The following is a 144,179-nucleotide window of genomic DNA, read 5'->3' as shown; positions in this document are numbered from 1 at the left end:
TGCTTCAGGGGAGGATGGCAGGGGAAAGTCAGAGTGACCTTCCTGTTTCTGCCATTTTCTCAAACTCCTTCAGCTTAAAATATTCAATATACCAAGGTGCTGTATCTGGGGTAGTGTGTCCTCAACCCCGTCAGTACCTATCAGACTGACAAAGATTTTTATAAAAGACAATAATGCCCTGAGCTAATAAGAATGTAGTAAAAAAAAAAAATCACTCTCCTACGTTTTATTTTTGGGAGGATAAATTGGTATACTTTTAAGGTAATTTTTGGTACTTATTAAATTAAATATTCACACCTGTTTGCCCTCGCAATTTCCCTTCTAGGAATTTACCTATTGAAATACTTATTCAAAAAACCAAAATATGCAGTATCTAAAAGGATGACTACAGATAAAATTAGTTACAAAAAATTAAGAATATCTATAACTACTATCATGAAATTTCAAGATATATACAAAAACAAGTTGCACAATAATTTATATAATATGATCCCCTTTTGATAAAAAATGGAATTAAAATATATATGTTAATATGCTCATTAAAAAATCTGTCTCTAGAAGTTAAGATTATAGAGTCTTTTTCAGTTTCAATGTTATTTTTATATTTAAACCACAAGCATTTTTAAGTTATTAATAATTGTATATTACTGATAATTTATAATTGAAATAACTTGGGGGAGGAGAGGAGATGCCAAAGTATGAGAGGTGGTCTCTCAGGAGGCAGAGAAATAGGATCTAAAGCTCAAGCAAAATGGAGGCAGACACCAGATTGTAAAAGCCATGTTTTGTTGTTGTTGCTGAGGACGATTGGCCCTGAGCTAATATCCATAGCCAATCTTCCTCTTTTTGCTGGAGGAAGATTGTCACTGAGCTAACATCTGTGACAATCTCCCTCTGTTTTGTATGTGAGATGCCACCACAGCTTGGTTTGATAAGCGGTGTGTAGGTCCACGCCTGGGATCTGAACCCATGAACCCCAGGCCACCAAAGCAGGGCAGGTGATCTTAACCACTAGGCCACCAGGCTGGCTCCCAAAAAGTCATTTTAAATACTTGAAAATAAAACTCCAGCCAAGCTGTCTGCAAACCAATAGTTAATATTCAAATTAAAGTTTTCATATACTCACTGAAAGATGTAGTATAAATTAATCACTACTTTTCCTTTTAAAAAAAGGTGCACTACTTTTTCATAATTTAGACTTTGCATTTACTCTGAGAAGGAAGTCCTTCTCTTGCTCCCTTGTCTTACCTGAAATTATCTTATAAGCGTGAATTCAAACATATCTGTGCAAATGCTTTGCAATGCTTTAAAAGTGCTATGTTGCGGACATCGTTAGACCGGGCTTGAGTGGAGTAGCAATAAGCATACAAATTGTTGCAAAGAAAAGTGAGTTTTACCGCCCCATGTCAGTAAAAGTGCCTATGTTTATTGCAATATTTTGATATGAAACTTTATATTTAAAACACTGGGCACTATTTTTGAGCACTATAGCCTTCTGAATACAGCATTGATTCTTCACATGTATGCAATTACTGCCTGAAGCTGCTATTTAGTTTTGCCCCTCAAACAATCTCTCCCTTCATATACTGTGTTTCTAAATTCATCTTACATTGAGTTCAGACTATTAACATAACATAGGCCATTCCCTGTTAAATTTGCCGATCCAGGTCATTTATTTCTGATCTTAAAACATGCTTCATTTTTAAAAAGCATTCAAGGGAATAAATGCACGGAAATGGAGCTTGCCCAAGAGTTTCATATGTAGGCAGATACAAAAGACATCTGTGCAGTGATCCAAGAATCAGATTACTCTACTTTCCATCGTCTTTTTTCAAGGACGGTAGAAGGAACTACTGTAACCATGGAAATGTTCTTTCCAAAAACACAAATCTTAAACAAAACCCCAAAGCCTAGGAACATCAAGGCAACCGAGGGTCTTAGCCTTCCAACAGAGAATTCAACATTACCATGACACAGAGTAGCTAAAAAGAAATCCTCTCCAAAACAGAAAGAAAAGTGCTGCAAAGACAGGCCCTTTGCTTTTACCCCAGGCAAGATGGCTTTTATTCTGTAAAATAAAACACTTGTCGACAACTACAGAAATAAAATACGTGTCTAAAATTTTCGTAAGAAGAACTATTATTCAGTAGCTAGATTCAGCCACTTTCTTTCGATAATTCTAGTGTGGCATTTTAATCCTAAAATAAAGCTGGATGTTCTGCATCCACTGGTTGAAATAGCGCCGTACTTTGGGAGACATGGATCCCTCTTGGTCTAAACTTAATTGGAAACAACTAAAACTTGGACAAATTCATATAAAGACAATAAACACTCTTTTGCCAAAGAGGCTGGTGTGTGAACTAACACTGAATTTAGTTAATAATTAATTCAACAAATATGTATCATATGTCTATTATATAGTAAACACTATCAGGTGCTAGGCAAATAGACAAAATCTTTAAGTTTTTAGAACTTACATCTAATTCCAGTGCTATACCAGAAAATGCTACACTGATATTCATAGGATTTTCATGGCCAATTTTTTCAGAAGTGGGTGGCCAGGTCCTTCTTCCTAGTCTGTCACAGTGGGGAAGGTCGGCTGAAATCTGTTCACCATAGGTGACCCTGCTGCTATTTGTAATACCTGTGGTGTAGCTTTTAGCACCACAGTTACACGAAGCCCTTACAATATGACAACTGGCAGATGAATGCTGTGGTTCCCTGGCTGGGAAACGAGCCCAGGCTGCAATGGTGAGAGCAGCAAATCTTAACCACTAGACCTCCAGGGCTGGCATAGTCTTAAATAATGAGAAAGAAATAAAACAAGGCAATGTGATAAAGATGACTTGTGAGTTATGGGCAGAAGGCTACTTGAGACCGAGAAGTGTTGGAAGACATGACCTTTAAACTAAGACTTGAAAGTCAGGAAGAGTGAACCATGCACAAATGTACAGGAATTAAGTTATAGGGAGAGCAACAACACACACAAGGGTTTTAAGACAGGAATAAGTCTGTCTTACAATAAAAGAAAAGGGGGCATGCCTCGAGTATAAAGAGTACAAGAGAGAATTCAGGGAGGGCCAGATCATGCAGGGCCTTATAGGCCATATAAGGAGTTTGGATTTTATTTGATGTATAATGAGAAAACACTGATGAATTTGCACTCTGATTAATGTTTTGGAATAGCAGTCTGCTGCTTTGGGGGAAAAGGAATAGAAGCAGAGAGACCAGGTGAGACATTTTGTTGGCTTAGACTAGGGTGATTGAAACGGAGATGAAGATAAGACAAAAATCTTGCAATATACATGTATTTGTTGGTATCATCACCAGGCAGGCACTTGCCTTCCTCTCACCTAATTAAATTAGCCAAGGAAAAGAACATCATTGCAGGGGCAGGAGTGAGCTGACCTCAAACCCTAGAGTTATTTTAAACTATGGTGGCAACAGATCTCACCATCTGAGAATTACAGAAAAATTCTCCTCCTGGGGCCAAAAAGAGACAACTTGGAAATTTGAAAAATTTTAAATTTTGTTAAAAAAACAAGAACACATTCTGAAGGTTTGGGTAAATAAAATTTTGCAAGTTTCTTTCTTTTTTTTTAAGTAAGCTTTGTAACGAAGCTGCTTATTTAAAACAGATGAAAGCTCATAACTAGTATGAGAACAAACACAGAGGGTCAGATTATAAAAAATTAAGCAAATAATGTGAAATGTGAAATTCTAGTCAAGACTAGGAAAATATGAAAGACATATCTGAAAAAATATATTTGAGTGTGTTAGAAATGGATAAGTGAGGAAAGAAAATAAACAAGTGTAAGATAGAGAAGTATTAGAGAATGATAAAGTGTAATATACTGTTACAGTAAAAAAGATTTCATATTCCAAAAAGGAATTCATTGAATGTCTGAATTTAAAAATGACATAAAAATATATGAATTCCACAAAAATGCCATACTTTCTATCCTGCAGAGAAGGAAATAAAGTCTATGCTCATGCATGCTTTGTGTATAAACTGGACTTTATATATCCAAAGCACTGTTCCAATAAGTTATATATTATTACATTAACTGAAGTGATAATTTCAGGACCAACTTCCCATGAAAACCTATAGATTCCTCAAAATATCATAAAATTATGATATCATCAAAGAAGTCTGTCAGAAGGCTTTTAAAAATTTATATTTAAGAGCCAGCCCTGATGGCCTAGCAGTTAAAGTTCAGCGTGCTCCACTTCGGCCGCCCAGGTTTGATTCCCAGGTGTGGAACCACACCACTTGCACGTCAGTAGCCATGCTGTGGTGGTGGCTCACATAGAGGAACTTACAACTATACACAACTATGTACTGGAGCTTTGGCATGGGGAAGGGAAAAAAAGGAGGAAGATTGGCAACACTTGTTAGTGTAGGGAGAATATTCCCCTGCAAAAAAAGCCAAAAAGGCTCCACGCTTAGATTCCTTCTTTAAAAGTTATATGTATGTATTTAGGGGCTGGCACAGTGGCACAGTGGTTAAGTTTGCATGTTCTGCTTTGACAGCCCAGGGCTCAGTGGTTCAGATCCCAGGTGTGGACCTACGCACCACTTGTCAAGCCATGCTATAGCAGGCATCCCACATAGAAAATAGGGGAAGACGGCCATGGATATTAGCTCAGGGACAGCCCTCCTCAGCAAAAAGAGGAGGATTGGCAGCAGATCTTAGCTCAGGGCTAATCTTCCTCAAAAGGAAAAGAAAAGAAAAGAATATATGTACATATTTAACATAAAAGTACTTTCTAATAAACAGCTGAAAAATTGCTAACAGTATGGTAAATTATGATATATTCAAGGACTATATCCAAAACCACTGGTATAGGCATTGATCATTCAGAGAGCAGGTTAGGCACAGTACTACAACGGGATGCAGGAGGCCCTTGAGGGTCCAGGCATTTACTTTATCTCCTTTAGCTGGCTGGGGAATGGAAAGGTTCAATGGGATGGCACATTGAGGCTCAGGACAGCACCATTTACTAACCAGTATGGAAGTCCTTCCATATTTTAACAACTAGCAGTGTGGAAGGTACTAACAGAGTGTCAGTCCTAAGTACGTCCACATAATACAATCCCCTGCAGCCACCGTATACGTCAATATTTCACGGCATCAAGAGTCGTTCCATGATACGTTCTTACATGAATAAGGTAGATTACATAAAGTGTGACCCTTTATATATGTTGGCTTGTGTGCGCCCCAATGGACAGAAAGGAATGAGAAGATTTATAGCCTCTAGTAGGATTGTGGGTAATTTTTATTTTTTCTTAATGTTTATTTATACTTTGTAAACTTCCTGCAATAAAAATAAATACAAGTTAAAATATTATGCTTAAAATATAGTATTATACTATTTTGGAAATTATAATGGTTGGTAAAGAAAAATGGAAATGGTGAGTACACATCAGTGAGGAAGGTTTGATCCAATTAAAGAAAGCTAGAATCCACAACTGTTCTCCCTATTGTCTTCCTTTCTTTTTTTAATTTTAATTTTTATAGCAGTAACATTGGATTATAACATTATATAGCTTTCAGATGTACATCATAATATATTTCGAATTCTGTGTAGATTACATCATGCTCACCATCCAAAGACTAATTACAATCCATCACCACACACATGTGCCTGATCATCCCCTTCCCCCCTCCTCCCTCCCCCCTTCCCCTCAGGTAACCACCAATCCAATCTCTGTTGCTATGTGTTTGTTTGTCGTTGTTTTTATCTTCTATTTATGAGTGAGATCATATGGTATTTGACTTTCTCCCTCTGAGTTATTTCACTTAGCATAATACCCTCAAGATCCATCCATGTTGTCACAAATGGCAGGATTTCTTCATTTCTTATGGCTGAGTAGTATTCCATTGTGTATATATGCCACATCTTCTTTATCCATTCGTCCCTTGATGGGCACCTAGGTTGCTTCCAAGCCTTGGCTATCATGAATAGTGCTCCAACGAACATAGGGGTGCGTATGTTACTTTGGATTATTGATTTCAAGGTGTTGGGGTAGATACTCAGTAGTGGGATGGCTCAGTCATATGGTAGTTCTATTTTTAGTCTTTTGAGGAATCTCCATCCTGTTTTCCATAGTGGCTGCACCAGTTTGCATTCCCACCAGCAGTGCATGAGGGTTCCCTACTCTCCACACCCTCTCCAACATTTGTTATTTTTAGTCTTAGTGATTATAGCCACTTTAACAGGTGTAACGTGGTATCTTAGTGTAGTTTTGATTTGCATTTCCCTGATGATTAGTCATTGCATAAGTCCTTCACCTCCTTAGTTAAATTAATTCTTAGGTACTTTATTCTTTTAGTTGCAATACTAAATGGAATTGTATTCTTGAGTTCTCTTTCTGTAAGTTCGTTATTGGAGTATAGAAATGCAACTGATTTTTGTATGTTGATTTTGTACTCTGCCACTTTACTGTAGTTGTTAATTATTTCCAACAGTTTTCTGATGGATTCTTTAGGGTTTTCTATATATAAGATTATGTCATCTGCAAACAGTGACAGTTTCACTTCTTCATTGCCTATTTGGAGTCCTTATATTTCTTTTTCTTGCCTAATTGCTCTGGCCAAAACCTCCAGTAATATGTTGAATAAGATTGGTGATAGTGGGCATCCTTGTCTTGTTCCTGATCTCAGAGGGATGGCATTCAATTTTTGCCCATTGAGTATGATGTTGGCTGTGCGTTTGTCATATATGACCTTTATTCTGTTGAGGTAATTTCCTTCTATCCCCATTTTGTTAAGAGTTTTTATCATAAATGACTGTTGCATCTTGTCAAATGCTTTCTCTGTGTCTATTGAGATGTTCTTGTGGTTTTTATTCCCGAATTTGTTGATGTGGTGTATTACATTGATTGACTTGCGGATATTGAACCATCTCTGTGTCCCTGGTATGAATCCCACTTGATCATGATGTATGATCTTTTTGATGTATTGCTGTATTCAGGTTACCAAAATTTTGTTGAGGATTTTTGCATCTGTGTTCATCAGTGATACTGGCCCATAGTTTTCCATGTTTGTGTTGTCCCTGTCAGACCTTGGTATCAGAGTGATGTTGTCCTCATAGAATGTGTTAGGAAGCATTCCATCTCCCCTAATTTTTTGGAATAGATTGAGAAGGATAGGTATTAAATCCTCTCTGGATGTTTGGTGGAATTCCCCAGGGAAGCCATCTGGTCCAGGCCTTTTATTCTTTGGGATGTTTTGATTACTGTTTCAATCTCTTTACTTGTGATTGGTCTATTCAGATTCTCTATTTCTTCTCGATTCAGCTTTGGGAGGTTGTAAGAGTTTATGAATTTATCCACTTCTTCTAGATTGTCCATTTTGTTGGCATATAGTTTTTTGTAGCATTCTCTTATAATCTGTTGTATTTCCGTGGTATCAGTTGTTATTTCTCTTGTTTCATTTCTAATTTTATCTGAACTTTCTCTCTTTTTTTCTTTGTAAGTTTGGCTAGGGGTTTGTCAATTTTATTTATCTTCTCAAAGAACCATGTCTTCGTTTCATTGATCCTTTCTACTGCCTTTTTTGTTTCAATAGCATTTATTTCTGCTCTGATTTTTATTATTTCTCTCCTGCTGACTTGGGCTTTGTTTGTTCTTCTTTTTGTAATTCAGTTAGGTGTAACTTGAGATTGTTTATTTGAGATTTTTCTTGTTTGTTAAGGTAAGCCTCTATTGCGATGAATTTCCCTCTTAATATAGCTTTTGCTGCATCCCATATGAGTTGGTATGGTATGTTTTCATCTTCGTTTGTCTCCAGATATTTTTTATTTCTCCTTTACTTTCTTCAATGATCCATTTCTTGTTCAATAGCATGTTGTTCAGTCTCCACATCTTTGTCCTTTTCTCAGCTTTTATCTTGTAATTAATTTGTAGCTTTATAGCATTGTGATTGGAAAAGATGCCTGTTATTATTTCAATCTTCTTAAATTTATTGAGTCTTGCCTTGTTTCCCAACATATGGTCTATTCTTGAGACTGTTCCATGTGCACTTGAGAAGAATGTGTATTCCATTTTGGAATGGATGGATGGAATGTTCTATATGTGTCTATTAAGTTCAACAGGTTTAGCTTTTCATTTAATTCCACGGTTTCCTTGTTGATTTTCTGTCTGGATGATCTATCCATTGATGTGAGTAGAGTATTGAGGTCCCCTACTATTATTACGTTATTATTAATGTCTTCTTTTAGGTTTGTTAATAGTTGCTTTATGTACTTTAGTGCCCCTGTGTTGGGTGCATAGATATTTATAAGTATTATTTCTTCTTGATGGAATGTCCCTTTGACATTATATACTTTGATTATATGCTGCCCCTCTTTGTCTCTCTTGAAGCCTTACTTTGTCAGATATAAGTATTGTGACACCTGCTTTCTTTTGCTTGCCATTAGCTTGGAGTATCATCTTCCATCCGTTCATTCTGAGCCTGCATTTGTCATTGGAGCTGGGATGTGTTTCCTGGACACAGCATGTTGTTGGGTATTGTTCTTTAATCCATCTCACCATTCTGTGTCTTTTTATTGGAGAATTCAATCTATTTACATTAAGGGTGATTATCAATATATGAGGGCTTAATGCTGCCATTTTATCACTCGTTTTCTGGTTCTCCTGCATTTCCTTTGTTTCTCATCCTGTGTATTTTGATCTACCAATCAAGTTATGTAGCTTTTTATGTTTTGTTTCTTTGTTTTCTCCTTATTTATTATTTGTGTCTGTGTTCTGCTTTTTTATTTAGTGGTTACCCTGAGGTTTGTATTCAAAATCTCATGGATAAGAAAGTCCCTTTTCCAATGGCCTCTTCTTTCCTTAGTCTAAACGAATTCAGTCCCTTTCCTCTTCCCCGCCTAAGTTGTTTCTCTCACATCTTATTCCATCTTGTGTTATGAGTTTTTGGTTACAATGACAAGATTATCTTTGTTTTTAGTGTTTTCCTTTTCTTTGTCTTTAATGTTATACTTGAGTATTTGCTATCCTGCTCTGATTCTATCTACCTACTTATCTCCTTACTCTGTGCTTTGTAAACCCTTTCTCCCTTTTTTGTTTTTTCAGGTATGAGGACCTTCTTGAGGATTTCTTGTAGGTAGGGTCTCATGGCTACAAACTCCCTTAGCTTATGTTTGTCTCAGAAAGTTTTTATTTTTTCATCATATCTGAAGGATATTTTTGCTGGATAGAGTATTCTTGACTGAAAGTTTTTGTCCTTCAAAGATTTGAATATGTCATTCCAGTCTCTCCTAGCCTGTAAGTTTTCTTCGGAGAAATCCACTGAAAGCCTGATGGGGATTCCTTTGTAGCTTATTTTCTTCTGCCTTGCTGCCCTTAGTATTCTTTCTTTGTCATTCAGTTTTGCCAGTTTCACTACTAGGTGCCTTGCAGTAGATCTTTTTACATTGACATATTTAGGAGTTCTGGCAGCCTTTTCCACATGGATTTCCTTCTCTAGCTTTAGGAAGTTCTTTGCTCTTATTTCTTTGAACAAGCTTTCTACTCCATTTTCCTTCTCTTCTCCTTCTTGAATACCTATCATTCTTATGTTGCATTTCCTAATTGAGTCAGATATTTCTCAGATACTTTCTTCATTTCTTTTTAGTCTTAGTTGTCGCTCCTCTATCTGGAGCATTTCAATATGTCTATCTTCAATTATGCTGATATGCTCCTCTGTGATGTCCACTCAAGTGTTCAGGGAATCCATATTTTGTTTTATCTCTTCCATTGTGTCTTTCATCTCTAATATTTCTGATTGATTCTTCTTTATAGTTTCAATCTCTTTTGTGAAGTAGCTCCTGAACTCATTGAACTGTTTCCCTACATTCTCTTTTACTTCATTGAGTTTTCTGATGATAGCTGTTTTGAATTCTTTGTCATTTATATTACATATTTCTGCATATGCAGGACTGATTTCTGGGTACTTGTCATTTCCTCTCTGGTCTGGTGATCTAATATAATGTTTGATATTGCTAGAGGGGGTGGCTCTGTTTTTTTGCATCCTGGCATTATTTGATAACAGTTACCACCTATTGCCATTGAGTGGGGGTCAAGAGCCACGTATTCTGAGCCCTCTGCCTTCAGCTTAAATCCCAGGGGTAGGGCTGCACTAAGCAGGTGGGGGGAGGGGCACTTTCTCCTGTGTGCTCTTGTGGTTTTCTCCCTCTGCTCTTGCTATCAGCTCTCCTGAGGTGTTGGCTTGATGAGGTCACCCCCCATGAAAGCTTTTGCCCAAGTAGAGGGCTTCCCTCTAGGCTGCAAGGGCCCTCGGGATTCCTTGATGTTCCCACAAACAAGCATCCCCTCCCCCATTCCTTCCCTCTCGGAGGCCTCGCACAGTCCAAGATTGCAGTCTTTAGGGGAGGGAGTGACGTGTTCTCTTACCCCATTCCACCTCTTCCTAGGGAGTCTCCAGCCTCTCCACCCTCTGTCATATGGCTGCATGGGTCTCTCTGAAGTTTTTTGTGTTGTGGTTGGATGTCCTCTGTTGGAGTATGAATTATCTTTTCATTGTATATCAGAGGGGAAAGATTATTGGAAAGATTCACTCTGCCATGATGCTGATGTCACTCTCCCTTGTTTTCTATTTTATTAAAAATAATAAATAATAACACTGTCATAGAAATGCAGCATTGTGTTCTTATATCAATTGATTAAGACACTAGGATCTAGGGGCTGGCACAGTGGCATAGTGGTTAAGTTTGAGCGCTCTGCTTTGACAGCCCAGGGTTAGCCAGTTCAGATCCTGGGCATGGACTACACACCGCTCATGAAGGCATGCTGTGGCAGCATCCCATATAGAGGAACTAGAGGGAATTACAACTACGATATATAACTATGCTTTGGGGAGAAAAAGTAAAAAGGAAGATTGGTAACAGATGTGAGCTCAGGGCCAATCTTCCTCACTAAAAACTATACTTTAAAAAAAAGCCACTATGATCTGAACACTGAAATTCTATAAACCACAGAATCACAGAATTTTATAACAATAAGGATCCTTAGAAGATCATTTCCTCTTTGTTGAGGTCAGGCAGACTTCTATTTGGGCACACTTGGAAAGATACTAATCCCACTCTTTGCTGGGTTTGTTGAAATTCAAGGATCTGCCTTTAACAGACAATATTTCCACTCTAGGTTCCTGACAGGAAGGATAAAAGCAAATTCTTTGCTGTTCTATGCTTATCAAAAGTTTAGTTTCAAAACACGTATTTGTGGAGGATTGCTCACAACACATGGACTCCATCTGTTTACCTAGTTGATGGATCTCGGGACCACCACATACAACTGAAGAGTCTCACGCCAGCATCCTAAGATACTGGTTACTCATGAATTTGTCACATAAAAGAAAAAGCTTCATACTATTACTACAGGGTTGTTATGAAAAATCCATTCACAACATCATATGGCATCAGATTTATGCATATCTGAAGAAGAAATTTTTCCCAGGTCCCACGACCTGTGAAAGTTGTTCTTCCCTTGAGCAATTGCTTTGCTTTCATCATATGTATCTGTAAGTTCTCAAATAGCCATGCTTCTTTTTTTCTGTTTGACTGCTGGGAAGCTCTTGGAGGCTTCCTTATGAAATACATTTTGTGTATTAACTAGTAGCTTAGATAATAGCACATTGGCTCAGAAAATGAAATCTGGAGCTCTGCTATTCACTAACCACATGACCTTGGGCAAGTCACTTAACTCTCTGTGACTCAGTTTTCTCAACTATAAAATGAGAGTAAAAATTATAACTACCTAATAGGATTGTTTTGAGGACTAAATATATATGAGTCACTTTGAGTGGTGCCTAGCACACAGTAATGACTATTATTAATCCAGACCTTTTTTTTCTCCAGTAAAGAAATTGATACTGACCACACAAATGTTCTCTTTCCAATAAAAGTAAGGTAGCTTTATAATATTCAATGCTGACTCATATTTTTGAAAAATAGGAGGAAATAAGTAACTATTTATAGCCAATGCACTTGGAGATAACATTCAAATTTGTTTCAGAACTTCCCTGTCATTGGGAAGTAGGGAGTGGCAGCATAAAGATTCACAGTGTACCTAAATAAAAACAAGAAGTTCTCAGGGAAAGTGCAGAAAAATGGAGAGTCAATTTCTCCTTCACTCTCTCTCCCTCCTCCGCTTTTGCTTTCCTCCTTTCTTTCTTGCCTGGCATACATGGGAGCTACAAATGAAGGCAACAGATATTTTCTATGAATTATGATGCAGTCTATACAGAAGTCAAGATATAATGATGTACACCTGAAATTTAGATAAAGCTAAAACCAATGTGACCTCAGTAAAAAAAAAAAATGTTAAAAAAAAAACAACACTAGGGCTTGTCCCATGGCACTAGTGGTTAAGTTCAGCGTGCTCTGCTTCAGCAGCCTGGGTCCAGTTCCTGGACACAGACGTACACCATTCATCTGTGGCCATGCTGTGGTGGTGATCCACATACAAAACAGAGGAAGATAGGCAGAGATGTTAGCTCAGGGCAAATCTTCCTCGGAAAAAAAAAGAACACTAAAATGACGAGAGGAAATGAAGTTTTGATACTATTATTTAATGTCTTGTTCTTGATAAGTTGAATCAACTAATTTTACTAACTTACAAATACAAAATAAATTGATATTTTAGAATATCAAGAAATAACCATCACAACTGAAGTGACAATGCATTTATGACAGTTAATGACTTTTCCATGGATTTTTTTCCCTTTGGAAAGCTTGAAGGCAAAGAAAAATATAGTAGATCCAGTTTGTTTGTTTAAAGTATGGATTACTGCATTGAGAGTAATCTAATGAAAAATTCTGCCTCTAAGTTTCAAGTCAATAGCCAAATTTAAATAGAGTTTGAGATAATGTAGCCTGAAATTTTCTGGTATGCTCAATGTGCTAGTGAACACAATGCTGAAAATTCTTGTGGAGAAACTTTGTGACCCTCAGTTTGCATAAAGATTGTAATCATTTTTAAACAGGTGAACAAAAGCCAGAAACTGCTGGCTATTTAAAAGATCTCATTTTTCAAACATTACTGGACAAAAGTTACAACAAAGGAGTTCTTAATCAGCAAACTTCTTTAAAATTTGCAAGTGTGGTGTATTCTTAATATTACTATAAAATTAAAATAGACTATACCTCCATTGTATTTTTATGACATTTTATAGTTATGATAGGTTAAAGGATGAACCAGTTCTGCGCTTTTAGGTAAGAGGCTTTAGAACATACATTAAGAACAAAAGGACTATAAATGGGGAAGAGTTTCCACGTGATGCAAAGAATGGACCATGGTAGACACACAGATGCATGCCCAGCTCCCCTGCAAGGAGGAACTCACTGCCCAGCTGCAGGGAGGAGGTTCAGCTGCCAGCAGCTTCAGTGGCTGCCTCAGCTGCAGAAAGCCACCCTGCCCAGGGCAGCCCACATCAGGTAACTGAGCAAGGAGCAGGAGTAAAGCCCTGGTGACATGGGACAACTCTGACAAGCAATGTGAACCCCGGAGAGATTTTTTTGGTCCAGCATCACAGTTGCACTTCTTGTTCTCCCCAATCCTGCTTCCTTACACCTCCTTTTAAGGGAATTGGTCCCTGAAAACAACTGTATACCCCAAACTCTATGTCAATGTCTGCTTTTAGAAAACCTAATTTGTGACAGTGGTCCATCTTACTGTCAAGTGAAATACATAAGTTCTAAAATAGTATGTGTTATATAGTATGTTCCACTTTTATAAAAATGAACACTGACAGGGGCTGGCCCCGTGGCCGAGTGGTTGAGTTCGCGCGCTCCGCTGCAGGCGGCCCAGTGTTTTGTCGGTTCGAATCCCGGGCGCGGACGTGGCACTGCTCGTCAGACCACGCTGAGGCGGCGTCCCACATGCCGCAACTAGAGGAACCCACAGCGAAGAATACACAACTATGTACCGGGGGGCTTTGGGGAGAAAAAGGAAAAAATAAAATCTTTAAAAAAAAAAAATGAACACTGACATGTACATAGGAAAAAGTATTGGACATGTGTACACCAAATTTTAACCGTGGTTATCACTAGAAGAGTGGGACTATGGGGATTTTTCTCCCTCTACTTTATCCCTTTGGAAAAGATCAGAGAGTATACATACGATTCAGGCACAGACAACCTGGGGTTTAATTTCCAGGTCTATACTTATTAACTCTATAAGCTTGTATTCACTTGAGGTAGGTTAGGTTATCCTGTGGTGACACACTTTCTTGAAAACAATGAAGCCCTGTTTCTCACTGGTGCTATATTCTGCTTTTCTTCAATCTGAGGTGCTGGTGAACAGAGAACCTCTGTCTGCCAGAGGAACAGGTAACACAGTGAGCCACGTGCTGCCTCACAAAACCTCTGCTCAGAAATGACAGACATGACTTCCACTCATATCCGTTTATCAAATCAAGTCACATGGCATTGAAAAGTAACCCAATCAGCCACAGAACTTAAGCAAGTTACTTAATTTATTTACATCTCTTTGTTAATCTAAGTGCAGATAAAAGTACTACCTCTGTTGGTTGAAAGGAGTGAGAATACTTAAAAGCACATATCCCAGTGTCTGGCATATAATAAACACCAAGTAAGTATTTATTATTATTATTATGCATTTCTTTATTTTAAAATTTTTAGGAGTATGTATTTCATAATTGATTCATTCCACAAATGTTTTCTAAGCATCTATTATGTGCCAGATAGTCTTCAAGGCCCTGGAAATACATCAATAAACAAAAGAGATCAAACCTCTGCCATCCGTGAAGGGCAGGATAGATCCAGGCAGGCAGTTACGCTGAACAGAACTGGCTTTCCAGGATCCTGGAAAATGGGAGGCAGAGGCACTGATCAGCACTACCTGGGCACTGATTCTCCTCTCTTCTTTTGAATAAGAAAAGGTCTCTCCATCCTGAATGTGGCTTGAAAACTGCAGAAGTCCTAACATCTGTTGATACTTCTTATTAAAGACATAAATTACTTAAATTCTTGCTAAATAGTGCTACAAATCCCAAAGACAAAAATGTTTGACACCCTTTCATGATAAAGACACTGAACAAACTAGTAATAGAAGGGAACTTCCTCAACCTAATGAAGGGCATACATGGAAAACCCACGGCTAACAAATTAAGTAGGCATACTCAGTAGTAAAAGACTGAAAGCTTTGCCTTAAAGATCAGAAACAAGACCATGATACCTGCTCTCACTATTTCTATCCAACCTTGTACTGGAGGTTCCAGCCAGGGCAATTAAGCAAGAAAAAGAAACAAGAAGTGTCCAGATCAGAAAGGAAGAATTACAGTTATATTTGTAGATAACATCATCTTGTATATAGAAAATCCTAAGGAAAACACAAGAAAATTTTTAGAACTAACAAGCAAGTTAGCAAGGTTGCAGAATACAAGATTAACATATAAAAATCAATTGTATTTCTATACACTAGCAATGAGCAATCCAAAAATGAAATTAAGAAATTACTCTATTTGCAATAACATCAAAAAGAATAAAATACTCAGGGAAAAAAATTAACAAAAGAAAGAGTTGTACACTGAAAACTACAAAACATCATTGGAGACCTAATAAAACATCTAAATTTCAAAAAATAAAATAAATTATAAAAACAAAACAAATAAATGAAAAGACATTCTGTTTCATGGATTGGACAACTTAATGTCGTTAAGATAGTAAGACTTCCCAAATTGATGTACAAATTTAATGCAACTTCTATCCAAATTCCAGCCAGCTTCCTTCCAGAAATTCACAAGCTGATCCAAAATTCACACAGACATGCAAGGGGCCCAGAATTTTTGAAACTTCCCAGTTTTGAAAATTACTACAAAGCTACAGTAATCAAGACTGTGTGATACTAGCATAAGGATAGATATAGATCAATGAAATAGAATTGAGAGTCCAGAAATAAACCCATACAATTATGGTCAAATGATTTCTGACAAGGGTGTCAAAATAAGTCAATGGGAGAAAGAATGATCTTTTTAATAAATGGTGCTGGAACAGCTGGATATTCACATATAAAAGAATGAAGCTGGATACCTGTATTAGACCATATACAAAAATTAACTTAAAATGGATCAAAGACTTAAATGTAATATCTAAAATTTATATATTTTATAACTTTATGTGTTTTAATAGTTTTATAACTCCTAGAAGAAAATATTGGAATAAACGTTTATGGCCTTGGATTAGGTAGTGGTTTCTTAGATAAGACACCAAAATCACAAGCAATCAAAGAAAAAAATATATGAACTGGACTTCATTAAAATTAAAAACTTTTTTGTATCATAGGACACTATCAAGATAGCGAATAGACAACCCATAAAATGAGAAAAAATATTCAAAAAGCACATATCTGATAAGGGGTTAACATCCAAAATACACAAAATAACTCCTACAGCTCAACAACAACAAAACAAACAACCCAATTCAAAAATGGGCAAGCAGGGCTGGCCCACTGGTGCAGTGGTTAAGTGCGCACGCTCCCTTTCGGTGGCCGGCGGTTTGCCGGTCCAGATCTCGGGTGCGGACATGGCACTGCTTGGCAAGCCTTGCTGTGGTAGGCATCCCACGTATAAAGTAGAGGAAGATGGGCATGGATGTTAGCTCAGGGCCAGTCTTCCTCAGCAAAAAAGAGGAGGATTGGCAGCAGTTAGCTCAGGGCTAATCTTCCTCCAAAAAAAAAATTGGGCAAAGAACTTCAATAGACGTTTTTCCGAAGAAGATATACAAATGGCTGATAATCTCATGAAAAGATGCTCAACATCATTAGCTATCAGGGAAATACAAAACAAAGTCACAATGAGATAACACTAGGATGGCTATGATCAAAAAGACAGAAAATAACAAGTGTTGGTAAGGATATGGAAAAACTGGAATCCTCATACACTGCTGGTGGGAACGTAAAATAGTGTAGCAGATTGGAAAACAATCTGGCAGTTCCTCAAAATATTAAACATAGAGTTACTACATGATGTAGCAATTCCACTCCTAAGTATCCGACAGAAATGAAAACATATGTCCAGACAAAAACTTTCATATCAATGTTCATGGTAGCATTGTTTATAATAGCCAAAAAGTGGAAACAAGTCAAATGTTTGTTAACTGATGAATGGATGATCAAAATGTAGTATAGCCACACAATGGAATATTGTTCAGCAATAAAAAGAAATGAAGTACACATGCTACAACATGGATGAACCTTGAAAACATTATGCTAAGTGAAAGAAGCCAGTCAGAAAAGATCACATATTTCATGATTCCATCTATGTTAAATGTCTAGAACAGATAAATCTATAGAGACAGAAAGAAGATTAGAGGCTGCATGGGGCGGGGGGCACGTTGAAGGGTGGGAGCAAATGGAGAGTGATTGCTAACGAGCCCAAGGTTTCTTTTCGGGGTGATAAAATGTGCGAAAGCTGATTGTAGCAGTGGTTGCACAACTCCACGTATAACCTAAAACCCACTGAATTGTACACTTTATTTTTTCTCTCGTCTTTTTTTTTAAGTTGTGCTTTTTTGTCTGTCTATGAGGAAGATTGGCCCTGAGCTAACATCTGTTGCCAATCTTCCTCTTTTGTTTTCTCCCCAAAGCCCCTCAGTACATAGTTGTACACTCTAGTAGTAGGTCTTTTTAGCTCTTCTATGTGAGACACCACCTCAGCATGGCTTGATGAGTGGTGCTAGGTCCACACCCAGCATCCAAACTGGTGAACCCTGGGCCACTGAAGCAGAGTGCGTGAACTTAACCACTCAACCACTGGGCTGGCCAGAAATTGTACGCTTTAAATGGGTGAATTATATGGTATATGAATTATATCTCAATGAAACTGTCACCAAAAAAAAATTTTCCTGTAAAAATTTGAAAAATTTGAACACTGCTTCTGGTCTGTATCATAACTTCATTTGGTAGAAAATAACCAGTAGTAAAAGTGAAGGCAGTAATTAAAATTTTAGTTTTACTTTTGAAGGTTATATTCCTTTTATAAAATGAAGTGTATTTTCTATGACTTAATATCGTTACTTTTAATAACAGCAAACTTGACCTTGAAATGAAACATAATATCTACTTAATAGCTAAAAATAATTTTAAAAAATGACCAAGTTGGATTTACCCAATGAATATGAGAATGGTTTAATATTACAAAAATCTATAAAGTTGATTCATCAGAATAAGAGATGGAAAGAGAAAAATCATGATTATTCCAATAGAGGCAGAAAAAGCATTTGATAAAATTCAACATTAAATTAATAATAAAAGTCTTAGAAAAAAAGTAAAACTGGAGGGAATTTCCACAAAGAATGTCTCTAAATAATCTACAGCAAACATCACCCTAAATAGGAAAACATTAAAAGCATTCCTTTTACAAATCAAAAAATAAATAACACTAAATTGAAGGTCCTAATAGCACATAAAATAAGAAAAATAAATTGAAGCCAAAATGATTGCAAAGGAGTAAATAAAACTATCTTTATTAGCAGATGATACGCTCATTTCTGTAGAAAACCAAAAAGAATCTACAGGCAATTTATTAGAAATAATAAGAGAATTTAAGAAGGTGAATCAATATAAGATTGTTGTACAAAAGTCAACTATATTTCTTTACAATAATGACAAATACCTGGAAAATATAATTAAAAAGAAAGGATTTTCAACAGTATCAGAGAATACCAAGTACCTAGGAATAAATCTAATAAAAGGTATGCAAGATCTCTAGATGAAAACTACAAAAAGACATTAAATGAAAAGTGGAATAAATAGGCAGGTACACTGTGTCCACGGGTAAAAAGATTCAATATTCTAACCAATTTATCTATAGATTCAATGCAATTCCAATCAAAATCCCAATAGGTACTTTTCAAAGATCATGTTAATCTAACTCTAAAATAAAACGTAAAGAATAAAGATGCAAAAAAGCTAAGAAATTCCTGTAGATGATTATGGAGGAACTTTATCAGATATCAAGACTTACTCTGAAGCTATGGAAATTAAGACAGCATGACACAAATTGGGAAAATTAATGAAATTCAATAGAGATCCACAATAGACCCACACATCTATGGAACTTTGGCTATGTCAGAGGAAACATGTCATATCAGTAGGGAAATTAGAGACATACAACAAATGGAAGTAGAAAAAGTGATTATACATGTGGTAAAAGGTGAAATTATAGTTCTATATCACAACAAGATATAAGATCCAAATCCAGATGTATTAAAAGCTTAAATGTCAAAAACAAATCTTAAAAACTTAAAAGAAAGTATAGATGAAAATGTTTTACACCTAGGGAGAGAAAAAACTTTTTTTAATTTAAACAATACAAGAAAAGCACTAACTTTAAATATAAAAAGAAGAATAAATTCAACTGTTAGAATTAGGAATTTTTTTGTTCATGAAAAGATATTTTCAAGACAGTGAAAGAACTAGTTACAGATGAGAATATATTTGTAATTCACATAAGTGATAATTAGTATCAAGAATATATAAAGAACTCCAAATCAATAACAAAAAAATAACATAGAAAAATGGACAAAATACATAAATAGGCATTTCAAGATGAGAAAACACGTATGGCCAATAAATACATGGAGAAATGCAGGACCTTGTTAATGATAAAAGCAATGCAAATCAAGGCTACATTCTACCCCTATTCCATCTGAGAACGTCAAGTGTGAGAACATCAAGTGTTAGAAAAGACGCTGATTACAGAATCTCTTATCCATTCCATGGGACTCTAACTTGCTCCAATGTCTCAGTCAATTCAGGCTGCTAGAACAGAATACCACAGACTAGGTGGCTTACAAACAACAGAAACTTATTTCTCATGGTTTTGGAGGCTGGAAGTCCAAGATCAGGATGCCAGCAGGCTCGGGTTCTGGTGAGAACCCTCTTCCAGGGTGCAGAGGGCTGTTTTCTTGTTGTGTCCTCACATGGCACAGAGGGAAAGAGAAAGCTCTCTAGACTGTCTTTTATAAGGGCGCTAATTCCATTTATGAGGGCTCCATCCTTATGACTTAATCAGCTCCTAAAGGCTCCACCTCCTAACACCATCACACATAGGAATGTTACGGGGACACAAACATTCAGTCCATTGCATACAACCACTTTGGAAAATATTCGGCGCTATTTGTAGAGTTGAAATTCACAGCAATTCTACTCCCTGGTTTAAGCCCAGAAGAAATGATTGCTTAAGTGCAATGAAAAGCAGGAAAAGCCTTGAAACAGCCTAACGGTCTATCAACAGAAGAATGGAAAATAGATTGTGGTATGCCTGTACAGTGGAATATTGTCAGAAGGTTGCATATACTCTTGGAAGATTACATACAGCATGATTCTTTTTTAAAAATACAATTAAAAACAAGTATTTTAAATAATATTTTTAAGAAACATATAGATAAAAATAAAACCATGTAGGGCAAAGGAATAATGGGCAAAAAATAAAGGAATGATGGATGGCCCGAATGCAGGGAGGCAAAGCAATGAGAGGAGACTGGACAGTATGGCAAGTTGTGGGTTAATGTCAAGGTCCTGGCGGTTGACTTGGATGGCAGCTTCATGGATACTTAATCAGTATTAAAAATAAGCAAAAAATAAATGAGGCCCTTGCATGGACCAATAATGAGAATGTGTCATGAACCAGAGATTATTCTTTATCACCTGAGGTCCATTTTAAAATGACACAATAAAATAAACATACAAAAAATAAGAATAATCTCAGACTAAAATTTTAGATTATTCTCAAAATACAGGCATGTCACTACAGAAAAATGGGGGGAAAATTCAGGCTTAGTGTCTTCTCTTATTTGAGATCTGGAGGTTAAAATATTGACTAATTCTCAACATTGACAAAAAGATATATTGCAAATATTTCTAGTAAAAAATTAAGCACGAGAGATAACAAGCAGAATCATAATCAATGAAGTTTTATAGGAAAAGGTGGAAAAATAATTAAGAAAGTTTAACAAAAGAAAACCAAAAGATGTCAGAAATAAGAAAAGATATAATTATCACAATAAATTTGTCAGCATTAAATGAGGATGAAACAAGCTCAGTCCCTCAAATATAATTTTATTTATTCACTTAGAAAAATTAGAGTGACCAAATTAAGATATGCCATTTGAGATACTAAAAGATCTTAAGGTAGCATTCATATGCATTTAATTGCCTTTAGAAATTATATGAATAAACATGTTACCAGTTTAAAGCTGTTGCCTCTGAACGATTTTCAAAGGGTGGGCTCCCTCCACCCAGGAGACTGTGCAGGTGGTTGTGGACCAGCCAAGCTCCACAGGCCTGGAGGGCCTCTGCTGCCCGGGAGCAGCAGATGGGGTGCATTCCGTGCATGCTCAGGTCGTGCAGAGCAGGGTTGCCAGGGATCTGGAACAAAGCAGTGTCAAGAATGACTGGGTCACGAGAGCTGGCTCTTGGGGCTACAAGGCATCTGCAAGCCCTCCTGTCCAACAGGAAATAGTCCTCCTGAAGGCAGAGCTGAGGGTTATTCAATAGCCTTGCCAGAGAGGGCAGGGAGTGTCGGCCAGAGTATCCTCCTATAAGATGTTCCTTGGAGCCTTGATTGACAGAGAAGCCAGGACCTCACCAGGCAGCAAGTCCAAATGGGGACTGACTGTTGCCAGCTAATTAGTTGGTACACAAATGTGTATGTTAAGTAATTTAAAAATATGTAAGTAGCTCCCTGTATAATGACCTATACTTTATTTATCAGACCCTAAACAGGATTTTGTACATACAAGACTGGTAGGCTATCAGGTTAGTTTTTTCTAGCTCCATCCTTTAATTCTTCTTAGCCTCACCAATAATATAGAAATTCTATTGTGTTCATTAAAACCATGGGAAGTAGGCATTGCTATTCTCTCCCCCAACCTCTTTTTTTTTAATAGGTGAGGAAACTGAGGCTCAGAAATGTTAAGTAGTCTTTCCAGGTTAAAGCTAGTAAGTCATGGTTCCAGCATTCAAACCCCAACAATGATCCCACAACCAACATTCAACCACTAGGCTATCACTGATCTCACAGTCCATGTGGGATAATCTACTACGCAGTACAAGAACCATATTAGACCATATATAAGATAACCTAAAAACTAGGTAACACTATGCCCTCTGTTTTCCCTTACTCTTGGAAATTTCTATTATTTAAGTTTGCAACATGCACCAATCTCTAGTGTAAGACTAGATGATAAGAACAAAATCATGCTGGTCCTTTGCTGCCCTCTTATGGAGGATGTACACAGATACACAAAAATCCCCAATCAGTAACTTCAGTCTCACTTTGTCATAACTAAACTATTTCAGGTGTATCTAGCTTTAAGTGATTGATGAGTTTCTAGAACAGTGAAACTAGTACATAAGAAGTACTTGATGACTGTAGAATTAAACTGAAAGTTTTATTTGCTGAATCTCTGCTATGTACGAGGTGCTTGATTTTCTAAGAATCCTATGATAAATTATTTATGGAAATGACTAAACATCTTCCAATTTAATCTTTGTAGTATACAGATTGGCATAGATCATGTTTATTTTAAATTATAAAATTGCATCATAAAGCCAATTTATTCACAATAAAATTTACAAAATAAATAAAAATTATTATAATCTAAAATTTTCAGTTTAATCACTTATTTCAAGCACTTTGCTTCCTTTTAAAGCCCAAATCTGACAAATTGTCAAAGTGAATAGTTCAAGTTTCTTGTCATTTCCTATTCTTTGTTTAGTCTCTGTTGATTGTGACCACAATCTATTTTATGACAGACTAAGTCTCTTGAACTCTGTGATAGACAGGACTGATCAATCCACAACAAAATTTATGAAGAATAGCATTGCTTGAAGTTTTCATGTAGGTAAGTAGTTACCTTTCTAGCTATTTCCTCAAAGTGATAAGACTTTAATGATTATACTAAGCATTAAAGCCCATAACTTTATGACCTCGAAATAGTGAGGGATGTTGGTAGCTCAAAGGTAGAGGTGATGGTTTCACTAATTCATGGATGAGTGGTCTTCCAAAGTCATGGCTGATGTTATACAACAGAACTTCTCCAGGCTTTCTACTGAAATGGAGTGTTTAAAGCCTTAGACTTGGACCTCACCTGGCTCTCTTCATCAGTACTGGGAAAGTTTATGCACATCACTGAGATGTGTCACATATGTCATTCCTACATATTGGGTAAATACCACAACTTAAAAAAAACAAAAACAGCTGCTGACGTACTCACCAAAAATATTTCCTGGATCCTTCCAGTAGCTCGACCGCAACAATCCACTATATGTTCATAAAGAGTTTTGCTATTCATATCTTTCTTCCCAGTCTCAGTGGTCTCATACTAGTTCAGGCTCTTATCTTCTTACATTCATGCAGCAAATACTGTATTTCTTGAGCACTATGTGCAAGCATTGTGTTAGGAGCTAGGTACAGAATGATAAACAAAAGAGACTTGGTCTGATCTCATGTAATTTATAGTCTGGAAAAAGAAGACAGACACCAAACAAATAAATATACAGACAGACAGTTCAGACAGTTTGATAAGGTTTGATTAGGGAAAGTAACAAGATGTTTTAAGAAAGAGTTATAGGAAAGATAAGTCCTAATTTATATTGGGACCAGAGAGAAGGCTGTCATTTGGAGAAGGGCCATCTGTGGAACTGACATTTAAGAGAACACCTGAAGAATAGGTTGTAGTAATCAAGGTGAAGAATAAGAAAAGAGAAATCTCGGTAGAAGAAATAGCAAAAATCCTAAGCCCTAAGATAAGAAAAAGCATGGCATGTTTTAGGATTAACATAAGGCCAGAATGGCTGAAAGATGAGAATGGAAAATAGAGCCTAAATTATCAAGACTTTATAGGCCATTTTAAGAAGTACGATTTCAGTGTCAAGATGGTGGCATAAGCAGACTGTGAACTCAACTTCTCATATGAACACAACCAATTTACAACTATTCTTGTAACAATTGCCCTGAGAGAGAACTGAAAACTGGGTAAAAAGAACCTCCACAACAAGGGACAATCTTGACTGAGGTGGAGAGGCAGACATTCCTTTCTGGAGAGAAAAAAATTCACCTTTGTGAGCCATGTGGCATCACGGCCGGTTGGAAGCAACCCTAAGGTATGCAGCCTTCCCTGGAGGAGTGGGGGAATCTGAGCAGGGGAACGTGAAAACAATAAACAGCTTTTGGACTCAGCACAACCAAGGCAAGTGTCATAATATCTGGCTTTAACTATAACAGGGAATATGCCTAGAAAAGTTATCAGACACAAATGGAAAAAAGCCAGCTCTTAAAGGGCCCATGCACAAATTCACCTGTTTCAGAAAGCAGCCTAAAACCACCAGAAAAAAAGGTGCACAGTCCTTTCTTGAAGAGACTCACCTGATAGGCTCTGGGTGCATCTCAGTGAGAGGTAAGATGTCTCCAGGGACAGAGACATTGGCAGCAGCAATTATTGTGACCTAGTACAGGTGTGCTGACACAGACACTCACAGAAACCATTGAAGTTCTTCCCCTGGCCTGTTAGCCTAGGGGTCTGCCCCACCTACTAGAGTGCTGATTTAATCCAGCTCAGCCAGTGCACACAGCTCACCCTAGGGATTGTTTCCACCCAACAGCAAGCCCTCAGGCAGCTTGTCAGCCTGCATAGACTGGGTGCCTGGAACTTCTGTAGGCAGGTGAGTGGGTCCACCTCTGTGGGGCAGGGCATGCACAAGGAGCAGGTGGAGGGTGTGGGCATTGGTGGAAGGTGTGGGAGGCCTCTGCAGTGGGGTGACTGGGGCTGCTTCAGGGGATCGGGATGTACGCATGGGCCAGGACTGTGTTTACAGTGTATATGGACCTGTGGGCCATTGGGCTTATTAGTGGCAGAAGACCTGTGCTTTTCTAACAGCCACATAGGGGATCAGCCCCACCTTCCAAAGCCTGAAACAATTGGGTGTTCCTCCTGTGCCAGGGGCCAGCCCCACTCAGCTGCAACCCTGAGAGAGCTAATAACAGCCTTGAAGGCCAGAGGCATATAGCAGTTGTAAGTCCCTGAAACCAGCAACCAGCCACACTGGGGGTTTAGTCACTTAACAGAAAAACTACAACAGGAATGTGCTATTAGACTTTGCAGACAACTGTGCTGGGGCTCCCCAAACTCAATAAAGTGACTGAAGGGTCCATAGCAGCCACAAGGAGCTGAGCATTATGATCAGCTGGCCTGGGGGATAGCCTAGCCTCCCTGGGCACCTGCAGCAAGAGCAACCCTACCACAACAGAAGGACACATGTAGCCCCCACAGAGGTCACTCATGGAACATTTAGAACTGGTGACAAGAAGGAAACACACTGCAGGGCCTCATACGGCATCTTTTAGATAAGGCCACTTCTTCAACATCAGGAGATGTAGCTAACCCACCTAATACATAGATATAAGCACAAAGAAAGAGGCAAAATGAGGAGGGAAAGGAATACATTCCAAGCAAGTGGAAAGGACAAAACCCCAGAAGTTGTTTTTTCTGGGATTTCTAAATGAAACAGAAATAAACAATCTACCTGAGAAAGAATTCAAACAAAAAGTCATAAGGATGCTCACTGATCTTGGGAGAAGAATGGATGAACTCAGAGAGAACATCAAGAAAGAATTGGAAAATATAAAAAATAACCAATCAGAAATGAAGAATACAATACTAAAAATGGAAAATTCACCAGAGAGACTCAATAGCAGAGTAGATGATGCAGAAGAATGGATCAGCAAGCTGAACAAAAGACTAGAGGAAATCACCCAAGCTGAATAGATAAAAGAAAAAAGAATTAAAAAGAACTAAAACAGTCTAAGGGATGTCTGGGACAAAATCAAGCACACTAACATTCGTATTATAGGTGTCCCAGAAGGAGAAGAAAGAGACAAAGGGGCAGAGAAACTATTTTAAGAAATAATAGCTAAAAATTTCCTAATCTAAGGAAGGAAATGGAGATCCAGGTACAGAAAGCACAGAGAGTACCAAACAAGATAAACTCAAAGAGGCCCACATCAAGACATACTATAATTAAAATGTCCAAAATTAAAGATAAAGAGAGAATCCTAAAAGCTACAAGAGAGAGGCAACAAATGACATACAAAGGAAATCCCATAAGGCTATCAGCTGACTTCTCAGCAGAAATCTTACAGGCTAGAAGGGGAGGCATGATATATTTAAAGTGCTGAAAGGAAAAAATCTACAGCCAAGAATACTCTACCTGGCAAGGTTATCATTCAGAATGGAAGGAGAGAGAAAGAGTTTCCCAGACAAGCAAAAATTGGAGTTTCTCACCAAGAAACCAGTTTTACAAGAAACACTCAATGGACTTATTTAAGTGGGAAAAAGAAGACCAAAAAAAGGAATAAAAGTATCCCCTAAAAAAGGCAATAAAATCACTGGTAAAGGCAAAAATACAGTAAAGGTAGCAGATCAACCACCTATGAAGATAATACGAAGGTCAAAAGACAAAAGTACTAAAATTACCTACTTCAGTTATAAGAGGGTAACGGATATATACACACAAAATAAGAGGTTGGATATAATTTTGAAAACATAAAATGTGGGAGGAGAGGAGTAAAAGAGTAGAGCTTTAAGAAAGAGGTCAAATTAAAGAGACCATCAATTCCATATGGATTGCTATATATGTAGGTTATTATATATGAACCTCATGGTAATCACAAACCAGAAATTTATAATAAATATACAAATAATTAAGAGAAAGGAACTCTAATGTGATACTAAAGAAAGCCATCAAACCACAAGGGAAGAGAGTAAGAGAAGAAGAAAGGAACTGAGAGCTACTAAATCACCCAGAAAAAAGTAACAAAATGGCAATAAGTACATATTTATCGATAGCTATTTTAAAAGTCAATGGACTAGATGCTCCAATGAAAAGGCATAGGGTGGCCAATTTGATTTGAAAAAAACAAGACCTATATATATGCTGCATACAAGAGACACACTTCAGACCTAAAGACACTCACAAAAGTGAAAGTGAGGGGATGGAAAAAGATACTACATGCAAATGGCAATGAAAAGAAAGCTGGGGTAGCAATTCATATATCAGACAAAATAGACTTTAAAACAAAAACTGTAACAAGACACAAAGAAGGGCACTATATAACGATAAAGGGAACAATCCAACAAGAGGATATAACACTTGTAAATATCTATGCACCTGCCATAGGACCACCTATACATATAAAGCAATAATTAAAAGACATAAAAGGAAAAATGGACCAACACAATAACAGTTGGGGAATTTAACACTCCACTTATATCAATGAATAGATCATCTAAACAGAAGTTCAATAAGGAAACGTTAGCCTTAAATAACACATTAGACCAGATGGACTTAGTAGATATATACGGAACATCCCACCCAAAACCCACAGAATACACATTCTTTTCTAATGCACATGGAACATTCTCCAGGATAGATCACATATTGGCCACAAAACAAGTCTCAATAAACTTAAGAAGGCTGAAATAGTACCAAGCATCTTTTCTGAACACAAAGGTATGAAACTAGACATTAACTACAGGAAGAAAATTGAAAAAGCCACAAATATGTGGAGATTAAACAAAATGCTACTAAACCATTGAGTCAATGAAGAAATCAGGGGATAAATAAAAAAATACCTGGAGAAAATTGAGAATGAAAATACAACATGCCAAAATCTATGAGATACAGCAAAAGCAGTTCTAAGAGGGAAGTTTATAGAAATACAGGCTTACCTCAACAAACAAGAAAAATCTCAAATAAACAACCTAACAGTGCACCTAAAGGAGCTGGAAAGACAAGAATAAAGAAAGCCCCAAATCAGTAGAAGGAGGGAAATGATAAAAATCAGAGCAAAAATAAATGAACTAGAAACTAAAAAAAGAAAGAAAGAAAAAAATCAATAAAACCAAGAACTAGTTCTTTGAAAAGACAAACAAAATTGACAAAGTTTTAGCTAGATTCACCAAGAAAAAAAGAGAGAAGGCTCAAATAAATAAAATCAGAAATGAAAGAAGAGAAATTACAATAGACACCACAGAAATACAAAAGATTTTAAGAGAATACTACAAAAAGCTATACGCCAACAAATTGGATAATCTAAAAGAAATGGATAAATTCTTAGAATCACACAACCTTCTAAAACTAAATCAAGAAGAAGTAGAGAATTTGAATAGACCAATCACCAGTAAGGAGATCAAAACAGTAATTGAAAACCTCCCAAAAAATAGAAGTCCTAGACCAGACGGCTTCCCAGGTGAATTCTACCAAAGATTCAAAGAAGACAATACCTATATTTCTCAAACTCTTCCAAAAAATTGAAGAGGAAGGAAAGCTTCCTAACTCACTCTATGAGGCCAACATTACCCTGACATCAAAATCAGGCAAGGAGAACACACAAAAAAGAAAATTACAGCCCAATATCACTGATGAACATCAATGCAAAAATCCTCAAGAAAATACTAACAAACCGAATGCAACAATACATTAAAAAGATCATACACCATGGTCAAGTGGGATTTATTCCAGGGATGCAGGGATGATTCAACACCCACAAATCAGTTAATGTGATACACCACATTAACAAAATGAAGAATAAAAAAACACATAGTCATCTCAATAGATGCAGACAAAGCATTTGACAAGATCCAACATCGATTTATGATAAAAGCTCTTAATACAATGAGTATAGAAGCAAAAATACCTCAACATAATAAAGCTCAGATATGATAAACCCACAGCTAATATCATTCTCAATGAAGAAAAACTGAAAGCTATCCCTCTAAGAATAGGAACCAGACAAGGATGCCCACTTTCACTACTCTTATTTAACAAAATATTGGAAGCTGTAGCCAGAGAAATCAGGCAAGAAAAAGAAATAAAAGGGATCCCAACTGGAAAGGAAGAAGTGAAACTGTCACTATTTTCAGATGGCATCATTATATATAGAAAACCCTAAAGAATACACCAAAATACTTTTTAAAATAATAAATGAATACAGTCAAGTTGCAGGACACAAAATCAACATACAAAAATCAGTTGCATTTCTATATACTAACAACAAAGTAGCAGAAAGAAAAATTAAGAATACAATCCCATTTACAATTGCAAGAAAAAGAATAAAATTCCTAGGAATAAACTTAATCAAAGAGGTGAAAGATCTGTACACTGAAAACTATAAAATATTGTTGAAAGAAACTGAAGACATAAAGAAATGGGAAGATATTCTGTGCTCTTGGATTGGAAGAATTAACAGAGTTAGAATGTCCACACTTCCTAAAGCAATCTATAGATTCAATCAACACACTTTCCAACATTTTTCACAGACATAGAACAAAGAATCCTAAAATTTATGTGGAACAAGAAAAGACCCCGAATAAACAAAGCAATCCTGAGAACAATGAACAAAGCTGGAGTTATCACACTTCCTGATTTCAAAATGTACTACAAAGCTATAGTAATCAAAACAGCATAGTACTGGCATAAAAGCAGACACACAGATCGATGGAACAGAACTGAGAGCCCAGAAACAAACCCACACATCTATGGACGGCTATCTTTTGACAAGGGAGCCAAGAACATGTAGAACAAGAACAATGGAGGAAGGAAAGTGTCTTCAATAAACGGTGTTGGGAAAACCGGACCGCCACATGCAAGTGAATGAAAGTAGACCGTTATCTTACACTATACACAAAAATTAACTCAAAATTGATTAAAGACTTGAATGTAAGACCTCGAACCATGAAAGTTATAGAAGAAAACAGGCAGTACGCTCTTCGACTTTGGTCTTAGCAGTATATTTTCAAGTACAATGTCTGACTGGGCATGGGAAACAATAGAAACAATAAACAAATGAGTCTAAATCAAAATAAAAAGCTTCTGCACTACAAAGGAAACCGTAAACAAAACAAAAAGATAATCTAACAATTGGGAGAAGATGTTTGCAAATCATATATCTGATAAGGGGTTAATATCTAAAATATACAAAGAACTCATAGATCTCAACAACAAAAAAACTAACAACCCAATTAAAAAATGAGCTAAAGATCTGAATAGACATTTCTCCAAAGAAGATACACAGATGGCCAACAGGCACATGAAAACATGTTCAACATCATTAGCTAGCAGGGAAATGCAAATCAAAACTACAATGAGATATCACCTCAGTCCTGTCAGAATGGCTATAATTAACAAGACAGGAAACAGTAAGTGTTGTAGAGGATGTGGAGAGAAGGGAACCCTTATACACTGCTGGTGGGAGTGCAAACTGGTGCAGCCACTATGGAAAACAGTATGGAGATTCCTTTAAAAATTAAGAATAGAACTACCATATGATCCAGCTATTCTACTGCTGGATATTTATCCAAAGAACATGTAAACATGAACTCATAAAGATACATGCACACCTATGTTCACCACAGCATTATTCACAACAGTCAAGACTTGGAAGCAACCTAGGTACCCAGCAAGGGACAAATGGATAAAGAAGACATGGCGTACATATACACAATGGAATACTACTCAGCTATAAAAAATGAGGAAATCAGGTCATTTGTGACAACATTGGGTGGACCTTGAGGGTATTATGCTAAGTGAAGTAAGTCAGAGGGAGAAAGTAAAATACCATATGATCTCACTTATAAGTAGAAGATAAAAACAATGACAAACAAATACGTAGAAACAGAGATTAGACTGATGGTTACCAGAGGGGAAGGGGGGAGGGAGGAGGGTGGAAGGGGTGATTGGCCATGTGTGTGGTGATGGATGGTAATTAGTCTCTGGGTGGTGAACATGATGTAATCTACACAGAAATCAAAATATAATGATGTACATCTGAAATCTATATAATGCTATAAACCAATGTTACCACAATAAAAAAAATTAAAAATTTAAAGATACAGGTATCTCAAATAATGATCTTTATATTTTATAGAGGGAATCATAAAACTTTGAAAAGAAAAAAGAAGTTTGATTTCATTCAAAGTACCATGGTACCACTAAATGGTTAGTTTTAAGCAGGAAAATGATATGATCTAATTCATGCTTTTAAAAGCTTACCCTAGTTTCTGGGTAGAGAATGGTTTGGAGCACCACAAAGGCAGAAGTAGAGAAATCATAAAGGAGTCAACTTCAAGAGTTCCAGTAAGAAAGAGGGTTGGATTAAGGTAGTGATAATGGAATTAGGAAGAAAATAGATGAATTCAACATATGTTTTAAATGTAACATTGACAGACAATGGACTAGATGTGTAGTCTGGTTTGAGTAACTCATGAATGGAGGTATCTCAAGGAAGACAGAAGGGGCCAGTTTAGTAGGGAGGGGGAATGAGAATTCAGTTTGGGGTATGTTCACTTTAAGATTTCTGTGAGATATGCAAGTAAATATGTAAAGTAGTCAGTACATAAATAACAAATAATGGAAATGGATGAGATCCCTTAAAGAGATGATAGATTGAGGAGAAAAGAGACTCAAGACTAAGCTATAAAGGGAGTATAGAGGAGGAAGAGCCCCAAAGACCCAGACAGGAGGAACGTCAAGAGAGTATCATGCCACATAAATTTATATTTAGTAATTGGAGCCATCAAATGAACATACAATACCAGATTAGTCCATTTGACCAATCTCTTATAAAGATCTTAGCGAATAAATAAATGCACAAAACCAACATATTTGAGAAGTTTGCCTCCTAGCATTATGATCTCATCATAAAAATGGAGTGAACTGTTTTCAGTGGGAACATAGGCCTTCTTCCTATCATTTGAACGTATCAAATGTATTCCTATCTCAGGGTTTTTACACTTGCTGATGTTTGGAATGCTCTTCCCCCATGGCTTCTCCTTATGTTATTCAAATCTCAGTTCAAATGTCACTTCCTCAGAGAAGCTTTTGGTGACTGTCCTCAAAAGTAGCTTTCCCCTACCCCATCATGCTGCTTTAGTTTTTCACAGTGTTATTATTATGTTTCCTACCAACTACAATGTAAGCTATATGTGAGCAAGAATCTTATGTATCTTGAGTTCACCATCATTTTCCCAATGCCTAGAATAGTGCTTAAAACAGAGTAAGTACTCCATAAATGTGTGGAATAAATAAAAGAAACATAAAACAATTTCCCAGTAAGTATAGGAAATCATAGTTATTCATGGTTTGGAAAATGTAAAGCTAAAGATAGACCTGCATTAGACAAAAGTAATACGTATTCTAGAGTTCTGAATCCACTGTTGGAGTCTTATCTTTCTTCTACTGGCAAAGACTCCACTGAGCTTTCGTATTACACTCCTTCTACTTGCTTCCCTGAGGTCACACTTGGCAATACCACTTGCTCTCCTAACAAGTAAGCCTAGCATTTCCTGGAGCCCAACTCTAGCCTATTTATGACACCTAAACATGAGCTCAGCCACTGCCTCTTTATCCACAATCACAACCAACACTGTGCCCAAGGTGCCCTGGACTCTTTCCAAACCTTTCTATGCCAAGGTCTAACCAAAGTGTAACTTTCATCAAAGAAGTTTTGTAATAGATGATTCACTAATTATGTATCACTTAATTAGGAATAATTTGTTTTCCAAAGCAAATTCTACTAAAATTGAAATTTGTAACTGTATGAATATTGTTAGCAAAAACTATGAATATATTGGGCTGGCCCAGTGGCTTCGCAGTTAAGTTTGTGCACTCAACTTTGGCAGCTGGGGGCTTCGCTGGCCTGGATCCCAGGTGCAGACAGCACAGCTCATTAGCCATGCTGTGGCAGGTGTCTCACATACAAAGTAGAGGAAGATGGACACAGATGTTCGCTCAGGGCCAGTCTTCCTCAGCAAAAAGAGGAGGATTGGCAGTAGATGTTAGCTCAGGGCTAATCTTCCTCAAAAAAAAAAAAACACAACAACAACCCATGAAGATATTATATCATATATATTTTCAATTTTTAAAAGTTGGTATGCATTTATTCAAAAACATTTTCCAAATACATACTCCATCCTAGTCAGTTAACTATGTATTTTCAGAATGCAGACGTTTACAGTGGGAAATTAAGTAATTTTCATTACAAAATGCAAGTTATATTAACATACAATGGGCTTATTATTGATATTTTAAATTAATCAATAAAAAATTTTAAATTTCTCAATTTTAATACCGTTTACAGCAAATATCAATAGATATAACCCACATAAACAAAAGCTTTTTAATAATTTTTAAGGATAAAAGCATTCTCCAAGCTAAAATGTTTGAGAACGACTGTCAGGTTCAGGAAAAGACTAACAACGGGGAAGATCAGAAGGATGGTTTTGGGAGTATAACGCTTGATTTAGTATGATGACTATAAAAGGAAAGGATCAATCTGAGATAATATGGATTAAGAACATTAGCAGCTCTAAAACTCTAAAGACCGATGATGCTTTCTCCAACATATATTCAAAATACAATACTGAACCATAGAATAAATGTAAGAAGGCCAAACAAATTTCTGAGATTTCCTCTTATTTCTTTTTTTCCAGCTTTATTGAGGTATGATTGACAAGTAAAAATGTTATATATTTAGGCTGTAAAACGTGACTTTTTTAAAACTATACAATGTGATGATTTAATACATGCATACATTGTGAAATGATTACTATGATCAAGTTAATTGACACATTCATCACCTTACAGAGTTAGCATTATTTTTTTGGTGGTGAGAACAATTAGGATCTATTGTCTTTGCAAATTTTGAGCATACAATACAGTATTATTAACTGTAATTGCCATGCTGTACATGAGATCCCCAGAACTATTCATTTTATAACTGGCAGTTTGTATCCTTTGACAAATTTTTCCCCACCCTTCAGCCCCTGGCAATGGCAGCCCTACTCTCTGGTTCTATGGAGATGACCTTTTTAGATTCCATGTATAAGTGAGATTATACAGTATTTGTCTTTCTGTGTCTGGCTTATTCATTTAGCATAATGTCCTTCAGTTTCATCCATGTTGTCACAATGGCAAGATTTCCTTTTTTATGCATGAATAATATTCATACACACACACATATATATACATACCACATTTCCTTTATCCATTCATCTGTCAATGGTGAAAAGCTGAAAGATTTTCCTCTAAGATCAGGAATAATACAGAGGTGCACACTCTTACCACTTCTATTCAACATAGTACTGGAAGTCCTAGCCAAAGAAATTAGGCAAGAAAAATAAATAAAAGGAATTCATATTGGAAACAAAAAAATTAAATTGTCTCTGCAGATGACATGACCTTATATATAGAAAACCCTAAAGACACCATCAAAAAAACTGTTAGAACTAATGAACATATTCAGTAAACTTTCAGGATACAAAATCAACATACAAAAATCAGTTGCATTTCGGGGCTGGCCCTGTGGCCGAGTGGTTAAGTTCGCGCGCTCCGCTGCAGGCGGCCCAGTGTTTCGTTAGTTCAAATCCTGGGCGCGGACATGGCACTGCTCATCAGACCACACTGAGGCAGCGTCCCACATGCCACAACTAGAAGAACCCACAACGAAGAATACACAACTATGTACCGGGGGGCTTTGGGGAGAAAAAGGAAAAAATAAAATCTTTAAAAAAAAAAATCAGTTGCATTTCTATACACTAACAATAAATGATCCAAAAAAATTCTTAATCTAAGAAACAATCTAATTTGTAATACCGTCAAAAACAATAAAATACTTAGGAATAAATTTAACCCAGGAGGAGAAAGAGCTGTATACTGAAAACTATAAAACTTTGATGAAAGAAATTGAAGAAGACATAAATAAATAGACATTCTGTGGTCATGGATTGGAAGAATTAATATTTTTAAAATGTTCATAGTACACAAAGTGATCTACAGACTTAATGCAATATGTAGCAAAATTCCAATGGCATTTTCCACAGAAATAGAAAAAAATCCTAAAATTTGTATAGAACCACGAAAGATCTTGAATAGTCAAAACAATCATAAAAAACAAGACCAAAGCTGGAGACATCACATTTCATGATTTCAAACTATATTACAAAGCTACAGTAATCAAAACAATGTGGTACTGGCATGAAAACAGACACATAGATCAAGGGAACAGAATAGAGAGCCCAGAAATAAACTATGTATAATGACCAACTAATCTTTGACAAGGGCACTAAGAATATACAACAGGCAAAAGATAGTCTCTTCTCTTATTTCAATGATCTTTTTGAAATATCAAATAATAATATCTCTGTCCACCCTGTAAACTGTTATCCTTGCTTTGATGATACCCTAAACATGTGCTTCTTCTATAATATTGGGAAAACAAACTCCTTGCTACTTTAAGGGGAGTCTGTGGACTAGTATCACCAGCATCTCAAGGGAGCTCTTCAGAATTGCAGAAAATCAGGACTCAGCCAAGATCTACTAAATTATAATCTACATTTGAACAAGATTCTCCAGATGATTTTTACATACAGTAAACTTTAAGAAGCATTGGACTAACTAACATAGATGCTAAGGAATTAGTTATTGACAAATGTTAGATTCCTAGAAGAACAATGATGATAAAGTTGAGAAATGACCCTTCTTGAGTGACATCAGCAACATGGCAGAGTGAGCAGTTTTCTTCATCTCTCCTCCTTTGAACTACAACTAAATGGACATTCATTGATCAACAGAGGATACTCACACAGCACCTCAGGATGCCTGAGAGACCCACGCTGCTATATATAGGAAGGTGGATGGACTACCCCTAGGGCAGAGGCAGAGATAGGTGAAAACTCTCCAGCCCTCAGACAGCCTAGTACCTGCAAGCGACTCTCTCCCAGCTGACATGCTCACAGCACTGCCATGGCCCCAAGGGTGGATGTGCACATCGGTGCAACTGTGGAAACAGGTGACTACAGCCATAAGCCCCTCTTGATTGCTCTGTGGACCAGTGGGAAAATCCACACTCCCACAGTGGCCTCAGGGAGAGCCTCTGGTTGGTACTAGTGTAGAGGCCCCATCCACCAAGCACAAAGGCTGAGCGACCTTGGGGCATGAGGGGCTCAGCTGGGTGAGCTAACTGCCTGCTGCATTAGATGTCCATAGCTCTGTTGTGGCCCAGAGTGGGCAACTGAGATCCAGCAGGACCAGACAGCAGCAGAGTTTCAAGTCTGGGTGAAACAGCTCCCAGCTGCCATGAAAGCCCATAACACCACTGCAGTCCTTAATGAGGGAGTGTGTCTAGGCAAGTCTGTGGGAGCAGGCACCAGCAACCTGAAGCCCCCTTGTGATTGTTCCCACAGTTTTTGGGAGACCCTACAGGGCCAGTGTGATCCCAAGGAGTGGCCCAGGCTCAGTCAGGAACAGCTGACAGGGATTCTGGTCGGGGCAGATCTTAGTCGGGACAGATAACACAGCTGCTGCCACCACCACCCCCACACAGAGGCAGCAAGTGGAAGCAGTAACCAAACTCTATCTCTATGTGGAGGCACAAGTCCATGCCATCAAGCAGCATGAAAAAATATATTAAATCTCCAGAACAGAAGGAAAATGACAAGTACTCATAAAACAATCTCAAAGACACAGAAATCTATAACCTAAATGACAAAGAATTCAAAATAGCTATCATTAAAAAACTCAGTGAGTTAAAAGAGGATACAGATAGACAACTCAATGAGTTCAGGAGCTACGTCACAAAAGAGCTTGATACTATAATGAAGAAACAATCAGAAATCTTGGAGATGAAAACCACAATGGAGGTGATTAAGAAAAATCTGGACTCCCTGAAGAGTAGGGCTGATAATATGGAGGACAGAACTAGCTGTCTGGAAGATAGGAATATAGAAATGCTTCAGAAGGAAGAGGAGAGAGAACTAAGACTAAAAAGAAATGAAGAAACTCTTCAAGAAATATCCAACTCTATTAGGAAATACAACATAAGGATTATAGGTATCCAAGAGGGAGAAGAGAAGGAGAATGGAGCATAAAGCTTGTTCAAAGAAGTAATAGCTGAGAACTTCCCAAACCTGGGTAGAGAGCTGGAAATCCATGAGACAGAAGCCAATAGATCTCCAGACTTTATCAATGTAAAAACACCAACCACAAGGCATTTAGTAGTGAAGCTTGCAAAAGTCAATGAGAAAAAAAATTATTAAGGCAGAAGAAAATAACCTACAAAGGAACCCCTATCAGGCTGTCAGCAGATTTCTCAGCAGATACCTTACAGCCTAGGAAAGAGTGGAATGATATATTCAAAATTCCGAAAGACAAAAACTTTCAGCCAAGAATACTATATCCAGTGAAAATATCCTTCAAATATGATGGAGAAACAAAAACTTTCCAAGATAAACAAAAATTAAGGGAGTTCATCACCACAGGACCACCCATCCCAAAAGAAATGCTCAGAAAGGCCCTCATACCTGAAAAAAAAGAAAGGAAAGGGGTTACAAAACCCTAAGCAAAGGAGATAAGTAAAAAGATAAAATCAGAAAATTGCAGTTCTCCATCAGAAGAGCTTAGCAAATGCTTAAGTATAACATTAAAGATAAAAGGAAGGGAAACACCAAGAATAAATACAATCTTGTCATTTTAATCACAGAATCACAACACAAGAAGAAAAAAATGTTGTGACAATAACAACTTAGAAGAGAAAGAGGAAAGGGATGGAACTGGCTTAGTCTAAGGAAATAAGAGGCTATCAGAAAATGGACTATCTCATCTATGAGATATTTTATACAAACCACATGGTAACCACTAAACAAATAACTAGAACAGAGACAGGAATTACAAATTAGGAGAAAACCAACATAGAAAATTACCTAAATGAATTGGTAGTCCAAAATTCATGGGATGAGAAACAAAGGAAATTCAGGAGAACTGGAAAATGAGTGATAAAATGGCAGCATTAGGCCCCCGCATTTCAATAATCACTTGAATGTAAATGGATTGAATTTTCCAATCAAGAGACAGAGAGTGGCAGGATGGAGTAAAAAACAAGACCCAACAATATGCTGCCTCCAGGAAACACATCTCAGCACCAAAGACAAACACAGACTCAGAGTGAAGGGATTGAAGACAATATTCCAAGCTAATAGTGAACATAAGAAAGCAGGTGTTGCCATACTTATATCAGACAAAGTAGACTTTAAGGTAAAACAGGTAAAGAGAGACAAAGAGGGGCAGTTTATAATGATAAAAGGGACTCTCCACCAAGAAGACATAACACTTATAAATATATATGCACCCAACACAGGAGCACCAAAATTTGTAAAGAAACTATTAACAAAGCTAAAAGGAGATATCAACAATACTGCAATACTAGCAGGGGACCTCAACACTCCACTAACACCAATGGATAGATCATCCAGACAGAAAGTCAACAAGGGTATTGTAGAATTAAGTGAAAAACTAGATCAGATGGACTTAATAGATGCATATAGAACAGTCCATCCAAAAACAGCAGGTTACACATTCTTCTCAAGTGTGCGTGGAACATTCTCAAGGATAGACCATATGTTGGGAAACAAAGCAAGCCTCAACACATTTAAGAGAATGGAAATAATATCAAGCATCTTTTGTGACCATAATGCTATGAAACTAGAAATCAATTACAAGGATAAAGCCATGGAAAGAGGCAAAGAGGTGGAGATTAAACAACATGCTACAGAATGACCAATGGATCATTGAAGATCATTGAAGAAACCAAAGGAGAAATCAAATATTATCTAGAGACAAATGAAAATGAAAACACAACTACCAACTCTTTGGGGGTGCAGCAAAAGCGGTCCTAAAAGTGAAATTCATTGCAATACAGGCTCATGTCAATAAACAAGAAAAATCTGAAATAAGCAATCTCAAACAACACCTAACAGAATTAGAAAAAGAAGTACAAACAAAGCCCAAAGTCAGTAGAAGGAGGGAAAGAGCAGAAATAAATGAAATCAAAACAAAAAAGACAGTATAAAGGATCAATAAAACAAAGAGCGGGTTCTTTGAGAAAACAAACAAAACTGACAAACCCTTAGCCAGGCTCACTAAGAAAAAAAGAGAGAAGACTCAAGTAAATAATCAGAAATGAAAGAGGAGAAATTACAACATATACACAGAAATACAAAAGATTATTAGAGAATACTATGAGAAACTATATGCCAGCAAACTGGAAAACCTATAAGAAATGGGTAAATTCATAGACTCTTACAACCTCCCAAAACTGAATCAGGAAGAAATAGAGAATCTGAATAGACCAATCACAAGTAAAGAGATTGAAACAGTAATCAAAAACCTCCCCAAAAGTAAAAGTCCAGGACCCAGACGGCTCCTCTGGAGAATTCTACCAAACATTCAAAGAAGATTTAATACCTATCCTTCTCAAACTATTCCAGAAAATTGAGGAAGGTGGAACACTGCCTAACACATTCTACGAGGCCAACAACACTCTAATCCCAAAACTAGACAAGGACAATACAAAGAAGGAAATTACAGGCCAATATTGCTAATGACTGTAGATGCAAAAATCCTCAACAAACTATTGGCCAACTGAATACAGCAATACATTAAAAAGATCATACACCATGATCAAGTGGGATTTATACCAGGGACACAGGGATTGTTCAACATTCACAAGTCAATCAACATGACAAACCACATTAACAAAATGAGGAACAAAAACCACATGATCATCTCAATAGAGACAGAGAAAGCATTCGACAAGATTCAACATCCACTTCTGATAAAAACTCTTAACAAAATGGGCATAGAAGGAAAGTACTTCAACATAATAAAGACCATATATGACAAATCCACAGCCGACATCATACTCAATGGGCAAAAACTGAAAGCCATCCCTCTGAGAACAGGAACAAGACAAGTGTGCCCACTCTCAACACTCTTATTCAACATAGTACTGGAGGTTTTGGCTAGAACAATTAGGCAGGAAAAAGAAATAAAAGGAATCCAAATAGGCAATGAAGAAGTGAAACTCTCACTGTTTGCAGATGACATGAAAACCCTAAAAAAATCCATCAGAAAGTTACTAGAAGTAATCAACAATTACAGAAAAGTTGCAGCATACAAAATCAACTTACATAAATCAGTAGCATTTCTATACTCTAATAGTGAAGTAACAGAAAGAGAACTCAAGAACACAATCCCATTCACAATCATAACAAAAAGAATAAAATATCTTGGAATAAATTTAACCAAGAAGTGAAAGACCTATGCAATGAAAACTACAAGACTTTCCAGAAAGAATTGATGACGACATAAAGAGATGTAAAGACATTCCATGCACATGGATTGGAAGAATAAACATAGTTAAAATGTCCATACTATCTAAAGCATCTACAGATTCAATGCAATCCCAATCTAAATCCAATGACATTTTTCATGTAAATAGAACAAAGAATCCTAAAATTCATATGGGGCAACAAAAGACCCTGTATTGCTAAAGCAATCCTGAGGAAAAAAGAACAAAGCTGGAAGCATCATAATCCCTGACTTCAAAATATACTACAAAGCTACGGTAATCAAAACAGCATGGTACTGGTACAAAAACAGGCGCACAGATCAATAGAACAGAAGGGAAAGCCCAGAAAGAAAACCACACATCTATGGAGAGTTAGTTAATCTTTGACAAAGGAGCTGAGAACATACAATGGAGAAAAGAAAGTCTCTTCAACAACTGGTGTTGGGAAAACTAGACAACCACATGTAAAAGAATGAAAATAGACCATTCTTTTATGCCATTCACAAATATAAACTCAAAATGGATCAAAGACTTAAAGGTAAGACCTGAAACCATAAGACTTCTAGAAGAAAATATAGGCAGTACACTCTTTGACATCAGTATTAAAAGGATCTTTTCAGACACCATGTCTTCTCAGACAAGGGGAACAATAGAAAGAATAAACAAATGGGACTTCATTAGACTAAAGAGATTCTACAAGGCAAGGGAAAACAGGATTGAAACAAAAACACAATCCACTAACTGGGAAAAAAATATTTGCAAATCATATATCTAACAAAGGGTTAATCTCTATAATATATAAAGAACTCACACAACTCAACAACAAAAAGTCAAACAACCTGATCAAAAAATGGGCGGGGCTATGAACAGACATTTCTCCAAAGAAGATGTACAGATGACCAATAGGCAAATGAAAAGATGCTCATCAGTGATCATCAGGGAAATGCAAATCAAAACTACACTGAGATATCACCTTACACCTGTTAGAATGGCTAAAATAATCAAAACAAAAAATAACAAATGTTGGGAGAGGTTGTGGCGAAAAAGGAACCCTCATACACTGCTGGTGGGAATGCAAACTGGTGCAGCCACCATGGAAAACAGTATGGAGATTTCTCAAAAAGTTAAAAATAGAAATACCATATGACCCAGACATCCCACTACTGGGTATCTATCCCAAGAACTTGAAATCAGCAATTCAAAGAGACCCACGCACCCGTATGTTCATTGCAGCATTATTTACAATAGCCAAGACATGGAAGCAACCTAAGTGCCCACCAACTGATGACTGGATGGAGAAGATATGGTATATACATATAATGAAATACTACTCAGCCATAAAAAGGATAAAATCATCCCATTCGCAACAACATGGATGGACCTTGAGGGTATTACGTTAAGAGAAATAAGGCAGATAAAGACAAACTCTGTATCACTCCACTCATATGTGGAAGATAAACAAACAAGTGGACAAACAGAACAGATTAGTGGTTACCTGGGGAAGGGGGTTACGGTGGGCACAAAGGGTGAAGTGGTGCACCTACAACATGACTGATAAATAATAATGTACAACTGAAATTTCACAAGGTTGTAAACTATCATAACCTCAATAAAATATTGAAATTAAAAAAAAGGAATGACCTAGGGGCTGGCCCCATGGCCAAGTGGTTAAGTTCGCGCGCTCCACTGCAGGTGGCCCAGTGTTTCGTTGGTTCGAATCCTGGGCGTGGACATGGTACTGCTCATCAAACCACACGGAGGCAGCGTCCCACATGCCACAACTAGAAGGACCCACAACGAAGAATATACAACTATGTACCGGGGGCTTTGGGGGAAAAAGGAAAAAAATAAAATCTTTAGAAAAAAAAAGGGAATGACCTTTCGTTGATACTGAATTCAATTATCTGGTATATGAAGTTGATATTTTATTTGTGATACATATAAGAAAATAAAACAAAGACGTGTTCTGCAACCACACAGAATTCATACCACATAATGGATTTCAACTATGTTAAGAATTCATTAGACAACTTCTGCTTCCTGATATATGGACTAACAAGAACTAGATTTACCCTCCTGCCTTAAAGAACTAAAAAGCTGGATAAAATATAAAACTGTTTTTAGATGTTGGACAAGAGTTAACACAGAACTATGGTCCTTGAGAGAAGAGAATCAAATGAAGAGAGCCCAAACTGCCACAGCTTTTGGCCTGAAGGCACATTACAGACTGCAGAAGAAGGGGAGGCATCTCACGTACACTGCAGTGGTCCCACCAAGTTGAGTTATCAGAGGTTGGTGTTCTAACAGTCTGAAGCAGCTGGAAGTTTCAGGGCAGAGTCCTGGAGAGGAAGAATACATTAAAGTAGAATAAAATCTTTCACTTTTCTTATTTTTAACTGATCTAATAGATAACTTTGCTCAACGTAATAATGGCAACAATGTATTGGGTAATTCTAACAGGTAGATAATAAGTGAAATGAATGACAGCAATTGGGACAAGACAAGAGAAAGGAATTGGGAATACTCTGTTTTAAGGTACATGCACTACCTATAAAGTCCTATAATGTTACTTGAAAGTGGACTTAGATCAGTTCTAAATGTATATTTCAAACTCTAAAGAAACATTAAAAATAATTTGAAAGTATAATTGATATGCTGAGAGATGAGAAAAAAATCATATAAAATGCTCAACTAAAAGCAGAGAAAGGAGAAAATGGGGACAACAAAAACAGAAACAAAGGATAAATGCAATGAATAGAATATCATTAAAAACATGGTAGATATTCATCCAACTATATCAATAATCAATGTAAATAGGAGTGGTCCAAATACTTCAATTAAAATACAGAGGAGATCCAAAAACAAGATCTAACTCTACATTATCTAAAGAAACCCACTTTAAATATAATGGCACAGATAGATTAAAAGCAAAGGGATAAGAAATATATACCATTCTAACACTAATCAAAAGAAAACTGGAGCATCTATATTAATTTCAGACAAAACCAAGTTCAGAACAAGAAAAATCATTGATGATAAAGAGGGGTATTCTATAACGATAAGAGATCAATTCCCCAAGATGGTGTAACAATCTTTAATGCATATGCACTTAACAACAGAGAGTTATGATATATAATACAAAAACCGATAGAACTGCAAGGAGAAATGGATGAATCCACCACTTCAGTTGGAGACTTCACCCTTCTATCAGTAATAGACGAATCCAGAAGGCAGAACATCAGTAAGGATAGAGATGAACTAAACAGCATCATTCATCAGCTGAATCTAATTTACAGACTATAATTTATATTTTAGTATTTTTGAGTATTTATAGAATACTTATCCAACAACAGCAGAATACCATTCTTCTCAAGATCATATGAAATATTCACCAAGATAGACCACATTCTGGACCATAAATCACAGCTTCACAAATTTAAAAGAGTATAAATCATAGAAAATATTCTCTTAGGCCACAATAATAAAAATAGAAATCAGTAACGGAAAGATAGCTGGAAAATCTAAACATATTTGGAGATTAAATTACTTGTGGGTCAAAGAAGAAGTCTCAAGAGAAATTTAAAAATATTTTTAACTAAATAAAAATACAACTTAATATTGTTGGATACAGCAAAAGCAGAGCTTAGAGAGAAATTTACAGAATTGAATGGATAAATTAGAAAAGAAAAAAGATCTAAAATCAATAATCTAAGTTCCGATTTACAAAACTAGAGAGAGAAGAGGAATATAAGGCAAAAAGAAGCGGACTTTAAAATAATAATAAAAAATCAGAGTTGAATCAATGAAATTGAAAACAGGAAATCAGTAGCGAAAAATCAATGAAGCCAAAATCTGGTTCTTTGAGAAGATCCATAAACCAATAAATTGATATACCTCTTGCCAGGCTAATAAAAAAAAGAAAGAAATCACAAATACTAATATCAGAAGTGAAAGAGGGGCCATTACTACCAATCCCATGGACATTAAAAGGATAATAAAAGAATATTGTGAATAACTCCATGCCCTCAAATTTGATAACTTAGATGCAATGGATCAATTCCCTAAAAGACACAAACTACCATAATTCACACAAGGAGAAATATCTAATCTGAATATGCTTATATCTACTAAAGAAATTGAATCGATTATTAATAACCTTCTAAAAAAGAAAGCACCAGTTCCAGAAGGTTTCACTTCTGGACGTTTAAGGAAGAAATGATACCAATTCTCTTCTAGAAAACAAGGTCAGAGGGAACAGTTGCTAACTTATTCGATTATAAACTACCCTTATATCAAAACTAGTTAAACATTTTACAAGAAAAGAAAATTATAGACCAATACCTCTTACATAGATAAAAATTTCCCAACAAAATATCAGCAAATCTAATCCAACAATGTATGAAAAGAATTATAAACCACGACCAAGTGAAATTTATACCAGGTATGCAAAGCTAGTTCAACATTCAAAAATCAATTACAGTCATGTGTCACTTAACAACAGGGATCCATTCTGAGAACTACGTCATTAGGTGATTTCATCATTGTGCCAACATCATAGAGTGTACTTACACAAACCTAGATGGTCTAGCCTACTACACACCTAGGCTATATGGTCTAGCCTATTGCTCCTAGGCTGCAAACCTGTACAGCATGTTACTGTACTGAATACTGTAGGCAATTGTAACACAGTGGTATTCGTAGAAGACACACAGTAAAAATACAGTATAAAAGATTAAAAAATGGCACACCTGTATAGGGCACTTACCACGAATGGAGCTTGCAGGACGGGAAGTTGCTGTGGGTGAGTCACTGAGTGAGTGGTGAGTGAATGTGAAGGCCTGGGACATTGGTGTTCCCTAGTGTAGACTTTACACACACTGTACGCTTAGGTTACACTAAATTTATTTTTTATGTTTTGTTTCTTCAATCATAAATTACCCTTAGCTTACTCTAACCTTTTTAGTTTATAAACTTTTTACTTTTTCGGCTCTTTTGTAACAGCACTTAGCTTAAAACATAAACATATTGTACAGCTGTACCAAACTGTTTTTCTTTATATCCTTATTTTATAAGTTTTTTCCTATTTTTAAATTTTTTATTTTTTTTACTTCTTAAACTTTTTTGTTAAAAACTAAGGCACAAATACATACATTAGCCTAGGCCTACACAGAGTCAGGATCAATATCAATGTCTTCCACCTCTACATCTTGACCTACTGGAAGGTTTTCAGGGGAAATAGCACACATGGAGCTGTCACCTCCTATGATAACAATGCCTTCTTCTGGAATGCCTCCTGAAGGACCTGCCTGAGGCTCTTCTTGAGGAGGGGTCACTCTTTCCAGGAAAATGTCCATGGTGGTTTTCTTGGTTTCTTCCCTTTTTTCATCATAGATTTGCTTGCAAGCAGATAACACACTGTGAACTTTACTCTCTATTAATGAAAACCTTCTGGTGTTGGGTCCACATTTTCAAACCTTTTAAGGAGCTTGTTGAGGTCTGAAAAAGCTTCTGCTAAACACTTCACTGTGAATATTCTTGGGGGTCTTCTTTTTCTTCTTCTGCAGATCCCTTTTCTCTTACCTCTTCTTCAGCTATGTGTTCCTGATCCAGTTCCAACAACTCCTCATTAATCAGTTCCTCAGGAACCACCTCTACAAGCTCCTCAGTGTCATCCTCATCCACACCCAGGTTAAAGCTGTTTGCCCTCTCAACCACAGCTTTGCTGACTTTTGCAACATTATCATCCTTGGCAAATCCTTTGAAGTCATGGATGAACCTCTTGAGTGTCTTCCTCCAGATGCCATTCATACACTCCTTGAAGACACCTCTCCAAGACCAAGGAAGGTTCTTGATGCTGTCATAGATGTAACTCTTCTAGAATTGAACCAGTGTCTTCCTCAGTTGCAACAATAGCCTGAGCAAAGGTCCTCCTCAGGTAGTAGACCTTAAAAGCTGCTCTAACTCCTCGATCCATTGGTCAGATCAAAGAGGTGGTGTTTGGAGGGGGAAATATCACTTTGATATTGAAATGAAGATCACCAATGAAAGAAGGATGTCTGAGAGAATTATCAACAATAAGCAAAACTTGAAAGCTATGTTATTCTCCAAACAGTATATCTTCATTTCACTGGCATAGCAATTCAGGAGGGCATCTTGGAAGAGGAGCTGAGTCATTCATGATTTCTTATTGCTTCTGTTGTACACTGGCAGTGTGTGCTTAGTGGTGTCCTTGGAGGCCCTGGGGTTCTCACTGTGCCAGATCACAAAGGGTTTCAATTTGTAGCCCGCAACATTGTCCCCAGGCAATGCTGTCCTTAAAAGGCTTGAAACCTGGCATTGACTTGGCCTCCTTATGAACGAAAGTCCTTTCAAGCATCCATTTTCAGAATAGTGAAGTTTCATCCATATTGAATATTTGCTCTGTCAAGTAATTTTCCTCCGCAGTCAGCTTATCTAGAGTTTCCAAAAGTTCTTCAGCCACCTTCACATCAGCACTCAGACTCACCACTCGCTTTCACATTATGTAATGAATGATTCTTGAGTTGTTTAAAACAACCAGAGCTAGCAACACATTCAACATCATAGTTAAGTCCAGCCTTTTCTTTCAACATCGCAAATAAACTTTTTGCTTTGGCCGTGGTCATCATGCTGCTTAGAGGGAAACGCTTTTGTGTCTGATCTTCAATCTGGGTCATTAGAAGTTTCTCCATGTCTAATATATGCCTTTCTCAAATTTTTGTTAGTCTCATTGCCTTCAGTGAAGCAGATCTTTTAACAGCTTCCATCACTTTGTTCTTGTTCTTCAAGATTATAGCTATGGTGGAATGGGACACGCCTGACTGGCAAACAATAACCTTCACTGATTTCCCACCTTCAGAGCTCTTAAATCACTTTTAATTTTATTTCCAGGTCAATCGCTTGACATGACCACTTACTGGCAACATTAGCAGTGGACTTTGTATGCTGTGGGGCCATGATGACAAAACAGCTTGAGATTAAATTAAGCACGAGAGAAAATTATGCAATCAAGAGACATGGTAAACACAAGATGTAGGAGGTTGCTGCCAGCGTAACCTAGCATGCTGTTTTACAGTAACCTTTTTTATAAGTAGAAAGAGTACACTCTAAAATAATGATAAGTATAGTATAGTAAATATGTAAATCAGTAACATAGTCATTTGTTATCATTATCAAGTATTATATGCTTTATACAATTGTAAGTGCTATATTTTTATATGACTGGCAGCACAGTAGGTATGTTTACACCAGCATCACGACAAACATGTGAGTAATGCATTGCACTGTGTTGCAATGATGGCTACAATGTCACCAGGCAATAGGAATTTTTCAGCTCCATTATAATCTTATGGACCCACCATCATATATGTGGTCAGTCATTGTGTGGCGCATGATTATAATGTAATCCATCACATCAACAAGCTGAAGAAGAAAAAACATATCAAAAAGGCCTCATCAAAGAAGATACAGGTGGCAAATAATCACATGAAGAGATACTTAATATCACATGTCATCAGGTAATTGCAAATTAAAACAACGAGATGCCACTACTCATCTATTAGAATGGCTAAAATCCAAAAGCTAACAATATCCAAATCCAGTGAGGACGTCGAGCAACAGGAGCGCTCATTAATTGCTGGTGGGAATGCAAAGTGGTACAGCCACTTTGGAAGACAGTTTGGCAATTTCTGACAAAGTTAAACAGAATCTTTTTTTACTTCCAGCTCTATTGAGATATAACTGATATATAACATTTTGTAAGTGTAAGGTGTGCAACATAGTGATTTGATATATATTATGAAATCATTGCCACCATAAGGTTATTTAACACATCCATCACCTCACATAGTTACAAAATTTTTCTGTAGGGATAATTTTTAAAATCTGCTCTCTTAGCAACTTTCAAATATGCAATTCAGTATTAATAACTACAGTCACATCCCCAAAACTTACTCACTTTATAACTGGAAGTTTGTACTCTTTGACCACCTTCACTCATTTTCTCACCTCCAGCCCCTCACGACAACATGATCTCATTGTATTTCAAGGACTGAATTGTGTCCTCCCCAAATTCCTATGTTGAAGCCTTAACCCCCAATGTGACTATATTTGGAGACAGGGCCTTCAGGAGGTAATTAAGGTTAATTAAGGTCATAAGGGTGGGGCCCTGGTCTGTTAGGATTGTTGACTTTATAAGAAGAAAAAGAGACACCAGAGATCTCGCTGTCTCAGGAATACACACAGAGAAAAGTTTCTGTAAGGACATATTAGGAAGACAAGCCAGGAAGAGGGGCCTCATCAGTAACCAAATTTTCTCACATCTTCATCTTGGACTTCTTGCCTCCAAGACTCTGGGCAAATGAATTTCTGTTGTTTAAGTCAGCAAGTCTATAGTATCTTGTTATGGCAGCTGAGCAGACTGAGACACTGTATGACCCAGTAATTGTCCTCCTGTGTATTTACTCAATTGAGTTAAAAAAAAGTTATGACCATACGAAAACCTGCACGTGAATATTTTATAGCAAATTTACTCAGAATTGCTGAAAATTGGAAACAGCCAAGACGTTCCTTAACAGGTGAATGGATAAACTTTGCCACATCCAGACAAGGAAATATTATTCAACAATAAAAAGAATTGAACTATCAAGCCCCCCTCCCCAAGGCACATTGGAAACTTAAATGTTGCTAAATAAAAGAAGGAAATGTGCAGACTACATACTGTATGATTCCAAATATATGGTATTCTGGAAAAGACAAAACTATGGAGACAGTAAAAAGATCAGTGGTTGCCCAGGGGTTCAGGGAAACGAAAGGAAGAATGAATAGGTGAGGCACAGGGGGTTTTTAGGGCCATGAAACGATTCTGTATGATACTGTAATGGCGGATGCATGATATTATACATCTTTCAAAATCCAAAAAACTCTAGGTGCAAAGAGGGAACCTTAATGTAAACTATGGACTTCAGTTAATAATAATGTATCAACATTGATTCATTATTTGTAACAAATGTACGATGTTAATGAAAGATATTAATAGCAGAAATTGTGGGGGTGGAGGCAGAGAAAGAATATGGGATCTCTTTGTACTGTCTGCTCAATTTTTCTGTAAATTTAAAACTGTTCTAAAAAATATAGTCTATTAATTTTAAAAATCATATGACTTGAATAGGAAGAAGTAAAAATATCTTTATTTGCAAAAAAGATGATTATATGTAGAAAATCCTAACAAATCTGCAGAAAAACTAGTAGAAATAATAAGTGAGTTTAACAACATTGTGATAAGCACAATCAAAATACAGAAATCATTTATATTCTATATATAGCAGTAAACAATTCAAAATTGATATATAACAAATACTATGGCACCAAGAAATGTGAAACACATAAGGATACATTTAACAAAATACGTGTCAGACTTGCATACTGAAAACTAGAGATACTGCATAGAGAAATTTTAAAAGATCTAAATAAATGGAGATCTATACAATGTTCATGGATTAAAAGACTAAATATTGTTAACATGTCAATTCTTTCCAAACTGAACTACAGATTCAGCACAATACCAATCAAAAGCACAGCAAGATATTTTGAAAAATCAACAAGCACATTTCTCTGGTTTCTGGCCAAACATGTAAAGTGCTTTCAAGTTGTCATTCCCATCCTCACAAGAAGAAAGCCAAACAAACTGAAAACCAATAACTCCTCTCTGACACATCAGAGAATTGAGGTCACAGGGCCCCCAAAACCAGAGAAACTGACAGGTGGACACAAAGAATAACAGCTTAATGGGAACAAAAGCCTAGGAATGGAAGCTGGAAGCTGGAGCCAATTTTGGAAAGGACACTTTAAACTGTAATTGATAAATAGCTGGAGGCTTAGTGTGGAGAAGCTTGAGAGTTAAAATACCTAAGGGGATCCATCTTAGGGGGGATCCCACACTTACATGAGACTTCCCTCCAGGAGTCCTACCACTGTGAAGGTCAGAGAAAAATCCCTTTATGTTTCCAGGAGGCAGATTGGGACACTACCATATAAAAATATGACCAATGTATTTTGTTCTTGTTAACAAGGGCTGCCCTCCAGGGAAACTATTTTAACAGAATCTAACTGACTGGGGTTTTACCTGAGCCTAACTGACCTAAGGGAGGGAAATAACTCCATTCTCCTGTGGCCTTTGATTTGGAGGAAGGAAAAGATGCAAATCAGGATCACTAAAAGACACAGACCTAATCATAGGACTATAGGATGCTTTCCCTCCCCCATAGCACAATATTCATAGAGCTCCCGTATAATCTCAGGGGATTATAGCTAAAATAACTGCAAATCTCAGAACTTATTTAAGGTGTCTGGAGGAATACTGAAAGACAACAGGGGACACAAAAACAAGGACACTACCAGAGATTTTAAGCTCTGACACAGCTACAGCAAACAGTAAATAAAGCCTAATGCTTATCCAGATAATATAAATACAAAATATAAACATAAAAACATACTAAATGACTATCTATTTCATTTCACCACATTTGACTTTCAACAAAAAATTTCAAAGCATGCTAAAGGGCAAAAATACAGTATGAAGAGATAAAGCAAGCATCAGAACCCAAATCTGATATGGCAGGGAATTTGGAATTATTAGATCAGAAATTTAAAATAACTATGATTAATAAGCTAAGGGCAATATGGAAAAAGTAGACCTCATGCAAGGACAGGTAATGTAAATAAGGAGATAGAAATGTTAAGAAAGAATCAAAAAGAAATTCTAAAAGTCAAAAACGTTGTAACAGAAACAAAGAATGGATGGGCTTAGTAATAGAATGGACAAGGCCAAGGAAAGAATCAGGAGCTTGAAGACAGCTCAATATAAACTTACACAACTAAAATGCAAAGAGAAAAAAAGATGAAAAAAATAAAACAGAATATCCAAAACTATAAGACAATTATGAAAGGTACAACATATTTATAAGGGAATTGCCAGGAAGAGAAGAAAGAGAAAAAGGAACAGAAGAAATGTTTGAAGTAATAATAATGGAGAATTTTCCAAAATTAATGACAGACATCAGCCAAAGATCCAGTGAGCTCAGAGAACAAGAGGCAGGATAAATAATAAATAAATAATATACATATAGGCATATCATATTCAAAACGTAGAAAATCAAAAACAAAGAAAACATTTTGAAAGAAGACAAAGAAAAAGAACACTTTACCTATAGCAAAACGAGGATATGAATTATATCAGATTTCTCACAGCATGAAGAGAATGAAGTAAAATATTTTAAATGTTAAAAAATCCCACTAGCCCAGAATTCTGTATCCAGCTACCTTCTCCTTCAAAAGTGATGAGGCTCATCCTTACATGTCCAAACAGGAAAGGTAGGTAATGAGTGAGAGTTATAGGAGAAAGGTGCTGGGAAAGGCAGAGAAACAAGGGAGTTGAGCACATAATCAGTAAAGAGTAAATGAAATAATGTAACATAGATTCTAAACTAGGCAGGGAGAGGAGCAAAATGAAAAGAGAAAATGGAGGATTCAGTGGGTTTGGGGATCATGAGATTGAAAACGCTCATAGTGGTTCTGGTTGGAAGTGGATGTTTCAATTACTGAGTTTGGAAGAGAAGCACGTCCAGAGTGTGAGCTTTGGAATGTGTGACCAAAGTTAAGTAAATAAAAAGCCATTGGAGGAGACATGTCATTAAGGTTAGAATTTGGAGTGGCAAGGCTTTATTTTGTTTTGTTTTCCCTTCTTTTTTCCAAATTTCTTTAATGAGGTAACTAGAAAAAAATAAATTAGCTTATTGTACACACTATAATTACTCACCCTTTCAAACCTAACATAGTCTCACTTTTCTCCTTTATATGTACCTATCATGCCAGAATTAAATTTTGATGAATATGACAATAAACAAGTTATCTTACAGCTGAGTGGAATTTGTTATTTTAAACAAGAAAGACATACGAGACTTTTAATGAAAATTGAAAGTATAAAAAAAAGTGAAGGAGAGTGGTATAGCTACTATGGAAAGTAGTTTGCCAGTTTCACAAAAAATTAAAAAAAGAATTACCATGTGACCCAGGAGTTCTGCTTCTAGGTATATATCCAAAAGGATTGAAAGCAGGGACTCAGATCTCTCTACACGAACGTTCATAGCACCATTATTCACAATAGCTAAAAGGTGGAAACAACCCAAGTGTCCATCAATGAGTGAAGAGATAAACTGTGGTGTATATACACACAATGGAATATTATTCAGCCACAAAAAGGAATAAAATTTTTATATATACTACAACATGGATGAACTTTGAAGACATTATGCTAAGTGAAATAGGCTGTGTCTATTGTATGATACTTGTTTTTGATACTTGTTATGATACTTAAATGAAGTATCTAGAATAGGAAAATTCATAGAGATAAAAAGCAGAATGGAGGTTACTGGGGGTGGGGGAGGAGAAAAGGGGGAGTTATTGTTTAATGGAAGAGTTGGGTATGATTAAATGGTTTTGGGTATAGACAGTGATGACAAGTACTCAATATTATGAATGTCACTACTGTTACTGAATTGTACACTTACAAATGGCTAAGATGATAAATATTATGTATGTATATTATACCACAGTTTAAAAAAACTGTTTAAAAAAGGGATGGAGAAGTAAACAGTTTCTCAGACAAATAAGCACTGACAAAAGATTCTAAAATTTCTGTGGGAATGGAAATGGAAAGGACCCAGAATAACCAAGCAATTCTGAAAAAGAAAAAGGTTGGAGGAGTTTACTACCTGATTTCAAAACTTGCTGTAAAGTTACCATAATTAAGACAGTGCAGTATTGGTATAAGAAGAGACGCTGATCATTGGAACACAACAAACAGTCCAAAAATACACGCATGCATATAGTGCCATTTGATTTCTCAGCACAAGTACCAAGGTAATTTAATGGTGTTGTAACAACTGGATATCCATATGACACACAAAAAAAGAATCTTGACTCTAATCTCACACTATAAAAAAAGAAAAATCACCTGGACAAGCTAAAACTACACAATGTCTAAAATAAAACATCACAGAAAAAAAACCTGTTTCCTTTATGCAAAATACATTTCTTGAGTAAGAAACTGTGCATGGGAGATGTCATCATCCTGGCAGTGTGAGAGGATCCCTTTGTCTCTCCCCTTCAATCTAAGGTGAGTAAAACATCCAAAACCCAACAAACGCTACATAGCCCAACATACTAGGTTGCTGGAGAGATTCACACATTGGTACCAATGAAGGTGAGTGGATTGGAGCACATAGAAGAGGCTAAACAGGCACAGAGGTGGTGCCTAGGACCCTAGACCCTTGGCCACAGTGGCTGAGCCAGCTACCCTCAGCCCCAGAGAACATGATGGTCAGCAACAAAGGTGAGCCTATGACTCTGATGAGACAACTGTGGCAGCAGCTGCAGCCATAGAGAGCAGAGAAGCAGTGGAGGCAAACCTCCATGACACCAAGCCCCCAGCCACGGCTCAGAGCCTAGTAGCAGCAGAAGAGGCTCATAAAAGACTCCAACTCCAAACCGGAGTGGCACCTGCAACCACAAGGAAATGAGCAACAGTAGTGGCAGTGCCCCTCAAACCCAGCTCCCTTGACAGCCTGCCCCTCACCCCACCACAGTGGCAGAGCTTCCAACCCAGGTGATCCTGGACGCAGCTGAGGTGTCAGCCATCCCTATACCCCTGGTGGCAAAGCCAATGACCACAGTGACACCAGCAATAGCAAGGCACCAGTGACCCTCAGAAGTGCAGGTGGTGATGATGAGAGTACCAACAACACCCTGAATAGAGGCAAGGAAGGATGGAAAATACAGATCTTCAAGTATAACCAGAGGCAGCTCAGGTAAGAGAAACCAAAAACTAATGCAATAGCACGACCTACTGAAAAACAAAAGAAAGGTCTCCAATCTCCAACTGTTTAAAGTTTGAATCAAAACAAACAAAGCTATACTTAAGTAAGAAAAGTGTTTGCTGTGACAAATATTCCAGGAAAGGAATAACTCAGCAACCATCACAAAAAAAGCCATGATAACACAGCATCACAAAAAGAAAATAATACTTCTTCAGAAACCAACCACAAAGTCATGGAAGATTATGATCTATCCAATAAAGAATTCAAAATAGAGGTCATGAAGAAACTCAATGAGCTACCAAAAATCTCAGAAAGGTAGTTCAATGAGCTCAGGAATAAAACCAATGAACAGAAGGAATACTTTACCAAAGAGATTGAAACTCTAAAAAGAACAAACAAAAAGAAATTGTGGAGCTGAAGAACTCAATAAATGAGATGAAGAATGCATTAGAGGGGCCAGCCCCATGGCCGAGTGGTTAAGTTCACGTGCTCCACTTCGGCAATCCAGGGTTTCAGCAGTTTAGATCCTGGGCACAGACCTGGCACCATTCATCAAGATATGCTGAGGTGGCGTCCCACATGGTGGAGCTGGAGGGACCTATAACTAGAATATACAACTATGTACTGGAGAGCTTTGGGGAGAAGAAATTTTTCAAAAAAAGATTGGCAACAGATGCTAGCTCAGAGCCAATCTTTAAAAAAGAATTATAAAAAAGAAGGCATTAGAAAGTACTAGGAATAGAGAGGCCATAAGAAAGAGAGAATTAGCAAGCGTGAAGATAGAAACCTATAAATGATGCGGGTAGAAGAGGAGAGAGAACTAAGATTTTTTTTCTAACACTTTAGAAATTCTTTGGGAAATATCCAACTCAATTAAGAAAAGTAACATAAGAATAATAAGTATGGTAGGAGGAGAAGGGATGAAAAAGGGAGCAGAGAGCTAAAGAAATAATAGCTGAGAATTTCCTAAACCTGGGGAAGGAACTGGATATAAAAATCCGTGAAGCTAATAGAACACCCAATTACCTCAATGCAAAAAAAACTCCTTCAAGACACATGATAATAAAACTGTCAAAAGTCCATGATAGGGGCTGGCCTCATGGCCAAGTGGTTGAGTTTGCGCACTCTGCTTTGGTGGCCCAGGGCTTTGCCGGTTCGGATCCTGGGCACAGACATAGCACTGCTCATCAGGCCATGCTGAGGTGGCATCCCACATGCCACAACTAGAATAACCCACAACAAAAAAATACACAACTATGTACCAGGGGGCTTTGGGGAGAAAAAGGAAAAATAAAATCTCTAAAAAACAGTCAATGATAAAGAAAGAACATTAAAGGCAGGAAGGGAGAAGAAAACAATATCCTTCAAGGAAACACCCATGAGGCTATCAGAAGATTTCTCAGCAGAAAATGTACAGGCCAGGAGAGGGTGGAATAATATATTCAAAATACTGAAAGATAAAAACTGTCAGCCAGGAATATTTTATACATCAAAGTTATCTTTTAGATATGAAGGTGAAATAAGGCTTTCCCAGACAAACAAGAGCTGAGGGAGTTCATCACCACTAGACTTGCCTTAAAAGACACACTGAAAGGAGCTCTCTTGCCTGCAACAAAAAGGCAAAGGCAAACGAAGATTGAGCAAGGTAATAACCAGACAGAATCAGAAAATTGCAGTTGTATATCAGAATAGGTTAGTAAACAATTAATTATTACATAAAAGTTAAAAGAAAAGGAAGCAATAAAAATAACTATAACCACTTCAACTTGATAACAAACTCACAACACAGAAAGAAATAGTATGTGACCGCAAAAACATAGAAGAAGAAGAGGAAAAGGACAAAACTTGCATAGGCAAATGAAGATAAGATGCTATCAGTAGAAAAAGGACAATCTTATCTATGAGACCTTTTACATAAACCTCATGGTAACTACAAAACAAAAACTCAGAGCAGAGTCACAAAACATAAAGAGGAAGCAGAAAAACATCAGAGAAAACCTCAACTCTGAAATGGCAGACAGAAAGACAAGGAAAATACACAATGGAAATACAGAGCAACCAGAAAAACAAAGATAAAGTGGCAGTATTAAATCCTCACACATAAATAATCACCCTAAATGTAAATGAATTGAATTCACTAATCAAAAGACACAGTGGCTGCATGGATTAAAAAACAAGACCCAACAATATGTTACCTCCAGGAGACCCATCTCAGCTATAAAGAGAAATGTAAAAGTCAAAGTAATGCAATGGAAGATGACACTCTAAGAAAACAACAACCAAAAGAAAGTGAGTGTAGCTATACTTATATCACAGAAAATACACTTCAAGCCAGAAAAGATAACAAGAGACAAAGATAGGCATTATTTAATGATAAAAGGGACAATCCATCAAGAAGACATAACATTTATTAGTGTATGCGACCTAACATAGGAACACCAAAGTATATAAAGCAATTACCAGCTAACAATTACTAAAGGAAGAAATTGGGAGCAACACAATAATAGTAGGAGACTTTAACATCCAACTTACATCAGTGGATAGAACACCCAGACAGAAAGTAAATAAGGAGGGGCTGGCCCCGTGGCCGAGTGGTTAAGTTCACATGCTCCGCTGCAGGCAGCCCAGTGTTTTGTTGGTTCGAATCCTGGGCACGGACATGGCACTGCTCATCAAACCACGCTGAGGCAGCATCCCATATGCCACAACTAGAAGGACCACAACGAAAAATATACAACTATGTACCAGGGGGGCTTTGGGGAGAAAAAGGAAAAAATAAAATCTTAAAAAAAAAAAAGAAAGTAAATAAGGAAACATTGGCCTTAAATGAAACATTAGACCAAATGGACTTAATAGATATATAGAGAACATTCTATTCAAAGGTAGCAGAATACACCTTCTTCTCAAGTGTACATGAGACTTCCTCAAGAATAGACTATATGTCTAAACAAACCTCACTAAATTTAAGAAGATTGAAATCATATTAAGTATCTTTTCAACCATAAAGTTATGAAACTAGAAATTAACTACAAGAAGAAAGCTAGAAATGTCACAAATATGTGGAGACTAAACAACATGCTACTGAACAACTATTGGGTCAATGAAGAAATCAAAAAATACATAGAGACAAATGCAAAGAAAATGTATATAAATGTATAGAAAATATATAGACAAATTTATGGAAAATGTATAGAAAACACACCAAAATCTATGGGATGCAGCATAAGCAGTGCTAAGATAGAAGTTTTATAGCAATATAGTCCTACCTCAAGGAACAAGAAAAATCTCAAATAAACAATATTACACTATATCTAAAAGAACTAGAAAAAGAACAACAAACAAAGCCAAAAGTCAGTAGAAGGAAGGAAATAATAAAAATCAGAGCAGAAATAATTGAAATAGAGAATAAAAAAACAATAGAAAGGATCAATGCAACTAGGAGATGGTTCTTTGAGAAGACAAACAAAATTGACAAACCCTTAGCCAAACTCACTAAGAAAAAAATAGAGAAGACTCAAATAAATAAAATCAGAAATGAAAGAGAAATTACAACAGACACCACAGAAATACCAATGAGTATAAAAGAATACTATGAAAAGCTGTATGCCAACAAACTGGATAACCTAGAAGAAATGGATAAATTCTTTGAATCATGAAACCTCCCAAACCTGAATCAAGAAGAAATAGAGAATCTGAATAGAACAATCACAAGTGAAGAGATTGAAACAGTAATCAGAAACCTCCCCAAAAATAAAAGCCCACTGGGGCTGGCCTGGTGGCACAGCAGTTAAGTTCGCACATTCCGCTTCGGTGGCCCAGGGTTCAGTGGTTCGGGTCCCGGGTGTGGACATGGCACCACTTGGCAAGCCATGCTGTGGCAGGCGTCCCACATATAAGGTGGAGGAGGATGGGCACAAGTGTTGGCTCAGGGCCAGTCTTCCTCAGCAAAAAGAGGAGGATTGGCAGTAGATGTTAGCTCAGGGCTAATCTTCCTCAAAAAAAAAAAGGCCCACAATAAGACTGCTTCTCTGATGAATTCTACCAAGTATCCAAAGAAGTTTTAATAACTATGCTTCTCAAACTCTTCCAAAAAATTCAAGAGGAGGGGAAATGCTTGGTAACTCATTTTACAAGGCCAACATTACCTTGATACAAAAACCAGACAAGGACAGTACAAAAAGAAGAATGACAGGCCAATATCAGTGGTGAATATAGACGTAAAACTCCTCAACAAAATATTAGCAAATAAAGTATAACAATACGTTAAAAGGATCATACACCATGATCAAATGGGATTGATTCCAGGGATGCAGGGATGGTTCAACATCCACAAATCAACAATGTGATACACTACCTTAACAAAATGAAGAATAAAAATCACATGATCATCTTAATGGATGCAGAGAAGCATTTGACAATATCCAACATCCATTTATGATTTTAAAAACTCTCAATAAAATGGGTATAGAAGGAAAGTATCTCAACATCGTAAAGGCTATATAGGACAAACCCACAGCCAACATCATATTTAATGGTGAAAAACTGAAAGCTATTCCTCTAAGAACAGAAACAAGGATGCCCATTCTCACCATTCTTATTCAACATACTACTGGGAGTTTCAGCCAGAGAAATTAGGTAAGAAAAAGAAATAAAACAGATCCAAATTGGAAAGGAAGAAGCACAACTATCACTATTTGACGATGACATGATTCTATATATAGAAAACCCTAAAGGATCCATCAGAAAACTATTAGAAATAATCAACTACAGCAAAGTTTCAGGGTACAAAATAAACTTACAAAAATCAGTTGCAATTCTATACACTAATAATGAACTAGCAGACAGAGAAATAAAGAATAGAATCTTATTTACAAATACAATGAAAAGAATAAAATACCTAGGCATAAATTTAACCAAAGAGGTGAAAGACCTGTACACTTAAAATTATAAAATATTATTGAAAGAAATACAAGACAACATAAAGAAATAGACAGATATTCCATACTCATGGATTAGAAGAATTAACATAGTTAAAATGTCCATATTACCTAGAGCAATCTACAGATTCAATGCAATGTCTATCAAAATCCCAATGACATTCTTTGCAGAAATAGAACAAAGAATCCTAAAATTTATATGGAACAACCAAAAATCCAAAATAGCTGAAGCAATACGGAGAAAAAAGAACAAAGCTGGGGGTATCACACTCTCTAATTTCAAAGTACAGTACAATGCTATAGTAATCAAAACAGCATGGCACTGGCAGAAAAACTGACACACAAATTAATTGAATGCAATTGAGAGCCCAGATAAAAACCACACATCTATGGACAGTTGACATTTGACAAAGGAGCCAAGAACATACAGTGGAGAAAAGAAAGTCTCTTCAATAAATAGTGTTGGGAAAACTGGACAGCCACATGCAAAAGAGTGAAAATAAACCACTGTCTTACACTATACACAAAAATTAACTCAAGAAAACATATGCAGTATGCTCTTTGACATTGGTCTTAGCAGTATCTTTTCAAATACCATGTCTATTCAGGCAAGGGAAACAAAAGAAAAAATAAACAAATGGAACTACATCAGACTAAAAATATTCTGCCTGGCAAAAGAAACCATCAACAAAATGAGAAGACAACCCATAAAATAGGATAAAATATTTGCAAATCATATATCCCATAAGGGGTTAATCTCCAAAATATATAAACAATTCATACAACTCAACAAGAAAAACATGATTGACCTGATCGAAAAATGGGCAGAGGGTATGAACAGACATTTTTCCAAGGAAGATATACAGATGGCCAACAGGCACATGAAAAGATGTTCAACATCACTAATTATTAGGGAAAGGCAAATCAAAACTATAATAAGATATCACCTCACATCCGTCAGAATGGCTATAACTAACAAGACAAGAAATAATACATGTTGAGGAGGATATGCAGAAAAGGCAACTCTCATGCATGCTGGTGGGAAACTAAACTGGTGCAACCGCTATGGAGAACACTATGGAGATTTCTCAAAAAGTCAAAAATAGAAATACCATATGACCTAACTAGTCCACTACTGGGTATTTATCCAAAGAATATGAAATCAATCATTCAAAACGATATATGCACCCATATGTTCATTGCAGCATCATTCAAAAATAGCCAAGATGTGGGAGAAACCCAAGTTCCCATCAACAGAAGAATGGAGAAAGAAGATGTGATATACATATACAAGGGAATACTATTCAGCCATACAAAAATACAAAATAGTGCCATTTGCAACAACGTGGATGGACCTAGAGGGTACTGTGCTATGCACATAGACATAGAAAACATAGAAAGACACAGAAAGACAAATACCATATGACTTCACTCATACGTAGAAGATAAACTCACACATAGATAAGGAGAACAGATTGGTGGTTATCAGAGGGGAAGGTGGGGCAAAGGGCACGTATGTATAGTGATGGATAAACTCTAGACTACTGGTGGTGAACATGATGCGCTCTATACAGAAACTGAAATATAATAATGTACACCTGAAATTTACACAATGTTATAAGCCAATATGATCTCAATAAAATCATTTTCTTAAGAAGAGTTAAGGAGAGGTTCCTGATGATAGTCTTATTTGCACTTACTTCTAGCCAGTGCAGTAGGTCTGTCAAAGAAAGCTAATTTTGAATTATGAATGCCTCCTGGTAATTCTCATTTGAGTTTCTGGCTCAGGACAAGAAAGGTGACAGCCATAGAGGCCAGTAAAATTGAAGGGTCTATAAACCACACAGGTGGTTTTATTTTGGTTACTCTTGCCTTGTGTCCCTTTCTTTACCCAGAACCTGGATACAAGTTTCCCTGGGTTTGGGGTTGTTAACCAGAGACAGGGAAATGGACCCCCGGGTTAGGGAGCCTGACAAAACAGAGAGGGGGCTGAGTTTGTTCCAGAGGAACTGAGGCATTGGAAATCAGGGAGAAGTTTACAATGTGCAAAAATATAGAATAACCAGTGTCATGGCAAATCCAACAGTCATTTGGAGATTGGATACCCGCCTTTGCAATGGGCTGAGATATGTGAACAACGGCATTATCTTTTCAGGCCAGAATAAGGTAAAAGGTGGACAAAAGAATCATAAAGAGCTTTATGGTGTAAGAATTAGGAAAAGGATGGCAAGAGAGGGAAGGAGAAAATAGAAATGTTCTTGATCTGACATCTTGGGAGGAAGCAGTCTTACTTGGTGTTGTCTACTTCTCTTCCCAGGCAGTTTGATGCTGAGGTCTCTAGCATTTGCATAGGACAAGATGTCAGGCGGAGCCTTCTTCAGCTATGAGATGAGTATCCAAGTTCTAGTTTCACAGCTGTGTCAGTGGTCAGGAGCACTTGGTAAGGTCCTTTCCATGAGTCTGACTTTTGCAAAAACATCAGAGTAAAACACCAACTCTTTGTAAATGAAAAAAGACTTTAAAATGCCCATGGTTAAAGATCTGCTGAGAGTTCATTCTCATGGAATTGATAAGGAAATTTGATTATTTCTGTGACATAAATTTTAAGATAACTGGAATTATGACTGCTAACATTATGCCAGGATTTCTAGGAATTTTAAATAACTTCTAAAATTTTTATAGTGTATACCTATACAAACACAATATAAACAAGGCTTAGTAGTATTTCTTATTTCACAATACTTCCCATGTAGTTTAACATATAAAATAAGCCTAATTAGTTTAACATCTCTCTTTTTATAAGGAGAAAGAAGCTATCTTTTGAGATGTTCCAAAGGCTTTCTGAAAAATTCCAAAGTTACTTTCAGGTCAGAAAGACTTCACTCAGAATTTGATTTTGGGGAATTAATCAAAAGTAACAAAAGGTCTTAAAACACTCGGTCAACTAGAATCATATGTTGCTGTGAAACAATATCTACTTATCCACTTAACCAAAGGGACAAATAAAGACTTTACAAATACGGATAGTGACATAGCTGTAAAAAAATAAATCCCACCTTAGCTCTTTTAATAGAGGAGATTCAGTTTTATTAAGCAATCAAAGACAACATGAAACACAGGAAATTATTTTGATAAGACACAAATGTTGCATAAAATTCCTTTCCAAAGACTGCTTTCTACAACTTTCTACAACTTTTCTAATATCCCTTCAGATTTTGTCCTATGCTTTTCCTCTTCCCCAATCTGAAATTATCAGCCTCGTTTTAGAAAAAATTACTTTCTTTTCCCTTAGCAAAAATGCATCTCCATTCCTCACACCTTCTCTTATTAAAAACACACATCCTACTTTCTTTGCATACAGAGATGTTTCCCTAATTATTTCTAGTAGCTTACATATATTAGAATTGTTAACCTTCAAAAACCTTAATTTCTGGGGCCAGCCCATGGCCTAGTGGCTAAGTTTGGAAGGGGTTCAGATCCCAGGCATGGACCTACACCACTCATCGGCAGCCATGCTGTGGCAGCAACCCACATACAAAATAGAGGAAGATTGGCACAGATGTTACCTCAAGGCGAATCTTTCTCAGCAAAAAAACACCTTAATTTCTAGTGAAAACTAAGAAATAAGCAGTTGTAAACTTTCAGCTGCACCCACCAGCATACTTTAGATTGAAAAATTTATGAATATACTTCATAATTTTTGGAAACATACCTTTTTTTATAGCACAATTTTTTTAATGTGGCACAAAATCTCTTACTAACAGATCCAAATATCTTTAATTTCTCTGTAATAAGCCAAAAAGTAGAGAAACCTACTTTCAGTAATTAAAGATTTCATAGTTTATTTGGAAATGATCTAGATATTCAATGACTACCCACATTTAATTCAGCTTAGCAAAACTTTAAGATTTCATGTTAACAAAGAGATTTGGGGAAACTATTAAAAAGTTCACCTAAGAACTTTTATCCCACTTACATCTATTTAATTCACTTGTCCTCAACAATATGCTTAGTTTACTAATGAAAATTTCATCATACCAAGTTATTTTTCTTGCTGATCAATTTTGTAACAGACATAACATGAACTTATTTGACTAATAAAAGATATTTGACAGGTAGAGTAAGAGTTGTATGTCTGAATTATATTCAATGTTGATAACTCTAAAGACATGTCTACTTTAATTAAGCCAAGAAACTTAAATTAGCTTTAATATTGAATATTTTCCAAGACCATGTGAACGTATTTGGCTGAGTTTCTATTACATTTTTGAGAATTTTATAAATACTTAATTATTATAAGCATTTAATTTTCTTTGTCAATTAAATAGAGTTCTTTTATAAATTAATTTTGGCCATACCATGAGGAGGTAGAAAATACCACACATTTACAACATATATAGGGAGACACACATAAACAGACAGAGAGATGTAAACAGAGACCTTATAGTTTCTGTCCTAACATTTTAGCCATGAATCAGATACAATAATAAAGAAATTTCACTAGTTACAAAAGAAGTTGAATTTAAATTGTTTGGGGGGAACCGACACAGGTAAAAATTCTCACCCTTTCCAGGCTTCTGCCAGTTTTTCTAGAATCTCTTCTGCAGGCTCAAGTATCTACCAGAATTTGGCAAGGTTATCCATTAGTTTTTTTTTTTTTTTAAAGATTTTATTTTTTCCTTTTTCTCCCCAAAGCCCCCTGGTACATAGTTGTATATTCTTCATTGTGGGTCCTTCTAGTTGTGGCATATGGGACGCCACCTCAGCGTGGCTTGATGAGCAGTGCCATGTCCGCGCCGAGGATTCGAACTAACGAAACACTGGGCCGCCCGCAGCAGAGCGCGCGGACTCAAACACTCAGCCACGGGGCCAGCCCCTGTTATCCATTAGTTTTAATTTTAGTTTCCCCTTCACCACTTAAGGGAATAACATATAGCAGTTTACCAGAAAACCTCATCAATTATCAGTCTCATCAACTATGGAAGAGGCCCATACAGGGGCCCACCTTGGAAGGTGGATATTGGGGCATTCAAGTTGGTGTTAAAGGATTTGCACAAAACCTTTGAGGACAATCTTTTTCCCAGTGTCCCAGTTGATTACACATGAAACGTGAATTTCTGGGCCAGTGTTTTGATGACAGACCCCTAGGAGCATGTAATGAGGAAGGCCTAGGTGTTGTTTCAGATATCTTTTGTGTCTTTAATTTTTCATTAGCCTTTTACAATGAAACTTTCATTGAAGCTATTTTTGAATCTTGAAACCTTTTGGAACCTTCTGCATGCTAATTAAAATAGGTATCCCATTCTGTTTGTTTAATTTTGGAACCCCTACTTTTAACTGAACTTCCTAAATAAATGATCTTATCTAATTGGAACATTCCCCATACGGGCCATTGTAATTTTAGGTTGTCTTTAGTAAGATTTTTCCATTTTTGTAGATATTTATAGCTCCCTGGACCACAGTTCTTACACATAAAATAAGCAGGTGTGCTGGAAGGTGGCACACTCAACTCCTTGGAATTTAAGAATCCATTTTTTTAGCTAAGCCTTTGATTCTCTTGGAGCCAAACTAATACCTGAAGGGGATGTGCTGCTGGGTTGTAGACTGTGTGGTGTTTTTCAGTGTACCTTGTTGCAAGGAAATTTTCTTGAGGTTGGTGGGTGACCTAGTGTCAATCTAAGCTGTTCTATGATCAGCTTATCCTGATATAGGAGTCTTAGAGTTAGGCGGTGAGTGCTTTATGAGCTTTTAAGTGCTCAACCCATGCCCACCAATTCTGCAGCTTCTGGCTTCCAAGATTCCCATTAGTCATAGCCTTTACCTCACGTGCACATTAACGTACCAGCAGTAACCAACAAGATGTTACTGAAGACTGGCCAAAAGAAGGCAATGTGCATACCACCAGCTATTCCCAGTATGGGACTGGGAACTGGGGAAAGGACTGAACCAGCAGACCCCAATAAATGGGGACTGAAGACTAAGATTACAAACAAATGGGAAGCTGCAGACTGAACTAACAGCAGTTCCTAATGTGGAACCTAGGGAGGGATTCCAACCAAATGGGGAACTGTGGGCTGCACCCCAGGAGTTCCTGAAGTAGAATCTGGGGACTGAACCAATGGATGGGGATTCCAATCAAATGGGAAACTGCAGAAGATCAGGAGCTCAATGCAGAGTGGAGCTCAGAACTGAGATGAAATTATCCACTGCTCGCAAAAACCACAAGAAAGGCAGAGAACTTAAACTGTTCCTGGGTACCACACCTGTGTTTCTTGTTGTCTCCAAAGCTGTCAGAATTGTCCTTTGGTTCCCACTACTGACATCAAATCTATTTAAAAAATTCCAGCTAACTAAAATTTAAAGATCTTATTCAACAATTCATGAATTAGACAGCATCCCGTCTAGGAAATAGAAAGGAGCTCCAAAGAGCTCTAGAAAATGAAAGCTTTTGTTGGCAGAAGGAGACAGAATAAGGAAGCTACTAGCAAAGAGTGGATTGTTTCAGGAAAGCTCACCTTCCCTTAGGGGATGGCAGGTGTCTATCAGGCAGATTACCTCACTCGTGCTGACCACGTAATTCCAGATGACTAACTTAAGGTTCCTCTCTTGGAGGAGGTTGAAACTGTAATTAAGTTAGGTATTAAGTATTGGTTTTGTGACATGGGCTTACCACAAATGACTCCGTTTGGGGCTGCCTATCTCTTTTTCAATAGTAGGCAGAGAATAACTTGAGGAAGCAATGACAAAACTGATGACGTGCTTCCCCAATGCATTAAAGGGGCATAAGTCCTGGAAGTTTTGACTTTATCCTTCCTTTGGTCTTGAGAAAACTTGTAATACCTACCTGTCCAGCATTTATTTACTACTTTAGATCCACTACTCTTAGGTTATAATTTTTAAATTATGCCTAATTTGCTCCCCTATTAATTTTTTAAAGCATACAATTAAATTTTACAATTATCAACAGAAAAAAAATTAAAGAATACATTAGGGCAAAATAATTTAACAAAAAGCAAAGTAAAGCAACTAGACCAAGTTAGCTAAAGAGGAGCAGTAGGTAAGACAGTAATGGTAGCATGTCACACATGGTTGTTAGGAAAGGGAATCTCATGCTCACGGTCCTTCATGTTCAGCCATAGAAGAATGGGCCTTGGGCTGGAACACTGCCTTATCAAGATAAAAAGCCTACAAAACCTGTGTTGAACTTATCGCGTTGTGTGGGAATCTATTTCCCTGTTTCAGGCTCAATGTGTGCTCCTTTGTTCTGCTTAAGTGAGTGTCTCAAGGGCCCTCAGACATGCTCCTAGCTTTCAGTATTTCAGACTCCACAGAAGAGGGGTCAGGGTCCTTCTGCAGCAGCACAGGAGGGGTGCATCCAAGCTATTTTTTCTGCCAGGGTGACCTACTGGCCATGGGAGACCAACGCACACTACTGGAGCTGATCTTGTGCTATCTTTTCTCATGTGAGTAAAAAAGCATTGCTGCATCCAGTGCTTAACTATGTTGTGTTATCCTTGGTAAATCCAACAGCAAGAAGCAGTAGGCAGAAGTGTCTGGACTTCTTTTCCTGGTGGCTGGCACAGTGATGAGCTTTGATATCTCCACGTAGTTGGAGTCCTCCCCTGCCAATGCTAACTGGTGCACAACGTTCTGCTTAATCATAATGGCAAAAGTAATCCCTCCCTATTTGCTCTGTTTGACTAACTCTTCTAACTACCATAGCAGTTCTCAAAGTGTGGTCCCATGAATCATTAGGGGAGGTCCCAAAATCCTTTCATGGGCTCTACAGTGTCAGAACTACTTTCATAATAACACTAAGATGCTGTTTGCCTTTTTGGCTGTGTTGACATTGTACTGATGGTGCAAAATCAAAGGTGGTAAAACCGTTGGCACCAAACCAAGGCTGTGGCACCAAACTGCATGATTAGTCCTTGTATTCTTCACTACAATGCACTAATGGCAGACAGACTGCAGGCTTGTCTAGATACATAGAAAAGTTTCTAACTCTTCAAAATTATGGACATATAACCAAACAAAGATTGAAAGAAGGCAATATAATGCATACACTAGAAAATCATTTTCTATTCCCACATACTTTGATTATACCTAATTCTATTAAACTGCCTGAATTTATGCAAGCTACAAGAGGCTAACATAACCAGTTGCACCGAGAAACACAGGTGCCATGACCGTTCACATCCAAAATACACATTGCTGGATTTCATTTAAGGTGAGTGAATAAAACAACAACAACAAAAAGAGATGTTCCAAACTCACCAGTAAAATTACTGTGCAGAGACTTAAATAAGTTATTACAATGAGAAGTCTCCTGAGAATTCTTTCATGTTCAGTTTCACAGAAAGCCAAACGTTTTGGACACTGAAAAAACACTATGATGACTGATTCCTTTCCTCGATGACTGATTCCTATGTTTCCCTCCAATTATTTTGTGTCAATAAAATTTCCTCCGTATCAAACACTGATGATAGTTTTCACTATCATGTAAAATTGTAAATGTCTTCCCATTGAGTTCTACTCAGTCATATCTCAATTACTATAGAAATGTGTAAATTCAAAATGTCTATTTTGACATTTACAATGTAATTTAAGTACGACTTTGGTCTAAAATATCAGGCTACATACAAGGCTTCTTTCGTCACAGTTCTAAGAGGTGAAGGTCATTTCTTCATTCTTTTCTGCCTTTGATCAGTTCTCTGTTTTGAAACTACTTTGGACACGATTCTACCATGGTTCTGACATTGTACACTAGAAATTCCGCATAAACCAACAGCTATAAAGTGCTCAGACTGGGTCTTTTTATCTTTCCTACCCAACTTTAGCTCAGAGGAAATTAGCCACAAGAGAGAAAGGCCCTTTGGCAGGAACTGTCAAGCTTCTTCAAACAGTGTGCTTGCTTCACGTGTCAGGGCACATGAGGACTGTCACTATGACCACTTGGGGTCAGGATCCAAACACAGAATCTGGGTTTGGAAACACTGTATACATTGATAACAGGAAAGGCATCTTTTCCAGATTTTCTTGGTTTTCTGACTAATCTGCCCTCTAAATTGTTGAAGTTTTCATTTGAGTCAGTGTTCATTTCTGATTCAAAACTGTGATAGCACCTATACTTTAAAAGGAAATTAAAACGTGTCTTTGAGGCTGTTCTTTGTGTTGCTGGTAAACTAGCAAAGCTTGCACCTATATACCCCTAACAAAAGTATTTCTACCAGGCTTGCAATTTGAGCTTCAAAGTTGTCCCCTGAGAAAGAAAAAAAATTGGACAATATACTTCCTCTAAGAAATGTCAGGGTCACATGAAATGTACTGGAATTTACATTTGAATTCATTAATTTAACAGTGCAGACCTATAAATAGAAAAGAAACAGAGAAAAATGTATGAAAAGGTATTTTAAAGGGCTGGTGTTAAATTCTTTTTTTTTTTTTCTAGTTTTGTTGAGATATAATTGACACACAAAACGGCTGGTATTAAATCTTCACTACAAGACAAAATTTTAAAAATAATCTATTGTGAATATGGAGAGAATAATGCTGCTGAAATGACATCTAGTTATCTGTGACTCCACCCACTAATACAAAGATACTCCTCCCATACACTTGCAACCTATAGAGGTCTACCTTGCAAGTTTGCTAGCTGAGTTTTTTTTAAATAGGCTTTATTTTTATTTTATTTATTTATTTTTTTTGAGGAAGACTAGCCCTGAGCTAACATCTGCTGCCAAGCCTCCTCTTTTTTCTGAGGAAGACTGGCCCTGAGCTAACATCCGTGTCCATCTTCCTCTACTTTATATGTGGGCTGCCCGCCACAGCATGGCTTGCCATGTGGTGCCATGTCCTCACCGGGGATCCGAACCGGTGAACCTGGGCCGCCGAAGTGGAACGTGGGCACTTAACAGCTGCACCACCGGGCTGGCCCCGTTTAACAGGCTTTATTTTTTAGAGTAGTTTTAGGTTTACAGAAAAATTGAGCAGAAAGTACAGTGTTACCATATACTCCCCTGCCCCTTCATCTCAGTTTCCCGTGTTATTAACATCCTACATTGGTGTGGTACATTCATTACAATATAATGAACCAAAATTGATACATTATTGTTAACTAAAGTCCATAGTTTACACATTAGGGTTCACTCTTAGTGATGTACATTCCACGGGCTTGGACAAATGTGTGATGACATGTATCCATCATTATAGTATCCTACAGAGTAGTTTCACTGCCCTAAAAATCCTCTTTGCTCTCCCTCTCTCCCCCTGAACCCCTGGCAACCACTGATTTTTTCACTGTCTCCATGGTTTTGCCTCTTACAAAATATCATATAGTTGGAATCATAGAGTATGGAGCCTTTTCAGACTTCTTTCACTTAGCAATGTGCATTTAAGATTCCTCCATGTCTTTACATGATTTGATAGTTTATTTCTTTCTATCGCTGAATAGCCTTCCAGTGTATGGCTATACCACAGTTTATCAATTCACCTGTCGAAGAACATAGTCTGTTGAAGAACATAGCATACAGAGGTCTACTTCACCAACTTCTGTGTTTTCAACTGCAATTAAAAAAGAATTTTTTAATACAAAATGCTCTGACTTCTAGGCAGATTAATCTTACCTGAAAAATTAAATCATCTTTGCCTAAACTTCAAAAAGCTTCTAAAGTCACTGAGAAATGACATATACATCAAAATTCTATTTGGATTAGTGCTGTAAAGACCTTTAGTGAATATTAAAAATTCTGGAGTATATCTGGTAGAGTACTTTGCAACAAAACATAAAGTTGAGGAAGAGTCTTGAAAGAGAAATTACTGAGTCAAATTGCATTTACATTTGTAATGACAAATAAAAATGGCAAGCAATAGGATATATTGGAGTATATGAGGAAGCCATTTGGTATAAACCTAATTTGGCCTGACTTTGTTTTTTCCAAAAGGGCCTGACTGTGGCCATTGAGCACGCATTGTATATCTGCTTAGACATTTCCTATGGCCAGAACAAAGGCCCTTGAGATACAGGTGCAACTTCCCCCCACATTAGCATTTCCTTAGGGATAAGCATTTTTCCTTAGGCTAGGAACTGATCCCTGAACTCACCTTTGACCACCCAGCTCACCTGTGACCACTCAGCTGGAGACAACAGACTGCCACCCTGCTGCGTTCACTGAGACAGAAGACCTACCTGCTGTTTCCATCAATCGCTGTGCCGACAGAGCAGTCTCGTGACTATTGTAAAAGGGACATTTCAATCCTATGTGAAACATCCTCTCTAGGGGTGTATAACCAGTCTGTGCACCCCACTTCTTTGGTGCCCTTTCTTCCTTTGGGAAGAAAGGCCCCGAGTTATAATCCTCAGATTTAAGCTCAGAATAAACTCACCCAAATTTTATGGATTATTTTCGTCGACAGTAAGGAGTTTGATTCACATTGCTAAATTCATGCCCACCAGCAGCATACAAGCAAGCCCTTTTCACTAAACTCTTGCCAGCACCGAGTATGGGAATTTACATCAGCACGTAGAGTTTGAGAAAACAAAAGTGTGTATTTATTTAATTTTAAAGAATATGTAGTTATTTGATTTTAAAGAATCATAGAAGTGGGGCGGGGAGGACACAAAGAGGCCTTGGTGGTCACCTGGCTCCACTCCTTCATTTTAGTTGAGGAAACTGAGATTAAACAACTCGCCCCAGGTCACATGCTCTTATTAGCTGCAGAACAGGTAAGGAAATTACTAAATGTCTCCTAGCTGTTTATGTGCCTTTAGTAGTTTTTCTCTAATGGCACATAAGTGATAATGCTTATTGCTAATCACCTTAAAATAAGCGTATTCAGGAGGGGAACAGCCGAGGACTGGACTCCCCAGGGTTCAGGGAGTTGGAAAAAGATGCGCAGAGCCGATGGCCGTGTAGACATGCTTTATCCTGCGGCAGACAGGGGGAGGGAGACCCTCGGTGGCTTCTCCTGCCACTTTCATATGACTTCCACACAAAAGTGACACACAGGGGCAGGCCCGGTGGCACAGCGGTTAAGTTCACACATTCTGCTTCTCGGCGGCCTGGGGTTCCCCGGTTCTGATACCGCATGCTGACATGGCACCGCTTGGCAAGTCATGCTGTGGTGGGCATCCCACTTATAAAGTAGAGGAAGATGGACATGGATGTTATAGCTCAGGGCCAGGCTTCCTCAGCAAAAAACAGGAGGATTGGCAACAGATGTGAGCTCAGGGCTAATCTTCCTCAAAAAAAAAAAAAAAAAGTGGCACACAACCAGTAGCAGGTTACATAAGATATGTTTACATACTTGGTTTGGAGCATGCGCTGCCTGCAGCGGGCATGCTGAGTCATGTCTGCCCAAAAACTGCTCTGGTCTAATTGTCCATGGTGTCTCCATTTCCCTTCAATAAGCATGACCTTTAAAATCTTGCCTACACTGTTCTCCATCTACCCTCTTTCACAGAGCCTAAGTAAGCTCATTCAATCTCACTGCTTAAAATGCCATGCGTACATCATGTTGTAAGTGAGCAAAAGTGAGGCCATCTTATTATGCTAAATGGCCCCAGTCCCTCCTCTGTGTGACGACTCACTGCTCTGCACGTACTCTAAAAAACTTCACATGCTCTCCTGATTTATGAATTCTGCTTATATATGTATTCCCCAATAGCTTGATAAATTAAAACTTTCTTCTATGAGTTTCTCTCCAGGAACAGGACGACCACAGGTGGGAAACATACCTACAAGATATTCATCACAGCTGACAGAATAATAAAAGATCCTGGAGTCTGTCATGCCTGAAGGAAACCCCCTCCTTACTGCCCATTTTCCCTATCTAACTGCCTCAAGATTCTGTAATCCTTGAAGATGGTTTTTTGAGACATTAGTCTGCATCTTCCGGATTACGCCAGCTAATCCAAATAAAACTTCCTCTCTCCATCCCTAACGTCTTAGGACTGATGGGCTCAGATTGTGGTGAGCAGAGCAGCCCATTGCTTGGTATCAGTGTCTCCAAAATTTCTGTCTCCAGTCCTATTTTCACTCCTGAACTCGACTTGTCTATCCAACTGCCTACTTGACATCTACAATTAGACATTTAATTGGCATTGCAGCTTACGGAGCTCCATGAACCCATTCCCCAGCAAAACTGGTAAAACATATTTAAAAAACAATCATTTTTAGTTTCTAAAAATTATCCTAAGGGCATGCAGCAAATGAAGAAACATTTATTCAAGAAAATCTACTACAATTTGGTAAAATCAGTGAGAGTCTGTGGTATTTGAACCGAGACCTGCTCCCACCTTCTCACTCTCCCAACTCAAAGAGACAGAAACTCCACCCCAGACTGTTGTAGCCCAAAACACAGGGTTCTGTCTCCTCCCCACTCCCCGTCAGAGGGCTATCTTATGGGGAAGCCAGTATTTCTCATTCTGCCGCCAGCTCCCTGTTGCTTAAGATAAGTTCCAGGAGAATGCAGCCAAGAGGTGGGGATTCTCTTCTGCCCAGCTCCCAATTATGTGATGAAGGCTTTACTGTGAATGTAGCACTGAGAAAACTGGCCCTGATTGATCTTGCCATGGCTCCTAAGGCAGTGGTGCTCGGAGAAGCAAGCAGAGAAGACCTGAGGCTACTGCTGTCAGCCCTCCAGTGAGTGCTCAGCTCCTAAAGCAAGGTGCCACTCAGAAAGAAGCACGCCATTGTCCCCACTCCCAGCTCGAGACCCCAGCTGGACCAGAGATTTTGCCAGGAGGGTGTAGTAGGCTGGAAAACAGTTCCTAATCTCTTCCCAAAGGAACTGACTTCATTTTCAACAGAGTATAGGAAGTTCAAGCCTAACGACGCTCTCAAAAACAGTGGAGGTTGTGGAGGAAGACATCTGGGAGGAGATTGGTAAAGTCATTGGACAGATAGGCTAAACTGTAGGCCAGCTACTTTCTTGGAGACAACTAGGGAAAGAGACTGCTGGTCTGACTACCTGGGGTCAGACCAAATCTCAAACACTGACCTCAGAAACTATCCTTTTGAATGAGCCTGACTTTCATTGGTTTAGTCTGTGAAGTAATTTATGCCCTAGGGTAATGTTGAAAACAATACAACAATCAGCCAGCAATTAGTGGAGCTTAACATCTGGGTACAGCCAAGAAAAGAGACAAAGAGAACCTTGCCAAAACCACTGTCATCCCAGAGTGACTGTAGGAACACTCAAGGCTACACCCTAAGGAGCACTATCAGAAGCTTTATACTGCAGAGGGTGGAGCTGGGGGGTGGGGACAGACTCCACTAAAATAATTGCATCACTAAACAAATAAACAAGCAAATAACAATAACAAGACTTGGCGGGGAGAGTGGTACCCAGAATTGTTAAAACATATTATCTAACACGTCTAACTTCCAACAAAAGATTATAAGACATGTAAAGAAACAGGAAAGTATGACCTCATATACTGGGGGAAAAAAGCATGCAATAGAAACTGCCTGTGAGAGTAACTAGATGTTGGATTTAATAGACAAAGCTTTCAAAGTAGCCATTGCAATATGTTCAAAGAACTAAAGGAACCATGTTTAAAGAAGAAAAGGAAGGTATAACAATGTCACGTGAAACAGAGAATATCAATAAAGAAATAGAAATTATTTTTTAAAAACAAGTGGAAACTCTAGAGTTGAAAATACAATTGAAGTGAAAATTTCACTAGAGGGGCTCAACAGTATATTTAACTAGCAGAAAAAAAAATTAGCAAATGTGACAATAGATCATTAGAGACTGCGTAATCAGAAGAACAGAGAGAAAAAAATTTTTAAAAATTGAAGAGCCTCAGAGACATACTGAGACTATCAGAAGGAGAGAGAGAAAAAGCAGCAGAAAAATAAAGGAAGAAATAACGGCTGAAAGCTTCGCAAGTTTATTTAAAAACTATGATCTATACATACGGGAAGCTCAAAGAACTCCAAGTAAAATAAATGAAAAAAGATCCACATATAAATACATCATAGTAAAAATGCTGAATGTCAAAGACGAGGAGAAAATCTTGAAAGTAGCTAGAGAAAAAATTCATCATTTACAAAGGAACTTCAGTAAGATTAACAGAAGACTTCTCAGCAGCAACAACAGAAGGCGGCAGGCAGTGAGATTAACATATTTGAAATGCTCAAACTAACAAACAAAAACCTGTCGACCAATAATAGTATATCCAGCAAAGCCATCTTTCAAAAATGAAGATGAAATAAAGACATTCCCAAATAAACAGGAACTGAGAGAGCTTGCTGCTAGCAGACCTGAATATTTACTAGAAATACTAAAGAATGTTCTTCAGGCTGAAAGGGACCCCAGACAGTAAATTGGGGTCAAAAAACAAACAGCACCAGTAATTAGATAATTACAAAAGATAGCACAAACGCATGTTTTCCTCCTTTCTTCTCTTAAGTCATTTAAAAAACAATTGTATATATATATACACAATGGAAAACAACATATATATAGATACAATGGGCTGTTATTCAGCTATAAAAAGGAAGAGAGTACCAGCATATGGTACAAGGTGACTAACCTCAAAAATATTATACTAAGTGAAAGGAGCCAGATACAATAGGTCACATAATGTATTATTCCATTTATGTGAAATATCCAAAATAGGTAAATCCATAGAAACAGAATACTGATCGGTGGTTGCTAGGGGCTGAGTAGATGGGGTATAGGTTATTGGGTGTAGGTTTTATTTTGGAGTGATGAAAATGTTTGGGACTAGATAGAGATAGTAGTTGTACAACACTGTGAATGTAGTAAAAATAAATTTTTTTTAAATGAATCATAATTGTCCAGAAAAGACAAACCTATAGAGAAAGAAAGTCTATTAGTGGTTGCCTGGGGGTGGGAATGGTTAGTGACTGCAAATGGGTATGAGGAAATATTATCGGGGTGATGAAAATGTTCTAAAACTGGATTATGGTGACAGTTGGCAATTACGTAAATGTGCTAAAAATCATTGAAGTACCCACTTAAAATAGGTGATTTTATGATATGCAAATTATACCTCAATAAAGTTGTTTTAGAAATGCACACATGAAAAACCCAGTTGTACAAAATGGCCTATAACATATAGAAATGTAACATATTTGCTAAAAACACTACAAAGGAGATGGGTAGGCACAAAGCTGTATTGAGCTAAAGAAATTACTCCAGATGATAACTTGAATCCACAATAACAAGAAATGGAGAGAACCAGAAATAATAAATAAGAAGGTCAATATAACAAAAGTTATAAATATGTACTTGCTCTCCTTTCTTCTTTCAACTTCTTTAAAATATATAATCATTGTAACAATGCATTGTTGGATTTGTAACATTTATAGATACAATATATAACAGCTATACCACAAAAAGTAGGAAATGAAATAAAACTATATTGGAGTAAGGTTTTTAATCTCTTTGGAGAATCTCATTAAGTTACTATAAATCTGAAGCTGATTCCACGAAGTTAAGATGTATATGGGTAAGCCCTAGAGCAACCACTAAGGAAATAACCCCAAAAAAGTAAAAAAAAAAATTAATAAATAAATTAAACTGCTACACTAGAAAATACTCACTTTATGCAAGAGAAAGCAGTAAAGGAGGGATAAAGGAAGAAAAAAGATATGAGACATATAGAAAACAAAAAGTAAAATGGCAGACATAAATCCAATTATATCAATAATGTTGAATGTTGTGAAATGAATAAAAGAAACCTCAACTAAACTGGAGCCTGAAAGGCCTGCAGGGGGAGCTCCCATGCCCCATCACACATTCTCAACTACACCAAACAGAAAGAGATGGAGGCTTGCACATTGGACACTAAGTAGAACTACTTCACTACCGAAGGAAGATTTCCCTGCCTGCCCAGCAACACACCAGCCAATGAGCAATGCCGCAGCTCAGCCAGTGAGATAAAAAATGCCTCAGCTCAACCAATGAGAAACACCACAGCTCAGCCAATGAGAAATGCCTCAGCTCAGCCAATCAGAAACACTGCAGCTCAGCCAATGAGAAGCCATTGTTGCCCTGAACTGCTACTTTCCCCCAATGGACTTTCCTTTAGAACAGTCCCGCCCACTCCCCCTATTTCTCTACAAAGACAGCTCCTGTCCTTTGTTCTCCAGATTTGCCTATGGTTCTCCATAGGTTGCACACACCAGATTGCAATTCTTTTGGCTCTTCCTGAATAAATTCGTTTTGAAGGTAAAGTAACAGGCAGATTTGCTTTTTTTATTTTATTTTTCCAGGGGATGAGTTGCCCTAAGCTAACATCTGTTGCCAATTTTCCTTCTCTTTTTTTTCTTCCTGTCTTTCCCCCTCCCCCAAAGCCCCAGTACATAGTTGTGTATAGTTGTAAGTTCTTCTGGTTCTTCTATGTGAGCTCCCACCACAGCATGGCTACTGACAGTTGAGTGGTGTAGTTCTGCACCAGGGAACCAAACCTGGGCCACTGAAGCAGAGCACCCTGAACTTTAACTGCTAGGCCATCAGGGCTGGCTCACAAATTTGCTTTTTAAGTTGATAATGTGAATGGATTAAACAATCTAATCAAAAGGCAGAGATTGTTAGACTAGACTAAAAAAAAAACCAAGATCCAACTATAAACTGTCTACAGGAGATATACTTTAGATTTATTGACACAAATTATGCAAGTGGCAACCACAAGAAAGCTAGAATGGCTGTAACGTCAGACAAACTAAACTTCAAAATTTAAAAAATATTACAAAAGAGGGACATTTTGTAATGATAAAGGTGTCGCTCAAATAGGAAGATAAAACATTGATAAACTTGAATGCACCTAGTAACAGAGAACCAGAAATATGCAGGAAAAACTGACAGAAATGAAGGGAGAAGTGGACAACTCAACAATAACTAAAGTCTTTAAAATTCCACTATTTCTAATTTATGTATTATTTATGTGTTTACATATTACTTATGTAAAATATACTAAAAAGCTGTGTATAAAACCCTTTACACCCAGTGTGGTGACAGTATTTATACAAAATCTGGAAGTAAACCATGTGTGCCACAAAACAATTAGAACAAAAGAAACTAAAACAAAACTTGCCTACAGAAATAGCTAGCACGTTCCAGCAGTTTCATTATTTTATTTAATTCTCATAATAACCCTACGTGAAGAGAACTATTATCCTCATGTTACTGATGTGTAAAATGAGGCTCAGAAAGGTTAAATAAGTTACTTGAAGTTGCAGAGCAAGTGGCGAACCCAGGCCTATCTGACTTGAAAGTCATGTTCTGCGTGCTATTCTAGATATTGCCTCCTCACAGTCATACACAACAGCGCAAACTGAAACGACCTAGACATCCAGTAACAAAGGAAAGGGACCTCGTGTCGTTAGAAAAATGTTTACTAAAACTAGAATTGTGTAAAAATTGATGGGCATGGTACCTGAGAAAGCAAACTGTCACATTCTATACATGAGTGCGTGAGAATTTAGTATCTCATACGGAAACAGGCCAATAAGCCAAGACGTCAATGTGGCTTCGCTTTGGGTAATCGAACTCTGGGTAGTTTTCATCTCGTTTTCTTTGGCTTTGTTCTTTGGTCCAGATTTTCAAGAACACATCGGAACTGCTTAAAACCAACAACAAAAAGCCGAATTAATGTTCATTGAACAAAGGGAGAAGTTTTTGTTTTGCAATAAAGAAAAAAACTCAGCCAAGTGTCTTCCCAAACAGCTACGAATTCCAAGTCTAGATCTAAACTAGGCAAAACTTCAAGTGTTACCTAAAAGGCGATCTACATGTTCTAAATTGACATCTGGGGACTCTCCACGGACCGGGAGTTTTCTTCGAAGGGTTTTATGATTCTCTTTATTTTTGTCTGGAGTTACGTTAGAAAGAGCCCACTGAGTTTATCGGGATTGATGAAGACAATGTGTTTAGATGGTCCAAATTTAATAATCCCTTCCCACGGGAGGAACATAATTCAAAAGTATTTTCAAACTATTCCTGGAATATGTAACTTGTAGACAGTAATAATACTTAAAAGGAAGCAAACATGGTAAGAAAAAGTCGAAGTGTTCAAAAATGCAAGCTTGTCCCCAAAACCTTGTCTGGGGACCAGCGAGCTCTTTTGGTCGTTCTGGCGGCGGGGCGCCGAGAGCCGCGGCTTTGTCTTCGGCAGCAGCGGCGCCGGGCCCCGGAAGCGGCCTCGACTGTGATGGCGGCCGCAGCGCCGAGGCCGACCTGCTGCAGACAGCCGCCTCGGCACCGGAACACGAAGCGCCGCACCCCAGCGGCGGGCACGCAAGCACTGACCGCAAGCGAGCGGCTCCCGGCCCGGGCCCCAGCCTGAGGGCGGGGCCTGCGCGCACGGAGGCCCGCGGCTCCCCTCAGACCCGCCCACCCGCTTCATCGGGCGCGCGCACGCACGCACGCACGCTCGCGACCCCCCCGCCGGGAAGCGCGCTTGCCCAGGCCCGGCGCCCCAGGGGCTTCCGGCGGGCGGGTTCGGTCGACACGCTGTCGCTCCGGCGCCCGTCAGACTGAAAGGCTCCCGCGGGGGCGGCTTTCTCGTGCAAAGGTCCCCGAACTCTGGGAGGCCAAGTACTGAGAAGGAAACGTCGGGCTTAAAGTTTAAAATGAGAAATTGGGTTTACGTTTAATAACCGTGGCTTAATAAACGTTTGCAGAATGATTAAAGTAATAAGTGGATGTTTGCTTTAATGTTAACTCCATCTTCAAAAACCCCATTCTTCCAAAACTACAACAGCAATAGTTTTGAGTGAGCCCATGACGACTCCTCTTCCTAGTGCACTCTCTGAACTGGTGGTACCTGCAAGTGAATTTGGCGAGAAATTTCTAAAGGAAATGTTTTTGCCAGCATCAGTTTTTGAGACTTTATTTTTACTACGCTCTTTTAAAAAAAAACTTGAATGGTTTGTCCAAGTCTAACCCTGAGCCTGTCATAGTCTGGCTTCAGACCTGAACAACCTGAGCGCCTGTTCTCCCCGCCTATCCTTCCCCGGACTCGGTGTGCTTAACTTTGACCCGCACGTTAAGCGGACTGCAAAGAATCATCCAGCAGACAGGCAGAGAATATTCTGGTCGAGGAGTCTGAGATCGGCCTTTGAGCTCTCCCCTAATCAGCAACAAGGAAAAGACCACTGCCTCTGGACTCAGAGAGCAAAGTATTTCTGGGTGCCAATCGGTGCTCTTTCCACTACCTTTACTCAAAAAATATTTGAATATCAAAGACCTGTGTGGGCGGGTGCTCACTAAGTGGGTGCTGAACAAATGACGTTCCTGTGGGAGGCAGCGTAAGAAGGGGAGCACAGACCTGGGAGGCAGCTTTTAGGTGGCACCTAGGAACCAAGTCATCACAAGCAAGTTACCTTACCCCTTAGTGCCAGTTTGCTAGGCTTCTTTTGTCGTATATTATTCTATTTTATATCCAAGATGAAATCTCTTAAACAGGTTTGCACTTATTTCCAAGAAGAGATGTGTAATAGTTTTGTACTACGCTGTTCATTTATTTTAATTTTAAAATTATTTTAAAATAATCTAATTTTTTGTTATTTTAATAACATATTTGAGCCATTCTTGACACTATGGCGCATGGCCTTGCCTTCATGAGGAGGGGTCAGAGAATAAACTGTAAATACGAGGCTGAATTCATAATACCTTTGAAAAGAGATATAGATATGAGAATCTAGAGGTAGGAACGATTAGAACTCTCAAATCCCTACCTACACACTATTACTACAGAAATAAATATACAGTTGAAAGTAAAAACCATTCTTAACGTATTTCTGAAAACTTTTTCCTTTGAAAGAAGTTTTCCAAGTTATTATACCTGAATTCTCATTGTTAGGATAAAGAGAGAAACCCTTCACAAAGAAAACAGTATGATTAAGGACCATATAAAGAAATACTACAATGGGGGTGGGGTGGGGGAATCCACAAAAATCAGTAATTATCCAAAGGATTAATTTAGTGTTCCATATTAATAGTCCACGAGAGGGAAATGCTTAGATTTTCACCCTTTCAGGATTCAGCCAACCAAGGACCTATTCTGTAAGAATATTTGTAACTCTTCCCTTCTGAAAATAAAAGAGATATATAAGAAACTCAGATATTCCGAGCTCAAATTTCTAGGACAAACCCAAACTGAGCTAATTTCAAGAATGAAAGTGATCATCACCCTGCTTTCAGATTCCAGGGTATGGACAAAGATACTTTTTTTTTGAGAGAGAGAGAGAGGGATGTGAAAACCTATGTAGTGCTGAAAGCTCTCAAAGAGCCAGTAATTGTTTTCTCATAAAATATTTCATTTAATGCCATTTCTGTACAGCACATTATTACAGAAAAACAAAATCATATAAACTAATTCAGGCCAGAAACAGTACTTAAAAATTCAATTTACAGAATCAGCGAACCTAATGACTTCTGCATTGTTACCCCTGAGCTTAGTAAAAGCTGAAGCAAAGTTCAAAAGTTTCAAATAAATGTATCAATAATAGTTCCGTATTAAAAAACATTTACGTTTTGGGTACAGTCCAAACTTTCCAGTATTCTCAAAACGCCTGTGTACAAACTTTCCCTTACTGCCTCCTCAGATTGAGTTATCCAGCCAGTAAAGAGGCATTCACCAGGTCCCCAACCCAGCCCAGACGCAAAAGCATCCTGTTCGCCGTGGTTTGGGAACTTCTACCCAACTTCCCCACACTGAAATCAGTTCTCAGAACCTCACACAAGACACCCCACCCCAACTCCCACTCCCACTCCCTGCGCTCCCCTCTCCACCAAGTTCGGTTCTAACACCACCCGCGACAAGCGTTCGGTTCTAACAGGCACCACAATGTAAACCCGACACTCCCCTTTAAGCCCTTAACAGGCACCGCCTACAGCTCCTCACGCCCGTCCCGGAAGTTGCGTCATGACGCTCGCGCGCCCTGTCCCCGGATGCACTTTTATATCCGGATTCTTCGAGCGAACTCAGAGCTCCACGGTTCCCTACGCGGTTAGCACATGCGCGCCGGCTCCGCTCCCTCTTCCTCCGCTTCCACTGGCTTCCACCGTCCGGGCAGCCGCCGCCACCGCCGCCGAGGAGTCAGGAAGTTCAAGATGGCCGCCGCGGAGACTCAGCCGCTGCGGGAACAGCCCGAGTAAGTAGTCTCCGTGAGTGGTCCTGGAGGCCGGAGCCCGGGGACTGCCGAGTGGGAAACGGCGGAGACTTGCAGCGGCAGGCGGGAAAGTTCGGGCCTAACGGCGAGAGCCAAACTTTGCCTTTCCCCGCGCGAGACGCTGTAGGACGGGAGGCGTGCGGCGCGGCGGGCGGCCTTCGAGCTTCGAGCTCCGCTTTGCGGAGGCCGCGGCTGTTGGGTGGAGGGCGGTCGCGGCCTCCGCGCGGCGTTGCCCTGGGAGGCGAGGGCGCGAGCGGCCTCTACAGGTCCCGCGCGCGAGGCGGCTGCCGCGGCGGTGCGGTGCGGCGCGCCGTCTCTGCTCCCTCGGGGACCGCGCAGCATCTTGGCCGCAGCCCTGGGCGGCCTCGGCACCCGAGGGGCAGTGGTGGCCGCGGGGCCAGCCCCGAGGCTTCTCCGCATGCAGTCCCCTCGGTCGCCCTGCTCCTGGCTTCCCTTTCAGGACCTGAAAGCAGAGAGGAGAAGGGGTGCTGCCAGGGCCACTCCCGGACCGTCCCAGAGCTGTAGTTTGTGACGAGCGGGTACTTCTTGCCATCCCTGGACTGTTTACTCCAGCATCCTCCGATCCTGTTTCCCTTCTCCCTGTTGGCAGCTTATTTGCCAACTTGCAAACTTGAGGCGAAGTAAGATCGAGTCTTTTGGTTTTGAGGCCTGGCCTTTTTGGCCTGAGTTTGCAGCGCTGCTTTGGGAGTACGAGTGGAAGAAGTAGTGGAAATTGTTAGCTACTTCCAAACCCAGGCACTTTATGTCGTAATTAAGCTAATAGAAGAATCGGTGCGGCCGAGTGAAAACATATTTGTATATGCTGCAAAGGCTAACCATTGCTTAACTAACAGCAATATTTTGTTTTTCGTTTTTATGCTAGGAAAACGCAACCTAAAAGAGACAATGGATTTTAAAAATAGTGTTCCTATAGCGACCGTTTTTTGCACCAGCTTATCTGATTTGTTTCCTGCCATCTTAGGAAAGAGGTAGATGGAGTCTCCCGGCAACTTGGGACAGAGAGAGAGGACAAATGTTGGCCAGCAGACGGCCCGGCGCTCATTGCTGCGCGTCCAGTCTGGACTCAGTCATCTGATTTACTCAGCTAGACAGAATTACACTGTTTTTCATTAAGGGCTTTTGAAAGCTGCTTTATTATCGTCACAATTTGACATAGAAGAGAGCAAACGAATTCTAAAGTTTTAACTAGACTTTGCCTCCTTTTGTTTCTCATCGAGATCGCAGTGTGGCACAGTTACAGTATTTGTGCCAATACAATACAAATCTTATGCTATCCAGCTGATTTTTCTAGTACTCTGTTTAAAGTTCTACCGTGTTATGTCCATTTATTTTATTTCAGGGACGGTTCAGATTCGTTTGGAGGAGTGGTTTGGCCATATTTTATTTACAGATTCAAATAATACTAAATTTAATAATGATAAATAACATTTTTTAGGTCTCTAATATGAATGACTCTGAGATAGTCTTTAATTCCGCCTCCCCTCCCCACAGAACACTTGATGTAAATGGAATATTTGGCCTATGTGTGTCCTGCTTTCACTTATTTGAAAATGTTTAACAAAGAAAATAAGTTTGATATGAAAGTAAGTACTATGCATGCTGCTGTTAGTGAATGCTGGAATATAGTGTCTAAACAGTTTTTTAGAGGACACTGAGTATACTTTACAATTATATGGAATCTATTCAAACTAGAACATTTAGAAAAAATATAAAAAATAGTTTTTAAGCTCCCTGAATGTTTTTTACTGGCTTTTACATTTGTCAGTCTCTTTAGCTCAGCCTTTTTGATGGTTTTAAATATTTAAATTTTTATATGTGTTGACTTACTTGCGCTTACCAAGTACCAGGTACTGGTGAAAGCGCTGGACAAATACTAACTCGTTTAATCCTTGTAACAACCCTATGGAGGTAGATAGTGTTATTTCCCGTACTTTACAAATGATGAAACTGAAGCACAGGGAAATTAACTTGCCCAACATCACACTAAGTGATAGGCTCAGGACTCAAATTCAGGCAGTCTGGCTCTAGAACCCTGCTCTTAATTGTTGTGCTGTCTGATCTCCCACAGTACATTGTGGCTCCTTTTAAAAATAGCCTTTAAGGTTTGAAATCATTTTTATTTATTTCCAGTATCTCAGAAAAGTCCATTTTTGTTGCAGTTCTAATTCTTTGAAACTTAATTTCTCACACCTGATTTTGAAAAAGTGGGAGTGGAGGTGTTTAAGACCACTTGGTCTTTTGGATTCATTCTTATTTTTATATGTACGTTAATTCTCTATTAAAGTAGTTTAATTTGTCAGAGAAACAAGCTTAATGACTTTCCTTGTACAGGAGCAGTGGCATTCACTTTGCTCACCATTCTCTGTCATCGAAGCATAAATCGAATACCTCCCAAATAACAGGTCATTAAGAATATTCTTTGAAAAAAATATGAGAAAGAGGAAGTGAAAACAACACTAGTGGTTAGTAATTGGTCACTTTATTTTAAAGTTGTTCCACGGCTATTTACATTGTGCCACATGCCCCAAGATCTAGGTTGTTTGAAGGGTAAAACTTGTACATTGCACTTAACAAATGAATAAATACTGTTAAACACTCCCATGTTGTCTGCACTTTGAATTCAGCTTTGTTTCCAAATAATATGATTTGAGTGGTGTTACTCAGCTGTCAATAAGTACTGTTTTATGACAAGCGTGTTGTAGAACAGGTTGGTATAGACGTACACCTGCTAAATGTGTAGTGTTAAATTGCAAAATGTAAATTTATATATGTGGTATTTATATAGCTGTATTTATTGTTAATATGAACTATCCGAGACGACTGTTAGGTTTTCTTAACAAGAAAGCTTCCCCTAAAGCTTTAGAGGAAAGTTGTTGATAATGAATATAAGTTAACTGCCCTAGCACAAGCTCATTATATGTAATATGTTATGTCATTGATTCATTGAGTTTAAGTTTTCCTGGTTTACCCAGACTTTACTTGTTATTTTCTATGAAATTTGCTTTGAGAGATCAAGTGAGGAGGGTGAAGTTCTGCTATATGCTTAACTCCAGTGTGGGAGAACTCTAGGATTGTTAAGGTTAACCTCATTGGCCCTAAGGTGCTTGTAGCATTTTTTATTATTTGGGTTATGTTATTATAAAATAACCTAGTCATTATTTCTTGAGATAACATTCATTAAGTTATAGTAGAAACTGGGGTCACTTGTGGGAATAACTGTTCGATATCACTGGACGTCATGATGAAGATCTGATTCTCAGAAGCTTTAGGAGCTAGATTTTCTTTTGAAGGCAGTTACTTCCTCTATGGGTAATCTCTTAAGAATTTTGATTTGAAATTCCTTGCAAGACTTGTAAACTATGGAAAGCCTTAGAAAAGGGTCCAAAGAGCAGGTTTTCCTTGGGGAGGGAAGTGATTAAATTTAATCATTTGGGCTATTGCATTCAACAAATGGGTCTGTGCACTGTGTAAGGCACTGGGGATGTAACTGAGCAAAAGCAAAATGTTTGCTTTAAAGAGCTAAGAGTATAGTATAGCCAGGATAAACCAGCTTTAGTCTGATGAGTACAGCTTTTGTATGTTGTTTATATAAAATCATTTTTTTGACACAACAAATAATTATTGAGTACCTATTATAGGCTGGATAATCTTCTAGGCCTTAGGGATAGAACGGTGAACAAAATGTGAGAATTTTGCTCTCTCAAGGGCTTATGTTATAATAGAGAGACAGATAAGAATTATACTAGGAAGTGGCAGTTACTTTGGAGAAGAATTAAGCAGAGAAAGGGAATCTGTGTGTGGTAGACTGGGGGTTGTGCTGAAAATGAATTGATCGGGAAAACTTGACTGAGAAAGTGTAGTTTGAGCAACGACCTAAGGTAGGCAAAGGAACCAGCAATATATACACCTGGGGAAAGCATTCCGGGCAGGGGAAACACGTACAAGTACCAAGGCCCTGAGGTCAGAGTATACCTGTTGTTTAAGGAGAGCAGTGTGTCTGAAGCAGAGTGAGTGAGGGAGGCAAGAATTAGGTTCAAAGTGTTGGGGAGAGTGGGCAGGTAGTAGGACCTTGTCCAGGATTTTAGTTTTTACTCTAAATGAGATAGGAAGCAATAATCAAGTTTCATGCAGAGTAGTGATATGATCCGACTTTTAAAAGCATCTTTGATCAAATGGAAGAGCTCCTGACAGACTTGGAATTTGATACCAGCCCTCTCACATATTTCGTGTATCTGTGACCTTAGGCAAGTCCCTTAACCTCCTTGAACCTTAAAGTCTCATCTGTCATGGAGACATGGAGAGATGGTATTTCTTGAGCGCTTTGTGTGACAGCTTTTTATATGTATAGACTCGATGTGACAAACCTGTGATTTGTCAATACTATTATATTCCCAGTTTTTACAGTTGAGCAAACTGAGGCACAGAGGAGTGACTTGCCTAAGGTTACACTAAGTGTCATGTTGGAGGCAGCATTTGGACACCATAATTTGACTCTAGAATTCCTGATCTTTGATAGTATTCCTTAACATAACATTCTTAGTACCAGCCCTGCCAGCTCCACAGTATCGTGGTGAGTACGTATATTTATCCAGTATCTGAACGATAACAGCTTACTTTTTGGTCACTTGGTTTGTGCTAGGCACTGTGACAGCTTTAACAAATCTATAAACTCGTGCAATCCTCACAGCATGCCTTGAGGTAGGTATTATTATTTTCTTCATTTTATAGATGAGGTGATTGCAGATCAGAGAGATCTTAAACTTGCCTAAGGCCACATAACTAGTAAGTCGTAAGACCAGGATTTAAACCCAGGTCGTCTAGCTCTGGAGATTACTTCGCCACTCAACTATCCTTTTTCTTGAGGACACTTAGAGGATCATTAGATAGTTTGAGTTTTAGTTTATTGACTCAGATTTTGTACTTTGGGCACTTAGATTTTTATATACCTCTAAAACATTTTCAGTCTTTAAAAATGTTCTCCATACCTATCTCCGTATCTTGAATTAGACTAATTTAATTTTTCGCAAACTTTTAGCCCGGTAAGTCAAGGTTTAGGAAAAGAGACATATACCCCACCTTCTGGCTTGTGGGATGGGGGGTTTCTGGGGAAGGGAGGTGGGTACCTATCTAAGGATTTAGCTTATATAAGGAACTAAGTTGAAATGTTTTTGTGCCTTTTACTTAAATGTGTGATTTTCCCCCCTCCATAAAAGAGCCATGTTGGTTTTTTTTTAAACGACAAAGATATGTTTTCTTTTTCCAAGTCTTTGAGAAAATTTGATGGTTCAGAGAACACTGCTATATTTATCCTATGTCTTTTCTTACCCCATTAGAGAGAAGTCAGCACAAACTAAAACCTGGCTCTCACAAGAAGACACAGCTTTCTCTGCACCTCTCCTCAATACTTTTTCCTTTCCCACAGTTCAGAGTACCAGAAATGGAGATTGGCAGTCTGACACCCCAAAATTCAAAGTTCTTGCTGTGTGGTAGTTACATGTTCCACATTCTCCACACCCCCCGCATTGTCAACTAATAACTTTTCAAGCATACCTCCAGTGTGTCGTGCCCCCACTCCCCTCCAGGTTTATTAAAGTCTAAGACCTGGCTGGAGGACCAGACTCTTCTCCAACTTGTGCTGTAATGGCATTGTCATTAGAGACATTACATCATTGCATCCAGCAACCTAACCTTCCAGTTCCTGGGCCTCTGACTCCAGTGGTTTTAGGTGACCCTTCACTGTTCCCATAATGCCCTTAGTAATGTCTTTATCATTGCACCTCTCCAGTGTTTCATGTGACTTTTCCACTCGTCGGTAATTTCCTTGAGGGAGGCAAATAGTGGTCTTGTACACCTTTGTTTTCCTATTACCTCGCTTAATGCTTACATTAAGTGTAGGTGATTTCTTAAATGTTGAAAGAGATTGAATGAATAGACTCATTAATTCATAACTTGCAAGGAGCTATTTGTAGTATATGGCACTAATAATAATAAACATACTAAAAGTACAGGAGTATATAATTTGAAGGACTTGGACAAAATAATCCATATCTTCCTCCAAAAAATGCTATGATGGCCTGAATCCAGATAATTTAAAGTCTGATTTTGGTCTTATATTCTAGGACATAATGGTTTAGTATAGAGTGACTTTAAAGGAGAAACTTAGATATATCTAACCTGGAATTACTGAACAGCAAAGATTTAGCAAAATAATTAGAATCATAAACTCTTTAACTCAGCATAACCCAAACTTTTTTTTTTTAAAGATTTTATTTTTTCCTTTTTCTCCCCAAAGCCCCCTGGTACATAGTTGTATATTCTTCATTGTGGGTCCTTCTAGTTGTGGCATGTGGGATGCTGCCTCAGTGTGGTTTGATGAGCAGTGCCATGTCCGCGCCCAGGATTCGAACCAACAAAACACTGGGCCGCCTGCAGCGGAGCTCGCGAACTTAACCACTCGGCCACGGGGCCGGCCCCAGCATAACCCAAACTTTTAAGCACAAAAGCCACCCGTTTAATTTAGTTAAAAAAATTTTTTTCGCATGGCATCTATTAATATGAACACATTTTGGGTAACTAATCTGTCATTTGAAATTCAGAAAGATTAAATTGCCCCCTAAACAAATATTGTGTTGAACTATATGAAATTGCTCATATTGGACTTGTTGACCTGCAAAAGACCCTGCAGTGTGGTTTAACCTCATATCACATGGTTGCTCAGTGGCCCTTAGAGGCCAAGAATCCTAACACCTGGTCACTTCACTTTGAAGTTTTAACCCCCTGGGATGTGTTCACACCATCAGTATCAACCATCAGTGCACACTGATGGAGTGCTTATTTTGGCTAGAGCTCAATTTTGGCTCTAGAGATTTTTTTAAAAAAGTATGTTTCTGAATTTCAAGTGGAGAAAGAGATTACTCTCCCAATATACATCAATATTAATATGTTTTATAGAAAAAGAAAAGAGCTTCTTTTGGTCTTAAGTCTATGTGGGAAATGCTGGTTTAAAAATCAAGTTACTGAGTGAGTTTAAATATTAACGACATTCTACTGTACCTGGTTTGGATTCCCTTTTTCTATTAAGCGTAATTATTTTAACCCCTTCCATTATGTATTTCTTGTAATACTTTTGGTTTTGAGTTCAACCTTTAGAAACAGATGAAAGGTAAATCACTGTTCAACTCAGTTCTTGCTGTATATCTTTGAAATAAAATGTCTGAAGCTGTGCTGAAAGTATTTTAGTGACTAACTTCATGTATTACATTGGGATGTATTTTATCATTACTATTATTTTGTTATGGCTGAATGCTTGATGAATGATATGATCTTAAAATGTGTTATATATATTTATAGGATGGAAGATGCTGATAATTCTGAAAAGAGTGTAAATGAAGAAAATGGAGAAGTATCAGAAGACCAATCTCAAAATAAGCACAGTCGTCACAAAAAAAAGAAGCATAAACACAGAAGTAAACATAAGAAACATAAACATTCCTCAGAAGAAGACAAGGATAAAAAACATAAACACAAGCATAAACATAAGAAACACAAAAGAAAAGAGATTATTGATGCTTCTGACAAAGAAGGTTTGTCTCCAGCAAAAAGAACTAAACTTGATGATTTAGCTTTGTTGGAAGACTTGGAAAAACAGAGAGCCTTGATTAAAGCTGAACTTGATAATGAGTTAATGGAAGGAAAGGTCCAGTCTGGGATGGGGCTCATATTACAGGGTTACGAGTCTGGCTCTGAAGAAGAGGGGGAGATTCATGAAAAGGCAAGAAATGGAAATAGGTCTAGTACTAGATCCTCAAGTACGAAGGGCAAACTTGAACTTACGGACAATAAAAATAGCACAAAAAAGCGAAGTAAAAGCAGATCCAAAGAACGGACTAGACATAGGTCTGATAAAAAGAAAAGTAAGGGAGGTGTTGAAATAGTGAAAGAGAAGGCACCTAGGAGCAAGTCAAAGGAGAGGAAAAAGTCCAAAAGTCCATCCAAAAGAAGTAAGTCTCAAGATCAAGCAAGAAAATCAAAATCTCCTACCCTTAGGAGGCGATCTCAAGAGAAAATTGGGAAGGCCAGATCTCCTACTGATGACAAGGTTAAAATTGAAGATAAAAGTAAGTCAAAAGATAGAAAAAAATCCCCAATTGTAAATGAAAGTAGAAGTCGTGATCGAGGAAAAAAATCCAGGTCCCCAGTTGACTTAAGAGGTAAATCCAAAGACAGGAGGTCACGGTCCAAAGAGAGAAAATCAAAACGGTCTGAAACTGACAAAGAAAAGAAGCCAATTAAATCTCCCTCTAAAGATGCGTCTTCTGGGAAAGAAAATAGGTCACCCAGTAGAAGACCTGGTCGTAGTCCTAAAAGAAGAAGTTTGTCTCCGAAACAACGTGATAAATCAAGAAGAAGTAGATCTCCACTTCTAAATGATAGAAGGTCTAAGCAGAGCAAGTCCCCGTCTCGAACTCTGTCTCCTGGTAGAAGAGCCAAGAGTCGATCCTTGGAAAGAAAAAGAAGAGAACCAGAAAGGAGACGACTTTCTTCTCCAAGGTAATTTATTTTCAAAACGTTAATGCTTGTTACCCATGCACCAGATTTTAAAGAAGCTAGAACTTGTGGACAATAAAAAGTGAGATAGTAATGAGTTTTATAATTCTAAGTATATCTTTTCTGCTGTGTTAATATTTGCACCTTTGTCAATGAGTATCTTGACTGTGGGTGATTTACAAATATTGAACTTGGTGACAGGATCAGGTTCTTTTTTTTTTTTTAGATTCTTAAATTTAGTACCTAATTTGCAGAATCACTACTTTTGAGGCCAAGTAATTTGGCTGATAAATATACATATTTATAAATATACATAAATATACATATACATAAATATACATAAATATATTTATGGAGGGGGTTAGTTTCTAGAGTGGAGGTTATTACTTCCCTTAACGTAAACAAATAAAACAACCGGTTGTTTTACCAGCAAAATGGGTTTATTCAGTAATAGCAGAGGAGTTGCAGTTTGGGACAAGCAAGCTACAGCAAAACCCTAGATGAGTCCAGCAAACTAAGAAGAGGACTTATTGAGAAAAAGGAGGAAGTTGCGAGGGGTTGTTTTGAAGGAAAATCAGTTAGTGGAAAGTAAGAGTTCAGAGTGGTGGTGATTTCTCATTGGCTGATTTGCTGGGCAAGAGGAAATCTTTCCTCCTGCTAGGATAGTAATTGACGTCTTCCTCTTTGAGTCTGTAATTGACATGGAGTACTAAGTGTGAGGGCTCCCCCTTCTGGCCTCCCAATCTCATTTTAAATGACGTTTCCTTTATTTTGTTTGACACTTCATTATATAGGCTGAAAGTGTTAGGTTTAAAAAAGGTGCCATCAGTTTAAGGATTGTGATCTGTCCATTCTCTTGAAGTGGCATGATTTTTGATTCTAACAATATAAATTAGAACTACAGTTTTGGGAGGCCCCCAGAAGATAATTAAATTGAAAGTGGAAATTTGTTTCTGTTACTAATTCATATACTTAGAATTTCACTGTTGGAAAAAAATCTTTTAAGTTTAGGAAGAGTAGTGTAAGGAATGATTTTATTTTTTACCAATAATAATAAAAATGATTCATATTTATGTAATAGATTTGGTCCATCAGTTCTTTTCTCATAAATTCTTGTGATTTTCTCTCCTCATGAGGTGGAGTGACTCTCATACTTAATTTGTAAATGAGAAAATAGATTGAGGTTATTTAACTTAAGACATTGAAACGATTTTGATGGGGAGGGGCAGGCGTTGTTCAGATGAGTCTAAACTACTTTAGAAACTGATTTTTAAATATTTTTGTATTCAGTAATTAGGCATGTGAAGTTAACCAGATTTCGCTTAAAAGAATGGTAGCTTATCCTATGTAAAGATGCTATGAATTTCTGGCCAATTTACTGTTGCATATTAATGTTTACTGTGTATGGGTATAAGTATAAGTTGACCTTGAAGTTTAGATTATCATATTTTCCACGAAGTTTCAAGAATCCTGATTTCAAAGTGCTCTGTCTTGAGCAGTATTCTTGATTCTTGTCTTCTAAGTGGCGTTGTGATGAAGCAGCCCCCTTCTTCCTTCGGCTTTCTGTGTTGAAGCGGTCGTTAGTGGTACTGATTATGTTAGCTAAAGTGTTTTCTTAGTGATCCTGACCTCTTTCACTTTGCTTTCAGTTTGAGAAGGAAAATCTAAGTTTGTTGAGGGCTGAAGTTGATAATTGAAACAAAAGTATTTTTTTAAATTACAGAAGAAATCCATCCCTCCTCCACTAGCACTCCTAAGAAGAGTGTATCCTTCTAGCCCATTTTCTACGCATATACAGTTGTATGAATATGTTCTTTCTCATAAAAATGGAGTCATACTACTCATTTTAACAGTGATTTGCTTTTTTCATGAGACATTTTTGTGACAATACATAAAGATCTTTTTAAGGTCTTTATGTTAACGGCAACATGATATTTTACAGTGTAGATGTACCATAATATATTTAATCATTCCCTTGTTGAAACAGGAAAATTGAGGTTGATTCTAGTTTTTTGCGACTGTATGCAAAGATATGCACTAGTTACGTGTGAGGTTTCTTTGTAGAATAAAGTCAAGAAGTGGAATTGTGAAGTCTAAGGTTATATACATTTACATTTTAGAAAGTTACTGCCACATTTCCTTCCAGGAGAGTTATACCAGTGTGTACTTCCCTGACTAGATGGACTGTCCTTTTCTCTTAACTCTTAGTTATATTTCTTCTGTTCTAAGATGAATGTTGATTGTAAGATGCTATTACAGGAGTCCCCGTTTGTCTGAGGGTGATACATTCCAAGACCCCAGTGGGTGCCTGGAAACTGGGACTAGTACTCAACCCTATATGTACTATGTTTTTTCCTATACGTACCTATTTGAGGAGTGACAGCAAAAATAGCACGGATTTCTTTTTCCTTCAAGATTTCACGGATGAAGATTCGTTCTTATCATAGATCTTAGCAACTTCTGCATGTGGTTTTTTTTCTTTCCTCATTAAGTCAAGAATTTTCACCTTTTCACTTAAAGGAAGCACTTTACAGCTTCTCTCTGGCATATCCAAATTGCCAGCATCAGTATTCTTGCACTTTGGAGCCATTATTAAGTTAAATAAGGGTGAGTTCAACACAAGCACCGCAGTAACCGCCACAGTCGATCTGATAACTGAGATGACTTCTAAGTGACTGATGGGCAGGTAGCCTATACAGCGTTGACAGCCGGACAAGGAGATGATTCACGTCCCAAGCAGGATGGCTCAAGATTTTATCATGCTACTGGGAGCCACACGCAATTTAAAGCTTATGAATTGTTTATTTCCGGAGTTTTTCATTTAATATTTTCGGACCCTGGTTAACCACGTGTGACTGAAACGAAGAAAGCAAAACTGGATAAGAAGGAATTACTGCACATGTAAAGCACTTAGCATATGGAAATATTTAAGGAGGTTCCCTGACATTCTAACTAGTGAAATTCCGCCAGATTCTATGTTGTTTGTCTGGAACTAGAATCAGTGGCTTTACCAGTATGAATAACCTTTAATAATTCTTCAAATTGTGAGACCAGGCGAAATAGACCTTTTGTTGTGTGCCTTGCCATAACACCAAAGTGTCATTATGATCATCTGAATTTAAGTTTTGTTACAAAATGTTAATTTTGTATTTACTGTCTTTAGGTTAGCATGCCCTTTCCTAAGATGTTGTCTACATGTAGAAGAAATTCATTTATTTTAATTTGATTTAATTTTTTATTAACTTGTATTTGGTCCCCTTAAGAACACGACCTCGAGATGATATCCTCAGTAGACGTGAAAGGTCAAAAGATGCCAGCCCGATCAATAGGTGGTCTCCAACCCGAAGAAGAGCCAGTAGATCTCCCATTAGAAGGAGATCTCGTTCCCCACTCAGACGTAGCAGGTCTCCCAGAAGAAGAAGCAGGTCTCCTCGGAGAAGGTAAAGATGTGTTACATATGCTGTCTTTTGCTTCATTAAACTCTGAATGCTTTTGAAGGTCTCTGTTAGTGTACTTGATAGGTTTTCTTAAAGACCATTTCTCTGAAAAATTGTAGCTATGATGCTGTATAGTTTTCCTTTTACCAGCGTGTGATATTTCACACGTACTGGTTTTTCTTTAATAAAATTTTCCTTCAAATTTAAAACGACTGAGTTTATTTAAAACTCACTCATTTAACGGTAGGACATTTTTCTGTTTTTTAAGAGAGAAATAGTAAATGAGCTAGGCTTAGGATTTTTTTTTTAACTAGCAGGATAGATCATAGGGTAATAAATAGCCCAGTTTCCTGTCATTTTTTCGTTGCAGTTCTGTATTTTGTCCCCTTAAGAACATGACCTCTAGATGATATCCTGAGCAAAGGCGAAAGACTCCTTGGACGAAAACCTAGTTACTTTACAGTGGTAGAAACCATTTTATGTGAAGCACATGTCGTCAGTTGGTTAATCAAAAAGATTGGTTTTTAAAGCAGGGAATCATTTAAAAAATACACTTATACCTTAAGTATTTCAACCTAAAACATAAATGGACATTCATTTGCCAATCTTTTAACATTTTTAATTGAACTAATACATGAATATACTTTAAGAAACAGCACATCCAAGGCTTATATTGCAACCAATGGATATGTCTTTACATATCTCTGAGTATTTTTGTATACTACAATCCTAGAGTAGAAATACTTCGTGTAAGAATGTACATGTTGGAAGAATGTACATGCCGTGTTATCTTTTTATTTTCTACTTTGTGCAATCAGTTTTTTTAATACCACCCCTCACATCACACGTTTCTTTTCTGCCTGATTTCATCGCATTTCTGTATGTTTCCAGATATAATAGAGTAATTATTAAGGTCATATGCATATTGTTCATTGCTGAGCAGATAGAGGAAGCGGGAAGAGAGGACCTTCTGGTGCTCCTAGCCTTCTGGCTCCAAACTGACTGATAGGCCTGCCTACACAGTTATCATTGTAGGATTTGTTCTCCCTTTTCTGTCCTCTTGGTATTCCTTTGTTTCTCTCTTTCCTTTTTTATAAAAGCTTCAGCGTGTGGTTCTGTATCCTAGTTGTTCGTTTTTAGTTCTCTCTGTGAGCTGCCTCCACAGTATGAGACGGGTCGTGTGGTTCTACGACTGGGAAATGAACCCAGGCTACAGTGGTGAGAGCACCGAATCTTAACCACTAGACCACCAGGGCTGGCGCCCCTTGTTTCTCTCTTATGTTGTGATTCCATCTCTTGTATCCCTTGTCTTCTCATGTTTTACCTCCTTGCTTTGGTATAATGCCTCTCCAGTAGTTTCCTGAGGAAAGTGCATGCAAAGGACATTTTTTGGAACCTGTGTCTCACAGATGCTAAATTATTCTCATTGCTAAATTATCAAGGAGTAGAATTCTAGGTTGATATCATTTTTCCTTAAAAATTTTGAAATTGTTCTACTGATTTCTAGTTTCTAGTATTGGTATTGAGAAGTCCTATTCTGATGCTTGGGCATTTTTTGCGGGACATGCTTTTTTTCTCTATCCCTCTCTTTTTATGATAAATGTCCTTTATTCTGAAATTTTGCTATAATATGCCTTGGTGTGTAGTTCTTTCTTCCCATTTGTTTTGCTGGGCGCTTAGGCCCTTTAAAGCAGGGAGGTTTTGACTGCCTCTTCTGAGAAGTTTTCTCTCTTTTTTTGGTTTCTGTTTGCTTTCTTTTTCCAGTTGGACCTTCTGTATTGTTCCCATGTTTTTTGTTTGTCCTCTTGTTCTACTTTCAGTCTAGGAGATTTTCTCATTCTACCTTCTTACCCTTCTAATTGATTTTTTTTTTTCCTGTGCTCATATATATTATTTCTAAGACCTTGTCGGCTGTTTATTCTTTTTTTATTTTTTACTTTTTATAAAGATTGGCACCTGGGCTAACATCTGTTGCTAATCTTTTTTTTTTCTTCTTCTTCTCCCTAAAGCCCCCCAGTACCTAGTTGTATATTCTAGTTGTGAGTGTCTGTGGTTGTGCTATGGGGGATGCCACCTCAGCATGGCCTGATGAGCCGTGCTGTGTCCGCTCCCAGAATCCCAGCTGCTGAAACCTTGGGCTGCCAAAGCAGAGCGTGCGAACTTAACCACTCGGCCACAGGGCTGGCCCAGGTTTTCCTCTTTTTTTGGCCAAACCTTTCTAAAGAATCCTAGCATATTAGAGTAGATTGTTTGAAAAGGTTCCTTGGAAGACATCTAGTTAGTCCAAAAAAATTGTATACTTTGAATTATAGACTCATATTTGGAAGGAACCATAAAGATAATCTATTAGCGGTGCCATGTCCACGCCCAGGATCCGAACTGGTGAAATGCTGGGCTGCCGAGGCGAGTGTGCGACTTAACCACTCAGCCAAGGGACTGGCCCCTGTTTATTTTTTAATAATATTTTACTCTTGTTTTATGGAAATAGCATCTCTTATGTCAAAGATGATAATGAGTTTATTTTGTGGAGTTTTTGTTGTTTATAGTTTTCTTCTTTTACCTATACCTTGTTTCTTTCCAGATTCTTTTTGCTGCTTGTTTGCTTTTTCCGCTTGAAGACTTTCCTCAGACAGCTGGATTCTTCTTTGCTGCCCCTGCTGATTTACAAGTTAGGCCCTGAGAAAGCTGAATGGAAGCTTTCTTCTATTCTGACAATGGGGAACTTGTGGATTAGTGGGTATCACTTCAGGGTGAGGAGGTAGAGGCTTTAGCATGTCAGTGACTGTAGGTCTTGTCTTTGGGCTCATGAGTTTTCCAGAATCCTCTTATCTCTTGCTAGAAAGTATAGACATGCCTCCCAGTGGAGTTCTGGTCCTTCATGATGGTAGATTTCCCATTAATTCTGTTTTTGGTACAGTGCCTCCCTGATACCTTGGGCCAGTTTCTACGACAATCAGCAGCTCTTTATAAAGTGAATCTTCAGTATGATGCCTGAATGTGAGGAGGAATAGTTGGCATTTTCCCCAGGGTCAGCAAGGGGAATATACAAAGTCAAGCTGTTCCTAAAGGCTTTCAACCTTTCTTTTCAGCTTTCACCTCACATTCCACCCTTCAGAGGATATGGTGTCTCCAATTCTTGAGGCTTTCTGGGGTTTGGGGCATGCACTGACTTTTCTTATTTACCTAGTCTGTTCCTGTTGGATTACTATTTAGATTTGATTTGTTAACTACTCTTCTATCCAGTTTGTACATGTCAAGATTTTGTTGTCATCTGTGTTATCATACCTCTTTGCATTCTCTTTGCCTGAGGATTCTCTTTTTAATTGTTCCTTTTACTGTCGTTTTAGTAAGGTTTCAGAATAAATCTGAGACAAGCAGGGTGGTCAGATGTGACATTAACAGGGAGTCTGCCAGTCCTTTCTAGACTCACAGCTTTTTCTGTTTGGAGTTTCACATCATCTTTGTAACATAAACTTTACCCTTAATGCTTGAACTATGATATTAGTTTCTATTTGTTTAACCTTTAGTCAGTTGTAGAAATATATGAGGACCATATTAATTAAACTTAGAATTTTTGTCACATTTGTCTTCCTATGCTTTATGAGCAGTGATTTTTTAAAAAATCAGGTCGTGCTGAGGCGGCATCCCACATAGCACAATCAGAAGCACTCACAACTAGAGTATACAACTATGCACTGGGGGCTTTGGGGAGAAGGAAAAAAGGAAAATTGGCAACAGATGCTAGCCCAGGTGCCAATCTTTATAAAAAGTCAAAAATAAAATTTAAAAAACAGCCAACAAGGTCTTAGAAATAACATATATGAGCACAGGAAAAAAAAATCAATAGAATGGTAAGAAGGTAGAATGAGAAAATCTCCTAGACTGAAAGTAGAACAAAAGTTGCTTAGTGCACTCTGCTTCAGCAGCCCGGGGCTTCACCAGTTCAGATCCTGGGCTCCGAAATGGCAGGGCTATTGGAACATACTTACATAAAGTAAAATTCACCCTTTCTACTGTAAAGTTATGAATTTTAACAAACACATGCAGTCACATAATCACCGCAGGCAAGGTAGAGAACATCCATCGCCCCCAAGTTCCCTTCTGCCGCTTTGCAGTCAGTAAGAACAGTAGCTATGTTTTAGTCATTTTCAGTTAAGTTGATTATCCCAATCTTTCTGATTTATGTTATTTCGTGTTAAAATTTTAATTGACCCTTTTTTCTTAAGATTTTATTTTTAGAACAGTTTTAGGTCCATAGCAAAATTGCTTTTGAAAAGTACAGAGGGTTCTCCTCAACTGCTGCCGACACACCCAGTGCCTCCCTGACTTTAATTGACTTTTATTTTTTTTTTAAAGATTTTATTTTTCCTTTTTTTCCCCAAAGCCCCCCAGTACATAGTTTGTGGGTCCTTCTAGTTGTGACATGTGGGACACCGCCTCAGCATGACTTGATGAGCGGTGCCATGTCCTCACCCAGGATCCAAAGCAGCGAAACCCTCAGCAGCCGAAGCAGAGCATGCGAACTTAACCACTCGGCCATGGGGCTGGCCCCTGACTTTTAAATATATATATATATTTTTTTCCTCCTCAAATAGGGACAGAGGTCGGAGGAGCAGATCACGCTTGAGAAGGCGGTCTCGATCACGAGGTGGTCGTAGACGTAGGAGCAGAAGCAAAGTAAAGGAAGATAAATTTAAAGGAAGTCTTTCTGAAGGAATGAAAATTGAGCAAGAATCTTCATCTGATGATAAGTAAGAATGGTCATTTTTTTCTTTTTCCAATTTAGGGAAATACTGTTTTGACTTGGAAATCTTTAATTTCCACCTGAATATCATAAGCGAATCCATTAATTTGGTCCTGAATTTAAAGATTAATCTTTTGTGCATATTTCATAGGTCATATGGCAGAGGTCATGGTTTTCTGAGTTTACAGGTTTCCGTTTGGCTGGAGTGAATATTGACCCATCACTTTATCATGAGCCTTCCCTTCTTTATTTTTATTAGAAAAGACAAGTATATTAGATAGTCTTGCCAATCTTAGTTACTGATTTTTGGGGGGGGGGGGTGAATTTTTATGCTAAGATTAAAGTTTTCAGTTTATGTAAAATGATACGTACTTTGCAGTTGAGTCTGTCTGGTGGCAGCTATGCCTGTTATAATGTGGAAAATGCAGAAACATTTCAGTGTCTGATAAAATAGTGTGGGAATTCTTTTAATGCAAATTAATTAAATGGAACATCTCAAAAATAAATAAGACTAATTAATTAGAGCATTGGTTCTCAACCGGAGGTGATTTGCATCCCCAGGGACATTTTGGCAATGTCTAAAGACATCTTTGGTTGTCATCTAGTGGCTAGAGGACACGGATACGTTTCAATATCCTGCAATGCACAGGACAACGCCCTCATAATGAAGAACTATCAAAACGTCAATGGTGCTAAGGTTAAGAAAGCCTGATTTGAGTTAGGTGATAAGAAAGTTGAGTGGGGAAAGGATGTTCTGCATAGATCCTAATACCAACAGGGTGCATTTTGCTTACTGTTTTGCAGTGAACATTCCCATCATATAAAAGGCTGCACTGGGAGGGATCATAAAGATTGTGGGGGAGTTTTTTGGGGGAGAATTGGGACCAGTCAAGGGCTTTGTTTGGAGGACAGCAACCTTCTTGAGATTCTATGCAAACGTTTATATGTGCATTTTTGATAGCACAGGGTCTGCTTTCAGAGGGTTCTGTGACTCAGAAAAGGTACCAATTTACTGATCTGTACTAGCCCTCTTGTTTTATAGGTGTGAAAACTGAGGCTAGAGAGAGAAAATGACTTTACTGATACTAAAGTCATGGCAGAGCCAGTGATGGCTTTTTTAAAACTTAAGGATCATTCTTTTGTTCTCAGTTTTGGTGCCATGAAACAGGTGAGGGGAAAAATGAGACATGGAAGGTTGAATTATTTGCCAGGATTCCAAACCAGGCACTGGGACAGTTTAGAAACAGGGATAAAGAGAATAAGGTGGCTTAAGACTTTTGCACAATCTTAATGATGACTTTCATTTTCCAGCTTTTATTTTTAAAATGTATGAAATTATGGTTTTGGAATCTCAAAGGATGTTTGAAATTAATTGTGCGTGTACGTGTGTAATTTTTTTAAGCCTCGAAGACTTTGATGTAGAAGAAGAAGATGAAGAAGCCCTGATAGAACAGAGAAGAATACAAAGGCAGGCCATTGTTCAGGTAGCTGACTTTAGTGAAATGTTCGTAGTCCTCTTTAAATAAGCACTTCTAGTAAAATTAAGGTTTTCTTCTTCAACAAAGAAGTGACGGTAGTAACAATTGACTAAGTCTTGAAAAAAGAAGGGTGTATATAAAATTGTATGATTTGAAAAAATGAAAGTTTCTTAATAAAATTGAAAGTGTTGCCCTTTTTTATATGCAGGATTCTGATATAAACTTATTTTGTAAGGCATAAAATTTAAAGTTTGCTTTCTTTTTTTTAAATTAATGAACAATAAACCCTCATAGATGGGTATAGAATAAATTGGAGAAATTTTATTTAGCAAAGTTTAGGCCTGTTACTGTGTGGAAAAAAAACATTATTTTTAGTGTCAAATAAAATGTTGGACTTTCTAACACAAATGTAATTGTTTAAATGGAGCATCTCAAAAATTTAAGACTAGTTTGAAGCAAGGTGATTAAGAAAATAGGGTGGAGAAATGGGTTATACATAGGTTTTGATATGGTCGTTTAATGATAAGGTTAGCTGACTTGGAAGTTTGTCACTTCTTCCTTGGCCAGCGCTTGGTGAGTGATGGAGTTGAGAGGAAGAATTCTGGAAGACAGGAAAAATGTTTGGATACTGTGAGGACAGTACACAAAAGGAAAGGACAGTTGGGGCAGCTCACCTAAATATACATAGCAAACCATAAATTAGGGAATGGTATGTCAGAGCAAAGGAAAGAACTTAAATCACCAGAGGATGGAAGGCAAAACTGAGTTCCAGAGGAAACTTACTTTTCTGGGGCACTGATAAAATTGTTAATTAAACTGGTATCCCTAAAGACTTGGTTGAATCTTTTTTTGTTCTTGCCCAGGTCCATAATCCCTTATCTCCAACCCTTGGAGCCAGAGGTGCTTCAGAACTCAGAAATATTTGAATTTTAGAAAGGTAATATGGTGCCTCTATATTACTTAGCCCCATCACTGGGGTCTAGAACAGCACCCCATCATCACACACATTAGACTCTGCAGTGAGGCAGGTTATGTTCGCAATGGGGGAGATAATAAGGCTGTAAATAGCATCGTGTCTGTTCTTGTCAGGTTTTGCCACCTAATAAATGTGCACCAAACATAGAAAAACTTGTTCAGAGTTTTGTGGATTTTGGAATTATATATAAGGGATTGTGGATCTGATTCAATCAAGGCATTAATAAAAAATTTTTAACATTATTTGACACCCTTAACTTTTAAATGCAGCACCTTTTAGTAAATATATTTGGGTAGTATCAGATTTTGTGAAAATAATATATTGTATTGTTACTACAGAAATATAAATATCTTGCTGAAGATAGCAACATGTCCGTGCCGTCTGAACCAAGCAGCCCCCAGAGCAGTACTCGTACACGGTCACCTTCTCCAGACGACATTCTGGAAAGGGTAGCTGCTGATGTTAAAGAGTATGAACGGGAGAATGTTGATACATTTGAGGCCTCAGTAAAAGCCAAGCATAACCTAATGACAGTTGAACAGAATAATGGTGAGTAAGTTAGGCTTTTGTTTTGACTGTGGCTTTTCTCTGAATTTTTAGTTCTCTAACTTCATAGTGAGAGAGATTATTTTGGGATGGGGAAAAGAGAAAGGGATTAGGAATGTTGCTCCTGCTAAACATTATAATAATATAGTATTGAACGTATCCTAGAAAATGTTCTCTATAAATATTTTTTATTAGTTCACATAATCTGAACAGTATGTGAATTCCCACATATTTATTACCTTTTGTTTTGCTTGCTCTCAATTATTTTAAAGCAAATTCCAGCTGTGATTTCATTTCATATGTAAATACTTCAATTTGTGTATCTGTTAGATGAGGACTTTTTAATAAAACATTGGTTATTCTTAATAAAGTTGATAATTTAAAAATATCTAATGTCTGATTACAGTTGGTTGGTTTGAATCGAAATCCAAATAAGATACACCTGTTTTATGTGGGGTATATAGCTCTTAAGTCTCTCTTAGTCTTTAATAGTTTTTCTCAGCCTTTCCCGTCCCCCGCCATTTGCCATTTACTTGTGAAGATACCAGGGCTGTGTGTTGGATAAAACTTTCCACTCTGGTTTTGTCTGGCCACATTCTTGTGTCATTTATCTTACTTCCTCTATTGTCAGTATTTCTTGAGAACTAGTAGTTAGTGTCAGAGACTTAAATAGAGACTTGAATAGATTTATATTTAATTTTTTGGGCAAAATGCTTCATATGTAGTGTATACTAGCATCGCGTCAGGTGGCATGTGGTGTGTGTTTGTCCTATCTTTGTTGACATTGAGGTTGTTTGTTTAGATAAGGTGACTGCCATCTATGCAACGGGAAGTTTCCCTTCACCTGTTCACCTGACAGGTTTAGCCGTCATTGCTGATTGTTACTTTGATCCATTGTTTCATGGGATGGGTTCCCAAAGTGGTGATTTTTTTATTATTATTATTTTTATCATTCCCTTTGAATTATTAACTCTAATTCTGTAAAAGAAAAGGTTTCTGTTCTTTGGTTACCCCAAAATATAGTTTGTACAAGAAAGGTAGGATAAATGCTTGATTGTTTTGTTTTATCGTCCAGTTTTTAGCATAGAATAGAACTGATACCCAGCAACCTCCAGAGATGACCAATGAGATTTTGGTTGTTTTTGTTGGGTTTTTTAAATTTGTACATGATGTACTTGTCTTTCAATCTATTGCTGTCATTTTTCTTTTTGAAGCTCAAATTGTTCTCTCTTCAAGTGCCAAGGTGGGGAGGGAGCCCTTTTAAGTTGGTTTCTAATGTCTTTTTGACCCAAACCCTTCAGTATTAAATAGTGTAGCATTCTTACTTTCTAGGACAGGGATCAGCAAACTTTCTGTAAAGGATCAGTTAGTAAATATTTTAGGCCTTTGTAATTAGACTTCTTTTCTCTATTCCAGCTACTGAGTTTTGCTATTGTATAGAAGCAGCCACAGCCAGCATGAATGACTAAGTATGGCTGTGTTCCAAAACTACGGACACTGAAATGTGAATTTCATATAATTTTCATGTGTCAGAAAATAGTCATGTTTTTCTCTACATCTTTAAAAATGTAAAAATAGATCATCATACAAAAACAAGCAAGGGGCCAGATTTGGCATAGTCTGTTGCTGTTCTAACACAGTAAGATACACAGGCTCACCTTGTACATATCTTGCCCCAGAACAGAATCGGCTGTTGCTTCAAGGATCCCTGGTTCTGTTTAATAGGCAGTGCCATTTAGAGATCACAGGGCACTTATGGGTGCCCGTTATTTTTGGGCCTTTTCAGTGGACAAAGCTAGGAAATACATTTGTTTTTGGAAAGGAGGAGTTCATGTTGATATTGCCAATCCTATTTGAATTATAAGATTTGTATTAACTACTTTGATTTTATAATTTCTGTCTCTTTTACAGTGAAAAACTTGGTTCCTAATAACATGATTACTCAGGGTATTATTTTGAAATTTTTATACACATAGTTATCGATATGATCATCAATATTAAATGTACCCAATGCAGTTTGAAGATGTAATGGTTTTTTTGTCCTTAGGGTACATTCCCGGGTATATAGTCACAAGTGTATTTTAATGTCATTTGAAATAGTTCTCTTGTATATGGTTATACCACCGATTTGATAGGTTTAGGTTTGTTTCCATTTGCTTTTGATTTTTAGGAGTTTTATGGATTTTTTAAATTATTAAAACATCTTTTGTATGTGTATGTATTTGTATTCTATATATGCATGCACATAAAACATGCTGTATACTCATCTATATGAAAAGATCTCCTTCATACCTTTTTGCAGCTGCACTCTATTCCAGTAAAGTGAATGCGCCAAATTTTATTCAAATTGTCTTCTAATGGTGGATATTTGGATTGCGTCCAGTTGCTGGCTATTCATTGGAGCCTTAATTATAATAGCATTGTGCATTAAGTCATTTTTTTATGCTTGCCACTGTGTCTTCGGGATAGTTTCTCAGAAATGGGATTGCTAGGTCAGAAGAGTGAATGAATACGTGATTTTGCTGTATATTTCCAAATTCCCGTCTATAAGGGTTGTACAGTTTTGCCATCCCACAAGCAGTGCCTGAGTGTTTATCTAGGGCCTTTTAAGAGAATATTGTCATATTTTTGGATTTTTAGCTCGTCTCATATGAGAGAAATGGTATCATGTAATTTTAATTTGCATTTCCCTTACTGTAAGTGAGATTGGACATATGTTCATATGCTTAAAGCCAGTGTATTCTTTTTCTCTGGGAACTCCTATATATATATATATCTCCCCCCAAGTTTTCTAAGAGTTTTAGGACTTTTTAGGGGAGAACTATATATAGATCTTTATCTGTCTATAGTGGGGATATTAACCTTTTGAGATTTAGGTTGCAATTTAGAAATAAATTTTTTAAAGAAGAGCATTCATTTTAATACATAATCATTGTTTCGCTGTTAGCATACTAATTTAACTGATGTTGGTGAAAGTACTGCTTTTAGGTCTTTCAATTTTCTGGAATGTATCCTTTTAGTGAAAAGTGGATAGCTTTATAAATCTTAAGTATTATAAAGTGATTTTAAGTTGAGTATTAATGGAAAACTGCTGTGTGAGAAGAAAAAAGGGTTAAATTGTTATTAGTGATTTTCCATTCACTTAGTATGTTTTAATTATTGTATCTCTCTTCATTTTTCAAATATTCATGCTAATTTCCATTAAGGTTCATCTCAGAAGAAGCTCTTGGCACCTGATATGTTTACAGAATCTGATGATATGTTTGCTGCATATTTTGATGTAAGTAATTTTAAGTCATAAAAATACAACTTTTAAAAGTATATATAACAAATATGTATTTATGTGTATATACATATATAGAGAAGCATAAAGCATTGGGTCAAAATTTTAATATAATAGTACTTAGGTGAGATAGGATGATGTCAGTAATTTCTGAGCCTTTATTAGAACAGAGTCCACTTTGGGCTTGTATGTTGTAGGTGATTGAGAACTTAAAGATTTGGAACCTAATAGAATTCATTGAAGAGTTGGAAATGTTATAAGGAGTGTTAAGAAATTTGGGTCCTTTAACCATTTTTTTCTTAAAGATTTATTAGTGCCTTTTCTTGAAAAAGTCTTAAAATACATTCAAAAGTATGAGACCGTTTTCCTTATAAATTTAAGTGAACATGAGAAATAAGACTTCGGTAAGGAGAGTTGGGGAGGATAAACATACAACAGAGAAATTAAAAATGAAATAGGATAAGCAGTCAGTCTCCAGGACCCTGAAGACTTTGGTAATTGGTGTAGGTAATGTGTCACATACATTTATTTTGCAAGAGGAACACCGGAAAAAAGATGAATTAAGAGAGGATGAGATGATTATTGAGCCAGTTAAAGTATCAGCACCCCTCCTTGGCCTGGGTGATACTGAAGGATCTTCTGGATGTCATGGAGACTCTTCAGAAGTGCCAGATATTCTTAATCCCACACAAACTCAACTGTTGCAGCCAGTGACATTTCGTGCACGCATGACAACAGAGAAAGAGCTGTTATGTGGGCAGGGCCATAAAAGAAATGTGATAATTGGTCGGAGAGAGATTTGGACACTGATTGTTAACGTAGTGCTCCTCTCTAATTTTTGTCCTCCTCTGTCAGTAGCTGAAGAAGATGAGATCTGGTTTTGTTTGAGTTTTATTTTAATTTATAATGCTCTAGTCATATTCCTGGAAATTTTTTAAGGTAACTTAATTTTTTCCTGAGCATTATTGTGATGCAAGAGACTTTGGTAATAATATTTTAGCTGTATTGCATTTGCATAAGTGATAGAGTATTTAATTTGGCATAAATTGTTTTTATTCAATTTTATCTGGTTTCACCCATTTTTCTTTTAAAGGAAGTACTTCAGGTGTCTGCCCAAGTAGTGGGTAAATAGCTCACATTGCCTTCTTAATTTCAGAGTGCTCGTCTTCGGGCTGCTGGCATTGGAAAAGATTTCAAAGAGAATCCCAACCTCAGGGATAACTGGACTGATGCAGAAGGCTATTATCGTAAGTTCACAGTTCTTACTAATTTTAGAGTTCATTGTAACATTTTGTAAAAGTGTGTTGCTTGATGCAGTCACACGTTGGAGAACTCTGGAAGTCACATCACAGTGCCATCGCTTAACAAGTATGGCACATCTAGCAGCTGCATGAACCCATGTTGTATTCTAGAAGCAGCCCAGAAGCATCACAAGTTGAAGTGAGGTAAAGACTTGATGTGCAACTTAAATCTACTTGAAGTTATTTTCAGCCATGAGATAATCCTCCAGAATGAATGGGTGCATCACTTGCTCTCTTGATCTGAAACCAAGAAAAAATGACATAGAAGGAACTTGGGCTGCCAGTCATGCAGGACTACAGTTGGAGACTGCAGTGAGCATGTTTCTTCCCTACTCAGTGTCAAATTGTGGGCAGTTGAGAGGACAGCAGGAGGTCGTCTTGTAATGGTTGGAAGTGGGCATGTAACTCTAAGCACCTTATGAAGGAGTGACCAGGGCAGGCGTGGCATTGATCCTTCAAGCACATAGTAGAGATTTGACACATTTTTAAAGTGACTGCGCTGTTTCCTACTTTTTGATTTGTTATATGTATCTCCTGGTTTTGTTTAGTAATCTATTTATTATGGTCAAAATTCTAATTTTTTAATTTACTTTTTTAGGTGTGAACATAGGTGAAGTCCTGGATAAGCGCTACAATGTATATGGCTACACTGGTCAAGGTGTATTCAGTAATGTTGTACGAGCCAGAGACAACGCCAGAGCTAACCAAGAAGTGGCCGTAAAGATCATTAGAAACAACGAACTCATGTAAGTTCCGAAAACACCTGTGATGAAACCTTTCATAGCACAAGTATTCACAAATGAACATTTTTAAATGCTGTTTTTACTAAGTGTAACACAATCTTTGTAAAACAAGTCCTGCAAGTATAAGATGACAGAAGCAGTTCTTTTGGACTGGATTTTTAACATATTCAGCATGTGTTATAGGTGAAGCACTAGAACTGTAGGCTGATTGTATTTAGTTCATTTCAGAGCCTTTCAGTACTTACTTTGTGCACTGGTATCACCTTAAACTCCTTCCTTCTGCTGCTTATTTTATGGCCATCTTTTGCTGTGAATATCTTTAACGCAAGACTAGAGGTAAGAAATAAAAGGATCACATTGGTTAGCTGTCACTGAGCATATATGATGGCCTGCAAAAATAGAAAACTGATTTATCAGATAGTTCTGGGGATTATTTGTAATCTTTTATCTTTGTCCTTTAATAGAATAGAGGTAATTGCCATACCCATGTGTTGTTTTGTTTTTTGAGGAAGGTTAGCCCTGAGCTAACATCCGCTGCCAATCCTTCTCTTTTTACTGAGGAAGACTGGCCCTGAGCTAACATCCGTGCCCACCTTCCTCTCCTTTATGTGTGGGATGACTACCACAGCACGTAGGTCCACATCTGGGACCCAAATTGGTGAACCCCGGGCCACCAAAGTGGAACATGAGAACTTAACTGCTGCACCACTGGGCAGGCCTCGCTATATGTTTTAATGCATAATCTATCCCATACAATGAGCTGATGTTAAAGTCAAGTTACCATTAGTTTTGAAACACTATAAAGAAGTGTAGATTTACAGTAAAGTCATAGGCTGTCCAAGTCTTAATAAGTTTTATTTTGTTTTGATGGTCATCCCCAACCTCTATTACAGACACTAACTTTAAAATGTAGCCTATTTACAAATTATAACTAGAATTTCAAAGGATAACCTAATATTAATATTTGATAAGACATCCATAATTAGGCTCTTAAAGGAACCAAGACTTGTCTACAATGTGGTTCCATTTTTGTTAAAAATAGTATTTTCATCAAGATGTTTTGAGATACAACGCGCAAGATTGATTTCCCTTCAAGAAAGGTGGGTTCGTTCCTTAATGTTTCTATTTTGTTTATTGATTATTTTGGAAATTAACTCCGTGAAAACAGTATTTGGCTAAATAGTATTGTGTGAATGATATAGAGACTTGTCACATTGCTCAACAGAGTTACTGTTAGTACTTAAAAAAATACAAATTACTTAACACATCACCTGTGATACGTCAGACTGGGACTTTGCAGATATGGATCATTTAGTTTTCCTAAATTCTGAATGTATTCAATTTTCACCTAATTTTTTTTTTCAGGCAAAAAACTGGTTTAAAAGAACTAGAATTCTTGAAAAAACTTAATGACGCTGATCCTGATGACAAATTTCATTGTTTGCGACTCTTCAGACACTTTTATCACAAACAACATCTCTGTCTTGTATTTGAGCCTCTAAGGTACAGTGTCAAAACCTGTATGTTAAAGTGAAAGTTTAGCTGCTTCATCTCTCCCAACCTCATTTTAGATAAACACCATGACACATTTTCTTGGTATATGATTTGTTTTTCCAGTTAGTTAGCTCTGGTTTTTGTTTCTTAACTTTTGGTTAGGAGCTGCCTTCTTCACAATCATTAATGTATAAACATTAATTGACTGCATACTATGGGCCAGTCACTGATCTCATGTAGCCTTCAGCTCAGCAGAGATTCTCTGAAAATTAAATACTTCAAAGGAGGGTTAAGCCAGGATGGAAAGAAATGGGAATAGTGGAGTAGACGTACAATTTTGATCTTCAAAAGTATGGCTTCATTGTTGTGCTTTCAAATGTAAACCCATTCTGAAATCAGTAGGAACTTTACCATTGTGTATCTGTCCATCTATTTATTTTGGAAATAGAATTTTATTGGAAAAGCACTATGTACATACAGTTTCATATGCCCTCATTTCAGTATAGAATAATTTATGAAAGGTTTAGGAAGTGGTTCTTGACCAGAATATTTTCATCGTAATTCACATTTTGGACTTGATTTTACTTTATACTTGAAAATGTTTTTGCCCTCTTTATTCCCATTTTGCTTTTAACCCCTGATTTTATTTTTTTCTCTCCTAAAAGTATGAATTTACGAGAGGTGTTAAAAAAATATGGTAAAGATGTTGGTCTTCATATTAAAGCTGTAAGATCTTACAGTCAGCAGTTGTTCTTGGCATTGAAACTCCTCAAAAGATGCAATATCCTACATGCAGATATCAAGCCTGACAATATCTTGGTAAGTCAATCAGTCACACAGCCTTGTGCATCTCTGTCTTCTTACCAGTAATGTGATTACCACTGTGTTATTCTAGAAATGACGTTTTAGAAGAATAATTCAGTATAGTAATTACCCATAACAAGTGACTTTACCAGTTTTTACTTTTTGGGCAATTGGGCCATGAAATTTTGTAGTAAAGGACAGAAGAGGAACTAGGCTGCTGTCACAGTGTTTCCTTTTGATTGGTGGATTTAGAGGACACACAAATCCCAAGAGTGCTTTAATGGTGGGCTTCCTCTGACGCCTAAAAAAACTGCTGCACATGTTGCTGTTTTGAAATAAGGAGTGTTCACACATCTTTGTTCTCTAGTTCTATAGGCTGACGGAGGTAGGCACATTTAAGGGAATTACCCTCTCTTAAGCAGATGTATGGAGTTGAGTTTAAAGGTGCCTAGGAATAATTCTTTTTTCCTTTATTCTTACTGCTTTAGAAGCTGTGGCTTCTGAGGGCCCAAACACAGTAAAGCTCAGTTGTGGTTTGGCGTTGTATTGAAAGACATCCCTTTCACAGTCTTGACCTGTCCTAACTAATGACTTCTGGTGTGGTAATATGCAGATTTCACAACGTTTATGTTTTTGAAATTTAGGAATATATAATGGAGTCATTAATGCGCGCACACACCCTTTCCCTCCCTGGCCCCATTTCTTCACCCTGTTCTGTGGTGGTCATAGTTGGGTGGATGTCTGCCAGTTATGTGTTCCACAGTTCAAAAAGATTTTGGTCTAATTAAAGTTTGTTAAGGACTCCTCATCTATAACTTAGCTCTTTAGTTCAGATTTTTTCTTTTTAATATCTTAAAATACTATCTTCCAGACTACCACATTAATAATGAGGCATTCCATTTTGATATGTTCGATATCTAATAGAACTTGGGGTTAGAGGAGCTGAGTAATTACAGTGAAACGGTAGGCATATTATGAATGAATTGTAGACTTTCCTAGTCAACTTCATAGTTGATTTTTACCTCAGTTTTTTTCTTTCTCTATTTTAGTGTGAAATATACCTTCCATGTCAAAGAAGGTATAAAATATGTACAATTTAAAGGTAATTGTACAGTGAACATCTGTGTAACAACCATGGAGATTAAAGAATGCAGCATTTGCCAGTATCTTAGAAGTTCTTGTTTTTAAAACTTTTTTTTTTTTTGCATTAATGCTAAACGAGTATGGGTTTTCACATGGATTTCAGAAACTGAATCTTTTTCTTTCTTCCTGAGGAAGGAAAAAATAGACCTCAGAGACCACATGGAGCTGTTTGTTAATGAAAATCCACAGCTTTTAGCCCACGATTTCAGCCATCATTTGGTAGAAGTACCACATTCCTCATGAGGGGAGTAGAAGTTGTGTAGCCAAACTAAGGTACACCTGAGTGTGGATACCCTGCTATTGTTTAAGGCATCCTAGCCAGCTCAAGAGTTCCACTGAGAGATTCTAATTTTAAAGTGGTCCTGGGGTTTTCTCTGGATATTGAAACTGCATTCTTAAGTAGCTAAATGCAGTTTATACTTCTAAAAGCTTGTAAAGTACTTTTCTATGTGAGGATACCTATTTTTCTGATCCCCAGATGAAGAGAATTGTTACTGATGTGGCAGCTAAAAATAAGCATTTCTATTATTAGCTGAATTCTGTGGATATCATCTGTAATGAACCAATCTGTAGCACTGACCAAGATTTACGATATCCCAGTAGAGAGGGCCTAGGACTATTTATTTGAGGTGTTTTGTTTCTTTGGGGAGGGAACCGTAGGCCAAGTTCAAGTCCCAACTCGGAATTTGTGTGTGTCTCTTTTGAAGGGGGGAAGGGACTCTGGAATGTGAATTATCTTCACTTGTTAATCCTGAACATGCTTCTGACGCATGAGTGGCAGCAGTCATGGGAGCAACTCCAGCCTTTCTCAGCAGATGTCACTGTTACTGTGTATGTTGAAGTATTTACAAAGGAAAAAAGAAACAAATGACTAATATAGAGTTCCTGTTTATCAGTTTTGCGAAATATGTTTAACATTTTCTTCACTAATACTTTCTTTATATTTAAGGGATGTAATATTTTTAGACTTGAGGGTAATTGCTAAATTTGGGATGGTCTAGCAGCTTCCGATGAAGAGTGTTTTTGTCCAAGTTTAATCTGAATCATCCTTCTGCTCTCATTGCCGTCATAATTTTCTGGCAACTGAAAGCTAATTTAAGTCAATTGAAAGTTAATCTAAGTCTGATCCCTTATTATGAACGTCTTCACGTTAAGTAGTAACTTGACTTTATTCAGGTATTCTGGGGATCTTTAGAAGACACTTTACTTCAATGAGATTTTTCTCTTACTACTCCAGCCTTTTTGAACAGAGTTGGTTAAAATTAAGTTTACTTGGCATTATCCCGTATTTCCTCACTGAAGAAAGTTCTTTTACTAGTTATAATCAAATATTTGATAGTTCTTAATTTTTCATAATTAGGTAATTGACTTATAAAATAATTAGAAAAGGAATTTTAAAAATGAATGACTTTGTTCTCAGTATTGGAAATAACTTCTCAAGCTAATTATTTTTATCTGATTATTTGTCTTAATTATTCTTGGCATGAATTGAACTTCCTTGATACAATGTTTTGCAGGTAAATGAATCAAAAACTATTTTAAAGCTCTGCGATTTTGGGTCGGCGTCACATGTTGCAGATAATGACATAACGCCTTATCTTGTCAGTAGATTCTATCGTGCTCCTGAAATCAGTAAGTTTGTTCAAATGTTGTTTGACCTGGGCCATCATATGCGGTGGAAACAGCATGTGTAATGTCTAAGTACTGTTTTCCGTCGCACTTCAGCAGCTGCACGAGGTCATTCATGAGGAAGGGAACCATAGCAAGTTCATCCTCCTCAGGTGGAATGGTGGTAGTTGTGACAGGAGTCTTGATCATGTCTGGCAAGAGTAGCAAAACAGTTGTGGAAAATCCTCGACTTTAGAAGACTGCTCTTGATTACTCAAGGTCTGATTATCAAATTTATGGATTGTATGGGACCTTTGTGTTTTCTCTTCCTGTTGCCTTGGTTGAGTCTGATTAGCACCTCTACCAAAGGTGAAATGAAAAAGAGAAGTTTTCTTCTGCCCCTTCATTTCCTCCCCACTCTCCCATTTTTTAAGGTTTTTAAGTTTAAGAGTCTCTGTTAAGAATTAGTGGGGAAAACCATGAAAGTAATGCCAAAGTGAGGTATTAAGATTGTGGTTAGTTACTCTAAGCTAAATTAATTCCCCATTAATGGAAATAAATAGTAGTTGATGTGTTTTTATCATCATATATTGAGACTTTCATTTTGTTTTCAGTTATAGGTAAAAGCTATGACTATGGTATAGATATGTGGTCTGTAGGTTGTACTTTATATGAACTCTATACTGGAAAAATTTTATTTCCTGGCAAAACCAATAACCATATGTTGAAGCTCGCCATGGATCTCAAAGGAAAGATGCCAAATAAGGTAGGACATTAGTGTGAGCTTTTTTTTTCCAGGTCTCAGCAGTAGTTTCCTATAGACTGATGGATTGCTGACATTTATTCATCACTAGTGTCTATAAAACAATTTCAAAGAGGCAGGTACATAGCTACCAGGATTCCTTAGCTCTTTCGCACTTCTGGTGTTTAAATTAGCGGTTCTAATCAGCCACGAGCTATCAAAAGAGAGTAAGAGAACTGCAGTTTTCTTTACCCCTTCAAGTCTGTCTTTGTGCTTTTCTTTACTTTGTTGAATTAAACAGGAGAGTAGGGGCCTATAGTTTAGGGTGGAATTGGGATTGAAGAAGAGAGCATTGATCAGCATACATTTGTTAAGCACCATATATATATATGACTGTTTCATATCTCCATTCATCCTTTGTTCCATTGATTGTCCTTCAGTGATGGTCAGAGAAGCAGCAATGTTCTCGGGAGCACACCCTTATTGGTAACAGCACAAAACATGCTTGAGAGCTGGAATGAAAAAAGATGCAGGTCAGGTTAGTTACATGTGAGGAAGGACCTAGTACTCAGAATGAATGAGTGAATATTGGAAGAGGAACTTGATGGCAATCAGTTTATTAAAGATTGGAAGTTATTTGGGAAAGGAAAGTACCAAAAAAATTTACTGGAAATAACCATCTTTCTGACATAAAACTCACCTTTAATGCTTCGGCTAAAATGTCAGTTTCTGTTTAATTAACGTGAATCAAGAACTTTAGGAGTTTATAAAAATGTCTGAGGGGCATACCTTAGACTTACAATTTCAGCTTATTTGCTGAATTTCTGAGAGAGATTCAGATTTTTCTCCTTATAGGTGAGCAAGCCATTATATTTTTTAGGTAGTGTCCAAATTCTGTTATGTTGGACTTGTTTAAAATAAATTACACAGAAATTAGCCCTGTTGATGTTTGTTTTAATGAGGTCTGGCCTGTATCATATTAGGGCTATTGAAACATAGTTTGTACAGTGTCATTAGGTTTCTTAACTGCCCAGAGAAAAAGCTCCAACTGTGTAATATTTTTCTATCTAGGAACAAGTGATTTTAAGTCTTTGTCTAACTCTCAGTTTTGAATAGGGAAAGCACAACTTGATATAATTGGTTTAAGTCACTGCCTGGGAAAATATAATTTCATGTTATTAAATGGATTTAGGTACAGCATTTCTTTTAGCTTTTCCAAAGTTGTTAATAAGTTCTCCAGAGCAAGGAATCTCAGATCGTTTTCAAATGAGAAAACAAACCCAGAGAGACTACATAATATTTGTGTGACTTATGTATTAAATTGTCTCTTTGATAATAGTTCAGAACCCAAGTTTTGTTTTGTTTTCTTGCCAGATGATTCGGAAAGGTGTATTCAAAGACCAACATTTTGATCAAAACCTCAACTTCATGTACATAGAAGTTGATAAAGTAACAGAGAGGGTGAGTCTCTTTTAAGTGTGCTACATTCAATGATTGTTTTATTGTTAAATTGAGTACTGGTTGGTACTAGGAGCTATGAATATTTCAAAACACTGAAAATAATTTCTTTTTGTCTTTGGCCAATTCCTAAATAAAACTGAACAGATTATGAAAGAGATGATGAGATTTCTGAATGTTTGTTTCTAGTATGATGAGTTTATTTATATTATAGGTCATATTTAGTCCTAAACTCTTCTTCTCTCCTTTGGATCACTTTCTCGCTCAGGCCTCCCATCCAGCTTCGGGACGACTGCCAGAGTGATCTTTTGGAGAAAATCTGATCATGTTACTCTCCCTGCTTAAAAACCTTTTGTTCACTCCCTATTACCAATAAGATAAAATATGCTTAAATTTGAGTGACGAAGGCCTCCGTGATAGGAACTCTGCTATCTTCCACAGCTTCCCCTCCCTCAGTGTACCCCATAAACCTCACCATTCCACACTCAGCGGTAGCTAAAGGGCCTGCTGTTGCAGACCTTTATGCCTTTGTTTACAGACCATCCTGAGCTTCCTTGCCTCCTATACTTCCTGATCCCCTAAAAAAAATTACTCAACTTGAAGCCTCCGCTGAAATACACTTTCTGTGTGAGGCTTTCTAAAACCTCCAGGTTGTGGTAAGGATTTATTTTTGCCCCATTGTAGTGTGTGTCCCTAATTTTGTCAGAGCACTTAATAACATTTCATGGTATTGGCTCATTTACATGTCTGTCTGTTACCACTTCAGGGTAGGGAAAGTACAGTTCACACATTGTGTTTACTATTAATTACTTTTAATTAACTATATTTTTGAATTTTCATAGAATTCCTTTCTGTTCTCATTTTGATCTTTTTACAAAATTAAATTACATAATGGTTAAAAAAAACTATCATGCTAAATTAGGGTTTTTCATTTAAGTTTTTTGGTTGTTTCTTGAAAAGATGTAGAGGATACAGGAAGCCATGTAAAAGTTTTAAATGAGTAGATAATGGCTTATATATTATTACATACTAATATTTTTGATAGAGTCTGATTTAAGTTATGTTTAGTAACTTATTTAGAGAGATGCATTTTTAAAATTATTTTTAGGAGAAAGTTACTGTCATGAGCACCATTAATCCAACTAAGGACCTGTTGGCTGACTTGATCGGGTGCCAGCGACTTCCTGAAGACCAACGTAAAAAAGTACACCAGCTAAAGGACTTGTTGGACCAGATCCTAATGTTGGACCCAGCTAAACGGATTAGCATCAACCAGGCCCTACAGCATGCCTTCATCCAGGAAAAAATTTAAACGAGATGAAGAAGCTCCAAGGGTTTGAGTAATTAAATACAAAGACTGAAGAAATTTCACAGCAGTTTCTTAATGTATATAAACTTATAAGTATTTCTCCAGCAAATTTGAGGAAGCATGATATATTTGAATTAACACCAAGGGTGATTTTTCTTTTAGAAATGTTAGTTAATCTATTGTGTCTTATGTGAAATTTCACTGTAGAACTGTTATAATTGCCAAGACTGCACAAAATTACAGTGCTAATGTATATGGTTGCAGTTCACATAAAAGAGAAAAGCATCTGTTATAAAACGAGTAGTAATACTGGGTGGTTGATTTATTTTTAGCAGACTTGGCTTCATTTTGGTCGTCAAATAAAATGGCCAGCATAAATGCTGTTTATATTCACGTTTTCCTAGGTGTGTGTGTGCAGGCCACAGCAGCATGCCCTTGGTGTAGTCAGTGCCGAAAGGGGTCTGTTCCTTCTTGAGCCTGCCTGCAGGGATGGTCTCCTCTTTTAAAGCAGGTTGTGTACAACATTCAGTACACTGAAGGTAAGCTAAACCATCAACATCACTGGTGTTTTAAGATGTTATTTTATTGGAACAATTGACAAATGAGGGATATTAGCTTTGTGGCAGAATTCCCTGCATGTGTGGTAACTGATCTTGTTTTATTTTTTGGCATTGCAACTGTGGCATAGTTACAGTTTCTGTTCTGTTCATCACATTTAAAATTTGAAGAGTATGCGCTTGATGGATAGAGCGCCTTCAGTGTACTGTTTCTTATTAACTTTAATTTTTTTAAATCAACTTGCTATAGACTTTATATACATTTTGTTAAATACAGTTCCTAGTGACATAGAAACGATGCGTAGTTTTCATTTACTAATTACAGATGTTGAGGCCTGATTCTGAAAGTCCTCATATTTAAAAATTAGATAGATGACATAATGAAATTTTTAACTATTTGTATGTCATTTTGAAAGTGTACTGCTTTATGGTAAAAGTGTTTTTCATTTGTTCATTGTTTTCATTATTTGTGATCATGTTGTCTTTCAATACAGGCATAAACCTTCCACTCTTGAACAAAGCAGCTGCTTTTTAAAAGCGGTAATTGCTTCTTTACCTTTTATTTCTTTTGTAAATGAAACTTTTCTTTAAGAATGTGACTTTAAAGTGTTGTCTATTGCATAAAACAGTTGACACTCACTTATTGTAAAGTGAAGATTGTTCTACTGCATGTGAAGTGGACCATGCAGATATCTGTATGTTCTCAGTATGCATCACTAGATAATAAAGTCTTTTGTGAACAAGGCATTTGTAGCCATTTTTAAAAGTTTTTTGTCTTCAGTGCTGGTAAGTCAGGTAAACCCTAAATAGTTAACAGCAATCTTTCGTTTCTTCCTTTTAAGTCTTTAACTAAAAGAATTGTTTAAGATGTAAACCTAGCCAAAAGTTTATCATTTTATTAATAATTCGGATCCTAATTATTTCATCAGAAAATCCTACAAATATTGTCAGCTTTCAGTGTAGTGAGATAATTCCTGTAGGTTATGGGGTATAATTCAGGATTTAACTAATGTTTCTGCTATTTTCTCACTTTTCCTTTTGATGGTGCGGAAAGAGAAAAAAGGAAAACGGGGCTCAGGCCATTCAACGCCTTCTCCAAGGGGTCTGATTTGCTGAGACACCAGCTTCACCTTCTTAACAAGGTTATTTCTGACAGCATGTGTAGATAAACATTTAGCAACAATTTAAAACAAAATCATGTAAATCAGCTTGGTTTTGCAACACAAAGGAATTCGTATTTTTAACATGGTAGAAGAGAATTTTCAGAAATGTATGTAGTCTTTTCTGTTTGGGTGGTAAAATTAATGCTTGTTTCCCTGAGGAATGTGGAAAATAATCAGATTTTAGGGGTTTAAATAACATTTTTTAAATTGTAAATGGGATTTTTTTATTCACCCAGGCACCTAATTACAACAAGCATGCACATTTTCGTGCATTCAAGAATGGAAAATGAGAATAGCAGCATTCTTCTGGTGGGTTTTGCTCCATTTAAAGACATGAAATGAACTGCAGCCAGAAAGGTGGTAGATGCTATAATAAGCCAACTTTGAGTCCACACCCCGTCTCTTCATGGTTTAGACTTAATAAAATAAGTGCAAGGTGGCTTTCATCTTCAGGTGGAGTGAAGCCTTTTAAACAAGGCATCACAGATGCAGCTTTTCTACCTTAATGAAGCGGGTAGTGATTTTCCCACCATTATTACTTTATTTTGGTGATAATATGCTGCATATTCAAGTTTCTTACAGTTATTTTCACTCGAAATAGTTAACATTTTATGCTTCTTGTGATTTTCTTGGCTTCATTTTATTTAATTATTTAAGTAAGTTAACTCCCACTAGAAACAGTTCATCTTATGCCTTCAAAACTATTACATATTCTTAAAAAACAAAGTTGCTTGTTACTTGTTCTTTGTGTTTTAGGTGCAGTTGAGTGGAAGATGATGACAACCAGAAGACATGAGCTAAGGTTTCTGTCCTATAAAAGATTTAAAAAAAAAAAAGAATCCTCCATTTAATTTTTGTCTAATTTTTTAGTTTCAGCATTATGATTTGGGTTTCATTAATGTTTGGTACTTAGAGTAGTGGTGCTATTGTGGTGTTCATCTGTAAAGTGCTTGTTTTATCATCCTTCCTGCCTCTCCTCCCTGTTTCCTCCCCTGACATAAAAACAGTGGTCAAATGTAGTGATGGAAAAGATTCTTGGATGGTGAGGTTCCACATAACATGGTTGTCAAAATTGGTGCCTAAGGATTATTAGAAAAACAGCAACCACCTAAACAGCATACATGGAAAAGTAGTCTTTAGGTAGCTTATCTTCTTGGTAGATGCAAAAGAATAGAAACTGGAGCTCTAAGAACACTGCTCGGCTCCTTTAATACTTTATTCTCCAACTTCCCCTTTAGTAACTTGTTTTAACAAGTGCTCCAGCCATGGTCTCAAAATAGGCAAAATATTCGGAGCCATTGTTGGTTTTTCTTCTTACAGGAAATAAGTAATACACTAGATCTTTGATATCCCCAACTTTAGCATTCCTAGGTTTATCTACTTGAAAGGAACCCTGTAGACGATCTTTATATACATATACATGATTCTATTGGAATTTGTAATTTTGCTGAGGTAGAAATTTGGAACTCAGCAAGCTCTCTGTGAAATTGCGGTCATTTAGTGAATGATCCCTAACAAACCTGCATTTGTGTTCAGAGTAGCTGTATAGTTTTCACATACAACTGTCTCGTGAATTTTTTGCCTTATGACACCTCATGGCAAAAATGATATCCAGTGATTGTCAGATGTGAGGGTTCCTAAGTCTTGGGACATCGCTCTCATCTTAAGATGTCATAATTCTCTCTACAGTTCAGATGTAGAAAACAAACATCTAGACACTGTTCTCTAGCTAGAACTTACTCTCGAAGGTTGTCAGAAATTAGGTTGGAATTTCGAGGTTCTAAAGGGAAGGGAGCATCTTGTCATAAATTTTAAGATACTTCCAGGATTTGTATTCACCTGCACTTCCTTTATAATAGCATCCTCTTTCTTTATTCCCCAGTGCATAGCTTGTTCCACTCGACTTCTTTCTATCAAAATAATTGTTTTAAAATAATATGAGTTTTTTTTCTTTGCCATTATAATTACAACTTTTTTCCCTAACTAAAAGAAATACTCAGGACATTTTTACAATATGAAAAAATTATATAATGTTTTATGGTATGTAGTAGAGGCAGTGAAATGTAATGTTCTAAGATTTTTTCCATATTTGCATTCCTCCTACTGTGCTTTAGCTATCCTTTATCATTTTGTAGCAGAACTCTAGCTTGTGAGGTATAAATAAAATCTCTGAAATGAAACAAAGGAATCACATAGCTTAAAATTCAGGCCAAGCAGTTAAGGAATGCTGTGTTAAATGTTAGAGATAGGAAAGAAACCAGATATTCAAATGTGTGATTTCCTTCCATTAGTTATAATGATGTCATTAGAAATTGGGCTTCATAAAGTGTTTCTCTCTTCATGGTATACTAGTTTCACGCACGTATGCAACATGAGTTCTATCATTCCAGCTGGAGTGCTCTCCTTAGAGAAATGTGCACTACAAATTCATTTGTGTTCTTCACACATCAGTAATGTACACTAAATTGACTTTTAAAATGTTTTCCAATTATTTTGATAGATATCATCATGGCATCTTTAATTTTTCTTCTCCTTCTATATGTAGGGTTAAGGGCCTGTTCTTCTGAAGAATCTTTCCATTTAGTGATCAAGATATGGAAGCTGAGCTCTGAAAATAATATGTACCCTAATGTTCATGATATCATTTGAATTGTAACGTGCATTTTAGCAGCAATGTTCTCAGTCAACTTCCTGAGAACTTAATAAAATATGCCGCTTGTTCCCATGCTGTCTCGTGAGTTTTCCTTTGCTTGAGTTTGATATTTTACATTTAGTTTTAAGTTAAAAAACACCATTTCTTACCTGATGTTTCTTAGATGCTGTTTCACTGATGTTCATCGACATGCTTTGAAAAGTGTCCGTGCCCACATATAATTGGGAACTGCTGGGTTAAGCTTAAATATTTACTTTAAAAGATCTTAGAAGACATCTGCTGCTTTGTGAATCTCAGTGAAGGGGAGAGGTGTGGAGGGATCTTGACCAGCTGCGGGGCAGCGTCTGCCCTTCCCCTGACCTGCAGCTTGGGAGCAGCTAGTTTGGCGTGATCATCCTGACAAACATCAAAATGTTTTCTAAGCAACTAAGTACAGAACACACTTGAAAGGGTGTTCTATTGATGTTCTTGTTACATATATTTCTGACTTGGTTTTCCCAGCAACAGAAACATAAGTAGTAGTCAGATAACTCCCTTTTCTGTGATGCTTTAAATTGGTTCATTGCTGATGAGGAGCCTGACAAATACTGGCCTCCTAGCCTCAGTCTGCCCACTATTTTCTTCTCTTAAAGGATATGTCTTCAGCTTTTAAAAACAGTGAATGAGATGCTTAAGAGGAACAGGGCATTGTGTGAATCTCGAGCACGGCAAAGCAGGATTGGGGTAGGGAGGGACAGAGTGTCACTGTAGAGTATGGCCAACCCAGTTGTAGCTGCCTGCCACCAAATGGCCAGCAGAAGCTAGTTTGGTCAAGTCCTGGTTTTTATCACCAAACAGGCCCAATGTCAGAGGCTCTGGATAGCTGCCTTGAAAAGGCCCTGGTTGTAGTTTTCTCCTTGGGCTGGCAGAGGATTAAGAGCTGCATGTTCATCTACCTAAAGTGATTGCCTGAGAAGGGTTGTGAGATCCTGTGTTTGTTGGGGAAAGTGAAATGCAGGGTGTACAGGGGCAGGAGGGGGTGGCTGCAAATTGTTTCAGGAGAAATATCTCTTTTTACATGCGCTTTCTCTTACTCATGGGGAAGTCAGAATCTACCTCAGTTAAGATCCAAAAAGGAGCTAAGAAAAAATACCAGTACTGGAGAGCTAAACATGGAAATTGATGAGCAAGCCAGGAGGCTGAGTTTAACTAAAATTTCCTGAATATAATTATGTTACGAACTTTGCCAAAAGTTTTTTTCAAAAATAAGTGGTATAAGTTAGCTTCTAACAGGTCTGAAAAAATAGCCAAATTTGAATTTGTTTATAGTTAGTGCCCTGCCATCCAGTGGTGAGCTTTTCTACACCCAATTCACATGTATTGGCCAAGTCTTGTACCTCGTCATTCTACAAGATGAACTTGCAACGGCTACGTCGACTTCCTGCATACCACTTCTGACCTCATGCTGGGGACTCAGTTTACCTAGAAGAATCCCAGCAATGATACTTTTACTAAGTAATCGTGACATGTTAAAATTGTTAATCCCTTTGCCTCGTAATTGAAATCAGCAATGCTAATACATTTTTTGTGTAATTCCATTTAACACAATTTTGGGCTCTAATTGGAAATTGTCTGGTAGGTGTTTCAGTAGCTCCTATTTTTAGGTCTAAGGGCATCCTAAATAACTTGTCATGTTTCCAATAGGAAAGTTGCCCTTAATTTTCTCTAAGCCATTAAAAGCCCAAAATCACTTTTCCCCCCACATTCAAAGGGACCAAAACGATCCTTTAGTGCAGAGATCCTTTTCATGGAACCCCTGACAGACTGATCCTGTATTCCCTAAACCTCTAAAATGCTCCTCCCCACCTCCTGTGTCCCATCTCTCATGTCCATTCCACACTGGTCTTCAGAAAACCAGGCTTTGTGTCTGCATTACTTCATAGCACGTCCCTGGCGGCTGGTGCATGCGTGGTACGTGCCTTGTAAGAAGGAAGACAACTTATGTAGAGAGTCGTTGCTCCAGTGGTGGCTACTGCAGTGCTGTGGCAGCTCATCCCCCTCACTCTGCCCCCTGCGTCATTTCTATTTGCCCCAATGTTTTCTGTCAGGCACTGTACTCACGATCCTCACATGATTATATGAGATTAAAGGTATTCCACCCCCCCTACAAATGATGACAGTGAGGAACAGAGAGGTTAAGGAACCTGCCTGATGGGTTAGAGTTGTTGAGTGGCAGAGCCTGGGTTCAGATTCAGATAGTCTGGCTATGGAGCCAGTGCTTATAACTGCCCTGTCGTGTATAACGCCCCTCAGTGATGGGTGAAGTCCATTCCGTGATCAAATACTCCAAAGGGTCTCTACCAGATGCCAGGCAGTGATTGTCCAGGATACAGTCAGTGGTGAGCAAAGCAGTCGTGTGCCTTCCTGAAGGTTTTATGAGTAGAAAGTACATTATTACAGCCCTAAAGTTGAGGGTATAAAACCCAAACAGGTAAAGCAGAGATGAGAATGAGCACAAAGGGCTGGGAAAAAAGGTTCAAGACTCGCTAGAATTCTAAGAGTGACAGTAAAGATAGTAGAAGGCAGGGGAAACAAGAAAGATGACTGCAAGTTGGAACTGAGTGGAAACGTTAAGTCCACTTTTTATTATAATTGTCTGAAAGGGATGTTACACTACTTTGGATAGTGACACCAATTGTATGAGATTTAGGTAAAATTCTGTGGGATCCTGAACAGTTAGTTTATTTTCCATTGCTGTGTTCATATGGTTCCAGAAAATTCTTCAAAATTAACCTGAAAACTAAGCATACTCTCTTTGACCCTTGCCTCTAAGAAAACTATTTGAGCCTTATTGTTTTACTAAAGATAGGTTAGAGGAAACAAGCTACAGTAGCGGTCTTCAACATTTATTTGAATTGTCCTTCATCTTGCCCATCCCTAATTCAAATATTCCATCTTATTTGGGGGGATGATAAAATTTGGTATCAACCGCCTTTGTGTGGGGAGGTGAGGGCAGGCAGAGGCTTTTTGCTTTTCATTTTTACCTTTGGGTAATATTTGAAGTTTTCATTGTGTGTTTTTTTTTTAATGTTTAAGAAAAACGAGAGACCAGCCCCGTGGCACAGCGGTTGAGTTTGCATGTTCTGCTTCTCTGCGGCCCAGGGTTCCCCAGTTTGGACCCCGGGTACGGACATGGCACCACTTGGCAAAAGCCATGCTGTGGTAGGCGTCCCACGTATAAAAAAAGTGGAGGAAGATGGGCATGGATGTTAGCTGAGGGACAGTCTTTCTCAGCAAAAAGAGGAGGATTGGCAGTAGTTAGCTCAGGGCTAATCTTCCTCAAAAAAAAAAAAAAGAAAAGAAAAATGAATTCGAATTTACCAACCAGCCACTAAAACCAAAGCACACTACCCTGCCCCCCGCACCCCTAAAATATCCAAACTCCCATCTAGGCACGTTACATTAAGTTTTCCCTTTACAATGCTCTTCAAAGTGTGATCCAAGAACCACCTGTATTAAAATCACCTGGGACGTTCGCTTATAATGTAGGTCCCTGGGCCCCACTCCCGAAGATTGTTTCCATAGGCCTGCAATGGGGCCCAGGACTCCACTTGTTTGTTTCCCTGATTCTTACGTGCAGTAAGTGTGTCAATCATGTAGTTTCCCTTTCCACCAGTTAATGACGTAAGCTCTAGCTGCCTGAGTTTCAATCAACAGGAGTTAAGACTTTTCCTTAAGAGCCTTGGGGAAAATTCTATTAACGTGAGAGTTTGGATGCTCTGCGGACAGTGACCTTTTCTCATTTTTCCTTTGACATTTAAAAACTATTGGATCCAACAGGAAGAGGGCTGTTTCATGTCTAAACCTGTAGTTGGGCCCCAGAGAGACTGATCTTGCTGTCACGTGAATGACAAAGGGCCTGGGACAGGGGAACTTTCTAGGGATTCCTAGGAGGACCGAGAGGGTCTTATGTATTAGTTTAACCAAACAGCAACTTCTTCAGCTTTTAATGGCCAAGCAAATAAATACCCAAAGGACAGATCAAAATGATAGACAAAGGAGATTTGTGGAGGTGGGAAGGGAAAGAAAAAAAGGTACCAGAGTGGGAAGAACTGAAAAAAAGTCACTGCTAGCGGTAACTGCATTCTTAGGACTGTATGATAGGACACGTAAAAGAGTAGCTACAGCAGCAGGAAGTCGATTGTACCGTTCACTGAGGATAGCGCTGTACTGGGAAAACAATCACGACAGAAGAACAATCTTTTGAATAGAATAGTTTACTAAGCAAAACATTTCTTTGAAACATAACATGCAAAAGATTCTCAAATATGTTAGTATGGAAGCCCTGGATTTGTATTACACGTCTCAGCAGAGACTGTCACAAGCCCTATTCCATATCACATCGAAGACTGTGTGTGTGTGTGTGTGTGTTTAATATCTGTATCTTGGAATGATGAAGCGTATTTCAGCCGGGCTTCTTGGACTAGATTTGCTCACATTGAAAGAAGAGTTATTTTTGGTCAATGAGTGAGCACTTACCCTTAGCCATAAACGAAGATGATAAACAGTTTAGCTTCTGAATGTAGAATGGTCTGTTCAATACTATGTTTTTTCGGTAAAGTTTCTTTTTGGTCCTTGGTACCTTAATTTCTTCCCTCTGATTTTCAGGAAAAGACAGAGGAATAGGTGAAATTGGTATTGGAGACTTAGGTGGCAGACATCTCGTTGAGACCATTTTAACCAGTAATTGAGTTGTTTGGGTAGTAGTAGGCTTGGTGGAGAGTTCTTGGCATGGATTTAAAATGGAGATTTTGGGATTCTTAAAGTCATCATAAGTTGCAATCAATTGTTTTGTGGTGGTTGAACTTTTTAGAGATGGTGATCTAGAATTCCATTTATATTTGCCAGCATTGCTGCAATTCCATTTTGAAGCATTTTGTTCAAGCTTACAAGAACCAGCATTGTTTTTTCTTTTTTCTTGACATTTATCTACACAAGTTGTCTGAAGACTCAGAGAGTCAGAAAGTTTTGGCTGTCTCATTTTGGGTATAGCTTTAGAGGAAGAGGGTCGTTCAGTAACTGCTGGAGTACAGGAGGCCGTTTGTAGTCTTGGCCTCTCTCTTTGTATAGTCATATGTTGTAATCTTTCCATTTCCAGTAAACGAGTTATCAAATGTTCAATAGAGCTTTCTGGAGGCTCCACTGTTGCTTTCCAATTTTCAGATTTTGAGAGCGCTAATTTGTGCAAGTCCAGAGTACTGAAAGGAGGAGGGAGAAAATCAGGATATGGAAATACTTCACTCGGTTCCTCTGTGAAAGATTCTTCAACATTTTCTATTGTTTCTGGCTTTAAGTTCAGGTCCATCTTTTTAAAATAGCTAAGTAAAGTATCATTTGCTTTTTCACTTTCTGACAAATCACTTTCATCTGTTAAATTTTCTTCCACACTGCTGTTTCCGTATTTTAAATTCCAATTTGGAGCAGATAAAGTTTCACCATTGTTGTTTTCTATAGTTGAACATAAATTAACAGGAGGCTCATTTCTGTCCTTAAAAAAGTCTCCGTCAGCATACGGCCAGCAGAGACCTAATGGCATCTGCAGTCCAGGGTAAGAACCAACTTGCTTATCAGCTGAAGCACTTGCTAGTGAGTGGTTCAGAGTGAAGAGGCTTGCGGGATTACTGGGTATATCAGAGCCAGTTTCCACTGAAGAGTTTTTGAAATCCCTTAAAAAAGTGATTTAATTAATGAATGGTTTGTTGACTAGAATTAAAATGCTATTAAAATGATAATGAATAGTAATCTTTATCAAAGACTGGTTACTGTTTGGTTCCCAATGGCATATATATATCTATCTGTAACAGAAATATGTTCATTTCCAAATATGTTCTAATTATATACAACTATATACATTTTTTTAATGTATAGATTAAAATATTAACTAGGTGGGGGCTGGCCCAGTGGCATAGTGGTTAAGTTCACACATCTGACTTCTCGGCAGCCCAGGGTTCACGGTTTGGATCCCGGGTGCAGACATGGCACCGCTTGGCAGAAGCCATGCTGTGGTAGGTGTCCTATGTATAAAGTAGAGGAAGATGGGCACGGATGTTAGCTCAGGGACAGTCTTCCTCAGCAAAAAGAGGAGGATTGGCAGTAGTTAGCTAAGGGCTAATCTTCCTCAAAAAAACAAAATAAAATATTAACTAGGTATCCCATTATGCATGCACAGGTGACTAGATCATAATTAGCCACATTATGGCTAACTGTGGCTATGAATGGCCACTAGGTTAAAAGTGGCTTATTACATCTATTTGTCTATGAATATATTATACATGCAATTATGACATCTGAAAAGGAGGCTATCCAACTCCAACTGAAATTATAGTGAAATGTTTGTTGACTCAGAATTAGATAGAAGGAAACTCTTAAAGAATGTAGTTAGGTTACTTAATAAAGGCTTCTACTTTAGCCATTGTGATTTTTTAAAAGTATTCCAACAAAAAAGAAAGACAATGTCTATAAAGCAAAAATTATCCCAGATAGAGTGCATAGTAATTTTCATCTAATGGTGCTCTTTTATTTTATGAGTAATACTTCTAAGTATTATATTAAAATAAAAACTGCAAAAAAGCCAGGCCATAGAAAACCGAGTTTATAGTTCGTTTTTTTAAAAAGCCTACTAGAAATAGTGACATTGAAAGATTTGATGCATTGACATATATATAGTCTCATTATCTTTTTGCTTCTTTTAAAGCCAGTTTACATTAAAGATAACAAAGTAATCTTGAAGGACTTTGAAAAATACTTTAATTTCTAGAGAAAATGGTAAAAATGTATTCATTTAGCTAAATATTAGGTATAATGACTTGAAAAACCATAGGAAAGTCACTGTAAATCTACAAGTGATAGACACGATCCATGTGGTCCAGTAAAGAGCAGGGAGAAGACCTGGGTTTGAACCCATTTGCCACAGTGAGCAAAATGGAAATAATATCTTCCTCGGAGGTGCACTGAGAAGCAAGACAATTACATGAATCTACTTTGTAGAATGGTCAACACTAAATGAAAGTTATCATTTATTCTCTTTACTTGTTGACAGTATACTGAGGAGAAAAATCTCTAATAAAATATTTCATTGATACCACGCTTCCAACTCTGTAACATGATTAGGCCTTCCCAATATTAATAGCAAATACCTATCAAACACATTGTTCTGTTTAGTCCTCATAAACCCCATGAGATAGGCACTTTTATTTTCTACCTTTTATGGATAAGGAAACTGAGGCACAGAGTGGTTAAGGTCATGCATCTAGTAAGTGGTGGAGCTGGGAGTTAAATCCAGGTAGTGGGATCCCATGTCCATAATCCTAGCCACTGCCCTCTCCTGACTCATTCATGTTAGCTGGCTGTCAGCATGATAAAATCCAGTGCCCTTCAGTGATCTCTTACCTTGAAATCCTGTTCCCAGCTGAGTTCCTTCTAGTAGTCTTTCCTGTCCCCATCAGCTCCGACATTCCCTTAGGACATGAGTCACCACAGTCCCCTCAGCACTGCTCGGTTTCCCCCCTTGAATTTCAGCCTTAGGTGAGTTTTATCCTGAGCCTCACAAAAACTGACCCTCTGATGAGGAGATAGCTGCTATCAAGTGAGCCACCCTATTGTCAAAACTGGGTACAAAAGAATGGCACAGAGCTCAAGGTCTCCATTAAATACACAATTTCTGTAAAAGGGACACATAACAGTGAGTAACAAATGCTAATTTCCAAATAATAGAAACATGAGTTTCTAGGAAGCATTCCAGTTGGTCCTAATGCACACTAAAGTTTAAGAACTAAAAATTAAGGGAGTGATGTCAGCATCATGGCGGAGTGAACTTGCCTGGGACTCTCTCCCCTGCAACATACAACAAAAAGGGGCATCCATACTCTGACAAAGGACATCCTAACACAACACAAAAACATCAGAAAGGCACACAGCCATACAAGGGAGGGCGGAGAGGCTGGAGCCCCTCCTTGGAGAAGCTGGAACAGGGTAAGAGAGAACTTCCCTCCCTCTCCTAAAGACTGCAATCATGAAGATGGGAAGATCCATGAGGGAAGGAGTAGGGGAAGGGATGCTTGTTCACAGAATCCCCAAGGACTCCTTAGGGCCCTCATAGAATAGAAGGTAGCCCTCTAATGGGGCGAAAGCTTTTGTGGGGTGGGAGGTGACCACATCATGCCAAGACCCCAGGAGACCAGACAGCCAGAGCAGAGTGAGAAAGCCTGGAGTGCATGCAGGAGATAGTGCCATTCCGCTAACCCACCCACCGCCAGCTCCACTGCCTAGGATCTCGGCTGAAGGCAGAGGGCTCAGAATACGTGGCTCTTGACCCCGACGCAGTGATGACAGGTGCTAACTACAACCAAATAATATCAGGATGCATAAGATCCAACCCACTTCCTCTAGCAATATCAGACACTACATCAAATCTTCAGACCACAGAGAAAACGACAAGCACCCAGAATTCAGTCCTGAGGACACAGATATATGTAATCTAAATGACAATGATTCAAAGTAGCTATCATCAAAAAACTCAACAAGGTAAAAGAGAATGTAGAGAAACAATTCAACGAGTTCAGGAGCTGCTTCACAAAATAGATTGAAACTATAAAGAAGAATCAATCAGAAATATTAGAGATGAAAGACACAATGGAAGAGATAAAACAAAATACGGATTCCCTGAACACTCGAGTGGACATCATAGAGGAGAGGATCAGCATAATCGAAGATAGACATGTTGAAATGCTCCAGGCAGAGGAGGAAAAAGAACTAAGACTAAAAAGAAATGAAGAAAGTCTCCAAGAAATATCCGACTCAATGAGGAAATGCAACATAAGAATTATAGGTATCCAAGAAGGTGAAGAGAAGGAGAATGGAGCAGAAAGCATGTTCAAAGAAATAATAGCAGAGAACTTCCCAAAACTAGGGAAAGAGAGGGAAATCTGTGTGGAAGAGGCTTCCAGATCTCCTACATCTGTCAATGTAAAAAGACCTTCTGAAAGGCAGACAGTAGTAAAACTGGCAAAAATGAATGACAAAGAAAGAATACTCAGGGCAGCAAGGCAGAAGAAAATAACCTACAAAGGAACCCCTATCAGGCTTTCAGCAGATTCCTCTGTAGAAACCTTATTAGCTAGGAGAGAATGGAACGACATATCTTTCAAAGACAAAAATCTTCAGCCAAGAATACTCTATCCAGCAAAAATATCCTACAGATATAAGGGAGAGATAAAACCTTTTCCAGACAAACAAAAGCTAAGGGACTTCATAGCCACAAGACCCCCCACTGCAAGAGATCTTCAACAAGGCCCTCATACATGGGGCAAAAAAAAAGGGAGAAAGGGGTCACAAAACACAGAGTAAGGAGATAAATAAGTAGACAGAATCAGAATAGGATAGCAAATACTCAAGTATAGCATTAAGCTCAAGGGGAGGAAAACACCAAAAACAAAGATAATCTGTCATTTTAACCACAAACGCAAACACAAGATGGAATAAGATATGAGAAAAACAACTCAGGAGGGGAGGAGGAAAAGGACTTAATTGGTTTAGACTGAGGAAATGAGAGGCCATCAGAAGAGGGACTATCTTATCCATGAGATTCTGAATACAAACCTCAGGGTAACCACTAAACAAAAAAGCAGAACAGAGACACAAATAATAAATAAGGAGAAAACAAAGAAACACATCATAAAAAACTACATAAGTCAATGGGTACACCAAAACACACAGGACGAGGAACAAAGGAAATGCAGGAAAACCAGAAAACAAGTGATAAAATGACAGCATTAAGCCCTCATACATCAATAATCATCCTAAACGTAAATGGATGGACATCTCCAATGAAGAGACACAGAGTGGTGAGATGGATTAAGGAACACGACCCAACAATTTGCTGACTCTAGGAAACACACCTCAGCTCCAATGACAAACACAGGTTCAGAGTGAAGGGGTGGAGGACGATACTCCAAGCTAATGACAAACAAAAGAAATAAGGTGTTGCAATACTTATATCAGACAAAGTAGTCTTCAAGATAAGACAGGTAAAGACAGACAAAGAGGGGCAGTATATAATGAGCAAAGGCTCACTCAATCAAGAAGAAATAACACTTATAAATATCTCTGCACCCAACACAGGAGCACCAAAGTTCATAAAGCAACTATTAACACACCTAAAAGAAGATACTAACAGCAACACAATAATAGTAGGGGACCTCAACACTCCACTCACATCAATGGATATATCACCCAGACAGAAAATCAACAAGGAAACAGTGGAATTAAACAAAAAGCTAAACCAGTTGGACTTAATAGACATATATAGAACACTCCATCCAAAAACAGCAGAATACACATTCTTCTCAAGTGCACACAGAACAATTCTCAAGGATAGACTATGCTTCAATAAATTTAAGAAGATTGAAATAATAACAAGCATCTTTTCCAATCACAATGCTATAAAGCTACAAATTAATTACAAGAAAAAAGCTGAGAAAGGGACAAAGATGTGGAGACTAAACAACATGGTATTGAACAAGGAATGGATCATTCAAGAAATTAAAGGAGAAATCAAAAAATATCTGGAGACAAGTGAAAATGAAAACATACCATACCAACTCGTATGGGATGCAGCAAAAGCTGTATTAAGAGAGAAATTCAGATGATCTTGGGGGTGACGTCAGCAACATGGTGGCGTGAGCTCACCCGGGACTCTCTCCCCTTCAAATTACAATGAAAAAGAGCAACTGCTTTCCAACCAAAGAAAAAAATTCTAATAACAGAAATCGTCAGAGACACACAGCAGCCAAACACCGGAAGGCGGAGAGGCTGGAGCCACCCTGGGAGGAGCTGGAACGGGGTAGGAGAGAACTTCGCTCCCTACCCTAGAGACTGGGATTGCTGCCATGGGTGCTGGAGGGAGTGGGGGAGGGGCTGCAGGGCCACGGGATCATCCAGGACTCCCACCGCTGGTGCAGTGGAAACCATCTAATGGGGGAAAGCTATCACGTGGGGGAACCCCAGCAAGCCAGGGCCCCAGGAGACCAGAAAGTGAGAGCTGATCCAATCCAGGGCAGCATTAGTGAAAGTGCCCCTCCTCCCTCAACCCATGATGCACACGCCGTCATGGCTGAAGTTGGAGTGCTCAGAACACAAGGCTCTTGACCCCCATCTAGTGGCAACAGGCTGTAACTGCAACCGAATAATAGCATCATGCACAAAAACCGCTCCTCCACCATCCACCAATTTATAAAAGCTCCAGTCCAAAAGGAAAACAATGAAAATACAGAAGTAGGTCCTGAGGGCTTGAAAATGGGTAAACTAAGTGAAGATGAGTTCAAAATAGCTATCATCAAAATATTCAATGAGGTAAAGGGAAATATAGAGAAACAAGTCAACGAGTTCTGGAGTTACTTCACAAAAGAGATTGAAATTATAAAAAAGAATCAATTAGAAATACTAGAGATGAAAAATACAATGGATCAGATAAAACAGAATACGGATTCCCTGAATGCCTGCGTAGACACCATAGAGGAGAAAATTAGCATAATGCAAGATAGACAGGCTGAATGGCTCCAGACAGAGGAAGAAAGAGAACTAAGAATTAAAAACCTGAAGAAAAATCTCAGGAAATAGCTGACTCAATGAGAAAATGCAACTTAAGAATCATCGGAATTCCTGTGGGCGTTGAAAAGGAAAATGCAGCAGAAATTGTGCTCAACGAAATAATAGAAGAGAAATTCCCAAATCTAGGGATTGAGAGAGAAATGTGTGTTGAGGAAGCTTTCAGATGTCCTAGATTTGTCAATGTAAAAAGACCTACTGCAAGGCATATAGTAGTAAAAATGGCAAAAATGAATGCCAAAGAAAGAATACTCAGGGCAGCAAGGCAGAAGAAAATAACCTACAAAGGAATCCCCATCAGACTTTCAGCGGATTTCTCTACAGAAACCTTACAAGCTAGGAGAGATTGGAGTGACATATTCAAAACTTTAAAGGATAAAAATCTACAGCCAAGAATACTCTACCCAGCAAAAATATCCTTCAGATATGAGGGAGAAATTAAATCTTTTCCAGACAAACAAAAGCTAAGGGACTTTGTAGTCACAAGACCTCCACTACAAGAAATCCTCAAGAAGGCTCTCATACCTGAAAAAAGAAAAAAAGGGAGTAAGGGGTCATAAAACACAGAGTAGGCAGACAAATAGATAGAAACTGAATAGGACAGCAAATATTCAACTATAGCATTAGGATAAAGGGAAGGAAACCACCAAAGCAAAGACAATCTTATCACTCTAACCACAAACTCACAACACGAGTTGGAATAAGAGGAGGAAAGGGACTGAAACAGTCTAGGCTAAGGAAGTAAGAGACCACTAGAAAATGGACTGTTATACACGAGATTCTGAATACAAACTTCAGGGTAGCCACTAAACTGAAAAACAGAACTGAGACACAAAACATAAATAAGGAAAAATCTAAGAAACCCAGCATAAGAAATTACAGAAGTCAAGGGGTAGGCTAAAACACACAGGATTAGAAACAAAGGAAACACAGGAAAACCAGAAAATGAGCAACAGAATGACAGCATTAAGCCCTCATGCATCAATACTCACCCTCAATGTAAATGGATTGAACTCTCCAATAAAAAGACACAGAGTGGCAAAATGGATTAAAGAACAAGATCCAAGAATTTGTTGCCTCCAGGAAACACACCTCAGCTCCAAGGACAAACACAGGCTCAGAGTGAAGGGATAGAAGACAATACTCCAAGCTAATAGCAAGCAAAAGAAAGCAGGTGTCGCAATACTTATATCAGACAAAACAGACTTCAAGATAAGGCAGGTAAAGAGACACATAGAGGGCCAATATATAATGATCAAGGGGTCACTTCATCAAGAAGAAATAAGGCTGATAAATATCTATGCACCCAACACAGGAGCACCAAAGTTCATATAGCAACTATTAACAAACCTAAAAGAAGATATCAAAAATAACACAATAATAGCAGGGGACCTGAACACCCACTCACATCAATGGACAGATCATCCAGACAGAAAATCAACAAAGAAACAGTGGAGCTAAACGAAAAGCTAAAACAGTTGTACTTAATAGAAATATATAGAACACTCCATCCAAAAACAGCAGAATACACATTCTGCTCAAGCACGCATGGAACATTCTCAAGGATAGACCATATGTTGGGAAACAAGGCAAGTCTCTACAAATTTAAAGCAATTGAAATAATAACAAGCATCTTCTCCAATCATACTGCTATAAAGCTAGAAATTGATTACAAGAAAAAAGATGAGAAAGGCACAAGGATGTGAGGACTAAACAATATGCTATTGATTCTAGAAGCAATGGATCATTGAAGAAATTAAAGAAGGAATCAAAAAAAAACCTGGAGACAAATGAAAATGATAACATGCCATACCAACTCATATAGCATGCAGCAAAAGCTGTATTAAGAGGAAAATTCATCACAATTCAGGCACATCTTAACAAACAAGAAAAATCCCAAATCAGCAATCTTAAACTACACCTGAATTAGAGAAAGAAGAACAAACAAAGCCCAAAGTCACCAGAAGGAGAGAAATAATAAAAATCAAAACAGAAATAAATGCTATTGAAACAAAAAAGGCAGTAGAAAGGATCAATGAAACAAAGAGCTGGTTCTTTGAGAAGATAAATAAAACTGACAAACCCCTAGCCAGACTTACAAATAAAAAAAGAGAGAAAGCTCAAATAAACAAAATCAGAAATGAAAGAGGAGTAATAACAATAGACTCTGCAGAAATACAATGGATTATAAAAGAATACTACGAAAAACTATATGCCAGCAAAATGGCTAACCTAGAGGAAATGGATAAATTCTTGGACTCCTACAATCTCCCAAAGCTCAGTCAAGAAGAAGCAGACAATTTGAACAGACCAATCACAGGGAAAGAGATTGAAACAGCCATCAAAAGCATCCCAAAGAATAAACCCCCAGGACCAGATGGCTTTCCTGGGGAATTCTACACAAACTTTCAGAGAGGATTTAATACCTATTCTTTTCAAGCTATTCCAAAAAATTAGGGAAGACGGAACACTTCCTAACACATTCTACGAGGCCAACATCACGCTGATACAAAAGCCTGACAAGGACAGCACGAAAAAGGAGAACTACAGGCCAATATCACTGATGAACATAGATGCAAAAATTCTCAACAAAATGTTGGCAACCCAAATTCAGCAATTCATCAAAAGGATCACACATCATGATCAAGCAGGATTCATACCAGGGACACAGGGATGGTTCAACATATGCAAATCAATCAACGTGATATACCACATCAACAAACTGAGGAATAAAAACCACATGATCATCTCAATAGATGCAGAGAAAGCATTTGACAAGATGCAACAGCCATTTATGATAAAAACTCTGAACAAAATGGGGATAGAAGGGACCCACCTCAACATAATAAAGGCCATATATGACAAACCCACAGCCAAAATCATACTCAATGGGCAAAAACTGAGTGCCATCCCCCTGGAAACAGGAAGGAGACAAAGATGCCCTCTATCACCACTCTTATTTAACATAGTACTGGAGGTCCTGGCCAGAGCAATCAGGCAAGAAAAAGGAATAAAAAGAACCCAAACAGGGAGGGGAGAAGTGAAACTCTCGCTGTTTGCAGATGACATGATCTTATATATAGAAAACCCCAAAGAATCCATTGGAAAACTTTTAGAAGTAATCAACAACTACAGCAAAGTTGCAGGGTATAAAACCAATTTACACAAATCAGTAGCATTTCTATACTCTAATAATGAACTAACAGAAAAAGAACTCAAGAACTCAATCCCATTCACAATCGCAACAAAAAGAATAAAATACCTTGGGGTGAATTTAACTAAGGAAGTGAAAGACCTATACAATGAAAATGACAAGGCTTTTCTGAAAGAAATGTATGATGACATAAAGAGATGGAAAGACATTCCCTGCACATGGATTGGAAGAATAAACATAGTTAAAATGTCCGTTCTACCTAAAGCACTCTACAGATTCAGCACTATCCCAATCAGAATCCCAATGACATTCTTTACAGAAATAGAACAAAGAATCCTAAAATTCATATGGGGCAACAAAAGACCCCGAATTGCTAAAGCAATCCTAAGAAAAAAGAACACAGCTGGAGGCATCACAATCCCTGACTTCAAAACATACTACAAAGCTACAGCAATCAAAACAGCATGGTGGTGGTACAAAAACCGGTGAACAATCAATGGAACAGAATTGAAAGCCCAGAAATAAAACCACACATCTATGGACAGCTAATCTTCAATGAAGGAGCTGAGGGCATACAATGGAGAAAAGAAAGTCTTTTCAACAAATGGTGCTGGCAAAACTGGAAAGCCACATGTAAAAGAATGAAAATTGACCATTCTTTTTCACCATTCACCAAAATAAACTCAAAATGGATCAAAGACGTAAAGCTGTGACCTGAGACCATAAGGCTTCTAGAAGAAAATGTAGGCAGTACACTCTTTGACATCAGTATTAAAAGGATCTTTTTGGACGCCATGTCTTCTCAGACAATGGAAACAATAGAAAGAACAAACAAATGGGACTTCATCAGACTAAAGAGCTTCTTCAGGGCAAGGGAAAACAGGATTGAAACAAAAAAACAACCCACTAACTGGGAAAAATATTTGCAAGTAATACATCCGCCAAAGGCTTAATATCCATAATATATAAAGAACTCACACAACTCAACAACAAAAAATTAAGAACCCAATCAAAAAATGGGCAGGAGACATGAACAGACATTTCTCCAAAGAAGATATACGGATGCCCAATAGGCACATGAAAAGATGTTCATCATCGCTGGTCATCAGGGAAATGCAAATCAAAACTACACTGAGATATCACCTTACACCCATTAGAATGACAAAAATAACTAAAACAAATAGTAACAAATGTTGGAAAGGTTGTGGAGAAAAAGGAACCCTCATACACTGCTGGTGGGAATGCAAACTGGTGCAGCCACTATGGAAAACAGTACGGAGATTCCTCAAAAAATTAAAAATAGAACTACCAGAAGATCCAGCTATCCCACTGCTGGGTATCTATCCAAAGAGCTTGAAGTCAGCAATTCCAAAAGTCCCATGCACCCCAATGTTCATTGCAGCATTATTTACAATAGCCAAGATGTGGAAGCAACCTAAGTGCAGATGCGGAAGCAACCTAAGTGCCCATCAACAGATGATTGGATAAAGAAGATGTGGTATATATATATATATATATATATATATATATACACAATGGAATATTACTCAGCTGTAAAAAAGAACAAAATCGTCCCATTTGCAACAACATGGATGGACCTTGAGGGAATTATGTTAAGTGAAATAAGCCAGATAGAGAAGGACAATCTCTGTATGACTCCACTCATATGAGGCATTTAAACATGTGGACAAAGAGAACAGATTAGAGGCTACCAGGGGAAAGGGGGTGGGGGGTGGGGGTGGGCACAAAGGGTGAAGGGTTGCACCTACAACACGACTGACAGACAATAATGTACAACTGAAATTTCACAAGATTGTAACCTATCATTAACTCAATAAAAAATTTTTTAAAAAAAGAGGGAAATTCATCGCAATACAGGCTCACCTTAACAAACAAGAAAAATCCCAAATAAGCAATATCAAGTTACACCTAGCTGAATTAGAAAAAGAAGAACAAACAAAGCCCAAAGTCACCAGAAGGAGAGAAATAATAAAAATCAGAGCATAAATAAATGCTACTGAAACAAAAAAGGCAGGAGAAAGGATCAATGAAACAAAGAGCTGGTTCTTTGAGAAGATAAATAAAATTGACAAACCCCCAGCCAGACTTACAAAGAACAAAAGAGAGAAAGCTCAGATAAACAAAATTAGAAATGACAGAGGAGAGATAACAACAGACACCACAGAAATACAACGGATTATAAGACAATACTATGAAAAACTATATGCCAACAAAATTGATAATCTAGAGGAAATGGATAAATTCTTAGACTCATACAACCTCCAAAAGCTGAATCAAGAAGAAACAGACAATCTGAATAGACCAATCACAAGGAAAGAGATTGAAACAGTAATCAAAGCATCCCAAAGAATAAACCCCCAGGACCAGAAGACTTCCCTGGGGAATTCTACCAAACATTCAGAGAAGATTTAATACCTATCCTTCTCAAGCTATTCCAAAAAATTAGGAAGATGGAACACTGCCTAACACATTTTATGAGGCCATCATCACCCTGATACCAAAGCCTGACAAAGACAACACAAAAAAGGAAAACTACAGGTCAATATCGCTGATGAACATAGATGCAAAAATCCTCAACAAAATGTTGGCAACCCAAATTCAGCAATTCATCAAAAGGATCATACATCATGATCAAGTGGGATTCACACCAGGGACACAGGGATGGTTCAACATCCACAAATCAATCAACGTGATCCACCACATCAACAAACTGAGGAATAAAAACCACATGATCATCTCAATAGATGCAGAGAAAGCATTTGACAAGATCCAACAGCCATTTATGATAAAAAAAAAAACTCAACAAAATGGGGATAGAAGGAAATTATCTCAACATTAAAAAGCTATATATGATAAACACACAGCCAACATCATACTCAATGGGCAAAAACTGAGCGCCATCCCCCTGAGAACAGGAACAAGACTTGGATGCCCACCATCACCACTCCTATTCAACATAGTACTGGAGGTTTTGGCTAGAGCAATTAGGCAAGAGAAAGGAATAAAAGGAATCCAAATAGGGAGTGAAGAAGTGAAACTCTCACTCTTTGCAGATCACATGATCTTATATATAGAAAACCCCCAAAAATCCAAGGGAAAACTATTGGAAATAATTAACAACCACAGTAAAGTTGCAGGGTACAAAATCAACTTACAAAAATCAGTTGTTTTTCTATACTCCAATAATGAACTTACAGAAAGAGAACTCAAGAATACAATTCCGTTTACAGTCGCAACTAAAAGACTAAAGTACCTAGGAATAAATTTAACCAAGGAGGTGAAGGACTTATACAATGAAAACTATAAGACATTACTGAGAGAAATTGATAATGACATAAAGAGATGGAAAGAGATTCTATGCACATGGATGGGAAGAATAAACATAGTTAAAATGTCCATACTACCCAAAGCAATCTACAGATTCAATGCAATCCCAATCAAAAGCCCAATGACATTCTTCACAGAAATAGAACAAAGAATCCTAAAATTCATATGGGGCAACCAAAGACCCCAAATTGTTAAAGCAATCCTGAGAAAAAAGAACAAAGCTGGAGATATCACAATCCCTGACTTCAAAATGTACTACAAAGCCATAGTGATCAAAACAGCGTGGTACTGGTACAAAAACAGGCACACAGATCAATGGAACAGAACTGAAAGCCCAGAAATAAAACTGCACATCTACAGACAGCTAATCTTCGACAAAGGTGCCAAGAACATACAATGGAGAAAAGACAGTCTCTTCAATGAATGGTGTTGGGAAAACTGGACAGCCACATGCAAAAGAATGAAGGTAGACCACTATCTCACACCATGCACAAAAATAAACTCAAAATGGATCAAAGACTTGAAGATAAGTCCTGAAACTATAAAACTTCTGGAAGATAATATTGGTAGTACACTCTTTGATACTGAACTAACAAGGATCATTTCGAATACCATGTCTTCTCAGACAAGGGAAACAAAGAAAAAATAAATATGTGGGAGTTCATCAGACTAAAGAGCTTCTGCAAGGCAAAAGAAACCAGCATCAAAACCAAGAGACAACCCGGGGTTGGCCCGGTGGCGCAGCAGTTTAAGTTCACAAGTTCCGATTCTCAGCGGCCCGGGGTTCGCTGGTTCGGATCCCGGGTGCGGACATGGCACTGCTTGGCAAAAAGCCATGCTACGGTAGGCGTCCCATGTATAAAGTAGAGGAAGATGGGCACGGATGTTAGCTCAGGGACAGTCTTCCTCAGCTCAGGGCTAATGTTCCTCATAAAAAAACACAAAGAGACAACCCACCAATTGGAAGAAAATATTTGCAAATTATATATCTGACAAGGGGTTAATCTCCATAATATATAAGGAACTCACACAACTGAACAATAAGAAACCAAACAACCTGATCAAAAAATGGGCAGAGGATATGAACAGACATCTTTCCAAAGAAGATACAGAGATGGCCAATAAACACATGAAAAGATGCTCAACATCACTAATCATCAGGGAAATGCAAATCACAACTACACTAAGATACCACCTTACACCTGTTAAAGTGGCTATAATCACTAAGACTAAAAATAACAAACGTTGGAGAGGGTGTGGAGAGAAGGGAACCCTCACACACTGCTGGTGGGAATGCAAACTGGTGTAGCCACCATGGAAAATAGTATGGAGATTCCCTCAAAAAACTAAAAGTAGAAATACCATATGACCCAGCCATCCCACTGCTGAGTATCTATCCAAACAACTGGAAATCACCAGTTCCAAAGCAACATATGTACCCCTATGTTCATCACAGAACTATTCACGATAGCCAAGGCTTGGAAGCAACCTAGATGCCCATCAAGGGACGAATGAATAAAGAAGATGAGGTATATATACACAATGGAATACTACTCAGCCAGAAAAAAGACAAATTCATCCCATTTGCAACAACATGGAAGGACCTGGAGGGAATTATGCTAAGCGAAATAAGCCAGACTGAGAAAGACAAACACCGTATCATTTCACTCATGTGTGGAGTATGAACAAACCCACAGACAAAGAAAACAGTTCAGTGGTTACCAGGGGAAGGGGGTTGGGGGTGGGCACAGGGGGTGAAGGGAACACCTATGTGGTGACAGTCAAGAAATAGTGTAAGCTGAAATCTCACATTGATGTAAACTAGTATGAACTCAATAAGAAAAAAAGCTCTAAAAAAAAAAAAAGAACCAAAAGATAAGAATTCAAATCCAAGGAAGGTCTGAGAACCAATAGACTGTGGTGATTGTGAGCATGAGCCAGGCTCCTCTTCATCCTGGTCCTACCATTCATTAATTGCATGACTTCGGGCAAGTTGCTTGTCACCCTGCGTCAACATCCTCAGCTGTAAAATAAGGATGGTGAGAACAGCACCCACCTTACACGAGTGTTTGTTGTGAGGGTTAAATGAGTCGGTACACGTACGGGATTAAAAGCCTGCCTGGCACATGGAGTATGACTTTCCTATCACAGGTCCTTTTCCCTTCAACCAGAGGCCAAACTATCCATTGAAACCCTCACTGTAAGGGCACAGTAAACTCTTAATTTCCCCTAAACTGATTATCTCTGGTGTCTGCCAGCCACTTCCTATTTTAGGGTGAGTTTCTATAATTTCTCACTATTTGCACACAATACTCTTTTCTTCTGGTTCTTTCTTTGTCCTTGTATTTCAGATGAGTATTTAACTGTATTCAGATTTACTTCATTAATTTAGGGCTTTTCAAAAATAAATCTCTCACCTGTTCTCCACGGTGCTGCCTTCCTTAAGAGGGTAACTCCATAACTGAAAAGTTCCTTGTCTACCACTCTGAGAACGGAAAAACCACGGACAACATTTTAGTAACCGCATGCATTTTAAAAAAATAATCCTTTGAGCAGGATGAATAAAATCCCACCTGAGTTCTTTGGTGAGCGTGCTCTGACAAATTCAGATCTAGCATCAGTTGCTCTACTGGAATTTCCAAATGCTTCTAGAAAGCAGCAGCAGAATTTTAAACACAATGTATCTCTGTTCCCTACTCTTGTTCTAAGAATGTATAGTTCTTGTTTTAACCAAGGAATATATAGTTCTAGCCAAGAAATATGTAGCAAAGTCCTGTGACACTGCTTACATACAGACACAAAGCATTTGTTTACTGCAGCAGGAATTAGTATAATCTGGTATACATACCAACTAAACAGTGTTAACTAGTGAGCCTTGGATATCCTTTTCTCTATTTTACTAAGAGTTAAGTGTTTTATATTCTGATCAAAAAAGCTAAAGTAAAGATTAATTTTCTCATTACTTCAAAACAAAATATTAACCATTTCAACTGCTTCAAGACATCTTAAGTGCTGAGCCCACTTCCCTTTTGGCAATGACTAGAAAACACCATATTCACTACGAGTTTAATTTCCACTTATAGTATTGTTATATTGAAAAAACAATTTAATACAATAGTAATTTAATGACCAATTTGTACCCCGGTAAAATAGTAAAGGCTTTGACTTGTTCGAAGATTTATACAGAAATTTAAAGTTTAACTTTGAGGGAAGAAATTTTTTTTACAGAACATACATATAATTTTAAAATGGCATTTTATGAATGAATTAAACATTTATCCTTACCTTGTTAATTTTGCCTGAAAGAATGTGTATAGAAAAATGACAATTAATAGTTACATAAAACTGATTATATTAAAAACAAATCCCCTTTACTCTGAGTGTTAATGAGACTCTAAGTAGGAATCCAAGTTTTCCTAGAGGCATCAATACACACGGAGGATGTCTTACCACCTGCTGGGCTGTCCCTTCCAGGTGGCAGGTTTCTATTCGCAGGAGCAGGTACTTCTGAATCCAAATGCCAGTAAGATAAGTTCTAAAACAACATTTGTTTCAGGATAAACTTAATGTTAGGAAAATTTTAAAAGCTCAAGTACATAACTTTCCACGTCCTTTGGGTAAAGGCTGACAAAAGGCACAAGCTTCCTGACCCCTCCCTCCTCTAAGGACATCATCGGCATTTCTGAGGAGCCAGCAATGTTCTCTTACCAAACCCTTATCAGCTAGATAACACCTATTAGTCAGGAAATGGAAAGGTGTTTACAGCAATTTATGGTTTCATTCTCATCTTATTAAAACTAACGGCACACAGGTTTTCAAAATTGATTTAAAAAATATAACAAAGTGTCCAGTTCAGTGTGTCCCTGGTACACAACGGCACATTCACCAAATTTCTGTATCTGAGGACTGTATCTGAAAGCCTATAAAATCTTTCCATCAACCAAAGAAAATTCACTGATCTCACATTATACACAACACTGAGCAGCCCCACTACTCACTCTGGACTCCAGATGTCGAGAAACACTCAAGAAATATTCAAAAGAAAGCCAGAAAAAGAAGAGGAAAAGGTACAAATATCTCCTGAATACTTAAGTTCCAGACATTGTGCTGAGTGTTATGGGGAAAAAAATGTGAGGAGTGTGTAAAAACTTACCCCGGAAAAGGGAGGGTGAAGGGGTGATTAGTTTATTAAAAAAGTAATTTTTTCGGAATGAATTCAGTTGTTTTCTATCTCAAACGAGAAAATCCTTTGTAGATTATACTCTAAGCAATGTACAAATGAAATTTTAGGCACTATTAGGTATCATCTCCCCACCGAGGAGGAACAGGGAGAAATGAGCTTAAATACAATATGAGCATCCACAAAGGAGTTATCTCCTGACACGAAGGATAGTTGAACATTGGAAGGCAGGCTGCAGATTATCTTTCTCTGGAGGTTTTTGAAAAATAACAATTCTCTGCTCTTGGAGATAACATGTATTGGGTCTAGGCTCCAGATGAGAACCACCCGGAGAGCTTTTTAAAAATAATAGTAGAAAAAAATACTCTAGATTCTGATTCAGTAGGACGAGTGTAAGGCCCAGTTATTTGTATTTTTAAAACCTCCCTGACAGATTCTGAAGCTTCTTTCGGCTACATATGTAATCCTGCCGCACTAATGTACAAAGTACCATGTGAGAGAAATATCCTTAAATTAACGTGGTAAAGGGAAGCTGACGAAAACTGTGCTGTTGGGATCATACACAAAAACAGGGGGATCAAAGTGGCCAACTGGTGAGGAAGACTAACAGCTACACACGACGCGAGCCAGATCGCAGACTCCTTCCAGGGTGGAAGTGGTTCTCCTTTTTGATACCCCGCCTGCCTCACCAATGGTTTTCACAAAATATGTGCGAGAAAATAAAAAAAGTGAGCACTGCCTGACTGATCAAGGTAGCATCTTTAACAATACCCAACTGCAATTAGAAATGTTTTGAGATTTGGAGAGAAGCTGGTTATCTTTTCCTTTGTTAAAACAAATAAAAATTTTCCATTTGATATTCCAAATGTGCCAAGAGGAAAACTCAGTACAAACTGCTCACAAATAGGAAGCAGCAAGGCGTCTCAGCAGTGGGGGTCGACAGCAGCAGCCCCTCACGCGGGAGCCGCGGCCCGACGCCCGGGGCCACCGCCGCCATACCTCTTGAGAGACGCTGGACACACGCAGGCTGGCACCGCAGGTCTCACCATTTCTTCTCCCCATTTTGCTCCTCTGTTTCCTTAAAATCCTATACAGGTTGTGGAAAAGGCACATCCATGGGTGAGGTACGACACTGATTTAAAAGAAAGCATGAGCTTTGGCTCCCCATCTAAAGGAGGTTCAGAAAATGCTTGGAAGGCATGAGAAAGGGACTAGAGGGGCGGGGTGGGGGTGGTCATATAGAATCAAGCAGAAGCAAGGGGCAAGCCAGACAACAAAAGAGGGCTTAAATAAAAGCAAATTGGAAGATCTAACTCGCAGAAGATTAGGAAATTACGGTGTGAGGTGAGAAGGGAGATAGCAGATAGGAAGATAAAATACAAATCAGAAAAACAGGTGAGTTATCTGGAACTTATAAAACAGGGCCATGAACTCTGCTTTTAATCATTGCGAACAGGCGCTGCGTTGGAAAGCCGATTAACCTTCCACAGGCAGCGCAGGCACCGCGGGCGGGTTTCAGAGACAGGGGAAGGCCCACGGGACCCAAGACTGCTTTCCACACCAAACTCGCACGCCCTCTAAGCGCACCACTGTTTACGGGAGCAGCATTAGGGAACCTAAAAGAACAAGCGATCATTGGGTTAAGGTTCGGCTATCTGGAAAGAATCACAAATTAAAGCCACCGCAGTAATCCGTATATTTGCTAATCGTTGACAATGTTTGGTCTCCTAAGCGGGAAGGTGTATCCTGAAGAAACGGGAAATACAGTTCCGGTGGGTCTGGAATCAGTAAGTATGACTCCACCTGCTCTCCGCCAGGCACCGGGATGGGAGATGGCAGGAGGACGTAGGCTGCAGAGCAGGGGGCGCCGCCCGGCCGCGGACGGCGTCGGGGGCGGGCAGGGCCCGCTCTGCGGGGGTCGGGGAATCACAAAGGGCCGGAGAGCGGGCGGGGCCGGAGGGAGGTGCGGGCAGGCGCGGGGCGGGCCGGGGCGAGGGCCCCCCTCCCGGCGTGGCGGCCCGGGGGCGCGCAGGGCGAGGGGACAGCGGGCCGGCCTCTTACCCCGCGGCGCCGCAGGCCCACGTGTCGTCCCCGCCGTCGTCTCCGAGGGCGCCGCCGCCCCGAGGCCCGGGCCCCTCCGCGTGCGCGGCCTGCGGCCCGGCCTTCCTGCGGCGGGAGGACACGGAGGGCAGCGCGCGCCGGCCGGACGCCAGCGCCGCCCCCTCGGCCGAGGACGGCCCTCCCCCGAGGCGGCCCGGGGCCCGCAACGCCCGCCGAGTCCGCCGGATTCGGGGGCCGGGCTCCCGCGGCGGCCGCCCAGGCCCGGCGCCTCTTGGGCGTCCCCAGGCCCGCAGGACGGGCGACGCCGCCGGGGAGGGCGCGGGGCCGCGGCTCCTGCCCCTGCGCCCCGCGCGGTCTCGGCCGTCCGGTGGAGGGGCGCCCCGGGCTGCGCACGCCGCGGGCACGGCCTCGGCGCCCCCGGCAGCCCGCCGGCGCCCCGCCTTCCCGGGCCTTCCGCGGCCTTGGCCCTGACCCCGGGCGGCGGGCCCCGCGTGGCGCCCAGTGGGCCCCTGGCGCCGAGGGCCTGGGCCGCTGGCTTCCCCCGCTTGCCTGCTCCAGACTAAGCTAAATATATGTCTCCGCTTGGATATGCGTG

The 144,179-nt window shown here is 38.1% G+C and overlaps 2 protein-coding genes and 1 long non-coding RNA gene across 19 annotated transcripts; 2 read left to right on the top strand and 1 right to left on the bottom strand.

Moving 5' to 3' along the window:
* The first annotated feature begins 80,951 nt into the window (after positions 1 to 80,951).
* Positions 80,952 to 115,922, top strand: PRP4K (pre-mRNA processing factor kinase PRP4K). 8 transcript variants are annotated; one of them, XR_011505251.1, is made up of 20 exons: positions 80,952 to 81,173; positions 88,563 to 89,762; positions 93,023 to 93,199; positions 97,792 to 97,947; positions 99,343 to 99,424; positions 100,733 to 100,943; positions 104,147 to 104,220; positions 105,380 to 105,470; positions 106,123 to 106,270; positions 107,633 to 107,770; positions 108,427 to 108,580; positions 109,844 to 109,981; positions 110,416 to 110,539; positions 111,226 to 111,340; positions 111,434 to 111,595; positions 111,931 to 112,082; positions 113,433 to 113,519; positions 114,625 to 114,902; positions 115,230 to 115,364; positions 115,877 to 115,922. XR_011505251.1 is itself a non-coding variant. In XM_014839640.3 (15 exons), the coding sequence occupies exons 1-15, from the start codon at positions 81,037 to 81,039 to the stop codon at positions 114,826 to 114,828; spliced, it is 3,126 nt and encodes a 1,041-aa protein (XP_014695126.1). In that variant the 5' UTR covers positions 80,952 to 81,036; the 3' UTR covers positions 114,829 to 115,922. The 8 variants fall into 8 exon arrangements, 1 of the variants encoding a protein (XP_014695126.1); XR_011505252.1 differs by lacking the exon at positions 111,434 to 111,595 and having other exon boundaries at positions 109,840 to 109,981; XR_011505249.1 differs by lacking the exons at positions 109,844 to 109,981; positions 110,416 to 110,539.
* Positions 115,923 to 116,385: 463 nt separating this feature from the next.
* LOC139045895 (uncharacterized) lies at positions 116,386 to 119,228 on the top strand. The gene is made up of 4 exons (XR_011505253.1): positions 116,386 to 116,524; positions 116,782 to 116,854; positions 117,302 to 117,347; positions 119,091 to 119,228. It is a non-coding gene; the product is annotated as an uncharacterized lncRNA (long non-coding RNA).
* A 4,202-nt stretch (positions 119,229 to 123,430) lies between these two features.
* FAM217A (family with sequence similarity 217 member A) lies at positions 123,431 to 143,957 on the bottom strand. Of its 10 annotated transcripts, none has more exons than XM_044773327.2 (8): positions 143,585 to 143,721; positions 143,111 to 143,139; positions 142,523 to 142,610; positions 140,794 to 140,878; positions 140,629 to 140,642; positions 139,917 to 139,991; positions 139,761 to 139,828; positions 123,433 to 124,903 (listed from the first exon to the last, which is right to left on the bottom strand). In XM_044773327.2, the coding sequence occupies exons 3-8, from the start codon at positions 142,583 to 142,585 to the stop codon at positions 123,688 to 123,690; spliced, it is 1,521 nt and encodes a 506-aa protein (XP_044629262.1). In that variant the 5' UTR covers positions 142,586 to 142,610; positions 143,111 to 143,139; positions 143,585 to 143,721; the 3' UTR covers positions 123,433 to 123,687. The 10 variants fall into 10 exon arrangements, with proteins under 10 accessions (XP_070371783.1, XP_044629262.1, XP_044629259.2 ...); XM_044773324.2 differs by having other exon boundaries at positions 143,005 to 143,139; positions 143,585 to 143,698; XM_070515682.1 differs by having other exon boundaries at positions 123,431 to 124,435; positions 143,005 to 143,957.
* Between the last annotated feature and the right edge of the window lie 222 nt (positions 143,958 to 144,179).

The sequence above is a fragment of the Equus asinus genome, chromosome 8 (genome assembly GCF_041296235.1).
Source record: "Equus asinus isolate D_3611 breed Donkey chromosome 8, EquAss-T2T_v2, whole genome shotgun sequence".
Taxonomy (NCBI): Eukaryota; Metazoa; Chordata; class Mammalia; order Perissodactyla; family Equidae; genus Equus; species Equus asinus.
The sequence above is the reverse complement of the archived record's forward strand: the minus strand, read 5'-3'. Positions and strand labels throughout refer to the sequence as shown.

What these genes read in the sequence shown, in the direction of transcription:
- PRP4K (XM_014839640.3), top strand. Translation starts at nt 81,037, where the DNA reads ATGCGCGCCGGCTCCGCTCCCTCTTCCTCCGCTTCCACTGGCTTCCAC. An exon ending in CCGCTGCGGGAACAGCCCGA is followed by an intron (nt 81,174 to 88,562) that starts GTAAGTAGTCTC and finishes ATATATTTATAG; the next exon opens with GATGGAAGATGCTGATAATT. An exon ending in TCAAGCCTGACAATATCTTG is followed by an intron (nt 108,581 to 111,225) that starts GTAAGTCAATCA and finishes AATGTTTTGCAG; the next exon opens with GTAAATGAATCAAAAACTAT.
- FAM217A (XM_070515676.1), bottom strand. Translation starts at nt 143,159, where the DNA reads ATGATCGCTTGTTCTTTTAGGTTCCCTAATGCTGCTCCCGTAAACAGT. An exon ending in TGTCCAGCGTCTCTCAAGAG is followed by an intron (nt 140,879 to 142,522) that starts GTATGGCGGCGG and finishes ATGTTGTTTTAG; the next exon opens with AACTTATCTTACTGGCATTT. An exon ending in ACGCTCACCAAAGAACTCAG is followed by an intron (nt 139,829 to 139,916) that starts GTGGGATTTTAT and finishes TTCCGTTCTCAG; the next exon opens with AGTGGTAGACAAGGAACTTT.